Source organism: Molothrus aeneus, chromosome Z (genome assembly GCF_037042795.1).
Source record: "Molothrus aeneus isolate 106 chromosome Z, BPBGC_Maene_1.0, whole genome shotgun sequence".
NCBI classification, from domain to species: domain Eukaryota; kingdom Metazoa; phylum Chordata; class Aves; order Passeriformes; family Icteridae; genus Molothrus; species Molothrus aeneus.
The window spans coordinates 68,560,893-68,698,256 of record NC_089680.1 but is presented as its reverse complement, the minus strand read 5'-3'; the positions used below and the strand labels follow the sequence as shown (position 1 = coordinate 68,698,256).

Below are 137,364 nucleotides of genomic sequence, written 5' to 3'. Positions count from 1 at the left end.
ACAGAAGCCTGCCTGTCCAGTGATCATCTGACAGATAATTATTGAATCGTTAAATATGAGCTGGCATCACTTGAGGAACCAGTGCAGACACCCTGTGAGCATTTAACACAACCCGTGCTCACATACTCCTACAGTCCTGTCCAGCCACAGGAAAAAGCATAGCTAGATTTTTCCTACCACAACTTTCAAAGCACTGAGGAAGGAAAAGAGATGGGGAACAGTGGGGAAAAGAAATGAACACCAAGAAAAAAATCTTCTTTCTGTCATAGCCCATTAATTAATGCACTGTGTAACAGTGAGGAATTTAAAATCACTATGGTCAGAGTTTTGGAATTAGGTTAGTTCAGTCCCCTGAGCTGCTTGTCTTGTTTCCTCTGTAGAGTCCCTTTGTGTATTTTGCCTTTTGTGCTGTTGGGAAGGCTGCGCAGAGGCAGGAATTCCACTCACTGAGATGAGCTCGGGCTCTGTAGGAGAAAAGCCAGTGATGGTGTTAAGGTGTGGGCTGCAGCATTCCTCACAGTCTGGGGCCAGAACAGCTGATATCCTCACATATGCAAGGGACTGTCAGGGCCAGAGGAATCCCTCCCCTTGTACTGCAAAGTGTAAGGTGAGAAAAAAGCACAAAGCAAAATGGCAACACAGGGAAAGAAAGAAAAAAAAAAAAAAAAAGAGAAGAAAAAACAAAAAATCAAATCAAAACAACAACAACAACAAAAATCCACTCCCAAAAACCACAAACCCCAGAGCACTGGTTTTGTTGCACAGCATTCAGAAAACTCAGACTTACAGCTGACTTCATGTGAAATGACTTTGGCATTTCAGAACTGGGACACTGAAGACCTTTTGCAGAATACATGAATTTCAGTAGCCAAAGCCAGCAGGAAATGTAATTATGTGGTCAATCAGGCTGATAGAGCAGAGATATAAAAAAAGTACATTTTAAAAGCACCATTGAAATAAATCTCCAAAACTTCAGCAATGGCATCCAATTAATTATTATGCAAAGGAACATCAAATTCACTATTTGACTCTATCTGCACTGTGTGATTTACTTCTAAATGTTTTTATACAATAGTTCTTTTATAATGCCATGTACTTTTAAAAGTTTTCTTGAATCACTCCACTTGGCTGTAAACTCCTTGTGGAAAAAAAATGAAAGGAAGGTAGTTTAAAATTCATTTAAACAATAATTAAAATGGAGGAGAAACTTCACCAAAACTCACAAGAAATAAGCCCAAACAAATGCCTACTGCTGCTTTTCCCCTCCTCTGCCCAGAAGGACACACACAGATCCTGTGACAATAAAAGGATTTAGCCTGCCCACATTTTTCACTTTCATGAACTTTCACATGAAAACCGTGACTGTGTAACACAGAACCACAGGCATAAATCACATTTTACAACTATCTCGTGGGGGGTTTCTGCATTTCTATGGAGTCCTTAAGCAGTGATGAAGCTCTTTGTAATTTGCTGCCGACACAGACTGAGCACAGGGACACTGAGACAAAGCAAGAGTCAGGAGCTGAAGGGCTTCATGTCTGGAGGTCACAGCTCATTTCAAACTCTTCCAAGGCAATCTCCTGGGGCTTTCAGGTGTGTTCGAGAAATGAAACAGCTAATGGCCCAAACTGTGACTGAACCTCTGAATGTTTAGTTAGTAAGGGCAGAGAAAGGAGCCTTCCAAAGAGGCACCAGCATTTCACCTGCCAGATGGGAAAGTTCTGCTCACAGCACCTAATTCACTGAGCAAAACCAAAATCACTACTTGTAGCTCAAAACTCTTTTAGAGGTTTTGTTCTTGCCATGCTTTGAGAATTATGGACTATGTTTCCACATGGATTATGCTTCTGAATGCTAAACTGCACAATAAGGAGGAGTTTGGTTGACAATGAATTGTAGAACTGTAACAGGTAAGAATGCAAACAACACAACAATCCCTTTGTTGAGATACCTCTTAAAGTCGAGCTTGATGCCTTTGTTGGTGCTGCCCATCTGTGCCAGCCACTCCTGCAGGGTGATGTCGCTGTCAGTGTCCGGGGGATGAGCCAGGATGGGGTCCCTGTCCCCTCCCCGGAGGACGACGTCCACCTCCACCATGTGCACATCGCCTGGGGGTTGAGAAATCGCAGCTCAGCTTTCGGGGCTTCAGGGCAACAACGACCCAGCAAGTCTGTCCACAGCAGCCCTGCAGCCTCACTCCAACGGGAGCTGCTCTCTGTGACACAAGAGATGCCATTCTGGGGGGCTCCCAGCCACTAAACTCTTTGCAAGCCTTCAACCAAGTGAAAATTGATGTTTGAGGGGGCATTTGGCCAAGCAACAACGTGGGGTTTTTTTCTTCACGAGAACAGATAAATGGACATCCAACATATGAATCCACTGGTGTTAAACTTCACATCTTTTCCTCTGTAAATAGGGTTCCCGAGAGAGGAAAGATGAGTGCAGGATTTAATACTGGCAGAGAATGAGCATTCCCCTTGACTCATTGCCAAAACCGACAAGGAAAATGTTAGCTCACACACACGACAGGCAAAGAGGAGTCTCAGGAGAGCTCAGGCTCTTGAAAACAGCTTTATGTAATGAATCTGGGCAGTGCTACCAGCTTTGCAGAGGGCCCTAAACACACAGTGACGGCTGAAATACAAAGAAAAGAGCTACTGATGGTATTCAGGATAAAGGATATCATATATACATTTATGCAAATATGTGTTTGGCAAATATTCACATAAATTTACACACAATTCACTGCCACCCAGGCTGGTGCACCAGGGCCCTTCTGGCTCTGCACAACCTTTCCTTGAGAGGAGAAAGGGGGGATTTGGGATTTCAGCCCAGGGAACAGGGACAGGAGCAGAGGGAACTGCCTCAGGCTCGGCCGTGGTGGGCACAGCAGGAATTTCCCCCAGGAAAGGGGGCTCAGGAACTGGAACTGCCCAGGGAGGTTTGGAGTGCCCAGCCCTGGAGGGATTTCACAGCCGTGGGGATCCTGGAGGAGAGAGGGGAAGAGGAGGAGGAGGAAGGGGAGGAGGAGGAGGAGGAGGAAGAGGCCTGTGCCGCACTCACTTCGCGCGGCCTCGGCGGCCCGGGCCCGGCTGTTGGCGGCGTGGAACCAGCGCACGGCGGCCCCGTCCCTGGCCGCGATGTGGCCGGTGCGCAGGAAGTGATCCACGGGCCACTCGCTCCAGGCGCCTGCGGGGACACGGCGGGGACACGGCGGGCAGCCCTCAGCGCGGCCCCACACAGCCCCGAGACAGCCCTGGGCCCGGCCCCGGCCCAGCCCCGGCTCTGAGACAGCCCCGGCAGCCCCGGCCCCGGCCCCAGCCCAGCCCTGACAGCGCCGGCCCGGCCCCGGCCCCGGCCCTGACAGCCCCGGCAGCCCCGGCCCCAAGCCCAGCCTTGACAGCCCCGGCCCCAGCCCAGCCCTGACAGCCCCGGCAGCCCCGGCCCCGGCCCCAGCCCAGCCCTGACAGCGCCGGCCCGGCCCCGGCCCCGGCCCTGACAGCCCCGGCAGCCCCGGCCCCAGCCCGGCCCTGACAGCCCCGGCCCGGCCCCGGCCCCAGCCCGGCCCTGACAGCCCCGGCCCCAGCCCGGCCCTGACAGCCCCGGCAGCCCCGGCCCCGGCCCAGCCCTGACAGCCCCGGCAGCCCCGGCCCCGGCCCAGCCCTGACAGCCCCGGCCCGGCCCCAGCGCTCACCCCGCGCCCCGCTCGCCATGGCCCGGCCCGGCCCGGCCCCGCCCCGCCGGGGGTTGGGTCCCGCCGCCGCGGCTCCGGGCGGGGCCGGGCCGGGACTCGGTGTAGCGTGTGTCCGAAGGATCCCGAGCAGGGCTGCTGTGCCGCTGTGTCCTTTGCAGCCTCAGCGGCAGCACAGGCCTGAGGCGGGGACAGGCAGCCGGGACACGGACACGAGGGGCTCCGAACGCTGGAGTCAGATCGGGAGGACGCGGTGCTCAGCTGGGCCAGGGCAGGCTCAGGGTGGGCACAGCAGGAATTTCCCCATGGAAAGGGGGCTCAGGAACTGCCCAGGGAGGGTTGCAGTGCCCATCCCTGCAGGTGGCACCTGGGGGTGGCACTCAGAGCTCTGGGCTGGGGACAAGGTGGGGATGGGGCACAGCTGGGACTCCATGGGCTGGGAGGGATTTTGCAATTGATTAATTCTGTGGTTCTCTGTGATATCAGGATGTTGGTGTAGGGCCCTGCATGCCTGGCAGCCTGGTGTAAAGGCTCAGGGCCCCCAGGTGCTGCAGCCGCCCCTGCTCAGGGCAGTACCGGACTCAGCCCTGCAGGTCACACAGGGCTCACCCAGCCTGCGGGGCACCTGGGGCCCTGCTGGCACAGGGGCAGGGCTGGGGCAGCGCCGGCTCTGTCTGTGTGTGAGCGACGGCAGCGCTGGCAGGGAGAGGGCAGGGCTGTGCTGGAACAGCCCGGGGGGCAGCCAGGCCTGCCCAGCCCCGGTGGGGGTCTCTCTCCAGGGTGCCACACTGGCCTGTGGCACGCTGAGGAATGAACCCCATTTCTGGGGCAACATCAGGAGTCCCAGAAAGCTGCAGAGACAGGACACGCACATTCCAAATCTTTCATTACAAGTAAGAGGCAGAAGGTTGCAAGCACTGTAGTTAACTTTATTGATCATTACTGAAAATGAGTTAGTAGAGGTTAAGTGCCAAGAGGCAGCTGTTCCTTCAGGTTCCCTGCCCTGTCACAGACCCAAAACACTGCTGAGCCTCTTGCTGGGGCTCCCTCGAGGGCCTGGATGCAGCTTGTTTTCAACAAGGACAGTTTTGTTCGTACTCTGCGTGGGTTCAGCCCTTCTCCCTAACAGCAGCTTCTCAGGAGAAGTCAGCTGAAATGCAGCTCAGCTCCATCCAGGGTAAGATCTCGAGGCCTGAACCCTTCTAGGACTGGAGTGTTAAAGCACAGGTAACAGCAGAGCAGATTAGGTTAAATTACAAATTGTTTTTGATACAAAAACATAAAATATCCCCTATTAGCATCAAGAAGGCATCCAAGTTTTAATATTCTCATTATAAAATTGTACCAGCATTTTTACTGAAAACAATATAGATCTTGTATCTATTTAGTTTTGGTTCTGTTCTCGACAAGCAGTTGTGTGGCTGCTACCAAACCCCAACGGCAGTTTGATGAACCTCAGTACAAACCACATGCATCACAAATACATAAATAGATCTACATGACCCGGTATAAAAAATACATCCTATGCAAGAACCTCAGGTATACTAAAAATCCCACAACGGTTTGGGGGTTGGAAGGGACCTTAAAGAGTCCCAACCCCACCTGCCACGGGCAGGGACACCTTCCACTAGAATCAACCTGTTTGTGAAAATTCAGACTTAATACATCTGTTCTCCCTGAAAGCAAAGGTGGCTACTAAAATGTGGCAAAAGCAGTAGACAGGAGCAGAAAAAATACTGCAGAATCGTTGTCTGACTTATTGCTACATGTAGATTACATCATGAGTAATCTGTTTTTTCCTAATCCTTGAAAGGTCAAATTGTGTATGGAATTCTGAACAGAGTAAAGAAAAAAGCACTTTTTATAAAAATAGCATCCATTTAAGTTAGATAAATCCTTATAAATACAAGAAAGAAACCAGTTACTCTATAAAACATTAATTGAGAGCATATGAAGCACCAGCATCACATCCCCAGGTTAAGGACCTCAGTGAGGTGTTTATCTACACAGCCACAGCGTTCCCCTGTGCTGCCAGAGCTGCCCTGGCACACGGGGGGCTCCAGGCAGCTTCAGCACCTCTGGGCTCTGAACCCCTTTCCCATGGAAAGGAAACAGCTTTGGGCCAGCCCTGCTCCAGTGCTCAGCTCTTGCAGAGATCACACAGAGCCCCAGCAGCTTTAGTTGCACACTGGTGTGAGGGTGAGAGGCAAGATCCTATGACTTGGAGTCACACTACACCTACCAAGTGCTGCAGCTGTGTGACAGTAGCAAAACCTGCACTCTTCTGCACCTGTATTAAGTGTCAGCTTTCGGAACTGCATGACACAAACTGACTCTTTTGTGGCAGAGGAAGCAGAGAGCATCTGAGGGGTTTAAAAATAAACAGTTTGAAAAGCTATTAAAACATAAAAGGTTTAGAAACTTTAACATTTTTAGTGTTTGTAGCATTACAACTTTGGTGTTCAGATCTAGCAAATCAGTATAAGCATGTAATCAGCCTCATCAAGAGAGGTGTTCTATAATGAAAAACACTAATTCCATTTTCAGTGGCAGAGCTGTAGGATCTGACATTCCACTGTGAATCACAGGAATCAGAGCATTGTCCAAGTCGTTCAGGTAGTTCTGTGGGAGAAGGTGTCCTCCAGAGCCTGCTAAGTATTCAACCTGGGAGGGAAACATACTGATATTAATTAACACTTCTTGTATTAACATTATATGCAAAACATGCTTTATCACAGTAAAAGAGTATTCCATCTACCATGAAGTGAGAAATTAACGACTAAGACAGCATCTTCCCCAAATGTCATCCTCAGCCTGGATCTTGGGTAGGGCAAAACTCTAAACCTTCATGGAGAGATCCAAGGTATTTACAAGGGAAGGTACTTCAGTGGAAATGGAGTGTGTGCAATAAAAGTTGAAAGCTTACCATGTCTGAGTCGATGGAAACTCTGAGTCCTATCTTATTCATCCCGTTATTTTTCAAGGTTTTAAGGTGAGGGCAAAGAGCAGTGCTGCAGGCAATGGCAATCTCTCTTGCAAACCGGTGGGGAACAGCACTGGAGAGTTCATGATCCTTTGCAAAATAGTAAACCTGAGATCAGAGAAAGGGAGGGCCAGTCAGCAGCCTGGTACAGCCCAAGGTTAGGAAAAAGAGTATTTCAGGATCACATAACACCAAACAGGGCAAGCTTTGGTGCTTGTCTGCTGGGAAAGCACCCGAGTCATTCATCCACACAACCAAAATACCTCAGGAACCATGGGAATGCCTTCATTAGGCATTTACAGAGCTGTCACTGCCAACAGACTTGAGTCTTTTTCAGAGGACAAAAAATTACAAGTGTGTAAACTCAGCAAGCAGCTGCAGAGAACGTTCTGCCTGGCAGCATGGCTACACACAAAATCAGCTCATTTTAACAGCTTCACTTAGTACCATCACATTACCACTTAAATATTCCATAAGTAATAAAAAAGGCTCAAGAGCTATGTAATTCACTAACTTCAGTGCACTTCATAACTTTTCCCTCTCTTTCGAAGTCTCTGTATTGTGGTGCTTTTTCCCTCTGAGTTCCTTCCATTGATTCTCCGTCAACTGGGCTCAAAATTCTATGGAAAACAATAGTGTGATTAGCAATTTAAACAACACTTATAGTTTAGATACAGTAACTTCTAAGCATTAATATTTACCTATCCTTTAAGGCTATTTAAACACCTTAACAACAAAGTACGAAACAGGACTTGCACTATGAAAATACAGATGGTACAAAAGGAAATATCCTAAACAGGGAACTAACAGCATTAATAGAAACCTAATCTTGCAGGTTTAAGACACTATAAACCATCCTTGGTATCAAGCACTTTCTGTCACAAGAATACTTCAGATTAATTTTAAGAAACTAAAGGGAGATATTTGAACATTGGGAGCAAGAACTCTCTCAGATGTCTGGCTTTGGCAGTACATTTACCCTTTGTTTGTTTTCTCTTCATTTTCTACCCAGCAAATATCTACGTATTCCTTCACGTCCTCTGTGTCCACTTGTCCACAGGTTATCCTGAAGTCCTTCTTGTCTCTTAATGCCTGACGAAGGCCTTCCATAGCTTCTCGTGTTATTTGTACCATTAGCCCATCTAGAAGAAAACCAGTTAAAATTCCACACTATCCACAGGAAAAGCAGCTCAGGTTGTTAAAGAATCTTGGCTTCAGTTCTACTGAGACCAACCATCTCCTACAGCTAATTAATAAATGCACAAAAGTACTGCATGCCCCACCTACAGCACTGAACGTTACATGAAAGAGGAAGAAAACCTATTCTGTCAACAGAACTCAAACTAAAAGATAACTTTTAAGTTAATTTTTGAAATTTTTTGCATATATATGCCAATATATATATTTCAGCAATATGTCAATGAAAATAGTTCCATAAAGGAAAGACCTGCAGTGATTAAACAGAGTTTAAATTTGAATGTTTTAAAACAAGTAGGTGAACTATCATGTATTTTTATGCAGCATTTCTTTGCAATAGGTTTCATACAAAATTTAAAAACCTGAAAAGTTTAACTTACTGAGGCATAAAGACCTTGCACAAGACTGCTGCTATTTTTTTTTTTAAAGTCTCTTAAGAGGAGAACAGAACAAAATTCTTACCTTCAACTATACTGGATTTAGCTAAAAATCCTGAAGATGTTTTTAGGGCTCCATTAAACACCACAAAACTTGCACCTGTAACTGGACAAAGTAAGAAGGAAGTCAGCACCATTTCGTGTCACTCCAGTCAGTCATAACTGACATTAAACTTGCACTCCTCCTAAAACACAATTTAATGTGACACCAGAGATGCATTTTCTGTGCAGCCTAACGCTGAACTTCCATTTCTGCTCTAGAAATGTGCTTTTCCTCCCCCAGACCTCTTACCTTTCCTGGGCTGTCCCGTGGCACCGATGGCCCGTGTGTGACAGAGGCCCTGCTTGTTCTGCACACACACCAGGTGAGAGTCTGCCTCGGTGCTGAAACTGGCTCCAATGCTAATTACATGTTCGTTAGAGGAACTGATCACCCTCATCACCTGTCAACACAAAGTTTGTCATTACACTGAAAAATCTCACCAAGAGGGTTTTTTGGTTGTTGCTTGTTTGTTGGTTTTTTTTTAATTACTAAAGCAAAACATCATAATCAGGAAATCTGCAAGAGGGAATGTTTAAAAATAATATGCTGAAGGATTTTGAAGAGACTGCAGATCTTTCAGTATTTAACAGCTATCCTAAACCTCTACTCCTCATTATCCACCTTCCAGTGTATCACAGAAGGAAGTGTGTGCTCAGGTAATTGCATGCCCTTCCCATTACACATTTAGGTCAGTATAAAGCTCTGAGAAGAGGGTTTTTTCAAAGAGCTGATGGTAGAGGTGTGACTGCTGTTATTCAAAAAATGGAAGACTAAAGCAGTTTGGATTAGAAACCTAAGATGGGGGTGGGTACTCACCTCATGGTGCTTCCTCAGAGGTATTTTAATACAGCTTCTACCCATTTCCACATGGACAAACAGGTTGTCTATGGTATGCAAACTACATCGGTAATTTCTAAAGTCCTATAAAAGACAAAATATTTATGTTAGCAGACAATTAAGTATTGCTTTATTACCTTTTCCTTACCTTCATCACTTAGATGAAGGTACTCTAAATGCATCTGCAGGACCTCCAAAAAACAGTAGTATTTAGAGTGGCTGAAGATGTAGGGATCCCTTTTTGCCCACCAGGTGTATGTGACAGGCATCTCAGTGAATGTATTAATAAATTCAGAGCACTGACAAATTAGCTGTATTAACCAATGGGTTATTTACTCTATGGCTACTTCATTCACATTAGAATCCCAGTGATTTAAGGAAAGAAAAACTTCAACACTCTCCCTTCTCTGATAGAAAAGTGAAGTGTGGAAGATGAGTTAGTTTGCAAGCTCACAGCCTGTCCCCTACATCTCTAATTTGATTTACAGATTGAATAGTGCAACGTTTCTTATCCCTTTCTGTGGCAGAAGTAATCTCCTATAACCTCAGCCACTTCTGCAAAATTCTGTTTATTTCCAGAACAACAACATTAGGTATGAAATGGTCTCATTTGCTTTTACTACTTCAGCTAGGAAAAAAAGTATAAAGAGGCTCTTTTCACCAGCTGAGCCAGGCAATCAGTGCCTTCCTCCATCAGCAGAGCTGCAGCAAGAAGGGTATTTACAAAACATCTCAGGGCACTAAGGTTTCCATGGGACAGCATCCTGCAGTAGGGATGTAAATCATAGGTGCCCTTTGCCTCAGCCACTTGTGTGGGGACAGGCTCTGCATGATCTCTCACAGAGCATCTGCATCACAGGTGCCAAGGCACCACCCAGAGAACATTCTGCAGCCATGCAGTGACTGGAACTCCTGCAAGGAGCACCTACTGCCCCTGCCTGCCTCAGGCTGACACAGCCACCAAGGGGAACCCAGGTAACTCTGATCCCCCTGGAAAGGAGCTCCACAGAAACCCCATCCAGCAGCAGCACTGCAGGAAGGCTGCCCAAAGCCTCAGGGGGCAGCTACACAGTGCCACTTGCACAGCACCAGTGAGGCTGGTGGTGGCGCGTGGATTTCAGTGGGAGGCTCCTACAGGAGGAGGAAATGTGCTGTTCTTTGATGGGGCACCTGCTCCAGCTGCGATCTGCACACCTGTGCTGGCAAAAAGGAAAAAGGGGCAGAGACTGCAGTTTCATCTCAGCTATGATGGTCTCCAGACCCAGGAGAGGATGCAGTGATTGCCCAAATGAGACCTGTTCTGCTTTCCATGGCCCTGCCCTGAATGCTGGGATGGAAGGGCTGAAGTTCTGTGTAAGTATCAGAAGAGGAAGGTTACTGGCCAGGAACACAGGCTTACTGCAATCTGAAATCAAATCATTTGGGTAACAGAGGGAAAGCTTCCACAGGAAATGGCATGAATTCCAGACCTACAGTTTTGCCAAAATGCCCTTCACAAAAGACAGTCAAGCTGAGTAACTGTGGCAAGGTTAAGTTTGTCTGACAAAGCAACTAAACTGCAGTTAGTCCCCAGCATCTGCCTGTCAAGTGTTTCTTCACATGTAAAACTGTCAGATTTAAGACCAGAATCCCTGCACCACAATGATGCTCAGAAGAAAGAAATGCACCTGAATGATGACTACCAGCATCAATGCAAATGCCAAGATCTCCCTCACTCATTAAAAGTCTTTTTTTGCTACCAGAACTAATGCATAACAGTACAAGGTGAAACAAACTGCTTTCTTAACTCTCTCATGAGTTTTAAGTTAAGTATGACAAAAACATTTGCTCTGCTCTCAAGATTCAGCATTTGTTTGGAGGATATTTTGATGACAACAGGAAGGGCAGGTAATGAAGCATCTACTCACAACAGGCAGATTCAGAATGTCCAATGTGCGTCCCATGTCTCCAAAGAGCGGCTCCCGGTGCCTGACACTTACCATGGGAGCTGGATAGGCTAGGAAGAAAAAGGGCACATTTACCTAACAACAAACTCTACAACTTGCTATTCCAAGTAGTTCTATAGGCTTTTTTTCAGCCGTAAGCTGTCTCTAAATCTCAAGATCTGACCAGCCAAAGGAAGCAGAGCCCCTCTCTAATTCTCAGCCACTGTGGGTTCTCTCCCCCCACGGTTATATCTGACAAAAGTGGCTAAAAAAGCCAAGCACAGCAAGTGGATTGGTAAGAAAAAGAACAACAACAAAGCAGCTGCCACCTCTGTTACCACACAGACAGGATCTGGCTGGTAGAGGTCCACTGTGGGCTCCAGAAGTCCATGAACAGGTGACAGGTTCATGTTTATGTGTTGGACAATTCCCACCTTTACAGAGACGGGGCAACTGAGAGGCATTTTAAAAGATTTTATTCCATATCAGTCTCATTGAAGGGTGAGACATAAGAGATGTAAAACTCAATGCCATTCTATCAGAAACCCACTTATTTCCTGGTTACAACACCTCATAAATGTTTCTCAGTCTATTAGCTGTAGCCACACAGTGCTGCTAATACTTCTAACACCAACCACCTATTATTTTACGCCATGCGGTTTTGCTACAATGCATCTTTCACAGTTCTAAATCTTCAAAATATCAGGTCTTTTTGCAAGGCCATCCTTTGAAACTTGTTTCTAGTTCAATCTCTCTCTCACCAATGTCATCTCTATTCCATGGCCTTCCTAAGGCAGCACACCTTGTCTCAGAGTTTGCATACAGATGTGCAAACAAGGCTGTGAGAGCTTTCAGTCAGGTTTGGAGAATCCCTTACAAATCCATTTCTCACATTTATGGACTTGCAGCTTCTACAGTTGTGGGCTACAGCCTTTTTACGTGCCTAGATGTTTCCAATGTATTAATAAGTTATCCTTTTAAGTAATCAATACCTTTATTTGGTTAATGAAGCAGTAATATTTTGCCAATAAACTAATTTAATTAAAATAACCATTTTATCAGAATTGCAAACTGGACTTGTGATCATCCCTTCAAACCCTTCTCCTACAACCAAAAAAATCTTTATATTTTACTGACAGTTTTTGTTTCTTAGCTTTCTCATCTGCTAAGAGAAAAAAAAAAATCAAAGAAGTCTATCAGGACAATGAACACTCCCAGGTGGCTCCACATGTTGGGCTTATACAAGTATAATATAAAATACTGCAAAGATTATTTTAAAATAGCTTGCTTGTCTAAAAACTACTAGTATTTTCCAAAGGGAACTTTACAGTTTATGCAGCTACTGGCACTGTTAAAACTTACCCCCATATTCTGCTCCCAATCTCAGCATCAAACGTACTGGAAACACTTTTGCCCAGGGTATTTCCAGCTTATGGATAAGAATGCCACAAAGAAAAGGGTAATCTGGTAGAATCTGATCATCAAGTTCCTGAAAAGCTGGTGAAACAAACAGGAATCCGCCATGCTCTTTGTTGCTGAGAAAGCTTTCTGTAAAAGTAATGTTTTCCATGTTTTTTATGAACCTTCCTGTAGAAAGAGGAATGGAGAGTGTTTACAGAGCTGGGTCACTCAGAGAACTGCACTAAGCAGTGAGCTCTGACAGACCTGCCAGCCCACCCTTCCCCTCACATCTTCCTGCAGCCTGTCAGCTATCTAAACCCACAGAGTATGAGCCCTGTACTTCATCACCAAATGAACCTGACTACGAAACTAAGCTCCTCCAAACAAGTGCCTAAAGTCCTAAACACATCAGTGGATGAGTTTTGATCAACAGACCTAAAATATTTACATTTATGAGCACTGTACTTCTACAAATGAAGTGCAGGTGTCCTAAAAACTACAGACTCAGGGCTCATACCCAGAATCTCCACCACAATACAACTAAAACAACAAAAAAACCTGCAAACATGTTTACAGAAGTATATAAAACAAGCATAAATTTATTTGTTTCTGTTATTTAGAACTCTAGTCTAACACTGCAAGCTCTTTCAACAGAATCATTAGACAAATAATTCAAGAAAAATTACCTATCAACTTTACGTTTTAAAGATCAGCAAGAATATTCTACACAAGAAAAAGTTAGACATTAAAATGACACACCTTTCATTGCATCTTTATAGATGTCAAGAAATAATTTGAATAATTCACTAGGGAAAACATCTTCATCTGGCAAACGCTGCAACAGAATGACAATTTCTGCCTGACCCAAACCATGCAGTCCATTTGTTGAGAAGCACCAGCACTTTTCTGAGGAATCTTTAAAAAGATAAGATACCACAGTAATGCTGTTTTACAGACAGAAAAAAAAGAGAAAAGGCTTGATTTAATGGAAAAGAAAATGTGCAATACTTACATGTTATTAGCTTCACATTGACAAGCAAGTTTGCATTTAGAATAAAAGTCAATGGATTAGGACCTCCTTCCCCAAGCAGCAAGGTGACCTTTTGGTGAAATGGATGTTCCTCCACCACAAGATCTAAATAAAGTGACACATGATTTAGTTCAAAATACCAGCCAATGACCCAAACCAAGAATCAGTTCACTGTATGACAGAGTCATCCCATCCTCCTACCCCTGTGGTAATTCCCAAGATTTGAAGAGCTACAGATCAACCAGGGAACAGCTTACTCTAAGATTCAAGGAACATAGAGAACTGAAGCAGCAGCTTGAAAGAAAGGTGTAAACCAAGGGTGCCCTTCCTTTGGAAATCCCTGACTGAAAGTGTGCTGTCTCCTCATTCATACCTTGATTCTGCCAGGTACCTCTGATGAGCACAGCCACCACTATCATGCAATTAAGTGGTGACCCATTGTTCTCATAACATACTGATCTTGTTAAAAGTGCACAGTCATTACCCAACAATCCAGTGTGCAACAAATAAATTACATGAGAATTATATTAAAATACAAGTTTTTGAGTCTGTATTTATGGATGAGTCTGTATTTACAAATCTGGGATAGTGGAAGGTGTGGGTGATAGGGGGTGGCACTGGATGAGCTTTAATGTCCCTTCCAAAGCCAAGCAATCCTAGGATTCTGTGAGTAAATAGCAACAATTTTCTCAAGAAGTTAGCAGCTTTTACCTTTCCCTTTTTCACCCAGCGCCAGCAGAAGTGGAGGCAGCTGATCACCACCAGGAAGAAGGCTGATGTCTCGTCGCACCCAGCTCTCTACCCCACACAGTGCTCTGTAGCTTGAAGCAGAGACAGGCACAGCCCGTGTGCTCCGACCCTCTGAACTGGGACTGCTCTTCTCTGCTGCTGCTGCACGGGAACACTCCTCAGTGCCCAGAGTGACAGATCTGTCACCAGGTGCCACCTCACTCTGGCCTGGCGTGGCCTGCTGTGCACCATCTGAAGGAATAGAAGGATGCAATCCCTCCATTCTTGTCGTCTTATCTATTTCTTCCTTCAGTTTTTGATTTACATCAGTTACCAGGTCATCTTCCTCTGGGTTTGCAGCCTGTAAAGAAGAAATAACAAAAAAAATTCTACATCGTCTCATAACCAGCTAAACTTTCATTACTAGTACTCTAGAAGCAAAAAGAGAAAGAATCTATCACAAAAGTTAGGAATACATTTCCTCCTAATAAGAAGAAAGCCATCCAATCTCTCCTGGATCCTCCTCTCTTTTTTTTTGTTTAGGAGTTACATGAGTGAAGATGCAGAGTTAATATATTTGTTTGGTAACACAAACTGGCTCAGCAGCTCTGTACTGCAAACATTTCTACACTATTTCTACTATTCTACTAATAGCTGAATGTAGCTTTGCTCAGCCTGATTAATTTCTAGTTTGGAGTCCAACCCACACGGTTTCCCCAGCAAGACAGGTATGACAGCCATACACAGGCACACTGGGATGTCAGCTGCCATAAAAAAATAAAATGGAAAAAACTAATCCCCCAAGACCCCTCAAAAAAATCAGAGATGTACATGATCTTTCTTTAGCCTTGCATCCGATACCAGAGGGAAGACTTTGTCCATGCAAGAAAAACCCTGGCAACTTTAAGCTTGCCCTGTAGCAGTTCTCCTGGTGTCCCATCAGCTTCCAGCAAATCCTCCATTTAACAAATATGCTGCCACAAAATAAAAAAAAAGCCACCAACTCCAAAGGGAAGACTCCACAAAAACACAGACAAAACCAAGGCTAAATTGGCTAATAACAGACTTCTTCCCTGAATCTGCTTGTGGGTGTTTCATACTTGGCATTTCTGCCCTTCACACACCTGCAGCAGCACTTCCAGGATTTTGTGCTGCCTTTTCTTCGGAGCTGCACTGTGCTGGTTTTGTCCAAGCTCCTGAGGCTGCACAGGAGAACCATCAACTAATTGTCTTCCACTCACTTTATCCATGCTGCTTTTAATTTTAGACATTGCCCATCTTCTGCAAGTGCAAATATCCTACTCTTTCTCCAAAATGAGAGACAGGCTGTATCTTTTGTTTGACTCTTTTTTTATTTGATTACTACAGTTCTTCATGTGTATAAGCTGGTTTAAATGCTATACACCTGTTAAGTGCTCAGATCCTCTATATACAAATAATAATGATCTGGTTTTTTTAGCTTTATCAATATATTTTAAAAATTCTTGAGTGCTGTGAAAATCATGGAATTTAAGTTACTAATTGAGACAGTGCTTCAGTGCTTTACTATGTTTTATCTTAAAAAGGCTTCACCTGAGGAACATTGCTAAGTCTTTCCACAGCAAACATTACACCTCTTCTGTGGACATTTTTTTTAAATTGCAGTTCCTTCACTAGTATGCATATGACTCATTATTAGAAAACCAATCCCCCTCTTGGTTCAGTATTAGTTCACACTAAAAGCAATACACAGATTTTGTTGCACCCTATAATGTTGCAACCTATAATGCCCTAATAATTGCGGGGCACTAAGCAAGTTGGTTAGTCTGATTCAGCAGGGAAACTGATGGATTATATAATATATATATATATATATATAGATAGATAGATAGATAGATAGATAGATAGATAGATAGATAGATAGATGTATTTATATAAACTGATGATGGATTATATAGTGTACATATAAATACAAACTGATTGGTTATATAGTACATATAAAATATAATATAGCACACCACTGGGAATAAAAACAAACAACCACAAACTTGTACTATAAGCAGGTTGCTAATGATAGCCTTAAGAACTGTGGCTGAGGTCACCTTCACAAAAGTGGTTCATCAAACACTGTGTACTGAAAAAATTGCTTTGGCAAATTTTTTTCAGCCACACCAGTTCTGAAGTTCACAAACTCCTCAAACCAAACAAAGTTTTCCTTTGAAAACTCTGCTCAGTTTTACTCAAATTGAAAATTACTACAATGTTTTTCAATCCAAGGACTTCAGAGCTGCTGCCCAAAGGACTGTCTCAGGTTCCAAAGGCTGTGACTCAGAAGCTACGGTGTGTAAGAACCCCATTCCCAGGCCAGCAAAGCTCTCCCAACAGGTAATTCATGCAGCTGAACCATCCCAACTCCTACCGCGGGTGTCTCGGGCAGGTCTGCGTTCTCCGGGCTGGATTCCTGTGACCGCTTTGCTCCTGAGGACAGCTTTGCTGTGTCTGCCACCTCCCCGTTTGGCAGAATGCCATCTGCAAACCAAACCCTCTTCTGCTCTCTGGGGCACAGCCCTGTGACAGGTGAGAACAACAACTCTGTGTTATCGCGAGTTACAGCGGCTCCAACAGCTGAGGGGGACAGAAATGAAGCCCCTTCTCCCCACCACATGGACAGAGAATGTCTGTTCACAGACATTCAACAAAACACAGGGTGACATCAGCCAGTCTCCAGTCAGGCAATGTAACCTCTCACCTGCAGAGGAAGCTGCCCTGCTACAGTTAAATCTATCAATTCGTATTACAGAAGGCTACTTCCTCAATCACCCCTCCGCAGTGACATAAGAATGAAATGCATATCACAATTAAAGATGGAATACACTCTAAAAAAAGTTGATTTATCATTTTAACAATGTGTTTTGTTTGAAGAAGGTCAAATGTTTAAAAAAAGTTGAACAAAGACACTAGTTAGCCACTAATCATTTGTATTTACACAGAGAATAAGCTTTGCTCTTCCCTTGTACCTTCTCCCAGGTACTTTTTGTTTTCACTTTAAGACTGGCAGTCCAACACAAGCCTCCCTCCTAAGAGGTGTAAAAGACATCTCCTAAGAGATGTAAAAATTATAGAATGAACAGCTACACAAAAAGATTTACAATGTAAACAGAGAAGGCAATGAAAAAAGTAACATCCACTTTTCATAAATGGAGATTTAGGACCAGCTGGGGCCTGACACCCAGACTGGGAAGTGAAAGTGTTTCCATTCAGAGTGTTCCTGTTTCACACAAAAAAACCCAACTATAAATCCCAGACATGATAAGCAGCTCTTCCCAAAGAGACTCTCAAAGTGTCAGATGTGTGTTACACCAAGGATCTGTACCTTCAGGACCAGGTTGTTTAAGTGCTGAGGTAGGCAACAGTGCAGATGGTGAAGGAGAGCTAGCACCCCCAGGTATCCAGGCCCCCTCTACAGGCACAGCAGCAGAAGAATGCTCAGAGGAGACACTGGAATTGGGGACAGGACCAGTTGGACTCATCATCCTTTCAAATGCCTGTGCTAAAATAATGTGGTTAGTTTTTAAGATCGCACAATTTATTAAATTTCATTTGCAGAGCAGTACTGTAGGTGGGTGGGGGTTTTTTTGCAGAGGCAATGTAAAGTTTGTGATCTAGCTATGAAAAATAAACAGTCAAACTGTTGTATGGAAGAAAATTTAGACTCATTTTCTACCTGCATAATTGCCTCATTTCTCATGAGATAAAGAGACCTCCCCTTGTTCTCCTTGCAGTGGCTACACCACTGTGACCCCTGGCCCTTGGGGCAAACGTGTCACATCTGAGATCCACTGAGGCGCCTATTAAAAATCTGACATCGTTTTCAACTTGTTATTCACATACTCATCAACAGGACCTCACTTGTTTCTCCTGATGTTTTCATAAGCATCCATGGTTAGCTTTCCAGTTAAGAAAAGGTTATCTGATGAGTCATTTACTGCAGCCCTGGCAAGTAACTTTAAAAACACCAGGACAGGAAGCAACTTAAAGTTGGGCAAACATGTGAGAACAAGGAGGGATGTGGCCTTTAAACATACACAGGGCTACTGTGGAGGGAGGATAACTTCTGCTAGATTCCTGTCACAGATGACTCAAATTGTATTCTTCTGTAACTTTCTATTTAGTCCTATGGAGTTAAAAGCTAATTTTTTTGTTTTTTAATAAAAAACAACCAACTAGATCCTCAAAGTTCACAGTAAGAACTGGAATCCAACTAAGAAACAATTATCTTTATCCCTCCATCTCAGAAATAGAAAAACCTACACCAATTAAAGTAATCAAGCTCCCCAAAAAGAATAAGGGTTAAAGAGACAGTTCAATGATTACTGCAATTACTCAAAAAAACCTCTTTACCTTTATTAATATCATCATAACAGCCAGTGCAGACTCTTGCTTCCTTCTCCATGTATTGCAGTTTGCATTTTCGTTTGCAACAGCTACCACAAAAAACCTGAATCAGAAAAGGATTGCATTAAATATTATAGACACATTGCACAGCAAATAGCAAAATACACTTCCTTCATTCTAAACCATCTGCAGCCTTGTATTCAAGCCTGTATCTTAACCCCTGACAAAGAAATCCTCAGGAAAAAAAGAACGACAAAAACAAAACCCTCGAAATACCAAGCAGAAAGCAGAACATGGAGGACCCAATTGAAATTATAATAAAATTCTTCTCTGGAGTGAAGAAAAGGATTTCAGGTCACACCACCCATCCCAAATTCTTCTCAATCCTACATGTGATCCTGGCATAAGTATTTTATATCAGCCAGCAGTGCCAGGGCCAAGGAGTGAGGCGCAGAGCTGGTTCTTGCTCTGGTGCTTCAGGACCATCTCTGCAGCCCTGTGTGCAGCAGGGCTCTCAGGAAGCTGTTACCTGCCTGCCAGGCGCTCAGGGCTGCCTCTCCAGCCTGGCACAGCCCATAGCTCCCTGCTGCAGGCTGCTGGGGCAGGCTGGCTCATGTGCTGGGGCTGCTGAGTGGCTCTCCTGCTCCCTCAGCAAGAACAAGCAGTGCTGCCTGCATGGGACAAGCTCCCTTCAGACAAGTATTTGCAAAGAGCGCTGCTTTGGAAGAACAGAATATGCTCTTCTATTCCAGCAGGTATATATCCTCCCTATTTTAAAGCAGAAACAGGGGAAAAGTGTGCCTCATTAGCCTGGACAATCTACAACGGGATCTACACAATCCCATTCAAAGAATTATGTCTTTAGAATAGCTGGTGTTTTGCAAGAGTTGCTATAAATATCTGGAGGTTTTGTCACTTTCCCCTTATGTTCTTTCAAATATGATCTGCAAGTTTTTAATGAGTCACACCATTTTTAGCTATATGCAGACTCTGGACCTTTTACAAAAGGTCATCTGAAACCCCCTAAAGGTGTTCTCTACTCCTAATTGCTCCTAGTCCAGAAAAACAAAGTGGATCAAGGCAGGGGGGAAGGGGGGAGGCAAATCCCAAACAGGAGTGGCATAGGAAAAAAGAAAGTTACTACAATTAACTCCTCCAAGCAGGAAAACTCACTGCAAAAGCAGTGATTGATCAGTGTACTACAAGCTAAAAGAAGAAACTATTCCAGCTGCTTCTGGATTAGTGCCACAGGTAATCTACCTCTATAGGAAACACACATGCTCAGTACATATGTTAAGAATGTAATGGATGAGGATTAATTGCTAATCAGTTATAATCCACTTCAGGGCTTCAAATGCCGAGCAGCACAATCCCTAGCAAGGAGTGTTCTCCTCATACCCTTGCCGACACTGGCACTTGCAGGGGATTGCAGGAGGATTAAATCCTAATGCACCTGAAAGGTGAAGGCAAACTAAGGGACAGGAGAAAGGAGGTGAGTAGCAGGCTGTTGAGCAAGCAAGTGGGTCCTGCTTGAACTAGGAAGAAAAAAGGTACCACAGCAAGAGACAAACACCTGGACAATGGAACTGCAAAGCTGTTTGGCCTTGTGAGGGCTGCAGAGGGCAGAGAAAAAACAGGGACCACTAACTTCACACTTCCCTGTGCCACAGATGCCAGAGTCCACAAGTGTTGCTATTTTCAGGGATAAAAAAAGAGGTATGGGAATCCATACAACTGTCTTCTAGAACAGTCCACAGAGGACAACTCTGAATTCCAAACAGTTTTCACTTAGTTCCCAAATGGCTGAAAGCACAACAAACTACAGCTTCACAAGGAGTGTCCGATTTGGGATTTTTTAAGACAAAAAAAAGTTGCTATTAAAAAGACAGAAAGTCTTATGAGGCAGAAAGTTAAGCTGCCCATTCACAAAAGCTGTAATTGCACAGCACGCCCATATCTGTAAGGTTTAGACAACCCATGCTGCCTTCACTCCCTCTCCTAATGAACAGGCATTGTGATGCTCCCTAATCACACTGCTGTTCTGCCATGAGCCCCTCAGCTGACACACTCACAGCTGTCAACAGCACTGTGCAGTGAAGGGTCTCCCATCCCCACCTCTAGACAAGGTGTGAGAACTTCACAGCAAATGTGAAACAGGAACCTGGAGTCAGTCAGACTTATGACCAAAATGGAACCCACTCTGAAGGACTGTGCTTTAAACCATCACAAAATCTCACCAGGATGTTCTGGCAGTAAGTTCCATGGCTGCCAGGTCAGCACAAGGAATTCTTCATTTCCTGGACACCTCAATTCACACCCACATTTTAGTTCACAGTGGCTGAGTAAATGAGCATCGTGCTTTGAATACACAGTGCTAGAAGAGAGGTGGAAAGAAAAACTGCCGTGCCTTTCCAGGTGGTGCTTAACACTGGGGATGCAGAAATCTAGTGCAGACACCAGTCTTTGCTCTGTCTCGTCATCCTTAGAGCTTACAGAGCAACACAGAACAGTGAGGTCACTAGTACTCCTAGCATTTCCATTTATGTACTAGTACAAACCACAGTAGATCACAAGGGAATCTGAACTGAGTATCAGTTTTTGGCATCGCTTACTCTCTGTAGAAGACCTCAGGCTTAAAAAAAGTTCTGCAATTACTCACTTTGTTGGTGAATCACATACTTTTCCCCTGAGATGAGTTCCTTAGAAAGTGATACATCTAAACACACTGGAAGACAGATTTAGACCATAAATCCTTTTGCATTGGTACTGCTGCTACAGCTCCTGAAAGAACACAATCCCTTCAGATTCATTGGCAGTGCCCCACAGTTATAATAAAGTAAATCCACTGGATTCTTATCATCACCACCTCAATTTTTTAGAACAAAAATACTTAAGTTAAAAGCTCAATAACGGGCTGATTCAATACGATTATGATTAATTAGTCCATCATCTCATCTCCCCTACTCTATGCAAAACACACCAAGCTATCCAGTAATGGCAGGTAAGAACTTACTTTGTACTTCTCTTTAGTCACAATTTTCACAAAAAAGGCCACATGTTTCTTAATTAACATCAGTCTTTTCCAATAGTCTTTAGGTTCCTGTGGAGGGAAAATACAACCTGGCCTTTGTTAAATAAAGTACTTTGGGCCTAGAACACTTCTGTCAATATTCTCTCCCTTCTCTATCTTGGTTATGGCTAAATGAGAACGTCCTTTTCCTGTGGCAGCACAGGACCCCTCCCCAGTGACTCACCTTCCCACAGGCTCGGCAGTGGTGTCGTCTCTTTGTGAAGGTGAACTTGGCCTGGCAGTTCATGCAGTTGGGTGCCTCTGAGTCCGGGACCCACAGGGGCTGCTTCCAGGACAGAGCTGCAGGTGCTTTACGTGGCTCAGCACCTTCAGATGTTTGATTTCCTCCAGCCCCAGAGCTGCTTTCCCCAGGCTCAGTATTACCAACATTTACACTGGTGTCTGAGAGGGGAGCCTCTGGGCTAACAGAACCACATTCCTGGTTTTCTCTTTCAAGTACATTTGTTCTATTCAGTTGTTTCTGACCAGCAGCTCCTTGGGAAAGGTCAAGCAATTGCTTTGGTCTTGCACCTTTAATACAAACATCAGAAGCCAGAGCTCCACTGCCACTCTCAGTCATGCCTTGACTTTGAGACATGGTGACCTCTGCTGCAGCTTCCACTTCATTGTCAGGAATAGATGCTTTAAGGTTACTATTAATGCTTGTTATCTCCTCCAGTTTTGCTTGCATAAGCTCTTCACTGACCTCTGTGAAATCCAGGTTGTTCAGATCTGTTAAACTCCCTCCATCTGCATCAGCTTCCACCAAGTTACCATCATTGTCTGAAGACTTCAACATACTGGACTGCAGACTTTGTCCATACAAGAAATCATCAAGCTCAGCGTCACTTATCAGAATATCACTTTTAATAACATTCTCCTCAACAGTAAAGTCAGCCAGAACAGAGCTCACGCTCTCATCATAAAAAGTGTCTACACCAACATCATATGGCTCAGCTCCAAGGTCTAGAAAAGCAGAAGCAAAAGCTTTGATTTGCTGAGAATCACTATCATCAATTACATTCTCAGTACTGTATTTCTCTCCATCTCCACTTTCTTCTGCAATATTTTCACTGATTTCAGCTACATCTTCTTGCTCATGCCAGGTTGTACTTTCACAGGATTCCCTGCCAGGGAGATGAGTTTTAGACTCTCCAGCATGAACAGTTACAGTATCACTAATAACCTCTGCCACTGCATTTTGAGGTAGAGGATTAACCTTTTCTTCTGATACAACTAAGGAACCACACATGGACACAGGAAGGGAAAGACAAGACTGAGATGTCTGGACATCCTCAGCTGACATACACGAACTGGAAACACTGCTTGGTATCTCACTGCTATTAAGTTCTTCACTATCTACATTCTCTTCTGTGGCTTTCTTTTCCAATTCTACTTCAGCTCCTATCTGACACGAAGAGCCTGGTAAAACACAATTTCCAGGTACTGTTGCATTGCTGTTGTGCAGGGGGTGCCTCTTTGGCAGATCTGAAGGCATGGAATCAGCATTACTCCCATTGTTTGGGTCTACTTTTCCTATGGCATTTCCTCCACACGCTTCTTTGCTTGCTGCAGAGCACGCCCTGTCGTCTTGTGTTTCAAAAGGCAGTTTTTCATCTTTGGGACTGTGTGCATTCCAGCTCTGTGATGTTACACTGACACATTCAGGATCCAGGGCAGCAGTTTGTCCGGGGTGGTTGAGTACTTCATTGCACTTTACAGGTTCTGTCCTGTGTTGATCATCACATAGACCCAGGACTGTTCCTGCAGCGTAACTTTCAGGTTTTAAAGCTGAATTATTAATTTGTTCTGTTGTAAGATGCCCTGAACGTTGTAACACTGAGTCCCCATCCCTCTGCTGTGTGCTGGCAGCCCTGTTGCAGCCAGGTGAAGTCACACAAACAGGAGTGAGGACACAAGACACGCCACAGCCAGCGGGCCCCTGGCTGCCCTGGAACTCATCCCGAGCCCCTTCTGGAGCAGCCACTGAGGGGATTAAATCTGCTGTGTCACTGACAAGATCACACACAAGCACGCTACTACACCTTCCCAGGCTCAGAGCCTCAGCTTCATTTAGGGAACTACTGTCCACAGTGGACAGGAGGTCAGGTCCAGCCACACCCCTCTCTTTGGGTGGTGAGAAGCTGAGCACATCCCTTGTGCCTGCAGGGACGCAGGGAGAGCTCTCCTCTGGGGCAGGACATCCAGCAGGATCCTCTGGCAGCTCTGCTGTGGGGTGTGCATGCTCTAAGCAATCCAGGACTGAAGACAGCTTTGAGTCGTATGGATTTTGAGGTGCACTGAAGCACTCATATTCATCTATTTTAAGCAAGAAGAGATCAAAAGCAAAGTTTATAAGACTGCTCTCTTTCCACAGTGTACTCCCTCCTCTCAACCCCATCTATTCATCAATACAAGCTTTTACTTAGCAGATGCTACTTTCAAACTCCATGGTAACAGTCATTTGACCATGTACTTCCACTAAAAAGGCAACGCAGAAACCAACCTGTATTCTGCTCAAATTCATCAAGCAGTTTGTCCAAGTCACAGACTGCAGCTTTAAAGTAACTGTCCATTCTAGTCTCAGTTCTAGCGAAGCTTTAGCCTTCTTAAACCTTAAACAGAGAAAAACACAGCATTTTATTCAAGGCAATTTTTGTTTACAAAGCCCAAGTGTTCATATTAGACAGCAGCTCATATGAGGTGTTTTTTTATTTTTATTAATACTTTGTTCCCTCTCCATGTAAACAAAACCTAAGCACAAACAGGGCTGCAGCCTCTAAGTATTCTGGATATGCTCAGTGTACTCAGCATTACAAACAATACATCCCCAAATTCACTTCAAACTGCAGAATTGAGGATCCTTATTTAAAAAAAAAAAAAACAAACCAAAACAAACAAACAAACAAAAACCAAAGCATCTGAAAGCATCTGCTATGGCATTACAATGTCAGCATGTTTAAAACCAGAAGGAATATTAGGATCTTCTAGTCTGACCCCATAAACATTTTATGCCACACAGCTCACAGGCAAAAAACAAAATAGGCCATTATTACCTTTCAACACAACTGAACTGTGTAAATAATAGTAATAATTAAAAATCCACCATGGTAATTGAGCTCATAATTTCTGTTCTACTCAAAACACAGTAACTATGCTTCTGAGACCCCAAGAACATGAAACTCTTATTATAGACTTACCAGGTCATCAGAAAGCTATTTGTTTATCAATCACACCCCCCCACTGCAAAACACCCTGGTTTATTTGTTTAATGAACCTTTCAAGCCACTCAATTTTATGCCTTTTTGGTCATTCAGAATTGCCTTCCAACTGCACATCTTCTTCAGTGGCTGAACACCCATACAGTGGAACTACCAACCAAAAATCAATATCTACAGCTCCTCTGAGCGAACTGAAGGGACTGAGATCGGTTTAGTCTGACGTCTGTAAACCACACCTGTTGGAGAGCTGTCCAGTTTTCCTTCTGCTTTCATCAGTGCATTCAGCCTCTGCACTGGGTGACCTCACAGCCTACCCCAAGGCCACTGGAGCTCTGACCGCCTAGCAATGCCCAGCCATCCTCCCGAAAGCTTAGAGCCCAGACAAGCAAACACTTCAGTCCTCTCACGCCACGCACGCCGCCCTGCAGCTACAGATCTAGAGTCCATGCCTTACTTCCCCCCAGCTTTAAGGCTTCCCCTCGCTGAATGGTTCAGAGCAGGAGCTTTAACCCGTGTCAATGTGTAACTGTTCACCACATGTGACGCAATTATTGTTCCACACTAGAATGTGTGGAACAAGAACACTTCAGGGCAACGTGTGGTTCAAACAGGGGCTTGCAAAAGCGTTAAGGAAGGTGAAACAAATACGCAGTAACACAGTACTTTGTGCCCATAAGTAAGCCAAAAATGTGAAAAATGCCTATTATATGATTGTCTTTTTGCAAATATTAAAATGAATATAATATGTGCAATGTTAGAAAGCTATGCTGTATTAACGCTTTTCAGTAGTGTGTTAAATATAGTTTTTAGGCTATAAAATAATATTAAAATAGAAACAATACAATGTAAGACACTTTTTCTAACTAGCTCAAGAAATTCTTTGCACAGAGATAGCAGCAACAGCACACCAAAATCCCCAAGAGAAGAATTACTGCCTCCTTATTGGGAAGAACCAGACTTGGTGGGGACCGAGATGACTGATTTACAAGATGAGGGGGGGAAAGCTGGCAATAAACAGGAAACACCCTCTGCTTGAAAAGAATTTTTGAATCATGCATGAGATATATGAATATGCAACAGGCTCTTGCTTTTAAGGGTTAATCCTTTGTTAGCGAGCCGAGCCGTGCTTCCTAGAGGAAAGCATCCAAATGTTCAGAATTCTTTGGTTTTTTTATTGTCCTTTATTGTCCTAACTCTGACTGTCCAAATTCTTATTGCTCTAATTTGTATCACTATTTTTATATTTTAGTGTATATTAGACTTTTAAACTTAATATTAGTTTATATTAAACTTTTAAAATTTTGGAAGAAGCGATCACAAAAATGTCACAAAAAATGAACGACCCGAATATATCACTGTTTGGGTATCTGTGGCCATTAATCAGTCACAGCCAAAGCCTTCAGGCTGCACTCTAATACAAGCCTCTGACTGTTGTCTGGAGCGCTGGAAGAGCAGCAAGCACAGGACTCGGTGCCCCTTCTCCTCACCCATCTGAGCACAGCTCCTTCCTGTAACAATCACGACCTCCCGCCAAGGGGGATGCAACAACATGGACTGGAAGTCATTTCAATTAAGAGCCTTACACGATTAACATCCTTTTGGTGATTCACTGAGAGACATCAAAGTGCAGATTCCGTCCCTAAAGCACGTATCTGTGGGCAGTCAATACTCAGATAGACCACAAAAACAAGAAATATTGAAGGGTTACAAGAAAACCGGGTATCAAAGGATGCGTAATGCCGGTTTGTGTCCTCTGTAGGTATTTATTATACAACCTCATCACTTATCACAGATATCAATAACAACAGGAGCTTACAAATAACAAAAACCTTCCCCACTGGAAAAAAAAAAAGACGAGAGGCCAAGCAATTATTTCATCTACCTTTGTCTTTTACTTAAAGAGGCCTAAGGAATATTCACTGTGCTGCACTCTTGAAAGACACACAAACAAATTGTGATTTAAGCATAAGGGCATTATTAGATGACAACACTATCTATTTTTAGATTATAATGCTAATTAGAAAGGTGCATTGATGCTGTACAGCATTGGCCCACTAAAGTCTCCAGAAAAAGGAAGAACTCAATGAAAAGAACCGCAGAACTAAAACCACACACCAATATTTACATCTATTTAATATAGATTAACCCACTTCTACAGAGAGCTCACAAAACTATCATACCTCAGTCTAACCCAGCAATGTTGCTTTGTTTAGTTAAATCTATTTTAAAAATAAAATGGTTATTTGAGTTGGTAAAGTATTTTGAATAACTAACCTAACCTTGAAAAACCAGCATATGCATTATTACTAATTTCATTACTCTTTCCACAAACTTTTCATATGTCTTCATCTTTCTACAATAGACCTACAAGCAAAAAAACCCTGAAACCCACAACAAAACCAAAACCCCCAAAACAGGGCAGACCAGCAGTACCTCCTTGTCCCTTGTGCACCTCTCTGTCCCAACTCCATGTGTCTGCATCACCCAAGAATTCTAAAAGCCTTAAAAGTTTTATTTTTCTGCTGCCTGGATTTGCCTGCAGCCTGTCCCAGTGTTTACATTTTTGTATTAGAAGCCATGAAAAAGCTCTGGTGACAAATTTTTATTAAATGGCTGCTTGCTTCCCTGAGTGAAGGGTCTGGAGGAACCACATGCTTCAGCAAACTGCATTTGTTCTGAGCATATTCTTTTAAGACTTATATTTGTAACAAAAGAATTACACTACATTCTAACTATCAGAAACCAGGAGCACCACCACCATATGTTTTTTAGGCAGGCACAACCGTTGTTTTCTGATTTTCTTTTTGAGAACTCTGAATACAGTCACTAGGCACTCTCTAAACTGGTTCACAGATTAGGTTTTTTTTTTTTAATAAATGTTGTACTTATGACTTTACCTGAGGCAATAATCTGCAAGGAGACATACAACTTTAGGCTCTCACCAGCTCCATTTTACAGATTTTTTAAAAAAACTTTTAAGCAATATTGAAATCACTGCCTGTTAAAGACTATATGGTTTCAGATAAAGATAGATCAAACATTTATGTAGGGGGAGACTTGAAGATAAAATAGCCGTCTGTCTCAAAAGGGAAAATAATCATCTAAGCACAAAAGGTACTACCAAAAAGTGCAAACTGGACATGTCACTTCTCCAGATAAGCCTCTAAGCAGGCTCATCTTGGATCCCCGACAAATGGTCTGACACACTTCCAGAATAGCACCACACAGACCTAAGAACCAGAGGCAATAGTTCCACCCCACTAAAACTGTTAACTGTGGAATGCAAACCCTGAGATCTCGATGACTGCAGGTGTGACAGGGCGTCCAAAAACCCTTCACAGCCTTCAACACTTCCTTTAAATCCTTCATGAATTACTTATCCCTTCAGACAGTAACAGGCACATGTTCCAGAGTTCAAAACCAGCATTCCACTGGGGATTTCTCAACACGCTCTTATTTAAAGGAGAAGATCACACAAGGCTGCTGGGACACCGGGTGGCCAGCTTACAGGATGGCTTGTCAGGGCTTTTTCCCCAGACACACTCTGTAAATGGCGGCAGCGAGCAGCTCTCAGTGGTGGGTGATAACTTGCAAAACAGAATGGATAGGTTAATTATTACCAACTAGCCAATTCAATGTCTGAAGACAAGGTACCTTTTGATATCTAAGCACCCCTGAAACCACTGTCTGTAGTTTTCACACGTATGGGCACCACCAGACGTGCAGTTTGTTACAGCTAATATCCCCACTGCAGAGGATTTTACAGCAAACATACCAGAACAGCCCAAGCTGGGGTTTAGAGGCAAAGGAACACAAGCAGGGGCACAGGGGACATCTCTCCCCTCCAGAGAGATGACCACAGGATGACCACCACCACAATTCTGATCACCACAACTGCAGTCTTTCTGCTCGCTGGTTACGTTGCTTCAGCTCCATCACCGTGTTTAATTATCACATTTGGCCTGAGCAGGATGCTGAACTAAGGATTGTGGGAGCACTGAAATGGTTTTTTCCACCTTAGCACCCCAGCAGCTAGCACAGGCAGAACAAAACCTCCAATTTAAACACGAGCACTCAGCACTAAATTCACAGTGAAATGCTCATGGAGTACAGTGTGCCCCTTCTCCCTCTCTAAGGGTGATGCCATGATGATTTTTATCTTTTTCTTAATATACCTTTTATATATTCTCAGTACCTTTAACATACATACCTGTAATTCTTTAGGCCTAATATCTTAATACAATCTTGGTATTCTGCTAAGCCAAAAGACCCAACTCCTAAAAGCCTCACAGTTAGAAGCCAGAAAACTTTACACTATCTTGAGAAACAAACATCCCCTCTAAAACACATCCGGTAAACTTAGGCCTATCTAAGAAAAAATACTTTAAAATAAAAAAAAATCACACTATTTATTTAAACCTATCGTTGAAACATCTCTGTTAAATATACTAATTTAAAATCTGTAAAATTGTACACACTATCTCCTCATATGTACGCATTTTGGTATACTCCACCGTGACAAATTTTTACCTCATAAAAATCCTTATTAAATATAAAATAAAAACCTTTATCCCTTACCCGTGTCTAACTCTTAACTCTAAGACCAAGGAAAAGGCATCAAGGGTACTGAAGGAATTAATTTCCAGCTTTTTACCCCTCCCTAACACCATAAACCCACACATAGGCCTGAAGCCCTAAAGACAAAAAAGTTTAAGGGAACAGCTGCCCACAGATCAGCAATCAACCTGATGGAGAAGTTCAGCACAACTGAACAAACACTGCATGAAAAATTTAAATAGAACAAAAATTATTCTTGCTGAGCAGAACAACCTATTGTCCAAACCAAAAGCTGAGGTGGCTGCTGCCACAGCAAGTTTAGGAGCTGAATCATGGGGTGAACAAAAAGCCGCAGAAGTTTTCAGACGTATAAGGACAAGCTTACAGGACACACCACAACAAATTGTCTTGTTTGAAGAATGCCATCTCCTTAGGTAAACATGGACTCTTCAGAAGGACAGAACTCCAGCAGCAGCATGGACATTGCCACCCTCACAGCTCCATCCCGCATCACCTTCAGCTTGTGAGGATTTTTGTTCGTTCATCCACACAAAAAACCCTGAACTGAGAACAGCATTACTAGCACCACCCAGAATCCCTGAATTAAAGGTCTGGCAGGTTCCTCTGGAGCTCCCCAGCCCAGCCCTGCCCAGGCAGGGTGCCCTGGGCAGGGGCACAGGAAGGTGCAGCTGGGGCTGGGATGTCTCCAGCCAGGGACACTCCAGGCCCTCCCTGGGCAGCTGTTCCAGGGCTCTGCTGTCCCTCCATGGACACAAGTTCTCCCTCCTGCTGCCCTGCACCTCGCTGCCCTTTATTTGATGGCCACTGCTGCTCATCCTGGCACTGGCAGCACCGAGCAGAGCCCGGCCCGTGCTCTGGCAGCCCCTGGAGATGTTGGGATGCATTGATGGCATCCCTGGCAGCGTTCCCTTCTGCAGCCTGCCCAGCCCAGCTGCCGCAGGCTCTGCCCAGCACACGGATGCTGCACAGCCCAAATCCTCTCTGGGGCCTGCCCTGGGCCCTCCAGTAGATTCTTCTTTATTCTGCTGTGAAGCCCAGACGTGGGCACAGCACACTGGAGGCAGAACAGACCGGTTCTGATTCCCAGTACCAGCAGTACCAGCAGCCAGCCCCGCCGGGAGGAACGGGCCAGGCAGACCCAACCCACCTGTATCTGCCAGCCGGGACAGAAAATGGCTCTGGAGAACAGGACCAGGCCCGGCAGAGCCCTCGGTGCTCGGCGGAAACCACGGCTCGCTCACCACCCCGCTCCTCTGGTTTGCATTATTAACCAGCCGAGGTTCGCATCACACCTCGCCGGCCACAGAGCACCGACAGCACGGGCTCTGCCAGCCGGCTGTGGCCTCGGCCGTGCTCCCCAGAAGGTGTCAGGGACCATTCTGTGCTCGTATTGACGCACAGACTCAAAATTATTTACACTCTCTAAGTGTACGGTGTATGATTGTCCATTCTACTCTATATACCACATATGTATCCTATACAACCTATAAAATAATCTCGTCTATTTTACTTCATATACCGTATATATTCTCCATATACTCTACACAGCACTCTTTGTATATATACTATACTCGATATACCGTATATAAGAACAGCAGTAACCAATAACATCACTAACACCCACAAACCTCCGGGGGCAAATAACCCACCCAGGGAACCTCAGTCAGAGGTCAGACTCCCACAGCCGCGTCGCCCCGACCTCACCCGGCCGGCTCGGGGCCGTCTCCCCTCAGTGCCCGCCCCGGCCCCGGCCCCGCCGGCGGCTCCGGGCGGCGGCCTCGCCTCTCCGCTGCGCGCAGCGCGCCTGCGCGGCCACACCCGCGCCTGACGTCACCGCCGCCGCGCCCATCCCCACCCTGCGCGTGCGCTTCCTGCCGCGGCCGGCATGGGGCGCAGCCCGAGGCAGGGGCGGGGCCACACGGCTGACGGACAGCGCCAGAGGGTGTGGCATACCGAAACGGGCGGGGTGTGCTTCTGATTGACAGCGCAGGAGGGCGGAGTCGCCGACGGGACGGACCTGGGGTGGGGCCTATGGGGGCGGAGCCTCCCGTGCAGGCCACACCCCCTGCTTTGTTCCGTACCCCGTCGGCAGGGGGCGCCCCTCCCATCCGGGTCTTGTGATGTCACACCCTCAGACCCCGGTGACGTCACTGTCACGACATCAGCCACCCTCAGGCCCTGTCTATGCCCGTTCCAGTGACATCACACCCCTCACAAGTGATGTCACTGCCACTCCATCAGCCCTGCCTGTACAGACCCCTGCGCATTTCCTGTCTGTGCCCATTCCAGTGACATCATACCCCTCATAGTGATGTCACTGCCACTCCATCAGCCTCCTTCAGACCCTGTCCCTGACTGTTCCAGTGACATCATACCCCTCACAGTGACATCACTATCACTCCATCCCTGGGCACTGGGCTCAGGGGAGGCCCAGGCCCCGGAACACCATGCCCTGCTGAAGCTGGTGAAGCCGCCCCTCTCCCACAGGGCCCATGCTGTGCCATCAGCCCCACAGTGACACCATCACACACAGTTCCAGGTGTTTCCACGACAATCTTCTTTTTCACAAAGCCACACTATGGCGAGAGCACCCGCAGTCCCTCAGACATGCCCAAGGGCCAAGAGCGCGGCCTTGGCAGCATGGCGGCTGCGCCCGTGAGGGGCGGGCAGGCACAGCTCGGGGCAGGGGCGGCCGGGGGGCGCTGCGCTCCGAGCCTTCTGAGCCTCCCTGGGCTCTGACACCTTCCTGGGCTCTGACAACTTCCTGGGCTCTGACACCTTCCTGGGCTCCGACACCTTCCTGCCGTGTGCCCCCCGGCCTGCCCCGGCCTGGCCTCCGCCGCCCGGGCCAGCATGTAGCTGACCTTGCGCTGGTGCGCCAAGGCCTCCTCCTTGTCGTTCACCTGCGGAGAGGAAGGAGAGCAGGCCACAGTCAGCTTGGGGTACTGTGAACCCCGCTAACACACGCACTCCAGGAGGTGAACCAGGTGATAGTAAACAATTTTAAAATCAAAAATTATGGGAATTAGAAAATTCAGGAAAAAGAAAATTCAGGGAGCTAGAAAGAAAGGCTTAGTAGGCCCTGGGAAAATGTTAAAGGTAGGCCCTGGGGAATGTTAGGCCTTGTGTTTGCTAGATCATGGGAAACTGCACCTGTGTAGTCAGTATATGATGAATGATATAATTGTTAGATTAGATAGAATTTTTGTTTAAAGAATCATAAGAAACTATGTTAGAGGTTTGAGGGGATCATGAGGAATCCATGCTTGGATGAAATCAATGTATACAATAGAACAATGTAAGTTTAATAATTAATATGTATGTTACATAATGATAAGATATAAATACACATTTGGTCGGGAACCATGTCAGATCAGATTTGGGTCTGTACCCCTGACACCCAGAACTCTTCAACAAAAGCACCTGCATATAATCATTCCGTGACTGTGTGTTCCTGAATGCTGACACAGGTACTGACCAGATCAATCAGCATCCTGAGGATCTCGTGGGCGCTGTCCAGCTCCTCCACCTTCCTGCAGTCCCCCTCTGACGAGAGCAAGCTGGACAGCTTCCTCCCCAGGTTGGTCTTGCTGCCCTCCAACTTGACGTGCTCTGTGGAAAACACAGGTGTGTCAGCTGCTGAACTGCTAAGGTAGGGAAAAACGACTTTGGGAGAAAGTAGGCACTTGTAAACCTGGATCCCATAGAAAATAATTTAATAATTTAAAATAATTTAGTTTTTTTTAATACCATAAAAAAGGGCAATACGAGCTGCAGCTTCCCCCACTGCATGGTACACGGCAGGTTCCCACTGCTCCTGCTGTCCCACAAAGGCTACACAGACCTTACACGGAGGCACATTGAGAATTCTTTCTGCTCTATGGAAAATACACTTTTGATGCTCTAGTTAAAGAATAATTCATGGTAGTTTGTTTTTAAACCATAAGTAGCCTAAAAAGTCCAAAGATTCTCTGACACAGGCCACAAACTTAAAAGTCTGTAAGATTTCCAGAAAACACATTAAAATTAAGGAACAGCTGTGCCAGTTAACGGAGCCTGAAAGCAATGGTGTCAGCATAGGGGAAACAGCTACTCAAGGTTATGCTGCTGTAGTGCTACACCCTAGGAGAGCCCAAGGGATCTGGGAGACACAGCACACTTCTAAGCCTGGCACCTCCTGGCCAATGGTCAAAACAAAGATATTGTGCCATTCCTGAAGTCTGCAGTGGTTCTGACCATGATGTAAGCACTTAAATACTTCTCTTTAAACCTTTTAAATTTTTTTTTAAAGAATAAATTATTATTAGAATTATTCTTATTTACAGATTGGAATTCTTCCTCTTTTACACAGGGCTTTGTAACTCTGTATTAATGTAATAAAACTAATAAACACTAATATTGATACATATGCATAATTAAAGGCTAAAAATATTCAAGGAAAAAAAAAACATCTGTTTGGTACTCCAGTGAATTTTGGAGTGGCCTGGGTTAGAAGAGACCTTGAAGCTCAACTTGTTCCACACCTTCCACTAGACCACGTTGCTCAATACCCCATTTGGAGCTAAAAAAAGCTCCAAATACACTTTTTTCCTTTTTGCATTTCTCCCCCTTCCCCAACTCTTCCATGGAGCTAACTTGGAACAAAACCCCCAACACCAGAGCAGTTGCTGGTAGCACACAACCAGCCAGACGTCAGCTCTCCTGAGTGCAGTGCCCAAGCCCTGCTCAGCAGCTCAGGCACCAGCACACATCCAACAGGGGCAGAAGAGGCCCTGCTCTGCCAGCCCCACACACACAGACAGACAGACACACAGACACACTGCCCAGCTACCAGCGCCCCGCAGGCGTCTCCAGCTTGCAAATCTGCTCTCCTTCTTCACATTGATCACTTCTGCCAGCCTCAGGGCCTGCTCCTGCCTCTGCATCAGCTGCTGCTCAAACGCAATCCTGAAGGCATCTGCCATGATGTACGCTTCATCCTTACTCTTCTTCAGGTTTTCCATCTGGTTTTAGTTCGGGGAAAATTTAAAGCGTGTTAGATAATTTGGAAGCAAAAGCAGATTTAAAATTAAGACACAGACAGCTTGCAAGTAAATATAATCAAGGAAGTAGCAGGAACCAAAGGGTTTTCCTGACATGTAAAGAAATGGATTTTGAAACGTGTACTAAGGTCCTAACTCTTCACTGTCTGCAAATATTCACATTCCCAGCCACCTACACAATCATTTCTGTGTATTTATTTATCTCTGCACATCTACAAGAGCTCAAGGAGGGAAATAATAACCCATCGCATCCAGGCCAAGCAAGAAAAAAAGGAGCAGGAGATTGGAGCCCATATGAGAGACCTAAAGGGACAGGCCAGCACCTATTTTCAAAACCAGTTAGCCAACTGCAAGTTCTGCAGCAGGACCACAAGGATGGCTACCACACTTGCAGAGTCAAATACAAAATAGAAGAAAAATTGTAAATCCACACAGTTTCACTAAATAGAAAAAAAATAGGAGCCTGGAATTCACATAACTGATTTAACTGTGAGGTTAAAAGGTATTTTCCAGCAAGATCAGCTTGCTGCCCTAGCTGAGTGAGCGGGCTGTGGGAGCTGATGCCAACAAGGGAGGGGTGAAATGCACTGCCAGGAAGGAAGGGAAAGGTTCAGTGCTAGTCCACATGCAGTGTGTACATTCATGGAGAGCACACACTTAGGGCGTGTTCCCTTTTTTCAGATTAAAAAATATGGGGAGAAAGAATGCAAAAATATTTTTTTTAACTAGTAAAGCTGAGTAGATAAAAATAATTTTTTTTTCTACCAGCAGAAGTTATGGCATTACAAGCATCACAAACGAACTTCACAGTGTTTTGAGATCCATTGTGGTTGTGAGAGTTTGGGTAAACAGTGTCTGGGTGTTTCTGGCTTTGTTTGGACTGGTGCAGGAGCACCCCCTCCTTGTCCCTACGCTGCCAGGCCTCCTCACCTCTTGCTTGAGATGAAGGAGCTGCTTCCGAGTGAGAGCTGCCACTCTGGCACACGGGCAGGGCTGCCCCTTGGCAGGACTGCAGGTGCAGGCTCCCAGCACTGCCAGCTGGAACACAGAGCAACCCCGAGGTCAGCATCTGCTCACAGAGGTGCGAAAAACGCCAATCACTTGTTCTTGAAATTTTAAAAGTTTAATAGGAATAAAATGGTTGTAAAAATATAATTAGAGTAATAATAATTTGGACAATTTGAATTAGGACAATATGAGACAATAGAAACAAAGAGTTACAGATGTCCGAGTACCTTTTCTGGGCAAAATAAGCCCGATAAAGGACCCAGGTTAACAGAGGATTAACCCTTAAAACAACAGCCTGTTGCACATTCATACACCTCATCCATGGTGCATCAATTCCATTCAAACACAGGATTCTGCCTGGGCAGTGTCAGCTGCTTCCTCTGAATCCTGACAGCTCTTCAGGGCTGAGTGAGGCAGGAAGAAGTTCATTTGTTCTGATAATGGAGTAATAAATTCCCTTTCTCTGAAAGATTCAGGTGTCCTGTGGCTGCTATCTCACTGTGAGTCCTTTCTTTAGAAAAAGTATCCTACATAGCAAAGTTTCTATTTTAACCTTATAACCTAAAACTATATTTAACACATTACTTAAAAAATTATTACAGCATCATTTTCTAACATAACACTTATAATATTCATTATAATATTTGCCAAAACCAATCATAAAATACGCATTTTTCACAGAGGGGCCAGCAGAAGCCCCCCCCCCGCCCCTGGAACCATGAGCAGCTGCGGGAGATGGAGGGGAATGACTCACAGTGAGAGCTGTGTTTTCAGGCAAAACCTGACAGATGGGTGTGCCACACCCTGAAGCCCTCACTGGCTACTGCTGGGCTCGGTACAGCGCCAGCAACCATGGTCAGGTGCTAGGCAGAATAAAAATAAGCATCACTGCTTGTGAAAAATAGCCCGATGCCTTCTCCTGCCTGATCTTTCTTTGCAAGGTGGACCAGGTAGAAAAAACTGATTAACAGGCATGCAAAGGCATGTGCTAATTAGCCAAAAATGGGTTCAAATAAAAGGGTGTGTAATGAGCAATTATATATTTTTTTTTTCTCTGTGTCATTTGTACACAATGTGAAAAATGCGTATTTTATGATTAGCTTTTGGCAAATATTATAATGAATATTATAAGTGTTATGTTAGAAAGTAATGCTGTATTAATTTTCTTAAGTAGTGTGTTAAATATAGTTTTAAGTTATAACAAACTGTTAAAATAGAAACTGTGCTATGTAAGAAACTTTTTCTAAAGAAAGGACTCACAGTGAGATAGCAGCCACAGGACACCTGAATCTTTCAGAGAAATGGAATTTCTTGCTCCATTATCAGGAGAAACGAACTTCTTCCTGCCTCAAAGGTGCTGTCAGGATTCAGAGGAAGCAGCTGACACTGCCCAGACAGAATCCTGTGTTTGAATGGAATTGATGCACCATGGATGAGGTGTATGAATGTGCAACAGGCTGTTGTTTTAAGGGTTAATCCTCTGTTAACGTGGGTCCTTTTTGGGGCTTATTTTGCCCAGAAAAAGGTACCTGGACTGTCCATAACTCTTTGTTTCTATTGTCTCATATTGTCCTAATCCTAATTGTCCAAATTATTATTACTCTAATTGTATTACTATATTTACAACCATTTTATTACTATTAAACTTTTAAAATTTTAAAAACAAGTGATTGGCAGTTTTTCACACAAAAACATATCTCTGAAGCAGCCATTTGGAAAAACACACAGGCAATACTTACTTCAAGACCTGTGAAATCAGTGATGTCACTTTTGTTCAACATGTTCTCCTGAAAAACTTTCTGTTGTTTCACATCTAGCATTGCAAGGAATTCCAAGCACTGCTGGTTCAGGACTACAAAATAAAACAAAGGAAGAGAATTACAAATATCTCCTGCTCCAACTTCTTCATTTCTGAGTTCAACTACACCTGAATGAAGCAGCTTTACAGCTCAAGCATCCGTTTGGGAACAAGATGAGTGTGTAGAAGGCGAAACTCATCTCCCAGTTGTTTTTCCTGGTGTGTTCTCCCAGAAGTAATGGCCCACTTAGAGAGGAGCATTTCCTGTATTGTTCTGCCCCAGGACTGAGTGCCCGTCTCCTTGTACACTCAGAAGTCAGGCAGCCTCCCATTCAGAACAGCACAACATCGGGCAAGTGATGATTTAACTCAGCTATTTCAAAGCTTTTTGGAAGGCAAAAATGAAGGAAAGGGACTTGGGTCTTCTGATTCAGTGGCTGCCCTGGCTGCTTTCCAGTTTAATTTCCAGGCTTCTGCAGATCCACTAAGATCAGCTGCCAGGAACAAGACGTTGATCCCCACAGGAATCTTCCACCACAGCTAAAACCTGATTTATTCCTGAAAAACAGTGTATTCAGAGGAATAGCTGCTGCTGGCTTACTTGCATTTTCAGCCTTAAGTGTTTTAACTTCTTCTGTCCTCAGTTTCAATGCTTCCTTAAGAGCTGCATTTTCACAGTATATCCTGTAGAAGTCAGAAAATGGCTTTATTATAATCTTAAAAACGTTTTTAAGTGGGCAGTCAATAATTTTAAAAATAACCTGTTAAAATATGGTATCTAATATTTCTGAAAATTAAAATTAGGATTACTTGACAGACAGAATAAAAAAAATCAAAAGTGAAAGGAGTTGAGTACTAGATATACATTAAAAAAAATCCCAAACCTTCATGTGTAAGTAGGCAGTGCCCATAGCTTTAACAAGATATTAGTTTAAGTGTCACATCTCCATTAGAAATGCAAAGAAATTGGTAATTATGAACCTCTGAAACACTTGCTAGAAATTTCCTATTTCCTTGAAGGAACAAAAGTGACATTTGAGGAGCACAGCTCTGGTCTGTAAACTTCCTGTAGTCTGAATCCTGTTTTCAAGAACAGCTGTGCCTTCAGGTGTTGCTACGTGAGAACACACAACACACACTGATAATGCATTTTTCCTTGAAGCATTTCCCTCTTAAGCAGAACACTGGCAATCCAGCGTCCTAAATGTCAAAGCAATACAATTTATTTGGTGCACCTCAGCTCTCAGTAAATGCAGCCTTGGAAAAAACCCAAGGGAAATGCTCATTCTTCTTGTCCTGCTGCCTCAGATGTCAGAAAACTATCAGAAAAATATGAGATGCTGTGCAAAGCAGGCTGAGCCCCTGGCTGTCAGCTTTCTGAAGCTATGTCTGTGTCTTCCACCAGCCAACAGCAGTTTTGTGGCTCCACAGACTGCACAGCCACATTTCCAACCTACTCAGTCAGGAAAGCCAGAGAGCCTTTCAAGAGGCATCCCTTGACAAATGTGTCTCTGGAATAGTTTGTAAACTTGTGGCTTACTCTTTGATTCGAAGCTGAAACATATTTAAATATAAAACCATATTCTGATTTGTAAAAACAACAGCAAAAATATTAACAAATAATGACAATAACAACTCTGATGGGTAGACTTTAGAGATACAATTTCTACGTGTAAATGAGTGAGCCTGCTGGTCCCATTTCTCAAGGTCTGTTATGTATAATTAGTTTAGAGCCTCTGGCACATTCCTCTTGCCCAGCCACACCTGCTGTCCACCCAGAGTGACTCCTATTTAACAAAGAACCTCTTGATCAACCTCTCTCTCAGGCACTGCATTTTACCTGTACTCATGCCCGGACCTACAGTGCCAGACAATAAAGAAATGATTAACCAGGGAATTATATTTCCACACGCATGAACATACCATTATTTTCTCTGCCTCATCTGTGGTTAAGGTAAATAAGGATAATCAATCCCCCAGCTGGCTAACATCATATGATTCAAAAAAACTTAGCCTAGGAAAGCCAGCCTACTGACACCTAAAAAAAAAAAGAAATCAGGACGATACATCTAGAAGTTTTAATTGAAAAATACAAATGTGACTAGTGTGAACAATCAAAATGGTTCAGAATTTGGAAAGGAATTGGGAAAATACAACGAACCTGAGGAAGCAAATTTGGAACACAGAACAGAAGACATAGATCACTCAGTGCAATTTTAAGAATCAACCAAAAACCCCAGTGATACACAGTGTAAGCCAAATACCTGTCATATTTTTCTGTCCAGGTGTCTTCTATGTTTTTAAATCTGTCCTGATCAAATTCAATTTCCCACTGCAAAATATTTATTTCCTGTGGAAACAAAACAAACTTACAGCAGCTCATTAGAGGGTTCCCCCCAGAAGGGTGCCAGGGATGCTGGGTTTGGCAGAAATCTCAGAGACAATCTGAGATCAAATAACAAATAACAGATTTGGTACTAAACACCAAAGTTTCTGCACCACTGGCCTAGGGACTCCAGTCTCTGTTCAGAACTACTCCTTCCAGAGGCCTCCAACAGAGACAAACCCACGCTGTCCCACCTCCCTGTCCCACTCCCATGGTGTGGAACAGAGCAGCAGAGAACAAGAACCTTTGTTCTTCTAGGAGGAACAAAGCAAAGAACTCAGTTTGACAAGGGAGCTCTACACCACCTCCCTCCTAAAACTGGGCAGCCATTCTTCAGGGTCCCTGGGAAGCCTCAGCTGAATCCCTGAGGAGCTGTGCAGCTCACTCTGGGCAACTGAAACCCTCAACCAACACCAGCTCAAAGTACAGGAGGAGCTCTGGTGGTTTTACAGTATTATAATGATAGCATGAAAAGGCCGAAATCCAAAGAGATAAATTAATATTTCCACTTTCTACCAAAAAGGGACAGGAATTCCTTTTATAAAACCCCTGGAATTAATGTCAGTTAATAGCACATTACATAGACAGTCTGATAACCCCTTTTTAATAGCCATGGGCTTCTCTGTGTGAAGGAAACACCCACACTTACCTTCTCTAGAGTCCTCTTTTCTTCCTCAGTTTTCTGAAGCATTGCTTTTGTATGGCTCGTGGCTTTATCAAATACTGCCTGCAAAATCAACAAACAACCAAAGCAAAACCCAAAATGCAACTCTGTCAAACGCTGTGATTAAACTGAGTTAATTTTCAGTTTCACACCCATAGTCAAACAGCAGAGTGCAGAGTCACAAACACCAGCAGCCTCCTCGTGAGCCCCAGAGGGTTCTGATCTCAAGTCTAACTGAGCACAACAAACTTTTTGGGTTTCAATCCCAGAACCTCTGCTGCATCATTCAGCTTGAGATCGTGTCTTCTTCAGGAAATCACACCTTGAACAACTGGGTTACAACACACCTAAGCTCTGATCCAGGCCTAACTGGCTACAAATATGTGATGGTAGAAACTACACAATTAGAAATGGGTTATGTAAGTAGGTTAAATTCCAGGAACTGATTTCAGCAGAATTTGTTATGAAAGAGAATAAGAATACTACAAATGGTGAACAAAAGAACAACCTGACATTTAAGGCACAGTGTCCTCTAGGGCAGCAGATGGAGCAGCCAACTCAAAATACTCATGCTTTGCAGCAGGATTCCAAGCACTGCCTAAATCTTCAATATAAGGGACTGCAAAAAGCCCTTAATTTTATCTTTAGTAGATAAATCCTCAAGGATTGTCAAAGCTAAAATTATAAGAATTGCTACAACACTAAAGTCTTCTTAAATAACACACTAGTTGCAGTAAATTGTAGAGGCAAGTCTGTGGACACCTGCAGACTCGATGATGTAAATTGCAGCCCTGGGAAGGCCTTAAGGTTTTTGAGGTTTTGATGAGGAGCAGCAGAAGATTTCCTCTGTTTTCCTTGTTACCACCAAGAGATTTCTGAACAGCTCCTACCATGCTCTGCAGGATTCTTAGGGCTTCATCTTTTCCTTCAAGCTGTCTTTGAGATGCTTCAAGCTCAACCTTCAGAATTTCAAGTTCCTGAGGTAAAGCAAAGTAGACACACTGAGTAAAAGCCAAGGTAATCCTGATAAGATTTGGCTGTAAAACCAATGTAAATTCGCCCTCCTCAAAAAACAAACCTCTGTTTTACCTGCATGATGTCTTTCCATGGGCTCACCTCACGTCAGAGAACACAGTGTAGGTGGAACGTGTATTTTTACAGCTGAAGTCAGCTGGCTGTGATGCCAACACCTCAACACATTTAACCACAGTAAAATCAAAATGTACTGTTAACTACCTTTCAAGAAACATGCAGACTAAAAATCCAAAGATTGTTTACACATTTTCAAGCCCCAAAGCTTAATAAAACATAAACATCTGCTAGAAAAGTACAGCAGTACCTTCACTATTCTCTCCATCTTTAAAAATATTTTGTAAACAAACCCCCCAGAATATAAAGTACACAAAATCACACTACAATTTCCTGACATAAAGTTTAATGAAACTTCCAACTCCTGCTGTAATTCCAAGAACCTGGGTGCACCCAAGTCTCCCAGCATGCCAAGGTCCTCTTGCTACATGGGAGGGAAATGCAGATTTGGAGAGCAGCACCCTGGGCACTGCTGGTTACCAACCTCCAGAGCTTCCCGAAGCTGTTGCTTTAGTTCCTCATTTGACACTTCAGTATTAGATTCTGTAGGATCCATAGAAGACAATAAATGATAAGATATTGTGACATTTAAATTTTAAAAAAAGTGAGGATTTGACCCTGAAAACAGGTAACATACAAAGGTGAATTTTCATCTTTGTGTTGTGCGGGTTTTTTTCTTGTGGACCTAATAAACAGATTTAAAAAACACATCAATATAATCTTCAAACACATTGCTTCAGAGTTGAAGAAGTGAAATGGGGGAAAAATGTCAGCTGTAAAGAGACATAAAGTAAAGGCAAACATCTTATAACTTCCTTTAAAATAAAGCCAACAAAATTGCCATCCTGATTTTTAAAAAATTGTTTAGATTCTTTTCTGATTGTAACTTTTCAACATCCACACTCAAAACAACAGCTAGCACTATTTAGAAATAGGGGCAATTTTCAGGAGGCAGAGATAGCTCAGCTTACTGTGGAAAGGATGACAGGGAATTGTTTAAAGGAGAGAAATAAGTAAGTTACAAAGAAATACCTCAGTCAAAATATTAAAGATTGACAGGAAAGCAGCCAGACTGTAATGAACAGCACTGCCTACATTTGATTGTTTTTACAGCAGCATTGCCTTCACAAAGAAAGGAAGATGAATGCCAATGCAGGTTCTAAAAGCTACTTCCTAACCCCTAATGTAAGCCAATTCACTAATTTCAACTAAAGAGCAAAAAAGATTTTGAATATTTAGCTATAAACTTTAGGAACTGTCTTTGGGAAGATTTTAACTGACTTAAAGCAGGAATCCAAGCAGTGCCACCCATTTTCAAGACACAGCCAAACCCATGCTGGTACACCCACCACAGGATGCTCTCTGATAAATGTTGCTTTCAAATGCAGAATTAAACACCTTAAAACTGGACATTTTACACTAAGAATGGCCACTGCCTTCAACACTGAGAGGCAATTCTCCTGCTCATGTTCCGGGAGGAATCTGGAGGATCCCAGCCCTTCAGGGATTTTGGCAAGTGGTTCGAATTAAACGTGATGACACTTTGTGAGGCAGCTGAACGGCTCACTTCCACTAACAAAAACCTTTCGTATGGTGAATAATTAACTTCCAAATTACTCTTACCACAGCTATTCTGCCGTGTGGAACTAGAGGCAGGTTTTTTGAGTGATCCATCGTAAAAGCTGTTTCGTTTTGGAGCAGGAAGAGCTGCAGCATCACTTTCTTCTGCTACCTTTGCGGACAAGGGGGAATTACAAGTCTTTCCAGACCCCTTCCTAGATCTAACTGAATAGGAATTTTGTAAGTTTTCCCCTTCATAAACACCTCCCGGTCTTCTCCCCAGTCCGTTTCCCAGGTCTCCACATGTCATGTCATCCTCTTCTGCTTCCTCCATCTTCTCCTCCTTTTTTTCGGGTTTTCCGTTGGTTTGGGGTTTTTTTCCTTGACCGAGGGCCCCTCACCTACCGGTGAACAGCGCCTCCTGCAAGGCCAGATTTCATCTGGAAAAACAGGAAAGCTCCGCGTTTACAGCAGCAGGGCGAGCGCCGGGAGGGAAACGCGGGGCTGCGGGAGCCGGGGCTGCCGAATCCCCGCTGCCGCCCGCGGTGAGAGCCCGGCCCGGGGGGGACATTCCCGAGGGGACACACCTGGAGGACACACCGGGGGGACCCCCCGGCCGCGCCCGGGACCCCGACCCACCTGCGCGCCCGCCAGCGGCTGCCGGAGCGGTCCCGCCCCGGGGCGGCTCCGGGAGCGGCTCCGGGAGCGGCTCGAAAGGAGGGGTTTGCTCATTTCTGTTTCTTATCATTTGGTTTGCTCATTTATCATGGTTTTTATCCCCGTCCCCTGCACGGCCCGGACCCGCGTGGGAACGCGAGCTGCGGTGACCAGGCACGGCCACTCCAACTGGTCCCATCCCAGTTCTCCCGGACTGGGGCTGTCCGGACACCCCACACAATCCCCTCACCTGTTCCCTACTCTCGGCAGCCTCTGCCCCAGCTGCCACAATGCCCGGCCCAATTCTCCCAGGAGACACACTGTTTTTCACCGTTTTGCTTTATTATATCATCAGTTTTCTGTTGCAGTACTGCTGCACAAGTGTCACCAAAAAAAAAAAAAAAAACCAACCAAAAAAACCCAACAGCACATTTGGAAAAAAAAATAAAGCTGCAAATATGTGACAACAACACTCTTCACAACAGAATTTCTCAAGAAAGTTGTTTTACTAGCCAAACTCGTGTATATAAAGGGTTTAGAAGCAAGTACTTCCTTCAGAACCTTCCACAAGGCTTTCCTTCCAAGCAGCTTTTCTGTGAGGACTGGTTTCCTGTTCCTTGTGCAGCCCTGCCCCCCTGGGGCCCAGGCTTTAAACAGCACTCAGAACGGATCCTGCTGCATCTGTGACCATGCTCGGGATCCATGCGGGTCTGTCCCGACACAGCATGCAGCTCCTGGGTCATCCTCCCATCACTGGGACAGGGAAGACAGAGAAAAAAGGAAAAATGAAGTTTATTGTTTAACACTCCAGACCAGTGCTCACATAGCTGATGTTTCCTTACACATGAAGGAATCTCCAAAAGCCCCGTGCAATCATTTCAAAGCAACTCTCACATCACTTGTCTTCCCTCCAACACCTTAGCCTGCAGCAAACCCTCCCTCTCTGCATTGTCCTCACATGCCTACAGTGCAGCACAGCAGGTTTTAGACCCACAACTCAAACCAACTCCTTTCCAGGACACTCTTCCACCCTCTGGAAATCAAAACTGCTTCAACTGCCACCTGTTATCAGCAGGATTTTACAGTTTTCTCACAGGGAATTCATGGTTTGGTTTTAATTGTAAGGTCTAAAGAATTCTCAGTTACTGAACACAGCTCCTGGTACTGAGGACAACCGCCTCATTTTGATCCTTTCAGTCACTTCTCCTGCTGTATCAGTTTTATCAGTATCAGTTCTCCTGTTGCCTCTCAGGGTGCTGTTACACATCCTCACACACCCTGGCTACTCTCAATCTTCTCCTACTCCCCAGCCACTTACAACAAAACTCAGGTTCATTTACAGTACAAGAATTACAAACATAATTTATTAAACCCTCCCTCCCAAAAAGAGATCCAGCAGTTACTGTTTCATCAAAAGTCAGTTATTGTCCTTCATCCATTGCTCAATCCATTGCATAATCTGATCCAAATTTCTCTCTAGGTCCTCTGGAGTGTTGCTGGGTAACTGGTGCACAATTTCCTTTTTATAGGACAACACAGCTTCCTCATACAAAGTCTGAAAAATTTCGCACTGAATGTTGTCCTGCAGCTTCTTGCCCGTGTAGCCCCTGGAGAGAGAGCAGCAAGAGGCAGAGTGAGGCACAGAGGGAGGCTGAGGAGGGGTTTTGGGGCCGGTGCAATGACACCCAGGTGACAGACCTGCTGTGCAGCCTATCGTACAGACAGGAGTTGTCTGTGCGCAGCACGAACACGATGTGGAACCAGCGCTCGGGGAAGAAGTCGCAGCCATGGTAATCCACAATCACCCCTCCCTCGCTCATCCTGGCCTCCAGCTCATCCACTACCTGCACACAGAGAGGGGGAGAGGTCAGACTCACCTGGAAATGCACTGAGAGAGACAGGGGGGCTCACCTGCACTGCTCAGAGAGCAGAGGGGTGGCCCGGGGGCTGCACTCACTCTGTCCTCATCCAGGATGGGGCAGTTGTACTCCTCATCAAAGCCTTCATAGAGCTCTCCTGCAGCACAGAGGAATCACAGGTGTTTGCTGGGTGCCACAGCAGTTACCATGGTAATTTAGCACAATAATTCACATTTCTGTTTTTGTCTCAGGAGATTGCAGGCAAAATGCAGAGTTCAGGGTAGGGAGCACTTTGTTTACAAATGCATGTCACTATGAGTTTGTCAATTATTACTTAGCACCAAGTGTGCTGCTACAGACATGCCTGCTGAAGTAAATTAATTTAATTTGAATAGAACCGCATGTTGGTCTGGCCTGGAAGGGACCTCAGAGCCCACCCAGTGCCACCATGGCAGGGACACCTTCCACTGTCCCAGTGTCCAGCCTGGCCTTGGGCACTGCCAGGGATGCAGGGCCTGCCCACCCTGGGAACAATTCCTCATTGCCAAGATCCCATCCAGCCCTGCCCTCTGGCAGTGGGAGCCATTCCCTGGCTCCTGTCCCTCCACGCCTTGTCCCCAGTCCCTCTGCAGCTCTCCTGGAGCCCCTTTAGGCCCTGGAGGGGGCTCTGATGTCTCCTTGGACCGTTCTCCTCTCTCACAGCCCAGCCCAGGTGTCCCAGACAGGTGTGCAGGGGCTCCCAGTGCCCGAGGCAGCCCAGCAGAGTCCCGGCCAGCAGCTCCACAGAGATAGAGAGGGGCTCTCTCTGTCCCCATGTCACAGCTCGGGGCTGCTGTCACACAGCACCTTCCTTGGCCAGGTCCCCCACGTTGACATAGCTCAGCCCAGATCTGGAAGCCAGCTCCTTTCCCAGCGTGGTTTTCCCAACTCCCGGCGTGCCTGCAGAACAAACCGCAGCCAAAGGTAAGGGGAGAGCTGCAGATCACCACGAAGAGCCCCCGCCAGGCGCCCTGGAGCCTTCTGACAGCCCACATCGCAGAGTTCATGGGTTGAAAAGGGGCAAAAAGCTGCGGGACAAAGAGAAACAGGCTGGGGCAGTGAAACGGGAAAACAGGGAGAGAACTCGGACTGTGAGCAGGAACGCCACTCCCAGCGTGCGGGACCCAAGGGAAATCCGCACTCCTTCGAAAACCCCCAAGTAACACAGAGGAGATGCACGCTCTCATGAGGGAGGGGAGCTGCAAAGCCACCCCGGGCTGCACCCACACCCCGGAGCAGCCAGGCTGCTGCCTCACACCGGAACCGCCCCGGGCTGTGATGGGGCCCGGGCCCCGACCCCAAATCCCGCCGGGCTGGAACCCCGCGCCCCGAATCCCCTCAGGCCGGGCCAGGGCTGGGACCCCAGTGAGCCCACACCCGCAGCTCCCCGGGCCGCGATGGGGCCGTGCCTCGCTGCCCCCCAGTGTCCCCGGTTCCCACCGGTGATGAGCACATTGGGCCGCCTCATGGCTGCCGCCCGTCGCCTTGGAGACACGTGCGCAGGGGCCTCCGCCGCCGCCGCGCGCGCCGATGGCGTCACCGCGCGCGCCCGGCGCGGCGCGGACAGCTAAGAGCCGGTGGGGAGGAAGGACCCCTGGGCGCCGTGTGAGGGGACGCGGCCGTGCCGTGCCGGTAGCGCAGCGTCGGCAGCTCCCGAGACGGGTCACACGGGGCTCGCCCTGCCCCTGGAGCCACTCCGAGTCCCCCGGCACCCACTCCCCTGGCCTTGGATATCCGGCCGGGCCCGGCGGGGGGCTCCCCCGGCCGAGGATGTCCGGCAGCGGCCCAGGACGGCCGGCGGAGGTTGGTGTCATTTATTAAAGAATGCTTATTCTTTATAAATAAGGGCTCTCGGCGGCCCGGTCGTTCCTCCGTGGGCTCTGTATTTGTCCTGTTTCAGCGGGGCTTGTTCTGATTTTTACTGGGAGGGATTCGGTTTGGTGTCATTGCGTGTGGGGGGGACACCAAACCGAATCCCTCTCAGTAAAAATCAGAGGGGCTCTGATTTTTAAATTTCACGGGGATGTTGCGGGTAGTGGCTGCAAATTCGTCCTTATGCGGTGAGTGGGGCAGTAACGGTGGCGGGGCCGCCACTCTGTCCCGGGCACGGAGCGAGGGACAGTCACAGCTTGTCAGGGAAGCTCTCGCTAGGTCTCAAGGTGCGGGAGGGATCCCCAAAACCTCCCGTAAACCGCCCTACACCCCCGGCTTCCCAAACTCTCAGAGAGCGGACTGAAACCAGTGCTGGATGATGTTAATGCCAATGAGCAGTGCCGCAGGTAGCGGGCAAGACACGGTGAGACATGTAAGGACATATCTGAGAAAGAGATCTCCAGGATAGGGTGATGATCTGGACACGGTCTCAGCCACAGGGGGGAATCTCAGATCCTCCGGGTGCAGTCTGTGGGGTGGGGAGCACCAGGTCAGTGCACGACCTGCCTGTCACACACAAAAACATCCAAGAAGTATCCGTGTAATGTACTCTGAGTGAAGCGGACTTTTCCTTTCAAAGTAGACTTTCTCCATTCGTTTTCCTTTCACTAGGGACAGACAGGAATCTGCAGAGGCTCCTGCTCCCCTGGCATGGCAGGAACAACCTCTGACAATGTTCTCTGCCTCACAGAGGCTCCCTGGGGTCCCGGCCCAGGGGGACTTGGGGCCCGGGGTCCTGGCCCAGGGGGACTTGGGGCCCGGGGTCCCGGCCCAGGGGGATTTGGGGTCTGGGGTCCCGGCCCAGGGGGATTTGGGATCCGGGGCCCAGCCTGCATCACAGCTCAGGGTAGTCACGTTGTGAGGAGGAGAGACCCCAAAACCTCCTGTAATCCACCCCACACCCCCAACTTCCCAACCCCTCAGAGAGTGCAGCTGGGTGTGGTGCCAGCCCCAGAGCTGTCCAGAGGGACAGGGCTGTACAGATGGCACTGAGCCTCTCCTGCAGCACTGGGGCTGCCAAACAGATACATTTGATAATGATTAGACAAAGACATCTTAGCCAGAATTGTTCACAGGCAGTGTAACCACTGCTCTAGTGCACTGTGCAGCCACAGATGAAACGTGAATTGTGTGAGCAGTGGGAATGTGAAGGAAAGGCTGGCCTTTACTTCTTGGAGGCATTTCCAGCCTTAGTGCTTCTGTGACTCTGAGCATTGGGGTGGCTGTGTGACAGCTGCAAAAGCAGTGGCAGAGCAGAGACCAGGCACAGACACAGAACCTTGCTCACCCAGGCTGTGTGCCCATGGCTCAGCCTGCAGCCGTGACCCTGAGATCACATCATCCCCCGGCAGCAGAAAGGGAAACATCAGGAGATGCTGCTGTGAAAATTTGGGATGGTGTAGGAGTGTCGGGGGGTGGGATGGTCGGAATGGATGGGGATGAGAGATCTCTGCAGCCAGGGCTTGGAATTTGGGGTTTATTGCAAAGGGCCACGTGCAGGGCCCTGCTGGAGCTGGCAGCCACAGCTCAGAGCAGTAAAAAGAGAAGAGAGGGGTAAAGAGGATGAGAGGGTGAGAGAGTAAGAGAGCAAAAGCATAAGAGAGTAAAAGGGGTAAGAGAGCAAGGTTCCCATTACAATACCATAAATCTTCTTCTGTGTTGAATATTCTGATTCTCACTAACCAATCTAGTACAAGGTACAAATCCTACAGCATTTACATACAGCCTGTAAGAATCATTACATTACCACACTGTGCTACATTTTAAACCCTGAAAACTCCTCTTTGGGCCCTTCTGCCAAGCTGGCAGGGCCTGCTCTGAGCCTTGGAGCTGTCTGCAAGCAGAGGGTGTTGTTCCATCAAGAGGGGATCACCTTCAGCCGGCCACACCATTGTTTTCCAGTTGTTCAGTAACTGAGGGGTCTCAAGGCTTGCTTTCATTTCAGTCTTGCTTGTAGTTCCCATATTCTCAAAATGTTTTGCCAGACAATCATATTTGTAAGGCTTTCCTGTTTCATCTTCCCCTAGAGGATGGGGCTTTGCCATTCTGAAGTGCTGCCCTGCCAGGCTGGGCCAGCTCAGCAGCTCTGCAGAAGCTCTCAGTGGGGTCACTTGCTTGTTCCTTTCTCTGGGGATTTGTCCAACCCTACCACAGCCTCAGCTCCCTCTGAGGATGTGGAACTTTGGGATGGAGGAGTCAGGCTGGTTTCAGCATTATTCACCCCAAAAGCAGCAGTGATCCCCTCCTGCATTTCCCACTGGGGCTCTGCGGACAGGGCCTTGCTGGGGTTGTGTGAGCCCCTTGCCGGCAGAGCCTCCTGCTCCAGCAGCTCTCAGTGTGCTGTGTTGGTTCAGGGCTCCACAGCCCTTTTGGTGGATGCAGTGTCTGCGCTGTCACTCCCATGTTCACCCAGCCTGCTGCCCCACACCGAGGGGCTGCCACGGCCCCTCTGGTGTTATTGGGGGTCAGTCTGCCTCCCTGCCCCAGCAGGGTGCTCCTCCAATCCAGAGTCAAACCCTGCTGCTGCTCAGCACTGCTCCTTGTCCTGGCACGGGCTCTGGTTCAGCGCAAGCTGCCCAGGGCAGCAAACACTCCCTGATTTCACTGTGCTGCCTCAGCAACTGTCCTCTGCCAAATGTTTCTAACCTTTATGCAAAAATGGTTGCATTGTAAATATTTTTTAAAAGCAGGGGAAAAGTGCCACATACTGAAGACTACACAGAGACAGTGTAAGCATTACTATCATATAAAAGTGGTCTGAGTAAACTGATGCTGCTTTTCCATTAATTTTTAATTCTTTAGGTTGGATGTGTGTTTGTGGAGTTCTCACCTCTGTGATTTGCCAGTTTGCTGCAGAATACTCCTGGCATAATGATGCAGCTTTCCTTTTCATACAGAAGAATCACAGAACCCCAGAGCAGCTGCAGTTGGAAGGACCAAATCCCACCCAGTGCCACCCCTGCCATGTCAGGGACACCTCCCACTGTCCCAGGCTGCTCGCAGCCCCAGTGTCCAGCCTGGCCTGGGCACTGCACACCTGACAAAATGTGCCATTCTCCAGGGCTAGCTGTGCCCGGCTGAGGGCAGGAGGGCGCCGCGTTGCTACCCAAAGTTTTGTGTTCCTGCAGGTGGCAGAGTGGCTGGCACATCCCTTTGATGGCTTCCTCGGGAGCACGGGCCCGTGTGCCGCCGCCGTCGGGCCGCGGAGGGGCGGCGCCGGCAGAGCCCGCGGGCAGCAGCAGCAGCAGCAGCATAGAGCCCCGAGCCCCGCGGCAGAGAAGAGCCGAGCCACAGCTCCGCGCAGGAAGAGAGCCAAGCCGGGAGCTGCGGATCCGCCCTGCGGCCGGGCCCTGGCGGAGCTGCCGTGGGTGGAGAGATACCGGCCTGAGAGCCAGGTGTGAGAGCTGCTGCACCACGGGACGGGCTGTGCCTCTGCCCCAGCCTGCCCCCACACCCTGCTGGTAGAGCACGCGGCTCCTGGGTCTTTGCGTTGTCACTTCTGATGCATTCACTGCCTGCCACACCCCAGGAGCTCTCTGTCTGTGGCAGACACACGTTCCCCCAGGCTTCCTGAGCAGGAAAGTTGCTCAGGAGGTGTTGTTTCCTGTCAGTCCACTTGTAAACTCTCAGACCTGTTACTGAATTCCAGACACATCTGGTATTCTGAGCACTGGGGAAACACAGCTATGTGGGATTTGCAGAACTTACAAAAACTTCTTCATTATTAGAGTAGAAAAAGTAAAAAGGACTAGCTCCAGCAGTGTGGGATTTGCAGAAGTTACAAAACCCTCTGCAGTAGAGTAAAAAAAGTAAAAAGGACTAGCTCCAGCAAGAGCCATGAAGTATCCTGACACAGACAAGATTGTAGTGTAACCGCTTAAATAGCTCATTATTTCCTGACTACAAGGAATGGGAAACTGATTGTTTGAGGAAACAGGATGAGATGATCATCCTTAAAGGTGGCATTGCTTCTGCAGGGCACACATGTAACTGGAACACACACCAACATGTCTGTTGATATTTTATCCAGCATTTATTCTATTTTTTTAATTTCATCATTAGAAACCAAGAGTTTAGTGTATATACATATATATATATATATAACTTTCACATATTTTAACCTTGTTTCAGAATGACCTTGCTGTGCAAAAGAAGAAAATTGAGGAAGTTGAAACCTGGTTAAAAATGCACATAGTTCAGAGGCAGCCAAAGCAGGTAAACTTGCTAAAATTGTAACTGGAGGCATCAAACCATACAAATGAGCTATGCAATGCAATTTCAGGTTCAGAGAGAAAGCTCAATTGAGGGAGATAGTGACTGTGTATCATTGTAAGAAATACTCTAAGAACATAGGTTAGAGCTCATACATTTATAATGGGCTTATGCTCCTAAGAGGTGGATTCTGATTTTGCTCAGAAATACTGTTTTCTGGCATCCAGTCATAAATCACAACTCTTCAGTATGTGCTTGAAGCTGCATTTTATCTGCCAGGCTGATTTTTTTAAGTCTCCTGACACATTTCCAGTTGCGCTGAGCTGGTGTAAGGGTGGTGAGGATGTTTTTAATCTCAATTGATAAGAGGCATTCTTGGACACAAATTGCCAGCCTTGCCTGGTGTTTTCCAGAGCCATTTCTTCAGGTGTCACATGCAGTTTATTTACCAGAGGCAGTGGGAACAGAGCAAGGCTCTCAGAGTCCTGGCTTGGTTCTCTCTGAGTACTCAGCAGGTGAATTAACAGCAGAAACTGTGTGACTGGGGTTTCACTGGGAGAGAGGATCATTACCAGAGGAACAGGAAAAGCTCAACCAGTATTCGTCCTTAGCCAGCTGTCAGTCTTTATTTGTCACATCTGGATTATGTTTTGTACTTCTGTGTCAGAGTGGCTCTGTCTTGCTGCTGACTGGTCCTCCTGGCTGTGGAAAAACTGCAACTCTGCAAATTCTAGCCAGAGATCTTGGCCTTCAGGTGCAAGAATGGACCAATCCACTCTCTTTAGACTTCACAAAGGAAGACTTGAGGAACATGTTTGGCCATGGTAAGTATTTTGGGGGGTTGTATTTTTAACTTTTTATTTCCCCTTCCAGTTACTTTTGTGGGTTTTCTATCTTATATTTTTGCTTCATTTCTGTCTGTATGAAATCAGATCCTCCATGTTAAGTCCATTCCTTAGTGTTTAATGGGACCCTCTCTGTGGCTTTTATCTGGAAAGGGATTTAGGGTTTTTTACAGTGTTTCATCCAAAATGATTGACACTTCAAATCAGTATAGAGAGTGCTGTAATAGCCTGGATGTAATCTGAACCAAAAGAATGAAAACAGGTAAGTGTCTCTGTCTGGGTTCTCTGTTGAATTACACCCCTTTAAAAATTCTCCTGTTTGTCACATGTTTGCCAAAGGGCATGTTCAGTGCTGCTGTCAGAAAATAACATGGGTGGGTATTAGTTCATGTGGGTATTTATATTTTACTTGGCATAATATAGAATACATATTTTTAATTAGTTTTCTTTTTCAGACTCAAATTTTCATACGTTTCCGAGTCAGGCCCAAGCAGCTCTCTTTCAAGATTTTCTATTAAGAGCAAATAAGTATAACAAACTTCAGATGCTTGGGGAGTCCTCAGAAAATGATAAAAAGCTTATTCTTATTGAAGTAAGTGAAAACTTGTGCAATGTTGTGTTTCAAACAGTACCTTTTGTTGTAATATTGGCTTGCTGGCTGGCTTCAGATACTGGATTGGTGTTTCCCAGAGTTAGCCTGCTTTACTGCAGATGAGATCCTCATTACTGTTTGTGTCTCTGCAGCACTCTAGAGCCACGTCCTGCCTGTTGTTAGTTATGCCACAGAAGCAAGTAGTGAGGCAGATTTGGGAGTCTGCTGTGAGCACAAAAATGCATAACAGAGTATCAAAAAGCAGATCAGTATTGAGAAGTCATTCCCACGTCTCTGGATGATTTAATTTCTAGAAGTATGTATGTGTATAAACAGGAAAAGTGGAAAACACATCACTGTTCCTGTTCTTTAATGATGCAGGAGAGTGTCGGGGACTCTTGGGAATGAACACAAGCAGGAGCAGTTGAAATTTAGCACTTTCTCCCTGGTTTTACACAGGTGGTGTTGTTTAGGGCACAGGTGTGAACTGAGGGTTTGTGGGCAGGTACAGGACAAGGCTTTATTTGTACTTGCATAGAAGTGTGCTTCAATAGCAACTTCTTTCTGAACTTTTCAATTCTTTTCCCAAGAGAAATTTTAGAAATTGGTAGTCAGGTTGTCTGTAAACTTTCAAGACCAAAACAGACAGAAATTCTGGCAGGGTAATGTGATGTTCTGTAGAATTTAGGAAGCAGATTCTCATGAGACTTGTCTTTATTAAGTCACCTTCTTGTGCACGTGCTTTCACACCTCACATGGGTCCTCCCCTCTTCCCCAAGGGAGCTGCTTCCTGGAGTGCTTGTCCTCTGGGTGAAACTCCTGTCCACAGGCAGTGTGATCACCCAAGGCTGTGTCTTAGGGAACTGGGACAGTAAGAAAACATTTCTGTGTAGATGATCCTTTTCCTTAATGAGACATACTGTGCTTTGGGTTTGTTTCCTCCTCTGCCCAATGTCAGCTGTGCTTAAATGTAGTTGACAGCAAGCAAACCAGGAGTTAAAAATGTGTGCCAATGTAGTGTGCCATGAGGATCAGTCTGTGGAGGAGAGTATTTCCATCTGAATGTCATGACAGCAGCTCTTTGTTTTGGACAGGACATTCCTAACCAGTTCTACAGAGATCCTGGCAGCCTGCATGAAATCCTCAGGTCAGTGGCAAATGAGTTGTTACTTGTGAGCTTTAACAACCTGCAAAGCTGCAGTTTGATATTAATCACATTTTGTTGTTCTGCTGTGCAGGAGTTTTGTTCGCAGGAGTAGGTGCCCCCTGGTCTTTATAATCTCAGATAACTTCAGTGGAGACAGCAACCAGAGGTCACTGTTCCCCGCTGAAATTGTAGAGGAGTTGTGTATATGCAATATTAGGTGAGATCTTCTACCTCAGTCAAACACGGTTCAAATAACTGAGAGGTTGGAAACTAATAAACTCATATTTTTTTATTGTTTTTTTATGGAATTCAACAGTTTCAAGCCTGTTGCACCAACAAATATGATGAAAGTTCTCAATCGAATAGCTGCAGCAGAAGCCAGTATGGTAAGTTTTCAAATCTCTTAACTTTTCTGCAGGGCTAGGACCATATAAAAATATGTTATTTTTGTTGCTGTATTTGATCTTTGATAGCAGAGCCTCAAATCTCCCCAAAGAAAAAAAAAAAAAAAAAACGTTTTCCCCAGGACACCAGAAAGCAAGGAACAAGCTGGAAAGATACCCTGTTTTTAAGATTAGTTTCACTTGATCTGTGGTCCAAGTCTACAAAATTGCATCTGAAAATTACTCTGGTTATTACAGTAACTATATAAATGAAACAAATAATAGGAAGAGATATAATCTTTCATGTATCCACTGAGGCCAGAAGGGGTCATGAACATAAATCTTGTATTGTTCCTGAACTGTTTTGATTACAAGCAGTATGATATTGAGTGACACCTTGCAAAGAATTATGTGCATTTTTCTGTTTAATATTGTTATATAAATTGTGGCAGTGTGCTTAAACGGATTAAGTTTTTTTAAGTCTATAGTATTCTGTGGTTTGAGCACATGGTGGATACTCTTGTGTCTGTTCATGTTGTGAGGCAGAGGTGGGTTCCCAGAGCCATGTTTAAATGCTTCCTTTTCCTGCTCCTCTATTGCTTTGAATATTGCTGTTTTTCCTGTTTCTTCTATTGCTGTTTTTCCTTGTAGAACAGAGAGAATTACACTCTTGATAGAACTTCTCTGGAGTTGCTTTGCAGAGGTTGTTCAGGTGACATAAGAAGTGCAATAAACAGCCTTCAGTTTTCCTCTACAAAAGGTAAAAATTAAGGTTTTGTTAGGTGAAGTGATGTTTTGACCATTTCTGCTGAAAACATGTTCTGTTTGCAGCTGCAGCACAGGTGGGTGAGTTGCAGAAACATCCTGGACACGCTTCTGTGGAGCAGGAATAAACACAGGGTGTGTGGGGGCGTGAGTGAGGCTCAGCTGCTCCAGGCTGGGCTGAAACCATGTGCGTGTGCTGATGTGATTTGATTAAATACCCCATTTTCTTCCTGATATCTCTGCTATTTGTGTTTGCTGTTCAGAGTTTCTATGATGCTGCCTTAGTTTGAAAGGGATACTTTCATTGCTTGGTTTCTGCTTTTCCCAAACTGCTGATTTTATGAGCATTTTTCAAGTCAGTAGTTGTTAAGGAACCAGTGTATGTGAGTTGCATTTTTAAAAGCAGTACTCTGGTGTGTGTTGCTCATTCTCAGCACTGTGAAATTATGACATCATTTTGGTCAAACTTAGGTCTAAGGAAACAGACTCACCACTTGTCTTCTGCTGTATGTGGTAGAGCTAGTAATGGTGTTGTTAACTGTCACACTTCTTTTCCCTCCCATTTGTTTGCAAGTAGCAAATGTGCTCACGGAATACAAGATTAAAGGTAGTTCCAAGCCCATTTTGCAAGAAGGAGAGTTTACTTTGGGGTTTAGGGCATATTGAAATTAGCTGGGGAGTGTTATTTATGTTACACAAGGCAGAGAGTAAAGTTTCTAGATTCAGCTTGCAGATGTTGAAGGTCAATTATTCTGATGATGTCTTCAGGTGTACCAGGCTTGGATTGTTCTGTGAGAATCAGAAAAATAGAGGATTGCTCTCAGTGGGGTGATTATGCAATTGGAATGAGTGAACATTAGATTGGTGATACCTGAGAAAAGCATGCAGCATCTCACTGCTGGACACATCCTCCAGAAAATCTAAATAATGTTAAAATAACCAGTTTGTGTAGTTTTTAATAAGTTATCTTAGAAATGTAAAACCATGATAGTTAGGGCTGGGGAGAAAATGAAGGCAGAGCTTTGGTGTGTGGACTGTTGGAGTGCACACTGAGCATTCTCCTCTCACATTTTCCCTGACTTTGAGAGGGTGTTTGAGCAGAACATCTGTAGTTGTGCAGGTATTTCAGTGATACTGTCTAGTTTTGGGGTTCCCCATCTCCTTGCTGGTCTCCTGAGCATGCAGCATTTGTTTTTATGTACATAAGGTGTGTTTCTTCATGTGTGTATCTATGTAAGTACCATTGATACATTTATTTTGTAACACTATTAATGGGTAAAATAGATCGATGGTAGTTGTAGGAGAAAAGGAAAATACCTAAAGGATAATTTATCTTAGCTCAGTAAGGAACATTCAAGTACCGCAAAAGAAAATTATGGGTGAAAAATTTCAAGTTTATTAACTTAGAATAGAATAAGGGTTTTATTTCATGAAGCTCAAAACTTTGTGGAAGATAGTAGGCAGTTGGAAGAATCACCTAAATGAAAGGTTTTCTCTGCCAATTGATATTTCAGGGAGGGAGGTTATTGTACAGATAATGCCAGTAGAAGACAAAATTGATAAGTAAACAGGATGTAACTGAAATATAATTTACAAATATTTGTACTTGTTCTTTAAAAATGTGAAGTTTAAACGTGGTCAAGTGGGGAGTGTATCAGAACTAGATGGGATAAGCCTGAAGGCTTCTTTCAAAGACAGCTGTTTGTTGTTCAGAAAAGTACTTGGTACCTCAGCTGTGCCTTAAGGGACAGAAGTGGAATGAAGGTAATGAATGATGCTAATTTAGGTGACTGACTAATAAATGAGTTTTCTCATCGTGCTCCTGTTTATACAGCCTGTTCTGTTCCTTCTGTTAGTACTGTTCACATAGAACATCAGCAGCAGCATAATAGAAAACTTCTGCAGATACATGTACTCTGTCTTGATTTTATTTTTTATTTTATTAATAGGCTGCTCATTGGAGAAAGAATTTTGGTCAAAGAAGAAGAAGAGCTCCACAATAAAATGTGATGAAACAGGAGTATCCAAAGTAAGAAAGAAAAGTAAATGTAATACCTCAGAAGACCAGGAGATACAAGCGATTGGTGGCAAGGATGCATCTATTTTTCTTTTCCATGCTCTGGGGAAAATTATTTATTGCAAAAGTAAGAAAACTTTGACTTATTCTCCCTTTCAATGGGCAAAGCATGTCAGCTGCTATTAACTGGAGTTGCTAAAGTAAGGCTTTGGATGGGCTCTGTCTGGGATGTTTGGTCAGTAACAACAGCACAAAATCAGCTACATCAGGGTCCCTCATGCCACTGGCTGTGCACATTTCGGTAGTAATTCCCAGTACTGGCTCCAAAACCAACTGAGGAGAAGTACTGAGGTGAGGGAATACAAAAATTATTTTGTTAGATTTGTTATATGAAGCTTAATGCAGATAATTCTGTGCTGATGACTGTGTTGTATTGACTATAATAATTAAATACTTGTGCCTGTCCCAGGGCTTTCTGGGAATGGAAAAGGCTGTAATTTAGCTGCTGGTGGAGCTGACAGTTGCTAACATTTGTGAACATAAAGCCTGTGCAATCCTTACAGGAGAGGCAGTGTCACAAGCAGAGTGCCCTCAGCTGCCTGCACACCTGTCCAGACACCGCCGGGACACCTTGCTCATCCAGCCTGAGGTACTGCTGCAATGGCCCCAGGAGTTCAGCTGGTCCCCAGGGGGGTGCTGCAGATCCTCAGCCACATGGGGATCCTTACTGCTCGCACCTGGTGTGCCCTCAGTCTGGGTTAGGGGATCACTCACCTGGGAGGGAGCACTGGGGCAGACCAGCCCCTTGTGTCTGGGCATTGCTGCACAGGCCTTGCGTCCCAGCTCCCTGACCTAGATGTATCACAGCTTTTGTGCAAGGGTCCTTTTCCTTATCCACCTGTAAAATCCAAACTCTTCTTCTTCCTGACAGGAAATTGTGGAGAAATCTCATATGTCTGGAAGCATGTTCAATCTATACCTTCACCAGAACTACATGGACTTCTTTTCTGACATAGATGATGTAGTGAGAGCCAGTGAATATTTGAGCACTGCTGATGTCCTTTGCAGTAACTGGAGTGTAAGTGTCATCTTTGTATAGACACACACTTATCTTTAACTACTTGGACATTGAGCTCTCAACTTTTCACTGCATTTTTGGGAGTGTGCTGCAAACTTAGGGTGTGAGTGATTTGAATTGTTCATGAATGCTGAAGTACATCAGCTGCAGAAGAGATGCAGAGATGATGTTTTGTTCAGCTTCTGTCAGCATTTTATTACAATGGGCTGTAGTGTTTGTAGGATACTCTACAAAGTATTTTTGAGTACAATAGATTCCTGCTAAGAAGCAATCAAACTGTTTCTCTAGTCAGCTGCTTTGAATACAAGTTTTGCAGTAATCTAAACTCCAGGAGGCTGTGCATGCTGTGTGTGTTTCAGTGCAGATGAAGCACTGCCCGGAGCTCACCCCGGGCCCCGTTTCTCCCTCAGGCACGGCTGGTGATGGAGAGCTACAGCGCCTCCGTGGCCACCCGGGGCGTGATCCACTCCAACACCTCCAGGGCCTTTGCCCACCAGCAGGGGGGCATGGGCTTCCGACCCTTACACAAACCACAGTGGTTTCTGATCAACAAAAAGGTACAGCCTTGATTTTGTTTTTTCTTCCTTTTCCCCTAAGTTGTGACTCTTGAGTAGTGTAGATCAACTGTGATCACTAAGATGCTAAACTTGTCAAATACCCTATTTTGAGATAATCTGGTTCTATAAAGCACTTGCTAGAAGAGCAGTTTGCATCACTCCTTTAATGTAAAAATAAATTGGAGGCCAGTGACAAAGTCTGATGCCTGTGTCCAAGCTGGCATGTTCCTGGGAGAGTGTTAATCCTAAATTAATAGGGAGACAACTAAGTGCTGTTAAGTGTTCCTAGAACTGAGTCTGGTTTTGTGCAGTTTGGAGCACATTGAACTGTTGTATAAGTGTAAGAAATGCCTGCTGTTATGGTTTATGTGTTCAGGTGACACAGCAGGTCTTAGCATTTTTTTACTTTTGAACTAATACATTGGCAAAAAACATTGGCCTTGATGGGCTGGGAATTCTATAACCAAGGAATATATATATATTTTTTTTTTAATTTTAATGCCCAGTAAAAGGCAAAGTTGAAGGCTTCTACCATTTTAAGATTGGCATGTTAACTTTTTACCTTTTCTTTATCTGGTCTCATTTTTCAGTAGCTCCCTGTAGCAGGCAGGATGAAAGTCTGTGTGTTATGGTACAGAACATCTACATTCTTAATGTTTTACCTGTTTATTCACTTGTGTTTTCCCCCCCACCCCCACCTCTTACAGTATCAGGAAAATTGCATTGCTGCAAAATCCCTGTTCTCAAGCTTCTGTTTACCACCTGAGTGCCTTCAGACAGAGCTCCTGCCTTACCTTGCTGTGTTAGCAAACCCAATGAGAAACCAAGGTAAGATGGATCAAGGTAACTCCTGGTCTCGAAGTGTTTTTGCAGTTGAAACATACTGGCAAATTTCATAAGCCAAAAGGTCAATACTGTTTATGTTTTTGCCTCAGCATAAAACATTCTCCTGGCATATGTTATGTAGGTGATGCCCAAAGATGCTTCCAGTACCAGAGCCAGATTTAAAGCTGCCCTGGTAGGTTGGTCAAACTGTAGTGGTTAAGGTGCTCTCTAGACCTAAGCCTTTGATTATATTTGCTGGAGGATTTGATGAGAAGAGTTTTGTAAACCCAGCAGCCAATATTGACTAGATCTTCATTGCTTACTGATACCCTTCTGAGAAGAGAAAAGACTCTGCATGATTCCATGTGAATCAAGCAAAAGCCATTTATTGTGTCTCTAAACATAGTTTATATTTACTTCTTGTCTTGGTCTACACAATCATGCATTGTTTCATTGGCAGCTCTGCTTTGTCCACAAGGCAGCATACATCTTTTTAGTAATCCAATGGATAGATGCTGTAAGAATCATTTTATTGGGGTTGACATCCCTATGTCTGCCAGCAACTTTTCTGCCTCTTCTTTCTTCTTGCAATATCAGGTTTTTTACCCACAAAGATGACCTCGTTCTTTAGTTCCAGAAGGTTGGGCTGGTTCATTTAGTACACACCCATTTTCCTGTGAATATGATCCTACACCTTTCCAGTAACAGCAACACACTTACAACAGCTCAAAAAAGCCTTTCAAATATAAAAGAAGCAAAATTCCAGTTTGCAGTGCATAAAAAAAAAAGTTAAATCTGAGATAATCTATTAGCAAACAGTTCATGCAGAAAAATTTACTTTGTGTGGTACATAATGCAAAAATTAACATTTACAGAGCTGGGCCACTTACGCTGTTGTTAATTGTTTATAATAAAAAGCATCATGTCTTAACTAAGGCCTTGACATCAGGATGAGTGAATATTGTAGGCTGTGGAATAACAGCTCTGCATGATAAATGCACAGGGGTGAATGTCAGGGATTTGGAATTTTGTATGTAGGCCATCTGTACATATGTTGTGGTAAACTGGAACAGTTTGGGGGGGAAAAAGTTACATGCACAGTGTTTTGGTATCTAAAATATTTCAAATATAGACAGGAATACTCGACTAAGGTCATTGTTTATTTTCTGCTATGCCCAGCTGTGTTCATTATGATCTACCTGATATGATACTGGTGGCTCTTTGTTCTTAGCTCAGATTGCTTTTATCCAAGACGTGGGGAGGCTGCCACTGAAAAGACATTTTGGGAGGTAAGCTGAACTTGTGTCTGCAGTTAAAAAGTGACACTGTGTCATATATGAAAGGGAAGAACCCTTTCATTGCATAAGTCTGTGATGTGACATACAAAGACAAAGTATTCTTAAAGGTTTATTTAATCTGAAATCAGATAGCTGCACTGATTTTATCTGGTAGTAGTTTTGCCTGTAAGGCTACTCAGAGTGAACCTTTGTTCAGAATTCATGGTTTCTCATCAGGCTGTAGCTGCTGACTGCTGGGAGCCCAGGGTTTTCCCTGTGGGGCTGCAGTGCCCTCCTCACAGGCTGTGTGTACAGCCTCAGGTGACATGGCACGAGGAGCTCTCCTGTGACTCTTGTGGGCCCTCTGGATCCGAGACTGCACTTACCCCAGCACAGCCTCAGCTACACCTCTGTGGCTGTGATGCCCCTGGAATTTAAAAGGGGTTTCAATTGATGAGGTTTTAGCAAAGAATCAAGTTCACAGCTGCAGTGAGACAAATTGTCATCTCCTAACTAGGATGTAGTTTGTTGAGGCATCTGACAGGGCATCTCCTGCTTGTCCCCAGTGTTGCTGCTGAGTTTAACTGTGAATTTCCAAGCTTTATTTCCAAGCTTTATTTCCCTGTTCCCCAGCTGTTGCATTAAAAGCCATTTTGGTTGTTAGTCAGGGAGGAAGGAGAGTGTCCCTAAGGGGTGTATTTCCTTGTAATCACCCTGCCACAAGGTGTGAAGTTTCTCAAATTAACTGTAACTTCCTCATCCCTTTAAGTTCCCCTGCAGCATGCCGGTGGGTACTGACATTTTGTATCTGCATTAATAAGCTGGTGAGGTGTCACAATGTCTGATGCGAGGGGTGATGCCCTGCTGGCAGCACGGCGTCCTTTTCCATCTGTTCAGTAGGACAGAGAAATGCAGGGCTCCTGCTAGAGAGCGCAGTGTGTTCCTGGGCAGTGCCTCTGCCGGAGGGAATGAGGCACAGGGCTCTGGGAGCAGCCTGTGCCCTGCTCAGGGGCTCTGGGAGCAGCCTGTGCCCTGCTCAGGGGGCTTAGGGAGCAGCCTGTGCCCTGCTCAGGGGGCTCAGGGGCTCTGGGAGCAGCCTGTGCTGTGCTCAGGGGGCTCTGGGAGCAGCCTGTGCTGTGCTCAGGGGGCTCTGGGAGCAGCCTGTGCCCTGCTCAGGGGCTCTGGGAGCAGCCTGTGCCCTGCTCAGGGGCTCAGGGGCTCAGGGAGCAGCCTGTGCTGTGCTCAGGAGCTCTGGGAGCAGCCTGTGCTGTGCTCAGGGGGCTCAGGGGCTCTGGGAGCAGCCTGTGCCCTGCTCACGGTGCTCCCCGGTGCTCTGCAGGCTGCAGCTGGAGGCTCTGGGTGACAAGGACCCCGGCGTGCCCGAGCTGTCCCACGGGGACGGCGACCCCGAGGGGCTCCCCTCCAGCCAGTCCAGCGGCAGCGACCTGCCCGGCAGCCAGCCCCAGCCCGTGGCAGCCCAGGCCCTCCTGGAGGAGGAGGAACTGAGGATCGAGGAGTACGACAGCGACTGAGAGACCGCGACACGCCCCGCGCCGTGCCCGCGGCGCTGCCCAGCCGGGCTCCAGGGCTGGGAGCCAGCCCGGGCCGGCTCTGAGCCCCCGGGGAGCTCCTGGAGCCCTCCTGCTCTGCTGGGCCGGCCGAGCCACTTCCTGCCTCTCCTGAGCCATGACACTGCCCGAGGGCGGTCACCAGAGAGAAATAAAGGACTGAAATCCGTTTGAAAGAGACTAGAGATGAGCAGTTGTCAGTCTGAAATTATTTGTATTCTTACACGTTTTAATATACTTTGCAGTCGTGCAGTGTGTTTCCTGAGGACACATTCCGTAAGTTGTCAGCATTTAGAGGGTTCATTCAAGTTCACACTCTCAAAAAAACTGCTGTTTGGAAGTTGAGCCCTTCTGGAAAGAGGAGGCTGAAAGTTACACCTGAAAAGTCACCATACTGATGATGTAAAGAAAACTTCTACTGTATTCATACTGTTTTGTACTCTGACTTACAGAAGGCATAAATAAGATCTTCATGTCTTTATAAGTGGAACTAATGTTGTACCATGGATTATTTTGTATTCCTCTTGGAAAAAAAAAAATTTCATAACTCTTAGAGGGGAAAAGGCAGCAATTAAGTACAAGTTGTACTTTGTAGCAAGTTAAATGTATAATGTGCAGTTTTTCTCCTTGACTTGCAGTTGTGCTGGGGGAAACTCTGATCTGTGTTTGGTAACTGACATGATTGAGTGCTGTGGTTAATGCCATAGCAGAGAGGAAAAAACAGCTTTGTGTGATGCATGTTGGCATTCCCGTATTTCTTACAGCCAGTTTAGTGACAGAAAACACATGTTTATCCACCCTGACCTTGGGTTTATGCTATTGAAGAGTCTGTACCTGTCCTCTCTCAAGGGACAGGTCTATCTTTTCATCTACAGCTATTGCTTAATTTGGAAGGGGGAAATTTCTCTCCTAAGTCTAAAATTCTGTTACAGCTGTACTCATTACAGGAAATCAGAATGTCTTTGGCTGTTCATGACCATTAACCCTTTTCCAGGGTGGTTTGGGTGGGCTGTTCCTGGGGTGCCTTCAGCACAAGTAACAACCAGGCATAAAATACTGTTTTTTATCATGCAAGCACACTGCCACCCTCCTTTGTTGTGTCTTTTCAGCTTTCTTTACAGTAGCACCAGGTAACTGCAGCTGCTGTGGTGGCCTTTCCCTTGTTAGGGCAGAAATCAACGCTCACCTGGCCAATCCCACCTGGCACTGTGAGCTACAGCGTGCAGAGCTGCCCTGCAATACCTCTGTCACCTGCAAACACCACCTGGGCACACACACAACCCCCATTGCTCTGTCTGGAGCCCGAGTGCTCTGCAGTGCCCAGGTAACAACACACGAGGTGAGGCTGAGGCTGGGCTGGCAGCACGGGCAGGGCAGGAACAAGAGTCAGTGCAGCCCCCTGCCATCTCAGCTCTTCACTGTCCCACCTGCGAGCTGGGGAAAGAGGAGAGCTGGGCTTCACACCGGGGTGAGAGGTATCCCCAGCCGGGGCCTGTGCACAAACCACAGACAGGACAGGGCTGCTGGGAACGTGCCTGGAGCTGTTTGATTTTCCAGCATCACTCCCATTCCATGGCTGTGGCAATGGGAAGATGCCACCAGCTCACATCCCAGGCAGCAGACACAGAACTCAATGTCACAACTCACTCCAGGAGTTTTTTGCCCAATCCCACAAAGCAAAAGCACATTGACAGTGTTTATATCTGTACAGTAACTATTCTATATTGACAGTAGTTCTGTCCAATCACTATAAGCACAGGTACCTGTGGTTAAACAATGCTTGCTTATTTCAAATACAATACCTGCTTGTGAGCCTTCAAACACAATGCACAGAGCTCCATTATTAAGCTTTAACTTCCCAATATCTTGCTAGATAAACTTTCTGTAGCTCAGGGAGTTATTCTAGACAAGCATTAATACACAGACCATTGCTCTATTTGTCCTTGCTTTTCTACTTTTTACATAATTTTTCTGCTGACCAATCTCATGGCTGCTGCTCAGCTCCAATCCCAGTTCTGCTGTCTCTGGGGCCTGCCTTTTGCTGCTTTCCCAAACCCTCTGATTTTGAGGATTCCCACAATAGGACCTGGGGGTGCTGGCCAGCAGGGGCTGAGCACGAGCCAGCAGTGTGCCCAGGTGTGGTGGTGTTCTCAGGGGTCCCAGGACAAGGGAGGAGATGAGAATCTTGACTCCATGTTCCAGAAGGCTGATTTATTATTTTACGATACATATTACAGTAAAAGAAAATTATATACTAAAACTATACTAAAGAAAAAGAAAGCATTTCATCAGAAGGCTAGCAAAGGAAAGAAAAGAATGGTAATAAAATCTTGTGACTGCTCACAGCCTCAACACAGGTGGCTGTCTCTGGTCATCAAGTAAAACCAATTTCACATGCTGGGTAAACAATTCTCCAAATCACATTCCAAAGCAGCAAAACACAGAGAAGCTGAAGTTTCCCAGCTTCTCAGGAGAAAAGATCCTAACAGAAGGAATTTTCATAAAATACGTTCTTGACACCCAGGTGGCCAAGAAGGGCAATGGCTCCTGGCCTGGCTCAGGAATGGTGTGGGCAGCAGGAGCAGGGCAGGAATTCTTCCCCTGTGCTCAGCACTGGCTGCATCTCGAGTGCTGTGTCCAGTTCTGGGCCCCCAGAGTAGGAAGGCCATGCAGGGGCTGAGCGTGTCCAGAGAAGGGCAGCAAGGCTGAGGAGGGCTCTGGAGCACAGGTCCTGTGAGGAGCAGCTGAGGGAGCTGGGGGTGTTTATCCTGCACAAGAGGAGGCTCAGGGGACACCTCCTCACCACCTACAGCCCTGAAAGGTGGCTGTGCCCAGGTGGGGCTGGGCTCTGCTCCCAGGTGGCACGGGCAGAACCAGAGGACACGGCCCGAGCTGTGCCAGGGGAAGGTCAGGCTGGCATCAGGGAAAAATTCTCCACTGAAAGAGGGGTTGGGCACTGGGATGGCTGCCCAGGGAGGAGTGGAGTCACCGTCCCTGGAGGGGTTTAACAGAGCCTGGACATGGCACTCGGTGCCATGGTTCAGCTGATGAGGAGCTGCTGGGTCAGAGCTGGGACTTGATGGTCCCAAAGGTCTTTGCCAACCTGACTCATGCTGTGATTCTGTGATTTAGGAACATCCCCAGAAGGAAAGGTGCCTGTGCTTTCTGGGTGTGATCAGAGAGCTGAAACTGCTCTGGGTGCCTTTGGGGAGCCCCATGGCTCACACTGGAGCCAATCAGTGTGCTGTTTGTGAGGTCCCCAGGATGAGGTGAGAGATGAGAATCTGACTCCATGTTCTCAGAAGGCTGATTATTATTTATATTACATTACATTATATTATATTATGCTATACTAAAACTATACTAAATTAAAAGAGAAAGGATACACCAGAAGGCTAAACAAGAATAATAATGAAAGCTTGTGACTGACTCGGAGTCCAACACACCTGGCTGTGATTGGTCATTAAATTAAAACAATTCACATGGAACCAACCAAAGATGCACCTGTTGGTAAACGATCTCCAGACCGCATTCCAAAGCAATCAGATAATTATTGTTTTCATTCTTTTCTGAGGCTTCCCGGCTTCCCTGGAGAAGAAATCCTGGCGAAGGGATTTTTCAGAAAATATCATGGTGACAACCCAGCCCTGTCTCCATGTGAAGCTATGACTGGGGGTGGGCTCAGGGCTGCCCCTCACAGGGCACCTCGGTCAGGGTTAGGGACAGGACACACAGACACGGATGCAGGTGGCTCAGAGCAGCAGGGAAACACAACAGTTAAACACAAGGAGCAGTATTTTCCTTCTTCTCCCGATGCTGTGGGGACCAATGTCCTGTTGTGTGTCACCTGTCACTGACATCTTTTATGAAAAATCCTTTCCTTAGGATTTTTCCTCTTCAGAAGCTGAGAGGCTTCAGGAACAAAATGTAAACAATGATTATCTGCTGCTGTGGAATGGCACAGATAGATCTTTGATTGGCTCATGTTGGTTGTTTCTAATTAATGGCCAATCACAGTCAGCTGGTTCAGACTCTCTGTCCGAGACAGAAGCTTTTGTTACCATTCCTTCTTATTCTATTCTTAGTAGCTTTCTGAAGAAATCCTTTCTTCTATTCTTTTAGTACAGTTTTAATGTAATATATATCATAAAATAATAAATCAGCCTTCTGAAGCATGGAGTCAGATCCTCGTCTCTTCCCTCACCCTGGGACCCCTGTGAACAGGGTCACAGTCACCTGCTGGTGGAGGGTGACAAACCAAGTGTGTGACTGTGGCATCCCTGGGGGCTGTGTTGTGATGTCACATCCCTCCCTGGCTGTACTGGGCACTGGCAGGGCCAGCGTGGCTCCAGCCTGGCTGCTGCCAAGCGAGGCTCTCGAGAGTGGAGCCGGGCGTCTCCTGGAGCCGTGGGCTGACACTGGGCTTCCCTGCCCGTGTCCCGAGCCCTGCCTGGCGCTTGCAGCACTGCAGGTGAGCCCCGTGGGGATGCTCCCCGTCCCCACAGGCTGGCTGGGCTCGGGGAGCAGCGAGGGTGTCCTCTGGGGCCTTTCTTCCCTGCCCTGCATGCCCCAGCACAGCCAGCGTGAAATAAATAGGGCACGAGATCTTTCTCGTTTTTAATGCATTTATTAAAAATCAGCTTGGGTGGGAAGAATCGATGGGTCGCACTCACACCGCCGCTGCTCCCAGGAGTGACTCGTCGGGGGAGGAAAACTGCAGCTTTGTCTGCTGGTCTGCGGGGAGAGCTGGGGCTTCTGTCCTCACGAGATTCCCGGTTTTTCAGTTTGACATTCGAGGTCCTCTTTCTAGCCGACATCTTTTAGATTAGGGTGAGGGGTAAAAAGGGTCTCAGCAGACACTGGATTCTGTTCCTCACGGCTAGACATCACTTCGATCCATCAATTTCATGTTGGCTCATTGTTTTTAGGGGTTTTTGCTAGGTTTGGTGAGGGTTGTCCCCTCCTCTTCATCGTCCCGGGTGCCATCCTCCAGGAAGCAGCAGGCAGGGTGTTACTCGACAAAAAGGAGAATTCCCAACCATCAACAACAGGTAGTTAACGAAAAGCTATTAACAACAGCTGATTACAACAACAAGCAGTTAGAACTCCACCCTGGCAGCAACTGGCCCAGCCTGTGAACTCTGCAGCCTTTTAAAAAAATGGGCAACTCTTCTACTCATAACACAGAGCCCACGGCCTCTCTCCATTCCGCAGTGTGTGACATGCTCTGGAAGCGATACAGAATCCCAGAATCGCCAACGCTGGAAGAGACCTTCGAGACCCCCAAGTGCAGCTGTGGGCCCAGCACCGCGGCCGGTGCCAGCCATGGGGAGCGTGCTGTCCTTGTACCTCTCTGCAGCCCCGCCGGCCAACAGCAAGGCCACGCAGACGGACTGGAACTGCCCGGTGTGCCACAGCGTGGAGGGCGACACGGCCGCCGTGCCCTGCGGCCACCAGTTCTGCCTGGGCTGCCTGCTGCGCCACACGGCCGGCAGCGCCACCTGCCCGCTGTGCGCCAGCCCCGTGCTCAGCGCCCGCTTCTCCGTGCTGGGCCGCAACGATTTCCTGCAGTGCCTGCTGAGCCCGGCCGCAGCGCCGCCGGGGCCCGCCGGCTGGGCCCGCCGTGCCCTGTTCCGCCTGGTCTACACCGGCCCGGCCGCCCCGCGGGCAGCGCTGGCCCCGGCCGAGCCGGCGGGCGCGGATGCCGAGGAGGAGTTCCCGGTGGAGCTGTGGGCAGAGCTGCTGCACGGCCAGGAGCAGCTGCTGGAGCCCGTGCGGCCCTGGCTGCGGCACAGCCTGGACGCCATCTACAGCCCGCACTGGTGGGAGGCGCGGCAAGTGGAGAGCATCGCGCTGGCCACGCTGTGCATCTGCGGCCCGGACAGGGCCGAGCTCACGCACATGCTACAGAGCTACCTGGGCGACTACACCGCGCCGCTGATCCGCGGCCTCATCCACGTGGCCGTGCACGGCTGCAGGGAGGCCTGGCTGCGGCGGCGCTCACCGCCGGCCCCGCAGGACGAGCCGGACGAGGCCCAGAGCCCCGCGGCCAGCGCTGGGCCCTCCTCGCCGGGCGAGACCCTCGGCCTGGCCCCGGACCCCGCAGGGCCCGGCCTGGGGCAGCGGCCCGGCCGGCCTGAACGCGGGGCTGGGCCCAGCCTTCCCCCCGCCGGGCAGGAGAGGCCCCGCGGCGGCCCCGAGCAGCGCTGGGCCCCGGCCGGGCCGCAGCAGGGCGCGCTGGCCCCGGGCCCCTCCGCGCCCCGCCGGGACAGGAGCTGCCGGCCCCCGGCCCGGGTCACTCGGCGCTCCGAGGGGGGGAGGGCCCACAAATCCCGGTGCCCTTTGAGGGTCAGGAGGAGGAAACCAAGGAGGAAATAAAATTGTGACATTTCCGTGACACAGTCTCCCCCCTCTCCTGGGGGCTGTTCCGATGGCCAGGCTCCGTGTGCCAGCATTGAACAGAGAAGGGTCGCGATGCCGCGGGCCGTTCCCGCGTGCTGTGGGCAGCCCCGGCCCCTCACAGCAACCAGGGGCTCCCTGCCCCGTGTCCCACAGCCCCGGAGCCGCAGCGCCTGGGACAGGCGCACCTATGGCCCTGTTCATCTGCAGGATCCCAGACAGAGCTCGGAGGGGGTTTCAAAGGCCATGGAGAACGGATCAGCAGCGAGGTCTGCCCGCTCCGCCAGTGCCCGCAGGCTGACCCGGCTGCCCCCATTCTGTCCCTGCCCTCTGTCCCCACTGTCCCCAGTCTGCCCCTGCCCTCTTCCCCACTGTCTCCGACTGTCCCCGGGCTGTCCCCAATATCCCCGGGCTGTCGCTGCCCTCCCTGAGGCCGGGCTGTCCCCGGGCTCTTTCGCGCTGCCCTGCCCTCCCCGAGCCGGGGCTGTTCCCCCACTGACCCCTCCCTCCGCTGCCGGCCCGGCCCTGTGTGGAGAGGGGCGCGGCCCAGCACGACGCCCGGCGCTCATTGGCTGTTACGACACCCGGCGCTGATTGGGTGTCGCGTCGCCCGGCGCTGATTGGGTGTCGCGTCGCCCGGCGCTGATTGGGTGTCGCGCGGCCCGGAAGCGGAAGCGGCTACGGAAGCGGAGAGACGGCCGTGATGGCGGTGGAGATGGATGTGGCGGACGGGCAGTGCCGGCTGCGGCCCTTCTCCTGCGAGCTGGGGCTGCTCTCGCGGCCCGACGGCTCGGCCACCTTCCTGCAGGGTCTGTGGGGCTGCGCTCCGCGGGGCTTCCCTTCCCTTCCCATCCCTTTCCGCAGGGTCTGTGGGGCTGCGCTCCCCGAGACTTCCCATCCCATCCCATCCTATCCCATCCCGTAGGGTCTGTGGGCCTTCCCTTCCCTTCCCTTCCCTTCCCTTCCCTTCCCTTCCCTTCCCTTCCCTTCCCACATTGTCTGTGGGGCTCCACTCACCAGGGTCTCCTTTTCCCAGCCTTCCTCTCCCGAGACTCCCCATCCCATCCCGGCTTCGCTTCCCGGGGCTCCTCGTTCCTTCTCAGCCATTCCCGCAGTGTCTGTGGTGCTGCCCGTCCCAGGCCTCCCCTTCTTTGCCTCACAGAGCTCCCCTGCTGCACATCCCGGGGTTCCCCTTGCCAAGTCCCGCTCCCACCCTTCCCGCAGGGTGCCAGGGGCTGCCGTTGCCGGGAGCGGCCTCCTCACCTGAGCTCTGCTCTCTGTGTGCCCAGGTGACACCTCGGTGCTGGCCGGGCTCTATGGCCCTGCGGAGGCCAAGATCAGCAAGGAGCTGCCGGACCGGGCGGCGCTGGAGGTGCTGCTGCGCCCCAAGGTGGGGCTGCCAGGTGGGAACCCACCATCCTGTCCCTGTCCCAAAATAGGGTCTTCCCCCCAGAGGTATTTGGTTTATTTACAGGCCTTTATTTCAGTTTTCCTGGGTGCCAAATCCACAACTCCATCACAACCAAGCCCTTTCTCTACTGACACGTTTTATCAATCACAGGCACTGCAATGCCCCAGTTCTGTGGGTAATCAGTGCCCTCCCTGCTGCTGGGTACCGAGCCCCTGTCTGCTGTCACTGCCCAGTGCCATGCTGGCTCTGTCCCTGCTGTGCCCGGGGCTCCCTGGCTCCCTGCCCTGTGCCCAGCCCAGCTGTGCCCAGCAGTTTGTCCCTTCTCCTGGCACTGTCCCCGCCGTGCTGGCAGCCCCTGGGTGCCCCTGGCCCTGGGTGTCCCTGGCAGGGATCTCCATGTGCGGGGCTGCTGCACTGCCCCGGGGCAGCCCTGGGGAGCTGGGCAGGGAGGTTTGGGTGCCAGCTGACAGGCTGCCCGCTGTGCAGGCGTGCTGGAGCGCAGCCGGGAGCAGCTGCTGCGGCAGACGTGCGAGGCTGTGCTGCTGGGCGTGCTGCACCCGCGCACCGCCATCTCCCTGGTGCTGCAGGTGCTCAGCGATGCTGGTTCCGTATCCTTCCCTCCGTGGGGCAGCCTGGGGGGCAGGGGGACGGGAGCTCTTGCTGCTGTGGGTCCCTTGACATGCCCAGCTGCTGTCGTGCTGCCTGAACGCCGCCTGCATGGCGCTGTTGGACGCGGGGCTGCCCCTGGCCGCCCTTTTCTGTGGGGTCACCTGCGCCCTGCAGCCCGACGGCACCATCCTGCTGGACCCCACGGCCCGACAGGAGCAGGTGAGCCCTGTGTGGGTGGGGGGCCCTGCTCTGGGTGTGCCCCCCAGCCCTCCTGACCCCTGTCCCTGCAGGAGGCACGCGCCATCCTCACCTTCGCCATCGCCAGCAGCAACAGGAAAGTGCTGATGGCCACCACCAAGGGCAGCTGCTCTGTGGAGGAGGTGAGGACTCCCTGGGGGGGGTTTGGGGTGCCGGATTCCCTCACAGGGGGCCTCACACACAGCCCTTCTCCCTGGTCCTGCGCAGATGCAGCAGTGCCTGGCCGCAGCCCAGTGTGCCGCCAGCACCATCTTCCAGTTCTACCGCGACTCCGTGCGCCGCCGCTACTCCAAGTGCTGAGCCGGGGACACCCTGCGGGCAGCTGGACTGGCCTGGGCCCCCAGCCCTCAGTAAAGGACCCATTTCCCTCCACTCTGCCTCCTGAGTCCATCCTGTGTCACGGGGCCTCCTGAGAGGGGCACACACGGGGACACTTCTGGGGATACATGTCCCAGGACCTGCTGGCTCCTGACACCCCCAGGGTGGGGACAAATGGACACGGCGTGGGCACGGCCCTGGTGGGACACCCAACATGGCAGCTCCAGGGTGCCACAGCTGTGCTGGGACACCCAACATGGCACTCCAGGGTGGCACACATGTGCAGGTACACCCAACATTGCAGCCACAGCACCTCCTGAGGGGGGCACACATGGGGACGCTTCTGGGGATACGTGTCCCAGGACCTGCTGGCTCCTGAGACTCCGGGGGTGGGGACAAATGGACATAGTGTGGGCACGGGCCTGGTGGGACACCCAACATGATGGCCCTGGGGTGCCACACATGTGCTGGGACACCCAACATGGCGGCTCTGGAGTGTCACACTTGTGCTGGGACACCCAACATGGCAGCCCTGGGGGTGGTGTCTTGGTCCCTCTGGGAGCCTCTCAGGAGCCCTGGGCCAGTCCTGAGTTGGCAGACACTGGGGGGCAGCCCTGACACAGCCGACAGTGGGGGGACACTCTCTGTGCCCCGAGGGTACTGAGGGCACCTGGGCTGGGGGCAGACACTCTCTGTGTGTGCCCCGAGGGTGCTGAGGGCACCTGGGCTGGGGGGAGACACTCTCTGTGCCCCGAGGGTGCTGAGGGCACCTGGGCTGGGCCCCTGTGCAGTACAAGAGACACCAGAGACAGCGGTAGATGATAAAGGGCTGACTCTTAGCAGGGGTTAATCCAAGGTTTTATTAGGAGTCCCAAAGGAGCTCCTGCACCTCAGGGGGCTCCTGCCGAGAGCCCCGGGAGATGTGCCAAGGTCACCTTTAAAGGGAGGTGGAAACCGACAGTAGATAACATCCTACCAACCATTAAGTGACCCTAAGGGATGGATGCTGGGGGATCCAGACATACAGGACAGCGTATGGGGCAAGGCTTGGGGGGCTGACTCCCAGCCTCTAGCTAATCACTTGAGGACTTGGACCGAAACTTCTGGATGGAGGGGATGGGAGGCTGAGTGATTGACAGAGAGCCAGGGTGGGGGTTTGGGGATGATCTCATCCCGGGAGAGGGATAACACAGATAAAGGGAGGGGAGTACAGTCTGGGATAAACCATTTGGGAAAAATATGGGAATACAAAACAAAACTACTTCAAAGTATTACAAAGTATAAAAATGCAGTACAACAGGGCGCCACACATGTGCTGGTACACCCAACATGGCAGCTCAGGGGTGCCACACATGTGCTGGTACGCCCAACATGGCGGCTCAGGGGCGCCACACATGTGCTGGGACACCCAACATGGCAGTACTGAGGTGTCACAGATATGCTGGTACACCCAACATGGCGGCCCCGGGTGCCGCTCTCCCGCCACACCGTCCCGGTACACCCAAGATGGCGGCGCAGCCGGTGACCTTCGAGCATGGCGGAGCCGCGGCGCGTCGACTCCGTGCCTTCCTGGGCGGTGCTTGTGTCACCACGACCAATAGGGAGGCAGCGTTGGGCTGGATCACGCAGTGGGCGGGGCGATGCTGACGCGTCTGGCCGCGCATGCGCGGTGGTTGAGGGATGAGGAGGATATGGAGTCAAAGAGGAGGATCAGTGGGGTGCAGTAACGGGGAGCACTGGGGGTGTAGGGGCAATAAGGGGGATGTGGGGGGCATTACCGGGGGCTCTGGGGGTGAGGGGGCAGTAGCGGGGGCACTGGGGTTGTAGGGGCAATAACGGGGGCAATATCGAGGTTCAGTGGGGGTGTAGGGGCAATAATGGCGGCAATTTCGGGGTTCCGTGGGCTCAGGGCTCCCCCACGGGCAGCGCCGGGGCAGCTGTGAGAGGTGAGAGATGCGGCCCTAACGGAGGTGCCAAGCCTCACCCAATAAAAGTTAATGTGCACAGCAATGAAAGCTGCGAAAAATGCCAATCACTTGTTTTTAAAATTTTAAAAGTTTAATAGTAATAAAATTGTTATAAATATAGTAATATAATTTGGACAATTTGAATTAGGACAATATGAGACAACAGTACCAAAGAGTTGTGGACAGCCCGGGTACCTTTTCTGGGCAAAATAAGCCCGAAAAAGCATCCACGTTAACAGAGGATTAACCCTTAAAACAACAGCCTGTTGCACATTCATACACCTCATCCATGATGCATCAATTCCAGTCAAATACAGGATTCTGTCTGGGCAGTGTCAGCTGCTTCCTCTGAATCCTGACAGCACCTTTGAGGCAGGAAGAAGTTCGTTTCTCCTGATAATGGGGCAATAAATTCCCTTTCTCTGAAAGATTCAGGTGTCCTGTGGTTGCTATCTCAGTGTGAGTCCTTTCTTTAAAAAAAGTATCCCACATAGCACATTTTTTTATTTTTATTGTATTTTAACATTTTGTTATAACCTAAAACTATATTTAACACACTACTTAAGACAATTAATACAGCATAACTTTCTAACATAACACATATAATATTCATTTGAATATTTGTGAAAAGCCAATCATGATAAAATACACATTTTTCACCTTATAGATGAGTAATGAGATGATTGGCTCTCGCAATTAAAAGATAACTATTGTGTGAATATTAAGAGAAGCTTTAGTGATGTACGGTTATGTTATTGTATTATGTATGTCCTCTTTCCCCCCATAGCTCCCTTTCCCCCCTGTATTGTTGCCATCAGACAGCTGGGCTGTCCAGGACAGGTTCAAAGAAGCTGCACAGGTGTCCCTTGTATGGGGCAGGTGGGGATGGAAAAGCTTGGGGGTGCTCAGGGGGTGGGCATGGCAACACCTGAGCTCCAATGCAGGTACAAGGAAGCAGTCTGCACTGATAAATGGCAAAGAAGAGCTGACTGACAGACTTTGGGAGGGGCCAGGGTCACTCTGACCAGCAGAGATTCTGAGAGCAGCCCTGTGCACCTGCACCCTGCCAGGCTGCCAAACTGGACTCACTGGCACTGCCCAGCACACTCTGAGCTCCTCAAAGAGAGCACTTACAAATTTACACAGCAGAGGTGTTCAATATTTTCCAGACAAACAAAATCACGTCTTAAATCCACATCTTACAAGAGTTAAGAAATAATTACAAATTGCTTTTGCATAGCCCACTTTGACAAACAGCAGAGATCAGAAGGTGTCACTGTCACATTTTCTGAAAAATCCCTTTGCCAGGACTTCTTCTCCTGGGAAGCTGAGAAGCCTCAGAGAAAAAGAAAACCAATATTATCCCATTTGCTTCTCCCTGTTTTGCTGCTTTGGAATGGGGTTGGAGATTGTTTATCCAACGTGTGAATTGTTTTTAGTCAATGACCAATCACCATCCAGCTGTGTCGGACTCTCTGGAGATCGTCATGAGTTTTTCATTAGCATCTCATTAAGCCTTCTGTAAGGATCCTCTCTCTATTCTTTAGTATAGTTTCATTACAGTATAATATAATAAATAAAATATAATAAATATAATAAAATATAACAGATATAATAAATATAAATATCATAAATAAAATATAACTAATATAATTAATAAATATAATAATACAATATAATTAATGCAATATAATATAATGCAATATAATGCAATATAATATAATATAACATTACATAACATAACATAATAATAAATTAGGCTTCTAAGAAGATGGAGTCAGATTCTCAGTTCCTCCTCTGTCCCGGGGACCCATAAAGTACCAGGAGAAGTTAATTAAATTCACTCCTTTATTTGCCCATTCGGACGGGTGCCTCGCTCGGTCTCAGCTGCACGGGGAGCCCCGCGGGGTGTGCCCGTGGCCCGGCTCCACCGGGCACGCTCGGCTCCCGCGGGGCCACGGCCCCGTCCCCGCCGCTGCGCTGGGCTGGGCTGGGCCCCGTCCGGCCGCAGCGAGCCCAGCGCTCACAGCCCTGACCTGCTGCAGGGTGCTCCTGCTCCCGCTCCAGCTGGAGCTCCTGCCTCAGCAGACTCCCGCTGGCAGCTGCCAGGGAACGCTGCCCTTCCTCCGCACCTCCGGTCTGCAGAGCCGTGGAATGAAAAGGGGCCCAAACCCTGCGCTGGGCAGCCCTCGGGCAGTGCTGCTCTGGGCAGGGCTGCAGGGGATCCCCCAGCCCTGCAGCAGTGCCAGCCCTGGGGACTTTGGCAGTGAGGGAGGGCAGCCAGCCCTCGCCAGCACCATCCCGTCTGGCACGGGCACAGATCTGAGCGCTGTGGGCATCTGCAGGCTGAGGGAAAGCCCCAGTTCAGTGCCCAGCGGGTGTCCCTGGCACAGACACGTTTCATGAAAAATCCTTCCCTTAGGACTTTTCCTCCTGAGAAGCTGAGAGGCCTCAGGAACAAAATGTAACCAATGGTTATCTGCTGCTGTGGAATGCAACAGGTGCATCTGGGATTGGGCTCATGTGGTTGTTTCTAATTAATGGCCAATCACAGCCCAGCTGTCCCAGACTCTGGTCAGTCATAAGATTTTATTATCATTCCATTCCTTTCTATTGCTTGCTAGCCTTCTGATGGAATCCTTTCTTCTATTCTTTTAGTATGGTTTTAATATATCATTTTCTTTTAATATAATATATATAATAAAATAATAAATCAGCCTTCTGAAACATGGAGCCAAGATTTTTGTCTCTTCCCTCATCCTGGGACCCCTGAGAACACCACCACATGTCCCCAGCCAAAATCCCCTCCTCTCTGATCTCTGACCCAGGCAGGCTCCAGCCAGGAGTTCTGCAGCCCCCAGCCTCTGCAGCTGAGCTTTTACAGGCTCCAGTGGGCCTGACTGGGTGACCCCAGCCTGCCCCGTACTCATCCTGCCACCTGTGATTTCACCACCGGCTGCAGGAAGCAGGCAGCTGCCAGCACCCTGCCTTTCCTTGGGGCTGCTCAGCACCAGGGAAGGAGCTGTGGAGCAGCAGGGAAGGGGAGAAGGGCTCACAGCAGGCTCACAGCCCTTTGCTGCCCCATGTGCAGTGCCCAGCTGGGCTCAGGTGCCTGCAGGTGCTTCCTTCCAGTTCCACCTGCCCTCAGGAGTGAAGGAATGCTCTCACTTGGCAGCCCCGAGGCACTGCCAGTCAAGGCAGCCCAGTGGCCAAAGCCCGGACTGCTCCTCCTGCTGCAGACCGGAGCTCCAGGTGCATGTGAGGGGCGTGCACCTGGCTGCTGTGTCACCTGCTGTCCCCTGGGGCTCCACCGTGCGCCCTGTGGGCACGGCAGCTGTGGGGCAGGACGGCAGGGCACTGAGCAGCTGTGGGGCAGTGCTGGCCCAGCCTCTCCACCTGTGCAGCAGCTCACCTGCTCCCCGTGTGCTGGGCAGCAGCTCCAGCCGGTCACAGGGGCCAGCGGGGGCCAGGGCAGCCTCAGGCTGCCACACTCACAGGAGCCAGCAGGAACACACCGACCTCCATCTGCACCTCTGCAGGTGAGGACAAGGTCACAGAGTCACAGAACCACCGAGCAGGGAAAACAGCTCCGAGGCCATCAAGCCCAACCTCCGAGCAAAGGTCGAGCTGGCCTCGTCAGCTCGGGCACAGCAGAGTGTCCCTGAACACCCCAGGGACAGCCACTGCAGCACCTCTCTGGGCAGCCTGAGACAAAACTGATACCCGACCTGAACCTCCCCCGTGCTGGAATTCAGGACATCCCTCTGGCTGCCCTGGATTGCCCAAACCCCTGCCTGAGGGCTCAGAGACCCTGGCACAGAGCCCAAGGTGGCTGTGACTTGATTATGACCCATGGAAAAAGTTACAAACCTTAGATGAGCATCTGCAAGCCACGAAAGTCTAAGTAGAATAATAGTTAATTTGCCACAGGGTGAAAAATAGATTTTGGGCTTTTTGGTATGGGGGTTCAGGGGGCAAGATGGAGGGATCTGGGCATGTCCAGCCTTTCTCCTTCTTCTTCTTGGCCTCCATCTTCTGGGTGATGTTGGCACTTTTAGATTGGTTTAGAGTAGAAGCTCACTGTCTAACACAAGTGACAGGTATTGGGAAGTAACTGTAAATATTGTACAGGTAGTTTTTAGTATAAAAAGATAACCCTGCCCTGGGGCAGGCAGAGTGCCTCTGAGTGTCCTGCTGAGCAGAACTGGGCAGGACAGGAGAATTTTATAGATAAGGAACAATAAACAACCTTGAGACCGAGAAATGAAGAGCTCTGACTCCTTCTTTGAGCATTGGGCTGGGAAAAGAGACTCTCTAACACATCTTGGGGTCACTGTGAGCAGCAGAAGTGCCCAGACCCCAGCACGGCTTTGAGACTGTGTCCTCTCATCAGTGGCTGTGCAGCCAGCACAGGAAGGCAAAGCCTCACCAGGGCTCACAGGATGTGCAAACCCACGCCGGATCCGTGCCAGCGCAGGCACAGCTGACCGGGGCTGCCCACACGCGGACTCTGGCCCCTGTCACCCCCTCAGGCTCACAGGCCAGCAAGGCCACCTGAGCTGTTCTGGGCTTTCTGCTCCCTCAGGGCAGTCAGGCCTACATCGCTAAACAGGGGCTTTGGCACAAACAAACCCATCTGCAGGGCCTGCCGAGGACACGGCGCTCCTTCGGAAAGGACCATTCAGGAGAAGTCCTGCCTGACAAGTGCTCTGTGCTGCCCCGGCACACAAGGCCATGCCTGTAAACAGCACTGCAACACCCTGCAGCAGCTCCGAGGCCCTCCAGAGCCCCCATAACTGCCTGGATGAACTGAGGAGAGGCTTCAAACACATTGGGCCACACATAAATTAACAAGTCATGAAGAGAATCTTCACAGCCGAAGCCACAAACACCAGGGGACATGCGCTGCACCACAGCACTGGCTGTTTGTCCGTTTACAAGATCCCTGCGAAGAGAGCAACGAGACTTAAAAGCAACACAATTGGACAATATTTCCTTCCTCAGGGGCTCCTTGGGAAAGGATCCGTTCTGTACCCGGCAGGACCCTGCAGCCAGGCGAGGGACCAGGCAGCAGCAGCACCCACGGCCGAGCCCCCGTTCCCAAGCCGCACGCAGACGCACTGGGCAGCCCCGGCAGGGACAGGGCTCAGTGGCGGCGGTGACACATCCCTCAGGGCCGGAAAGCCTCTGCCCCGGCACGGCACACGGGGGGACACCGGGACGGAGCTCGGCGAGACGCGGAGCCCCGCGCTGCCCCAGCCCCAGGCCGGTGCGGGCACCGGGGCGCTGAGCTGCACGGCCTCGGGCAGCGGTACACACCGCAGTGAAAGCGGGCCGCACCGTTTGTTACCGAGCCGGTAACACCAACTCAGTTCCGCGCCAGCACACACACCCCCCGGCGCTGGCCGTGCGCTGCGAGGGGCACCGCGGGCCGCCTCTGCGGGGAGCGGTAGGACCGAGCTCTCCGGGGCCGGGGGCCGGCTGGGACCCCCCGGGGAGCATCTGCGGCCGCACGAGGGGCACAGAGCCCGGCCCGGCCCCGTGCGGAGCTCTCCGGGAGCTGAGTTCTCCCGGCCCGGCCCCGTGCGGAGCTCTCCGGGAGCTGAGTTCTCCCGGCCCGGCCCGGCCCGGCGCGGCGCGCCGCTCTCCCAGCTCGAGGCTCCCTCAGGCCGCTCCCTCAGGCCGTTCCCGCCACACTCCCTCAGGCCGTTCCCACCTGCCTCTGCCCCGCCCCCGGGGGGGGCGTGACTAGAGGATCACCGCTATCTGATTGGCGGACGCACGTGGAGGCGTGGCCTGTGCCAGGATGGTTGACACCGCCGGGTCCTCGCACCCTCCGCTGGCCCCGCCCCGTGCGGTAGCGTGGTGGCGTCACACGGTGGCGCGGTGACGTCAGAGAGCGGCGCGAGGCCGCGCCGTGCCGGGCGCTTGTGGCCCCGCAATCGCGGTAACGGTGCGGGCCCGGTGCGGACCCGGTGCGCTCCGCTCAGCTCAGCTCCCTTCCGCTCCTCTGTGCTCCGCTCCGCCATGGCAGCGCCGCCCACAGGTGCGTCCCGTCCCGCGGCGGCCGCGCAGGCGCCGGGGTAGCGGCAGCCGCGGTTCGCTGGGCCCGGCCGCAGCCGCAGCCTCCGCCGGGCTGACCTTGGGCCTCGGTGGCGGCGCTGGAGGGTGGCGGTGCGGCACGGCGGGGCAGCACACGGTGCCGGGGGAGCTGGAGTGGCCCCGGCCGGTGCGCGGGGCTGCGGCCGCCGCGGCCCGGAGCAGGAGGCCCCGCCGGGAACCTGCACCGGCAGCGCGAGGGCTGCGCCGAGGACGGAGCCACTGCTGCCATCAGAGGCAGCGGGACCTCGGAGAGCAAACGGCTCTGCCATTCTTCCCCCATCCTTTCTCTGCCTTTCTCCCCCCGCCCTTTTCTTCCCTCCCTTTTCTCCTCCCTCTTTCTCCCAGCTCCTTTCTGTCTCCCTGTCCTTTCCTTTTCCTTCCCCCGTCCTTTCTCCCCTCCTCGTTTCGGTAGCTCCTCATGCCAGGCAGGGCTGTTGTCCCCAAGCACCCCTTAGATCCTGGGGTCTCCTGTGTGCTGCTGGTGCTGGGGAGCATTTGGGGCTCAGGAACACCCCCAGCCCCACATGGCTGTCACAGACCTTGCTGTGATCGAGGGTGGGATTTGGGCACCTGCAGAAACATCTTCTCATAACGGTTAAATAAATAATCCCATTCTTCTGTCAAACAGGGCTTGCCAAGTAGAGATCTCTGCAGTCCTTCTTCAGACTGTCTGGCCAAGCTGCCTCTGTCCACGTCCTTCAGGAGCCTGGGCCCAGCTGAATTCCACCTGTGACCCTTCTCAGCAGAGCGAGGACGTCGGGCACGGGGGCTGATGCAGAGGAGGCTGCATGGCAGTGAGCTGGGACTGATTGAATCTCTGCCCTGTGCCAGTGGGGTCACACCTGTGTGGCACCTGTGCCTCCCTGTGGGTGGTGGTGAACCTGAGTTACCTGGTGTTTTGTGCCACGGGGAGAGGCAGAGTGTAAGGATCAGGCTTTGTGATGCCACTGCACACGTTTGATGTAGTTTTGGTGTTGCACAGGTTTTTTGGCAGCCTCTCTTTTGTTCACAGTGTTCTGTTAGCGTGAGGGCCAGCCTTTCACTGTTGGAGCTGGTGATTCCAGGGGGAGTTATTTCTGTTTAGGTTTGGAACAGCAGAGAAGGGAAGCAGTGCTGCTCTCTGAGGTTGCCTGGCTGCGGGCAGGCATGGCCCAGCCCCTGCCAGCGCTGGCTGTTCGCTGCTGCTCCCCGCGGGCGCCGGGGTGTTGCTGCAGGCTGCAGGGGTGATGCGGTAGCGGCGGGGCCGGCTCCGGCTGTCTCACCGGCTGTTCCTGGCACGGAGCGGCGGCGCCATGGCTCGGGCAGCCCCCGAGGAGGCGCCGGGCTCCTCGGGCAAGCACTACGTGTGCGGGCTGTGCGCGGCCTTCACCAACATCGCGGTGACGTTCCCCATCCAGAAGGTGCTGTTCCGGCAGCAGCTGTACGGGCTGCGCGCCGGCGAGGCCGTGCGCCAGCTGCGCCGCGACGGGCTGCGCACGCTCTACCGCGGCATCCTGCCGCCGCTGCTGCAGAAAACCACCACGCTGGCCCTCATGTTCGGCCTCTACGAGGATTTCTCGGCGCTGCTGCTGAGCCACGCCCGCGCCCCCGAGCTGCTGACGCGCAGCGCGGCCGCCGCGCTGGCCGGCACCACCGAGGCCGTGCTCACGCCCTTCGAGCGCGTGCAGACGCTGCTGCAGGACTACAAGCACCACGACAAGTTCACAAACACTTACCAGGCTTTCAGGGTGCTGAGGGCCTACGGGGTGCGGGAGTACTACCGGGGATTGGTGCCCATTCTGCTGCGGAACGGGCCCAGCAACGTGCTCTTCTTCGGGCTGCGCGGGCCCATCAAGCAGTGTCTGCCCGAGGCCACCTCGCACAGCTCTCACCTGATCAACGACTTCATCTGCGGGGGGCTGCTGGGCGCCCTGCTGGGCTTCCTCTTCTTCCCTGTGAACGTGGTAAAGACTCGCATGCAGGCTCAGATCGGTGGCGAGTTCCAGTCCTTCTCCAAAGTGCTGGTGAAGATCTGGCTGGAGCGCGACAGGAAGGTGATCCACCTGTTCCGAGGAGCCCACCTGAACTACCACCGCTCTGTGCTGTCCTGGGGGATCATCAACGCCACCTACGAGTTCCTGCTGAAGCTGCTGTGACCCGTCCTGCTTGAGGGGCACCAGCACTCAGCGTCCCCGGGCCCAGGGAGCAGTGCCTGTGCCTGTGGCAGGTAATTCCTCCCAGCCTTCCGTATTTATGGGGTGAATGGTGATGCATTTAAACCTTGGTGCAATTATGATGAACTTCTTGAAGTATTCCTTTGCTGGCAGGCGAGTTTGCCCATAACAGAGCTACCAGACAAACACAAGGTGTAAAAGAGGAAAGAGACGTAGTCTGTATCACTCCCAAAATTGCGCTATGCTCTGTGGTGGGATGCACTCCACTGCCCATATTTAGAACATGAGAATCAAGGAGGAGCTGAGGAAAAACAATTCCATTGCCTGATCATCTTCCCAGTCTCGATTTTGGAACTGCATTTTCAGATGTTTTGGGGTCCTCATTACTTTGTGCGAAGCTCAAAGGACAGATACAGAAGGGGATGGCTGAAGTGCAGAGCTCCCAGCTGCACCTCAGCCTGCTGCAGCCGCTGCAGGGTGCAGCCTGTGGTGACCATGTCCTCCAGCCGTGGCACTGAACGTGTGACCTCAGCCCAGGCTGGATCTGTGTGTGTTGTGTGCGTGCTTGTACGTGTGCCTTCCTGTCAAAAGGGAAAAGTGGAAGGAATGGGACAGCAAACTCACTAAAGCTTTAAAGTGTCCTTCCTCGTTAAAAAACTTGGGAGTTTGTTCTGCTTTTTCCGGGGATTTTTTATTTTTTAATTGCTGCTTTTTCTGTTGCCTCCAGCTGCAGGATCAGGGAGGTGTCCCTGTGTGTAAGGACACTCCAGCTCCTGCGGCTGCTCAAGCACTTCACAGGCTTTTTGCACTGCCACGTCTTGTCTTTTCTCAGCTCCCTCTGTGGAGTTACCGATCACGAGGTGTTTGTACCCAAAACTCGGGGTTCTGTCTGCTTGGTGTGTTGTTAAAGGTTCTGCAACATAGGAGTGGCACGGGCAAGGTGAGAGTCCTGGGTGACCTGCTTCAGTGGAGGTCTGTAGGTATAGTGGAGACGAAAAGCCAAAGATGACCTTGGAAGCAGGGAGCAGGAAAGGTGGAGTGCTTGGGGATGTGTTTCAGGACTTCTGTTGGCAAACTTTGAAAGGGACTGACAGCAATCTGTGTGTTACAGACACAGGAGATGAGAGAGAGGAGACTTGAGGCTTTAGATACAGGGACAGAAGAGCGAGCACAACCCTGAGCTAGATTGAGGGTCCCAGCAAAAGTGTTTGAGTCTCCCTGAGGGCTTCCTCTTCAATTAAACTATACATTCACATATAAACCAAAACACTTTGGATGATCGGGAGCAGCAAAGCTTTCAGACACTGCTTTGAATTTAGTCTTTACCTACGTCTTGGAGGGGCTATTGCTTTTCTGAATTTGAGTTTTCCATTTGCTAAAACTGTCTTCCAAAATTGATTCTAATCAGTGTGTTGTAATCATACAGTCCTGAGCTTCAGACAGCATGGGTGGGCACAAGAGCGAGTTCCTGCATCCCAGTGGTGATTATGCATCTAAATAAAATGTTTACTGGATGTTTGTTACTGGCAGAATCTGATTTTTACCAGTGTACCTTCTTTTTGTAATCACTCCTTGATGGAATAAAAACAAAATCTGCATCCTGTTTCTCTGTGGAAGATGTTATGTGCTCCTGTAATGTCAGGGAAGCCAAAGTGTTGAGGATGAGAGTCTGGCACAAGCCCAGCTACCCCAGCAAAAATGAAATAGTGGCACCCTGGGTCTGAGGTTCAGAGTCACTTTTGAGTCTTGAAATGTCACTTTCAGAAAAATTTAATGTAAAAGCACTACTGTGACATGCACACTCGTGAATGGCAGCATCTAAGCACTAGGAAGTGTTTTTCCTTTTAATTTTTAGGGGATATGCAAGAGCCAGCATGGCTGATTGTAACATAAATAAAATACGTTTCAATTCAGTGAATTATTAAATGTTTATTATGCAAGCAAGAGAAACTGTCCACAAATAGTAAGTTACTGTACGGCTGTAAGTACAATACTTCCAAAGCAGTTCTGATACTTCATATACGGTATTAAAAGGCTACAGTTTTTACTAGGAAATCTCAGGTATTTCAAAATACTCTACATGCACAATTTGTTTTTTTGTATTAAAAACCTTATACTTAACTGAGGATCTTTAATGCTTTAGAAAATGCACCTTTGACTAAGATCAGCCAATGAGAAGTTTCTGTTTCCTGCAGGTTAAAAACATGATGGGTCGTTGACTTCTTCCTTTCTCTCCAACTTTTTAGGATCTTGTAAACTAAATTTTTTGAAACCTTTCATTTGGCAAGTGTATTTCTTTTTTCCCCAAAGAGTTTATATGTCATAGAGCAACAGACCCATGTATTACAATGTCAGAACCATCTCCACATCAGTGCTACCCAAATTAAAACCACAACACAAACAAACAGAAACAAAGCCCACTAAATTAACCAAGACCCCTCCTCCCACCCCCCCCCCCCGAAAAAACTGATGTTTACATTCTAATTCTGGTAGTAGGCATCGAGCTGTCCTTACCCCAAGACTCCACGAGTGCAAACAATCGTGTGTGTGTGTGTGTGTGTGTGTGGGCACCGCTGTGCTTGTCCTCTATCCCCATGGCGCGGCGGTGCCGTCCCGGCGCGGGCACGGCGGGACCCGGCAGCGGGGAGCCCGCCCGCCGTGCGAAACCAGCAGAGCGCTCACAGAGCTCCGTGCACCCATCCCGCTCCGTGCACCCATCCCTGGCGCTGCCGCCCCAGCGCACGGACAGCGCGGCCGGCAGCCGCCCCGGCCCTCTGCCAGCGCAGTCCTTCCTCCCCTGGAAATGTCTCCTTACAGTTGTTTCACAGTTTTGTACACTTCTCGAGGTCGAGCGTTCAGTCTTTGAAACACAACTAGAAGATAAGCTTTTTTTTTTTTTTTTTTTTTTGTTTGACTACCTAGAAATAACCCAAAGCTCACCAACACAGAATTTCATTGTTTCAGTAATGCTACTGAGAGAGAACTGAAAACACTTGCACCACCACATGACTGTGAGGCATGTCAGCTGTAAGCCACTGAGAAGTGACCTTCACAGGTAAAACACGGTAAAGCCTTCATGGAAAACTTCCAAGTTTGTTGAAAAGGAGTAATCAATCGAATGACCAAAATCTAGGACTACCTACTTAAGCTAATTCAAACTTATTACAAATGTCATCAGAAAAACTAAGTAACATTTCTACAGCATACATGTACAGAATCTGTCATTTTATGCATCTGCTGGACACGCTACAAAAGCATCAAGGTGACCAAACCCCTCCACCAGGTGAGCTGCCGGTCCCAGAGCCAGGCAGGGCCTGCCAGCCAACCACAGGTGCTATCAAGGAGTGGTGGTGACGACGCATCTGCCACACATCTGTCACTTCAGGGTCATGGTTCCTCTGTACAGAAAGGTGAGTGTCCAAAGCTCAGCACAATACTGGTGTAAAACACAGCGTATCATGAGGTAGAATTTAAAAGGTAACACTCAGTGCATATTCACAGGCATGGCATTACAGTCACTAGGGATCCACCAGTCTGAGGAGGTTCTGACAGGAAAACAAAAACAGCCTTGGAAACACAGACAGAGCCACCCAAGAACTGCCTCGGTCCTGTGGGTGCTCCCTTCACCTCCAAAACAAACACTGTGCAAGCCCGTGAGAACCCCAAGGTTCTCTCAAGTGTCCCTGTAGTCCCTTCCATGATGCGTAATAAAACATTAAATAAGGTGAGAAAACAGCAGCCTGGCAGTGGGACAGCAAAAGCTGCTCTAGTCCTGGGCAGGACCTGGGTGTTTTTCCCCAAACAGCTTGGCCCATACAAACTCCTTGTAGCTCCTCCTTTGCAGGAAAAGCCGGCATGCCAGGCTTGTCCCCACATTTCCTGCACACACTGCACACCCAGGGTGCTGAACCACAGCCAAGGGAATGCCCTGAGGGCTTCCACAGCCCGGCAGACCCACCTGCCCCACTGCAGGCCTGGGCCAGCAGAAGGGATGGTTGCCCTCAGATTACCCTACACACAAAACTGAAGGCTTTGCATTACCAAAGAAATTCTCCAAAAGAGGAAACTTGTGATTTTCTTCTCTCTAATGCAAAGGAGGCTTTAGTTTCAATGATTTCTGCACCAACACCAGGGTATACTACCCACATAAATACAAAGCTACAGGAGGGTCCTCAGGCTTACCTCTCACGTCCATAAACGTTGTCTTTATCCCCAAATACGTTTTGCAAAAGGCTTTGTAAGAGTCAGCTTTGAACAAGTGTGCTCTGCTGAGCCAGAGAGTGTACCTGAACACCAGCAGGTGACAGTCCTTTCAGGTAAAGTTCCCTGCTGAACTGAGTGTGTGACTAGTCCGCAAAACTTCAGTGAAACACTAAAAAACCTCATCTGGGAACATATAAGTTATGAGAATGTTATGAACTGATATGGATGTACAACACCTGTGCATTTACAAGGTTAGCTCTATTAATTTGAGGGCTGAAATCTGGCATTCATACTCTGGGTGTGACCACAGAATCACAGTCCCCTCAGCTGGAAGGGACCCACAGGATCACCCAGTGCCACCCCTGCCCTGCCCAGAGCCCCAGCAATCCCATCCTGGGCGTCTCTGGGGTGCTGTCCAAGCTCTGCTGGAGCTCTGGCAGCCTTGGGGCTGTGCCCATTCCCTGGGCAGAGCCAGCAGTTACCCTCTGGGGAAGCAGAACCTTCCCTGATCCATCCCAAATCCCCCTGGCCCAGCCCCAGCTGTGCCCTGCTCCTGTCCCTTGTCACAGCAGTGCAGATCAGTACCTGCCCCTCCACTGCTCCACAGGGGGATGTTCAGGAGCACCAGGAGATCTCATCTCAGACTCCTCCAAGCTGAACAAACCAAGTGATCTCAGCTGCTCCTCGTACAGCTTCCCCTCCGGGGTGAGCAGTACAGTGCTCCACATCTGATGACAAACCTGGTTAGATCCAGGTAGATCCCACTGTTGGCAGGTTTGCTTTTAATCCCCTCCCAAACTGACAGCACATGTGAGGAAAGGCTCATCTGGCGATACCAGGAACACATCCAAATGGATTTCCCCCACAGAGAGAGTGCAGCCAGGTGTGTGTGGAAAAACAGCCAGGTGGGAAATATCCAATCAGCAAAAAGCCACCATGATTCAGATGTGGAAAGCCCCCTGCAACAGACACCTGGCAGAGCAGGGGCCAGAGCTGCCCTGCTGCACGGACCCAGAGAGACCCTCAGGGCCAGGGTCCTCCCTAGTGCTGAGTGGGGGGCTCAAGGGAGCCTGCCTGTGCAGGGGTGGGCCTGGGTGACCTCCAGTGGTCCTGCCAGCCTAAGCCACGCCGTGACTCATTTTCCTAGCCAATGACAACCACATTAACATAGAAATAAAAGCAAAATTCCTTTTTTTTTCCGTTTTTTTTTTTTTTTTCCTTTTTGGTGAGAGTAACTAACCGTGTTGCTTATGTAGATAAGCAGTCCATTATCTACTAATCACCACAGAGTTGCTTCAGTGACAGAAGAGGAAGCAGAGGTAAGGCAGTCCAGCTCCTGTGGGACAGGAGGTACCTGGGCACCCTGCCCCTCTGTGCTGCTCCAGACAGCCCACTGGAGTTGTGCTGAAGGCAACAATCAAGTATCAGGGTACAAACACAGCAGGACAGCAGCCCAATGGCACAGGATCAGCAGGAGCAGAGGTTCTGCTGGCAGGGCTGTGGGCTCACAGATGCAGGACCCAGATCCACGCGGCGCTGGCCTGAAAAATCCTTCCAGGTCACATCCCGAGGGCACAGCAGCCGTGACTCCGCTGGGCTCCGAGGTTTTGGAGAGAGCACACTTCCACTCAGCTGAAGGAAAACCCTCCCAGGTCCATCCAGGAGGGCCGCTGCCGTGCCTAGAACTTTGGCTGGTAGAGGGAGACGCGTCCACTAAGGCACCCCGAGGCGATCTGACAGTGCGTGGGCGAGAACTTGGTGGTGAGCACCACGTCGTTGTGGGAGTAGAGCGAGCGGATCTCGCGCAGGGGGCTGGCCTCCCGCGGCAGGCAGTCCACCAGCTCGCTGCAGTGCGCGTCGAAGCCCAGCAGGCGGATGCCGAAGCCGTGCGGCGACGAGATCATGCGGCCGTCGGGGCTGAAGCAGAGCTCCTTGATGTAGCCCCGGCCCACGTTGGCCTCCTCGATGCAGTGCGTCAGGCGCAGCGAGCAGCGCGGCGACACGGGCCGCACCGGGGCTCCTTCCTGGAATTCATAGACACAAGTCCACTAAAGGGAGAGGCAGAGAAAGGGACACTGAAAGAGAAGTAAAGCACTGCAAACACACATTCCCTCCCCCTGCACCTCTAGCGGTGACAGCAGCTCGTGTGAACAGGAGGGACACGCTCCTGCTGGGCTGCTGCCACTGCCTCAGCGCCTCCCTCCCTGTGAGCTACCCGAGCAAAGCGAAAGCGGCTGCCCAGCACTAAAGCTGTTCTTCTGATTACATGGGTGCCAGGTATAATCTTTCCAATCTGGGTTTCATCTGCAGAGGGCAAAGCCTAATCCTTTGGCCAGGCACCTGCTCTAATTTAGTAAATATTTAAATTAAGTCCATAAAGTCAGATTCAGCTGACTGTACCTCAGAGCAGATCACTGGGATTTTATGCCTTTGCCTTCAAAAGGAATGGAATCTTGAAGCAAGTGGGTAACAGACTTTTGAAGGAAGGTTATGAACAGCTCTGCAGCCAGTTTGTGATTTGTGAGACACATTAAGGATCCCTGTCTGTCATCCCATTATTTAATATCAGAACAAATGTAAAAAAAAAAAAAATCAATGACAAAGTTTATACTGTGTTGATTCTACTTCACCCCCAAGACAAGCATTCCTAGCTCTGTTTCATGCATCGTTCTGAATTAACCACAACACAAAAAGTACCAATGAATATTCATAAAACAGAGTAAGGCAGACTCTAGGACTAAGAGACACTATAACTCAGCCAATCATCAGTACCAGCTGACCCAATGTAACATTTTGCATGTTACAGAAATTTTGTGTTGTACATCAGTTTGAAGGCTGCAGAGCCAGCATTAAAATTTATAACCAATCTGCAAGGCTTCCACTCAGTCCTCTACACTTGTGTAAAGGGTTACCTTTACAAAGAGTGACTTTCTTTAACAAAAACAACAACAAAAAATCCCAAATAAATGCACAGAGACAAAAAAAAAATCCCACCAAAACCAAATGAACCTCAATTTACATCAGCCATCAAAGCAACTAGCACTTTTATTATTGGTCCAGTACTATTGTCTACTGTTGGTCAAGCTAGAGGAGCAGAATCTACAGCTTGCAGCTGAACTGTAGCTGGTCTTATGACTTCCTGCATCAAGCAAAAGGCTTGAAGCAGGTTCTAGCAGGAAGATCATTTAAGAAAAAAAGCCAGAAGCACATAATTGAAAGAAGAGCACGAGGCAGTGTGTTACCTCCTGGTCATCCGTGTTGCTGGAGCAGCGCAGCAGCGTGGCCCAGCCCTTGGGGTGCAGCTGCAGCGACGTGATGCAGTTACCGCGGTCTCTCTCTCCAGGAACCTCTGGTGTTAACACCTCGAGGCTATTCCTAGGTGACCCCCCTGCAAGGGAATCAACTGTGAGTCTCAGTGAAATGCACACAGTGACCTCCAGCTCTCTCACCAGTCCTGCTGCTGAAATGGGGGCACACCTGTGGCAGCTGCCAGGACAGACTGCACCGTCAGGACAGGGAGACTCAGAGGGTCACAGGAACCCCGAGCCCACACCCATGGGCTCAGTCCCCACTTCAAACAGCTCCTTTTGGTGACATTGGAGTGCCAAGACCTGCACGGAACCACCACACTGACAACTACACTAACCTTCCACACTCATGCTCCTCCTTGGTATTACAGCAAAATCTAAAGAGTAAGGCTCTTACGAGATTTGCTGATTCTCAGACTTGTATGATGTGCCCTCCAAATTCCTCCCAACACTTGCTCAGCTTGCAGCTTTTCTCCCTTCTTCCCCTCAGCCCCAGGTAAATCACTCCCTGGCATCCAGGTAAGCCTCCTCTCACCAGTATGCTTCAGCATCTCACAACCACAAGTAGCTAAAAATTAACATTACATTCTTTCAAATTACAAGGGGCGCACAAAGTATTCACCCATTTGCCAAATTCATACTGATTCTCTGGAGTTTTCACTGAAAGAACATTCACACAAACTTTGTTCATGGAAAATCACAAGGAAAAGGGAGCACCTCCATGAAACAACAACATACTAACATAAAATACAGATCTTGATACTTTTACCCAATTTCTCAGACGTAAAACCTGATTATATCCCCAGGCTTTGGTGTGCAATGAGATTTTATTGGTTTAATACAAGTCTCAGCAACACCATCCTTAAAAAACCACAGGACAAAAAAGCAGTTCTTCTCGATTGTACCCTGGCCTCTTTTGGATACAGTAAATCAAAGTCCAGGGTTTATTTTCATTTATCTCTTTGTTTGGTGATCTGTTCCTACCTTCTCGCTGGGAGGGTCGTGACAAGGTTTTCTCAGAGGGCGGCCCTGAGTTGTTCTGGTGGCAGGGTGAGCCCACAGCTCGAGGGCCAGAGGAGCCTGATGACGTTATATCTGCAAACACAGCGCACAGGTGAGCCCACAGGTGTCCCAACACAGGTGGGCTGCTGCCCAGGAGCAGCCCACAGCACAGGCCCTGCCACTCCTCCCCAGCACTCACCTGAGCTTGACGTGGTCCTCCTGGCCCGTAAAATGGGGTAGCTGCCAACCTCTAAAGACTTGTTTAGGTCAAGGTCGTGCAAAATCAGAAGGTAACCAGAAGAGGTGGAGATCAGCATTTTGGAACAGTCTGGCGTCAGCCTCATCCGCATCAGAAAACGGGTGTGAAAAAACTTCTTGTGGGGACATCCATCCTCTGTGCACCTGGACAGCAAGACAAGCACAGGAGGGGCTGTGGTCAGCTGCAGCTCCAGGCCCCGACTGTGTCCACAAGGGTCCAGGAGGTGCCCAGCATCATTCATTTTGTTCACCCCAAAACCCTTTTTTAAAGCACTGTCTTTATCCTACTTTTTAATGGAATGGGTGAAGTCACATCCTCCCACAACTACAGCAATGAGGACAGAACCTTCTCTGGAAGGAAGAACTACGTTCTGGCACGTGGCAAGAGAAGCTCCTGTCTAACCATTTACTACTGCCAGAGAGGCAATGCAAGCTCTTTGTGAAAAATGCGTATTTTCTGATTGGCTTTTCGCAAACATTAAAGTGAATATTATATGTGTTACATTAGAAAGTAATGCTGTATTAATTTTCTTAAGTAGTGTGTTAAATATAGTTTTAGGTTATACATAATGTTAAAATAGCAACTATGCTATGTAGGATACTTTTTTTCTAAAGAAAGGACTGGCACTGAGATAGCAGCCACAGGACACCTGAATCTTTCAGAGAAAGGGAATTTCTTGCTCCATTATCAGAACAAATGAACTTCTTCCTGCCTTGCTCAGCCCTGAAGAGCTGTCAGGATTCAGAGGAAGCAGCTGACACTGCCCAGACAGAATCCTGTGTTTGAATGGAATTGATGCACCATGGATGAGGTGTATGAATATGCAACAGGCTGGTGTTTTAAGGGTTAATCCTCTGTTAACGTGGGTCCTTTTTGGGCTTATTTTGCCCAGAAAAGGTACCCGGACATCCATAACTCTTTGTTTCTATTGTCTTGTATTGTTCTAATTCAAATCGTCCAAATTATTATTTATAACCATTTTATTCCTATTAAAAACCAAGCGATTGGCATTTTTCACACCTTGGCAATGGCTATAAAGTGGTCCCAGTGTTTCAGAGCACAGTGCAGCCCCACTCTGGGAGGGAGGCTCTGCCTCCTGCATGGAAGGCCTGGTGGTGCCTGTGCTGGTGGTGCCTGAGCTGGTGGTGCCTGAGCTGGTGGTGCCTGAGCTGGTGTGCTGCACAGGCCCCACAGCTCAGCCCAGCCCCGTACCTGTTGGTGTCCCAGATGATGACATTGCCATCGAAGCCCGAGGTGACCAGCAGCCTGGTGTTGGTGTCGTACTCGATGTTCTTGACCCAGCTGGTGTGGCCATGCAGCGTGCACACTTTGGTGTTGAGCTTCCTCAGGTCCCAGAGCGCGATGGTGGTGTCGTCGGAGCACGTGGCGAACAGGCGGTTATCCAGGAACCTGCCAGGAGGGAACAGCTCAGGGCGCCCTGCAGGGCACCACAGAGACACCAGGGCAGCCCCAACAAACCCCTCTGAACTCAGCACAGAGAGAACAGCCCCAAACCCCCTCTGAATTCAGCACAGAAACATCAGGGCAGCCCCAAAAAATCCCCTCTGAACTCAGCACAGAGACACCACGGCAGCCCGAATAAACCCCTCTGAACCAGCCAGCAAAGAGAACAGCTCCAAATCCCCTCTGAACTCAGCACACAGATACCAGAACAGCCCCAAACAAACCCCTCTGAACTCAGCACAGAGAGAGCAGCCCCAAACCCCCTCTGAACTCAGCACAGTGACACCAGAGCAGCCTCAAACCCCCTCTGAATTCAGCACAGAGACACCAGAGCAGCCCCAACAAACCCCTCTGAACTAGCCAAACTAGCCAAAACAGAGACAGCAGCCCAAACCCCCTCTGAACTCAGCACAGAGAGAGCAGAGCAGCCTCAAATCCCCTCTGAACTAGCCAAAACAGAGATACCAGAGCAGCCCAAACAAACCCCTCTGAACCCAGCACAGAGCACACACCAGCAGCAGCTCCACTGCAAGCACAACTGCTGGGGTATGAACCAGCAGTGCCTCTGGAGCAAACACAGAGGCACAGCACAAGTTTGGCTTGGGGTTTTTTAGGGGGTTTGTGAGCCAATGAATTGTGTGCCAGCCACACAAGAGCCAAAGCACCGAAGGAGCAGGTGCTCAGACAGCACCCCAGCCTGTTCCCCCTCTGCACAGCACTCAGCTCGCTGGGGCTGGCAGCAGCACAGCTGAGAAATCAATGGCATAAACACAGCCTAGAGCTTCCTGAGGCAAATGCAAGGCTTTCCAAAAGCACTGAGTGAGGATGGTGTCTCGTTTGAGCACACCCCAACACAAGTTACTGGGTTCAGTGAGAAAATGAACGGATGGAATCACTGAGTTTGCAAATCAAAGGTGAGCACCACTGGAACCCAGGTGTGCCTTCAGCTTCAGAAGGACAGGGCACGCTGGCTCATGTTTGGGATTCATTTGGTGAAGGTGCTCCATTGAAAAAAGCCCTACCTGAGGTAAAAGGAACAAGACACCCATCCAAAAAAACACACACTAAAAATCCTTCAGGCCCAGAGCTACACCACAGCAACAGCAACCAACTGTCATGGAGAAAACCCCAAACTTTGGTGAACAGTAAGCAGTTTTGGTGCTGACCACAAGGAACCCCTGCAGTGCCTGTAACCCTGCTCACTGAGGTAATGCTGTATAAACTGTGCAGGACAGGGGTCAGCTCCTCTGTGCCACACAAACACACGTTTTAACCCAGCTTTCCTGACACAGTCCCAGCTGATGTAAAACATCAGTCTTCTGTAAAAAGTACAACCAGCTTGTGAAAAACATCAACTTATCTGAGGGACATGGCACCCCACATCATATTTGGCTCTTTTGAGTGAAAAGACTCAGAATGTTCTACAGTTTTCATGGGGCTTTTTGTTTGGGTTTAGTTCTTGGTTGAAGCTTTTTTGTTGCTGTGTAGTCAGTTGTTGGTTTGGGGTTTTGGAGTGGGTTTTTTTGCTTTGAGAATCTGAGTGAAGAGCAGCTGGAATACTGTTAGAAGACGCCTTAAAATCAGACCTCAAAATCTACTACCAGAACAACTTAAACCCCCTGAATTTAAAAGGAAAAATACGACATGATAAAAACAGTGATGGATTTAGAGTCTGCTCCTGCTATTTCCAGCTCTATCCCAAGAAGGAGTAAGATTTAAATTGTAATGCTTAAGCATAGGCAGAGCTGTGCCAAAAGGTCCCTCCCGACTTACCTGATGTTGTTGACACAGTCCTCGTGAGCTTCAGAGAGAGTCTTGATGTGCTTTGAAGATATGGGGTCAAAGAGCAGGACCTCAGTCTGTTCACAGGCCACGGTCAGCACGGAGCTGCAGGGAGCACAACACAAAACCCACGTTTGTGGTGGGTTCTGCCCTCCACCTGTGTCACCTGGTGCCTCTGCCCACACCGCCCAGGGGCTCTGAGACAGGAAAGGTAACACCGAACCAAAGGTTTATCTGCAAATCAGTGAGGTTTTTTCACTAAAACCTTGCAAATTACAGATTTATCAGCACCAGGGGACTCCCAGCAGCAGGTGGAGGAGGATTGTCACCCCGGTCCCCTCCTCCTGGACACGGAGAGGCTCCACTTCAGGACAGCTGGGAGGGGCACAGCAGGACACCTGACACCAGGTGCGTGCCCCAGTCCTTTAAAGCACAGCCCAGGGGTGCTGCTGATGCACACAGCGATGACACCTGGTCACCAGAACGGGCCCTGCGCCTCGGGATCCGGGGCACACCTGGAAGGGCATCCCAGGCACACCTGGGCGGGGATCCCCCGGACACACCTGGGCGGGGGGATCCAGGGCACACCTGGCGGGGAGCCGCAACACGCCGCCCCCCCGGGATGCGGCACACCTACCCGTCGGGCGAGTACTCGAGGTTGAAGACGGCGCCGTGCGTGCGGGTGCTGAGGGACACGGAGTCGGCGGGCTGGATGGCGCCGTACAGCCCGGTCATGGCGCCGAACGTGTCCCGCGCCGGGTCCACGGCGGCCCCGCGGCCCAGGCAGCGCCCGCGCAGCCAGGCGAAGAGGCCGCCGGGGGCGGCGGGCCCGGTGTCGGCGGGGTCGGCGTGGCTGTGGGGCTGTGGCTCCGGGCCCGGCTCCGGGGCTACCTGAGGGCCCGACTCCGGCCCCGGGCCCGTGCTCATGGCGGCGGCGGTAGCGCCCGCCCGCGTCCGCCCCCTGCCGGCCGCCCCGCCGCACTGCGCCTGCGCCGCCCCGCCCCCGCCCCGCCCCTGCCGAGTCGGAGAGGCCCCGCGCCTGCGCGGCCCCGCCCCAGGCCCCGCCCACGCGGTCACCTGCTCGCCGCCCCACATGATGCGCGGTGCTTCAGGGCCTGGCCCGCTCCGAGCGGCACCGGGAGATGGCACCGAACCGAGGCGGGCCGAGCCGAACTGCACCGAACCACAGCGAGCCACACCGAGCCCAACCGAACCCAGCTGAACAGGACAGAACCGACTTGAACGGACACCGAGCCGAGCGGAACTGAACTGAACTGAACTGAACTGAACTGAACTGAACTGAGCCGAGCCGAGCCAAACTGGGCCCAGCGAGCCCAACCAAGCCGAACCGTACCCAGCCGAACTGAGCCGAGCTGAACTGAGCCAAACTGAGTCGAACCAAACCAAACTAAACTGAATGGAAAATGCAAACCCCCTCCCTCTGAATTGTTATGATTTTGAAAATAAGGGGCTCTCAGGCAAAGATATGGGAGTAGGAATAACAGTTCTGTACTAGGAAAATTAAAAATACACAAAAAACAAACCAGTGCCAGAGTCAGACCATGCCCTGTCCCCCTGTGTGTCAGGGGGTGGCACAGCCCCATCCCATGGGGGCTCAGCCCTCCTGCAGTGCCAGCTGTGGCTCTGCTGGAGCAGGGATCCTGCACAAGGGGGGAGTTTTCCTCTGCAGCTCCAGGGCTGCTGGAGATGGGCCTGGGCTCCCTCTGGCCATGCAGGGCAGCAGAAGCTGCTCCTCTGGCAATGCACTGGGCAAAGGCTGCTGGGCTGTCCCAAAGCTCAGATTGGATCCAGGTAGGAATGCTTGGCTCCTCCCCTGGGCGCAGCATCTCCCCATGGGATGGTGGAACTGGATCAGCCCTGCAGGGACACTCAGTGGCCATGGACAGGAGATAATTAATAATGAATGGCCCATGAACAGCAGAGATCTCCTGGAGGGAGGGCTGGCTGTGGGAGAGATAAAGAAAACTGCCCCATGAACAGCAGAGAACTGCCCCAGCTCTGACAGATGGGAATAGAGCACACGCATCTCTTACAATATAGGGCAGGGTGTGGATGGGGGCTGTGCCCCAGGAATGAGCCCTCCATGGGGACAGCCCCTCCAGCCCCAGCACCCTTTGTTCTCCTAAAGACAATTAGCACCAGTTTTTTTCCGAAACTACCCAGGGAAGGTCAGGATTCCTCCTCCCCACAAAAACCACGGCTTTAGTGGACTGTGAATATTTCTCCTTAAGTTTCTATAAACATAACTGACATAATACTTTCATAAACACATTAAATATCAATGTGTTTTTTAAACAGAGTGTCCTAAGAGTGTGGGAGCTGCTACTAAAACCTGATTGGGAAGGAGGAGTGTGGAGAGGCCTCCCTGGTCTGCTCCCGTGCTGGAGGGTGCAGGACAGGTGCCCTGAGGATGGACCTGTCACAGCCCCAGGCCTCGAGCCCCAGGGCAGGACCAGCCCCTCCTCTGGTGTTGGACAATACTTTTTTTTCTGACCCAGAGATGGGGCAGCTGAGAGGTGTTTTCAAAACTCTTATTCCATTTTCAGTCTCATTTGAAGGGTGAGACAATACAGATGTTATAATTCACTCCATCACAACCAGAAGCCAACTATTTCCTAATTACAATACATTATAAGAGTTTCTTGGCCTGTCAGCTTTGGCCACACCATGCTGTAGATGCCTTAAAGCCAGTTATCTAAAACTACCCCTCGTGGGTGTCACTACAGTGCATCTTTCACAGTTCTGTTTCTCCACAGTATGCAGCCTTATTTGCAAGGCCGCCCTTTGTAGCTTGTTTCTAGCTCCAGTTCTCTCTCAGCAATGTCTGTCCATTCATTCCATGGCATTTCTAAGCCAGCATTTCTTGTCTCAAAGTTTGCATATACGTGCACACTGTGTGAGCCTTCTGTCAGGCTTTGAGAACACTACAAATCCATTTCCCACACTCTGGGGTCTGTTACATGCTGGGAGTGCCGCTGTGACCTCTGTCTGATCCCCAAAATGCTCCTTCTGTCCCCTACAGACAAACTCAGTGTCCTTCAAAATATTCTTTGTCCCCTGCATGTTCCCCCAGGTCTTACCCCAGAATTTTCTCTACCTGTCTACTGCTGACCACTTTTGCCTCAAAATTGCCAGCTCAGTCTTGGGTCTGCCTCATTCCTGGGGCCTTGACCCTGGTCACCACAGAGACCTGCCCCAGTCACAGGGAGAGGGGCCACCGGAGCACGGTGTGGGGCCAGGAGGAGCCCCAGAGTGTGCGGGGGTGGTGGGGCCTGCTTGGAGCCCCAGCTGTTCATGGACAAACAGGGCAAGAGCACAGAGTGGGACATTAAAGCTCGGGGCTTTCTCAGCAGAGCCCTCTGGGGAGTGTGAAATGTGCTCCTGAGGCTGCCTCAGGCTAACACGGGTGCTCTGCTAGGAAACTATGAAAAATGTGTATTTTCTGATTGGCTTTTTGCAAGTATTACAGTGAATATTATCTGTGTTCTGTCAGAAAGTAATGCTGTATTAATTCTCTTAAGTGATGTGTTAAATATAGTTTTTAGTTATAACAAAATGTTAAAATAGAAACTATGCTATGTAAGATACTTTTTTAAAGAAAGGACTGGCACTGAGATGGCAGCCACAGGACACCTGAATCTTTCAGAGAAAGAGAATTTATTGCTCCATTATCAGAACAAACGAACTTCTTCCTGCCTCACAATGGGGTCAGCATTCAGAGGAAGCAGCTGACACTGCTCAGACAGAATCCTGTGTTTGAATGGAATTGATGCATCATGGATGAGGTGTATGAATGTGCAACAGGCTGTTGTTTTAAGGGTTAATCCTCTGTTAATATGGATCCTTTTTGGGCTTATTTTGCCCAGAAAAGGTACCCAGACTGTCCATAACTCTTTGTCTCTATTGTCTCATATTGTCCTAATCCTAATTGTCCAAATTATTATTACTCTAATTGTATTACTATTTCTATAACCATTTTATTATTATTAAACTATTAAAACTTTAAAAGCAAGTGATTGGCATTTTCAAAGAAACAAAAGATGAGTCAGTGTTGCAGCTAACCTCGTGAGCGGGACACAGCCCCCTGCCTCATGGAACCCCCATCCTGCAGAGACACCACAGCACCTCCAGCCCCATGCCATGAGCTGGAAGGAGTTTGCAGTGAGTGCAGCCTCCTCAGTGCCAGCCAGGTGTGCTGGAAGGGGTTTCCAGCCAGTCAGATGTGTTGTATTTGCAGGGAATGCCCGACAAAGGCAGGAATGATGACTCTGACTCCATGTTCTCAGAAGGCTAATTTATTACTTTATTATACTATATTAAATTAAACAATACTATGCTATACTAAAGAATACAGAAGGGATACTTACAGGAGGCTAAAAAGATAATAATGAAAACTCGTGACTCTCGCCAGAGTCCTGACACAGCTTGGCCCTGATTGGCCAAAGAGTGAGAACAACTCACAGCCGAATCCAATGGAACAATCACCTGTGGGTAAACAATCTCCAAACACATTCCAGACAAGCAGAACACAGGAGAAGCAAATGAGATAATATTGTTTTCCTTTTCTCTGAGGCTTCCCAGCTTCCCAGGAGAAAAACCCTGGGCAAAGGGATTTTTTTCAGAGAATGTGAATGCCAGTCATGTGTGTGCTGGGCTGTCGGCGATGGGGAGAGGCAGGGACACTGATGATGATCAGAATCCCATTTTACTGTGGGACACAAACGTTTCAGCCCCCATAGCTGCTGGTAAAGCCCAGGTAAGGGAGCACAAAGGGCCTTGCATGGCACCCACAGGTGTTTGATTGATTCAGCCGTGCAGGGAGGTGAGCAGGCCCCAGGCACACCCACATGCGGGGTCCAGGTGTGTCTGTCCCCAGGGCCCGGGGTCACCCTGGTCTCAGGGCAGTGCAGAGATCAGGGATTGGGGAGGGAGCAGCTCAGGGGCACAGGGACAGACACAGGGACAGACACAGGGACAGGGCAAGGAGCCACTGGGGTCTGACAGCTTTTGGGGGAGCTGCTTCTGTCCCCAGGGCCCGGGGTCACCCTGGTCTCAGGGCAGTGCAGAGATCAGGGATTGGGGAGGGAGCAGCTCAGGGGCACAGGGACAGACACAGGGACAGACACAGGGACAGGGCAAGGAGCCACTGGGGTCTGACAGCTTTTGGGGGAGCTGCTTCTGTCCCCAGGGCCCGGGGTCACCCTGGTCTCAGGGCAGTGCAGAGATCAGGGATTGGGGAGGGAGCAGCTCAGGGGCACAGGGACAGACACAGGGACAGACACAGGGACAGGGCAAGGAGCCACTGGGGTCTGACAGCTTTTGGGGGAGCTGCTTCTGTCCCCAGGGCCCGGGGTCACCCTGGTCTCAGGGCAGTGCAGAGATCAGGGATTGGGGAGGGAGCAGCTCAGGGGCACAGGGACAGACACAGGGACAGACACAGGGACAGGGCAAGGAGCCACTGGGGTCTGACAGCTTTTGGGGGAGCTGCTTCTGTCCCCAGGGCCCGGGGTCACCCTGGTCTCAGGGCAGTGCAGAGATCAGGGATTGGGGAGGGAGCAGCTCAGGGGCACAGGGACAGACACAGGGACAGACACAGGGACAGGGCAAGGAGCCACTGGGGTCTGACAGCTTTTGGGGGAGCTGCTTCTGTCCCCAGGGCCCGGGGTCACCCTGGTCTCAGGGCAGTGCAGAGATCAGGGATTGGGGAGGGAGCAGCTCAGGGGCACAGGGACAGACACAGGGACAGACACAGGGACAGGGCAAGGAGCCACTGGGGTCTGACAGCTTTTGGGGGAGCTGCTTCTGTCCCCAGGGCCCGGGGTCACCCTGGTCTCAGGGCAGTGCAGAGATCAGGGATTGGGGAGGGAGCAGCTCAGGGGCACAGGGACAGACACAGGGACAGACACAGGGACAGGGCAAGGAGCCACTGGGGTCTGACAGCTTTTGGGGGAGCTGCTTCTGTCCCCAGGGCCCGGGGTCACCCTGGTCTCAGGGCAGTGCAGAGATCAGGGATTGGGGAGGGAGCAGCTCAGGGGCACAGGGACAGACACAGGGACAGACACAGGGACAGGGCAAGGAGCCACTGGGGTCTGACAGCTTTTGGGGGAGCTGCTTCTGTCCCCAGGGCCCGGGGTCACCCTGGTCTCAGGGCAGTGCAGAGATCAGGGATTGGGGAGGGAGCAGCTCAGGGGCACAGGGACAGACACAGGGACAGACACAGGGACAGGGCAAGGAGCCACTGGGGTCTGACAGCTTTTGGGGGAGCTGCTTCTGTCCCCAGGGCCCGGGGTCACCCTGGTCTCAGGGCAGTGCAGAGATCAGGGATTGGGGAGGGAGCAGCTCAGGGGCACAGGGACAGACACAGGGACAGACACAGGGACAGGGCAAGGAGCCACTGGGGTCTGACAGCTTTTGGGGGAGCTGCTTCTGTCCCCAGGGCCCGGGGTCACCCTGGTCTCAGGGCAGTGCAGAGATCAGGGATTGGGGAGGGAGCAGCTCAGGGGCACAGGGACAGACACAGGGACAGACACAGGGACAGGGCAAGGAGCCACTGGGGTCTGACAGCTTTTGGGGGAGCTGCTTCTGTCCCCAGGGCCCGGGGTCACCCTGGTCTCAGGGCAGTGCAGAGATCAGGGATTGGGGAGGGAGCAGCTCAGGGGCACAGGGACAGACACAGGGACAGACACAGGGACAGGGCAAGGAGCCACTGGGGTCTGACAGCTTTTGGGGGAGCTGCTTCTGTCCCCAGGGCCCGGGGTCACCCTGGTCTCAGGGCAGTGCAGAGATCAGGGATTGGGGAGGGAGCAGCTCAGGGGCACAGGGACAGACACAGGGACAGACACAGGGACAGGGCAAGGAGCCACTGGGGTCTGACAGCTTTTGGGGGAGCTGCTTCTGTCCCCAGGGCCCGGGGTCACCCTGGTCTCAGGGCAGTGCAGAGATCAGGGATTGGGGAGGGAGCAGCTCAGGGGCACAGGGACAGACACAGGGACAGACACAGGGACAGGGCAAGGAGCCACTGGGGTCTGACAGCTTTTGGGGGAGCTGCTTCTGTCCCCAGGGCCCGGGGTCACCCTGGTCTCAGGGCAGTGCAGAGATCAGGGATTGGGGAGGGAGCAGCTCAGGGGCACAGGGACAGACACAGGGACAGACACAGGGACAGGGCAAGGAGCCAGTGGGGTCTGACAGCTTTTGGGGGAGCTGCTTCTGTCCCCAGCCCAGGGGATGCCCCCAGGGTCTCCACATACCAACACTTACATGCTGTCTTAGGGAGACCAGCAGGGTGTACTGCAGTGAGTGGGTTACAATCACAGACTCAAACTTATGCGTACAACAACATCCTGGCTTGCAGAGTTCGATGGGATTTTCTTCTTCCAGTAAACCTGCTTGATTGAATCTTCTTGCAATCCAGGTCTAAATTTCAAAGTTCTTTTGCTTTTGCCAGGGCATCCTGTTATCAAATCTCTTATGTTAAGCAGGTCCAGATTCCCTCATCTGTCTTGTGTCCCCCAGCACCCAGCACTGGGCCTGCCTGGACACCCTGGTGTGCCCTGGGGCTGGGTTCCCTGCTCTGCTCTCAGGGTGAGGGTGATGCTGATCATCTCTGGAGCCTGTGGATGCTGCTGGCACTGCTGACCCTGACAAGGGCTTTCCATCTCCTGCCCTGACTGCAGCCAGGACAGCTGGTCACAGCTGGGCCAGCTCTGGTTTATATCCCCTCCCTTTACGTTCCTCCATTTCAGATACTGAGCATGACACCACAGAGTGGGGATGCGGATTTCCAGATCTGTCTGGGGGCTGCTGCTCACGACCTGGCTAGCCAGCACTCACTTGGCTTCCTGCAGTTCCAGCCAGACGGTTGTGCTGGTTATGCAATTCGTCCACTTTTTCCAAATCAGAAGTCATTTTTTGTGATTCATTGCCTATCCAGATGCCAATAGTTATCCAAATTCCATCCGCTTATGTCTGTCTGCATAGGCACAGTATAATGAGACAGAAAAGGAAGAATAACGATAAAATAATTCAAATATACAAAGCAGGGGTGCACGATGGAGGAGCATCCTTAGGAAGCTGTCCCCAGCTGACCAGCCCGGTGGCGTCTGTTGTGTGAGCTGTTGACTCCGCACGGCGACAAACAAACAGGGAGCGGAGAGCGGCACCGGAGCCGACCCGCTGGGCGGGAGAACGGTGCACGGCGGCAGCGGGGACACGACCTGCCCGCCGGGGCGGTGCCGCCGCGCGGGGGGACGGACAGACCGCCCCGAGTCCGCCCCTTCCGTGCCGGCGGCGCGATGGAGGCCGGGGTGGCGGCGGGCACGGAGCCGCCGGCGGGCACGGAGCCGCCGGCGGGCGAGGCGGAGGCGGAGGCGGCGGTGGTGGCGGAGGCGCTGCGGCTGCTGCGGATCGAGCCCTCGGCCGCGGGCGATGCCAGCGCGGGGCGGGCGGGCGACGCGGCGGAACCGTGTTCGGTGCGTGTGGCGGGGCTCGGTGCGTGCGGCGGGGCCGGGCTGGCTGCTCGGTGTTCGGAGCGCCCCGGCCCCGCTGAGCTCGGTGCCCGCTCCCCCCGCAGAGGAACGCGCTGCGGAAGCGGCGGCGCTGGCAGCGGGTTCTCGCCGCCCGGCGCGGGAAGCGGCGGCAGGAGCGGCAGCGCCGCCGGGCACGGCGGGCAGCGGGGGACGGGCACGGCCCGGGAGCGGCGCTCGGCAGCGGCCCCGGCGGGCCCGGGCCGCCGTCCCTCCGCCGCGGGAGGGTCCCGGCCGCCCTGGCCACCGAGCGGCTGCTGCAGGCGCGGTCAGCGGGGCCGCGGCTCTGCGTGGACCTCGGCGTGGGCGGCGGCATGAGCGAGAAGGTGCGGGGGTCCCGGGCAGGCCGCTCGGCGGTTCAGGGCTCCGGGGGCTGCTCGGGGTTTGCTCGGGGGTCCCGGGCAGGCCGCTCGGCGGTTCAGGGCTCCAGGGGCTGCTCGGGGGGGGCGGTCCCGGACAGGCTGCTCGGGGTTTGCTCGGGGGGTCCTGGACAGGCTGCTCGGGGGGGGGTCCCGGACAGGCTGCTCGGGGTTTGCTGGGGGGTCCCGGACAGGCTGCTGGGGGGGGGGGGTCCCGGACAGGCTGCTCGGGGTTTGCTCGGGGGTCCCGGACAGGCTGCTCGGGGTTTGCTCGGGGGTCCCGGACAGGCTGCTTGGGAGGTGCTCGGGGCTCCGGGGGCTGCTCGGGGTTTGCTCGGGGGTCCCGGACAGGCTGCTGGGGGGGGGTCCCGGACAGGCTGCTCGGGGTTTGCTCGGGGGTCCCGGACGCGCTGCCCTCCGCGTGTGCCCGTCCCTGCTGCGGGCAGCGGGAGCTCGGCGGAGCCGCCCCGGGCCTCCAGGCGCCGTGTGGCCGAGCTCGGCCCTGGGTCGCAGCCCGGCCCCGGGTCACCGTGCCGCCGTGTCCCCAGGAGAGCGGCCGCCTGGCCTCCCAGATCCGGCGGCTCTACGGGGCGAACCGCCGCGCCGCCCGGCCCTTCTGGCTGTGCCTGACCGGGTTCGCGGCCGGGACGCCCATCTACGAGCAGTGCTTCCGCATGAACGACGGCTTCGCGGGGTACCTGGTGAGGCTCTGGCCGCGGCATCGGGGCCAGCCCAGCCCCGGGCTCTGCATCTTGTGTAGGACTAGTCAGTTGTTGCTGCTCTCCCTTTCTCAAAGCACCCCGAGAACTTCTGAGGAGGAGAGAATTTAATGGAGTTTTTAGGTGTGTTGATCAGTGCCTAGGACAGAGACATTGTCCATTTGGAAAAGAAAAACCCTGGGTCACTGGAGATGTGTAGGATCTACAGGGCCTTTAGCAGTTTGTGTCAGTGCTGGGATAGGGGGGTGTCTGTGTGATAGCAGTGGGGCTCATAGCAGTGTCTGTGTCTGGGAGGGGGCTTTGTTCTGGCAGAGGTACCTCAGGCTAACCTCGGAGATCTGTAGGAACTACAGGGCCTTTAGCAGTGTCAAAAGCATCAGTGTCAGTGCTGGGATGTCTCTGTGTCTGGGAAGGGGCTTTGATCTGGCAGAGGTACCTGAGGCTAATGGGCTGCTTCACTCTGTCTTGTGTTTTCGAGATGGATACAACTCCAGAGAGTTACCTGGACCTGTTTCCTTTGGAGGCCATTGTTTATCTCACTCCTGACTCTGAGAATGGCAAGTATTTCACTTTAGCAAAGGGAGAGCCAGGGCAAAAGGCTGACTTTTAGAAATTTCTGTTTGAGGCCATTCCATGCTTCAGGCAAGCTGTTCCTCACTGGGCTGTCTCACATGGCATGAGCCATTCTGTGTGCTCAGATCTGGTGCTAAATCTGTGCTGGTGGGACCTGTGTGCCCCGGGCTGGAGCCCCCGGGGCGAGGAGGCTCTGCCCAGGGCTGTCCTTGGGCGTGTGTGCTGGGAGAGCTGTGCTCTGGGGTGACTGCTGCTCTTTGCAGTGCTGGAAGACATCGACCCGAGCAAGGTGTACGTGCTGGGAGGGCTGGTGGACGAGAGCATTCACAAGGTGCGTGCGTGGTGCCTGCCCCGTCAGCAGGCACATCCCACACCCAGCCCCTTGCCCTCAAGCTCTGCCTGCAGCCAGCAGCCAGCTGGGAGAGGCTGCAGCAGCACAGGTGTGAGCCCCGGGGCAGGTGTGGCTGGGTGGCCTCTTGGGCCGCGTGCGAGGCCGTGTGTCCGTGTGTCCCTGCAGCAGCTGACCCTGCGGAGGGCGCGGGAGCAGCACCTGCAGACAGCCCGGCTGCCCATCCGTGAGTACATGGTGAGAGCCCCCAACGCCAGGAACTACCACTCTGAGACACTGGCCATCAACCAGGGTGAGGGGCTGCTGGGGCTGGGGGCTCACACAGGGGGCTGGGGGCTTACACAGAGGGGCTGGGGGCTCACACAGGGCTGGGGGCTCACACAGGGTCTGGGGGCTCACACAGGGGGGCTCACACAGGGGCTGGGGGCTCACACAGGGGGGCTGGGGGCTCACACAGGGGCTGGGGGCTCACACAGGGGCTGGGGGCTCACACAGAGGGGCTGGGGGCTCACATAGGGGCTGGGGGCTCACACAGGGGCTGGGGGCTCACACAGGGGGGCTGGGGGCTCACACAGGGGGCTCACACAGGGGGGCTGGGGGCTCACAGAGGGGCTGGGGGCTCACACAGGGGGGCTGGGGGCTCACACAGGAGGCTCACACAGGGGCTGGGGGCTCACACAGGGGGGCTGGGGGCTCACACAGGAGGCTCACACAGGGGCTGGGGGCTCACACAGGGGGGCTGGGGGCTCACACAGGGGGCTCACACAGGGGGGCTGGGGGCTCACAGAGGGGCTGGGGGCTCACACAGGAGGCTCACACAGGGGCTGGGGGCTCACACAGGGGCTGGGGGCTCACACAGGAGGCTCACACAGGGGCTGGGGGCTCACACAGGAGGCTCACAGAGGGGCTGGGGGCTCACACAGGGCTGTCTGTGTGCCCTGCTCCCCGTGCACGAGGCAGGGACGCTCGGGTGCAGGGACACTGGGGTGCAGGGGCTGCTCTGGGGACAGGCCACAGAGGGATGGGCACTCCTGAGGCCACCTCAGCCTTCTTGGCCCCCTCAGCCAAGTCTGACAATGGCAGGCGGGGGTGTTGGTGTCCTGTGTCCCCGCGGGCTGGCACTGCTGGGCACAGCAGAGGATGTGCTCCTGCCCCTCTGCAAGGTGAATGAATGCCTCTCTGTTGGCGACCGCAGAGGGGCTCATGAGCCAGGCCAGCTCCTCAAGGTTCTTACCCCTGATGTGAGGGCTGTGTTACCATGGACAGAGGGCAGAGGAAGTGGCGGGAGGCTCTGTGTGCCTCGCTGCCTGGCGGTGGCAGTGGCAGCGCAGCAGGCGTGGCTCACTGCAGGTGGCACATGTCAGCCAAGACAGTGACGGGGACACATTGCTCTAGTGGACACAGCCACTGCTTGGCCCAGAGCTCCCTAGAGTCCAGTCCAAAATGCCTGTCTGCCCCCGGTGAGCTGGCAGCTCACCATGTGTGAGGTGGGGCGGCTGCCCTGGGTCAGCTGCCATCACCTCCCTCGTGTTTGGTGCGTGTGTGGAGCGCTGGCACCACCGTCAGTCACAGCACGTGTGTGACCAGCACCTCTGTGCCCTGGCAGTCTTTGACGTCCTGTCCACCTTCTACGAGACGCGGAGCTGGCCAGCAGCTCTGAGGGCTGGCGTTTCCTCTGGGAAGGGCTACGTGCTCCCCGACACAGCGCATCAGGCGGAGACAGCCCCGAGCACCACTGCTGCCCAAGGAAATGCTTTATTGCATGGAGAGGAGCTGCACAGGCAGGAAGCACCAGCGTGACCGTGCACAGCAGACAGCTGTTCGCAGCAGGACCTCGTTGGAGCAACACCTTCTACCTCAGGACTGCGGTGCTGGACATCGCCGTGCCCCCGAGCAGGGAGGAAAGCCTGGGATCAAGTGAAAACTGACAGGAATTCAATTCCTTGCTTCTTCGTAGCTGTTCATTCATGACTCCTGCATCTACACTTGTTCTGAGGTGGGGAGGAGAGCTATGGGGTGTTTTCTTCGTTTCATTGAAACAGGGTAAGGTGCAGCTGGGGTTGCAAAGCTTTTGGGCAAGGCAGAGGCCCTGCATGGGACAGAGAAGGCAGGATGGGGAGCAGCTCCCAAGGGCACTGTGGCCCTGCAGCTTAAACCCACGGACACTTGGTGGGTTGTCAAAGCCTTTGGCAAGTTGTACGCATCTAATATAAAAGGTTTAGATCCCCATTGTGTCCCTACTGATGAGTGGTGCCTCGCCACAGCTGGCACACGCAGGGCCCTGAGCCCTGTGTCCCTGCTGGGAGGCACCTGGGCCTGGCTGTGCCCTGCAGGGTACACCTGCCAAGCCACAGCAGGAGTGTGTTTGGTGCAGCTGGGCCGATGCATTACCTCAGCCACTGCTGCCACAGGAGCCCTGAAGCCTCATGGCCAGTGGCAGCAGGACCTGCAGGTCATCTGAGGTAAGGTTGGTATTGTGTTTTCCTTCCTGTCTCACGGCAAACCCTTCCACAGCCCGGGGTGTGTGTCCGGCTGTGTGTGACAGGGGAGTGCAGGAGCAGGGGGTTTAACCCAGCTTTGAGGTTTAACCCAAAACAGGGTTAACCTGAGGCTGAGCCACCACGGGGGCTCCGAGTTTTTCTGTGCTGTGCCCGGGGGGCTCTTGCCCAGCTGGGTGTGGAGATGATCCCCATCAGTCAGTGTCCCCGAGCCAGGGGACAGCCCTGTCCCCACCTATCCCCGAGGCAGGGGACAGCCCTGTCCCCACCTGTCCCCGAGGCAGGGGACAGCCCTGTCCCCACCTGTCCCCGAGGCAGGGCCAGCCCTGTCCCCACCTATCCCCGAGCCAGGGGACAGCCCTGTCCCCACCTGTCCCTGAGGCAGGGCCGGCCCTGTCTCCACCTATCCCCAAGCCAGGGGACAGCCGTGTCCCCACCTATCCCCGAGCCAGGGGACAGCGCTGTCCCCACCTGTCCCCGAGGCAGGGACAGCCCTGTCCCCACCTGTCCCCGAGGCAGGGGACAGCCGTGTCCCCACCTATCCCCGAGCCAGGGGACAGCGCTGTCCCCACCTGTCCCCGAGGCAGGGACAGCCCTGTCCCCACCTGTCGCCGAGGCAGGGGACAGCCGTGTCCCCACCTATCCCCGAGCCAGGGGACAGCGCTGTCCCCACCTGTCCCCGAGGCAGGGACAGCCCTGTCCCCACCTGTGCCCGAGGCAGGGGACAGCGCTGTCCCCACCTATCCCCGAGCCAGGGGACAGCCCTGTCCCCACCTGTGCCCGAGGCAGGGACAGCCCTGTCCCCACCGTGCCTGGGCAGAGGTGCTGCCATCACTGGAGCCCACCCGTGCCCCTCAGCTGCCCCCACAGCTCCGTGGGCAGAGGCAGCCGCCCTCCATCATCCCCAGGCTGGGTCAGAGCAGGCGGGACCGGCTCTGCCCTCCCGGCCCGGTGCCGCGCGGGGAGGCACGGCCGCGCCACGCTCACCTGGCCACGCTCACCTGGCCGGGCTGAGCGGCACCTGCGGCGGGGCACGGGGCTGCTCCCGGCCGGGGAGCCCCCCACGGGCCCTGCACAGCCCTGGCCGGGCTCGGGCTCGCCCTGCCTGCGGCCGGGAGCGCTCCGGGGCGGGCGGAGCCGGTCCCGCTCTCACCGGGGCTGCCTCAGCAACCGCGGGGCAGCAGCAGCGGCAGCAGCAGCTGCAGCGCACCCTGCGCGGCTGAGGAAAAGCGGATGGACTGGGATCGCTGTGTTCCCTCGGCCACCCAGGCGGAGAAAGCCACCCGGGCCCGTCACATTCGGGCAGGGCGGGTTTCGGTGTCCCTCCCTCCGGTGCGGTGCAGAGCCTGCCCGGGAGCAGCCTGAGTCCAAGGCAGGCTGAAGGGCTGCTCCCCACGGGGGGCAGAGGCAGCCGAGAGAACGCGGTGAGCCTGACCACCCGCCCAGCCCGTGGGACGAGCCCCGGCGAGGACACACACACTGAAGGGCTCCAAGAGCAGCTGGAGCACGGCTGCCCTTGGGGAGCCCCGCCAAAAAGGTGTGGGCACGTCCTGCCGTGGCCATGCTGGGCTGAACATCGCCTGGGGGACAGCCTGAGGCGGGCAGAGGGCACGCACCTGCCTCTGTCCCCCCCAGTGCCCCCGTCACAGCCTCGGGGACGCCCTGAACTGCTGCAGGAGGCAGAGGATGGCAGCGGCCAGGGCCGAGTGCTGGCGGGCCAGCAGCCTGGCGCCCATCTCGGGGCACACCTGCCCGTGCAGCTGCTGCTGCAGGGCCTGCACCAGCTGCTGGTAGGTGCCCACCACGTGCCCCAGGGCAGCTCCCAGCTCCTGCTGGCGCTGCCCGCACTGCTGGCACCGTGTCACCTGGAAGCAGGTCACTGCCAGCTGCACCAGGCGGTCGAAGGTGGCTCTCAGGGCACACTGCACCTCGGGCAGGGGCTGCTCCGGGCTCAGCAGCGCCTGGCAGCTGGACAGCAGCTCCTGGGAAGCGCAGCCCAGGGCTCCCTTGCTCTCCACGCCCTGCTCCGCACACTGGTGGTGCAGGTGGGTGGCCTGGCTGCCACAGAGCTTCCCCACAACCTCCTGCAGCTCCACGGTGTAGGCCAGGAAGCATGAGAGATCCGCAGGGCTGGTCCACGCCTGCTCCTGCAGCTGCCCGAGCGCTCGCATGTGTGTGTCCTGCCCTGCCCTGTCCCCAGCAATGGACAAACCGCTCCCAGGGGTGCTGGCAAGGCTGCAGCTGCTGGAGGGTGGGCAGGTGAGGGGCCCTGGCAGCTGGGGGGGGCTGGTTTCACCTTCCCCCCGGTTGCGGGGCTGGGGGAAACAGCTGATGTAGGGCAGGTGGCAGCCGCAGCTCTCCAGCCCCCGTGGAGCTGGGGAGGGCCGGGCAGAGATGGGGGGCAGAGGGGTCTGCTCACCCTCCTCGGGGCTAAAACAGGGGAACGAGTGTTTTACAGCCCCGTGGTCTCCTGCTCCTTTCCCCGGGGCAGCTGGGACCGAGGAGATGGAGAGCCCTGCAGCTGCAGGCAGGCAGGAGTCCTGGCCCAGCCCTGCCGCCTGCCCCCGGGGAAGAGGAGCCGGAGCAGGCTGTGGCTGCTGCTGAGCCACAATCGCTGCACCTCCCGGCTGCCCTGCACCCGGCCCCGAGCTGCTCACCAGCTCCCTGGCACAGCCCGCTCCTGCTGCAGGGGATGCGGGCACCGTCCTGCCACCAGCACCGGCCCCGCTGCACCCGCTGGGCATCACACAGCCCAGGGGCTCAGGGGGGACACTGACCCTGTCCTGCAGGCTGTGTGACCCGGGGCTGTGTGACACGGGGGCTGTCCTCACCCCCAGTGCCAGCCAGGAGAGGTGGGTGAGAGCCCCCGGGGCGCTGCTGCAGCCTGCCAGCAGCTGGGCTGTGTCCGGGAGCCCCGTGTGCCCCCCGTGCACCCTCAGCAGGGTCTGCCCGCTCACCCCCTGCCAGCCCCTGGCCCGGGACACGGCCCCACCGCAGCTGCTGCTGGCACAGCCCTGGCTGTCAGCATGGAGCTGGCCATCAGCATGGCACTGACCATCGGCACGGCACTGACCATTGGCACGGCACTGACCATTGGCACGGCACTGACCATCAGCATGGCATTGACCATTGGCACGGCACTGACCATCAGCATGGCATTGGCCATCAGCATGGCATTGACCATCACCATGGAGCTGGCCATCACCATGGCATTGACCAGGGGCATGGCACTGAGCATCACCATGGCACTGAGCATCACCATGGCACTGACCATCAGCATGGCATTGACCATCAGCATGGCACTGACCTTTGGCACGACCCTGGCTGTCAGCATGGCACTGACCAGGGGCATGGCATTGACCATCAGCATGGCACTGACCATCAGCACGGACCTGCCCACGGGCACAGCCCTGACCATCAGCACAGCACTGACCATGAGCACTGCCCTCACCAGTGGCACAGCTCTGGCCATCGGCTTTGCTCTCCTGACAGGGAGCCAGGGGAGGCTCCACCCTGGCAGGGAGCAGCCCCTGCTCCTGGGCTGGCTCCCGGGGAGGGGCCGTGCTGGGCACAGGAGCCGCTGGCAGCAGCAGGAGCTCGTCAGAGGGGCACACAGCAGCAGAGGGCACAACGCTGGCCTTGTGCTGGGCAGGCATCACCTCAGCCCGCTCCTCCTGCAGCCCCGGGCCCTGCCAGCCCGTGGTGGGCACAGGACTCTCCTGGCTCACACAGCCGGGACCTGCCTCCCCTGGGCAGGGCTCCTGGGCAGCTCCCCCGGGACCATGGGGAGGGGGCTCCAGGGACAGCAAAGGGGGCTGCTGTGGCTGCAGGCTGCTGTCCTCCTCCCCACCCCGGCCGCCGGCAGGGTGAACGTCCAGAAGGGAGGAAACCAGCCATTCCATCACCGACTTTGTCCCCGTGGTGCCAGGCTTTGTGTCCATCGGAGCAGAGCAGGGCTCCGTGCCAGCAGTGTCCCTCTGGGCCTGGGGGGCTGCAGGAATCCCCCTCTCCACGTCCTTCCCCGTGTCCTCTGCCGAGGGCTGAGTGGGTGGCCAGGAGCAGCAGCGCTGTGGGGAGCCTGGGGCAGCTGCAGGGAAGCTGACCTGTGAGGTGTAATCAGTTTTCAGGAAGGACCTTCTCTTCCTCAGGCTCTTGCTGCAGGTCAGCTCCCTCTCCTGGCCCTGCTTCTCCCTGGTCGAGGGGTTCTCCCCCAAGCTGTAGCACCTCAGCCTCTTTGGGATGCAGGAGGAGCTCTCTGTGCCCTCCCAGGATGCTGCATCATGGCCTGAGGGCAAGAAAAACATGGAAATCAGGAAGTAATCCCGGGCAGCAGAATACCCTCACGCCTCCACAGTGGGCCCAAAAAGCTCCTGGCACAGCCTTGGAATCACAGGCACAAAAGTCCAGCAGCAATGCCTGGTTCCCAAGGAAAAAAGGAAATGCTCTCTCGTGGTCAGGTACCTACGTGGAGTGGGAAGTCAGGAAAAGGCAGAGCCTGGGAGTGTGCTACAGGGGCTGGTGACGAGGGAGCAGCTTCACCCAAAGGCAGGTGTGGCTGTAACTCCCCAGGTGAATCTGGGGACAGCGGTGGAGAGCACTGCCCACAGCTGTAGGCACATCACCAAACAGAAACACGGCCAGAGGTCCCCAGCTGGATTTTTAGGTGGTAACACGTTCCACAGTGACAGCTTTATGTCTGGACACAGTACAGTGACTGCACATTACTATCAAAGCCAGAGCTGTTCCAACGGCATGAATTACATTCTTAAGAGGTTCTGTTAATACTGAAAGAGCTGATTACTTCAGGAACAAGAATACTCCCATTTCTGAGAAAATGCAATGGTCAGGGAGCTGCCCACCCCTGGGAATCCTTGACCCAGCTCTGAACCCAGCCTCTGGCCTGAGCACGACCTTTGATCTTGGGGGTTCATGTGACAACGCTTTACAGATTTGGGAGATTCCAGAATGCCTGAAAACTGGAAACTACTGCAAACTGACTTTTCCCAGCAGCGTGTGTTTGCACGTGATAACAAATCCCCTGCAATGTCACCGCAGGGGCGCTGAGGAGTGGCCCGCAGAGCACGGGGAGGTTCAAGGCTCCTTCCAAAGCCCCGCAGGAGCTCCAGGAGCAGGCAGGGGAGCCCGCAGGGGGACGGACGGCGGCGGAGGCAGCACGGCAGCCCCGCTGTGCTTTACCTGCCGGAGGGCTGAGCCTGTCCGCAGCATCGTAGAACTCCTCCTCGGAGCTGGAGTCGGCGAATCCCGGCGGCGGCCGCAGCACGGGCTCGCTGCGTCCCGCTGGCCCCGGCGGGGCGGGCGCGCCGTGTCCCGGGCTGCCCGCGGGGGAGGCTCCGGAGCACGGCCCGGGGCTGTGGCAGCCCCCGCTGCTCCCCTCGGGCAGCCGGGACTGCAGAACGGCCGGGCCCTCGCCCTGCCCCGCGGGGCTGCTCCCGGGCCGCACCTGCGGGAAGCAGGAGCAGTCCCCGGTGCCGGTGCCGGCGGAGCTGCCCGCGGCGCACGCCGGCACGGAGCCGCTGTCGGAGCCGCTCATCTCCCGCACGGTCGGCGTGCAGAACGGCAGCAGCCCCGGCCGGGAGGAAGAGCGCGCGTCCGCCGCATCTTCCTCCAGCGCATCCACGGAGTCGCTGGAGCCGCTCGTCCTGAAGCCGCGGCTCTCGGTGTTGGCCGAGTCGGAGGCCTCGGAGGGGCTGTCGGTGCCGGTGTCGCCGCCGGGGTCCCGCGGGTCGCCGCTCGCCCCGGGGCCGCGGGGCTCCGCCGGTGCCGCCGCGTCGCCGCTCGCCGCGGGGCTCCTCGGGCGCCGCTCCGAGCAGGAATCCTCGGAGTCGCTGCAGGCTCGGGATTCATAGCCTGCGGTGTAAAGGAGCCGCTCAGCCCGGGCTGGGGTGCGGAGGGATCCGCCAGAGCCTGACCCGCGGGGCCGGGGGCTCCTCAGCCCCGGGCAGCTCCCGGCCGGCGGGGCGGGGTGCGGATGGAGCTGCGGCGGCTCTGAGCCCTCTCCAGCCCCCAGAGCAGCTCAGGGCAGGGGCAGAAGGAGCTGTGGGTGCTCTCAGCCCAGAGCAGCCCCCAGAGCTGCCAGCCTGGCTGAGTCCCAAGCCTCGTTGGCCATGAGCCTGCAGCTCTCCCAGAACTAGGGCACCCTGAATGCTGGAAAAGCCCTCTGAGATCAGCGAGTACAGCCTAAATCAAGCACAGGTGCCACCACACGGCCCCAGGCTGCTGCTCCCAGCAGCTGGGCCATCCACCCATTCCTCCCCACCCCGTGTCAAAAAAAGGCTGGTTTTGTGAACCTTCCTCCGCTGAGACGCGGTGCTGTTGCTTCTCTCCCCAGGTGAATATGGAGGCCTTTGCATCCACAAGGAGTCTGTAGTAGCCAGCGATGAGGCAGACGAGGTCCTTTGCACTGTTTGACTCCAGCAGCAGAGTAAGCACCTTTTTTCGGTTTATTTTTCAGAGGTGTGGGGGAGAAAAGTGTAAAGAAGATTAGAATAAACAAACGCTGTTTGTACCCCAGTCAGCAGGAACAGGCAGCACAAGGACAAGGCACCCCCTCTGTCTCATACAAGGAGGCATGAAGAAGAGAAATTTATTTTTTCTTGCCTTTTGTGCCTTGGCTGTGTCTCACTGATGGAGGAAAAAAATCACTTTTCCTCAGCAGGAAGAACCACTTCTCTCTAGTAATTTTTTTGGTTCTTCCTATGAGCTTTCCCTGCCGAGTCTGTTCTAAGCCTTTTATCCTGGTGACTCCCTGTTGGAACCCAGGAAATTCCTCTGGCTGCCCTGGAGGGCTTGAGACCCTGCCCCGGGGGCTCAGAGACCTTGGCACAGAGCCCCAGACCCCGGTGCCTTTGATTTAGCCCTTGGAAAAAACAATTACCAACCTTATATGAGGAATTACAAGTCAAGAGAGTTTAAGTAGAATAATAGTGAATTTATCATGGGGTGAAAAATAGATTTTTGAGGTTTTTAGAATGGGGGCTCAGTGTCCCAAGATGGAGGAATTTGGGTGTGCCCTGTCCTTTCTCCTTCTTCTTGGCCTCCATCTCCTGGGTGATGTTGGCACTTTTGGGTTGGTTTAGAGTAGAAGCTCAGTGTCTAACACAGGTGACAGGTATTGGGAGGTAACTGTAAATATTGCACAGGTAGTTTTTAGTATAAAAAGATAACCCTGCCCTGGGGCAGGCAGAGTGCCTCTGAGTGTCCTGCTGAGCGGACCTGGGCAGGACAGGAGAATTTTATAGATAAGGAACAATAAACAACCTTGAGACCGAGAAATGAAGAGCTCTGACTGCTTCTGGAGCAGAGACTTTCTAACACACCTCGGGGTCGCTGTGAGCAGCAGAGATCCCGAGAGGAGAGCTGATGGTGCAGGCGACCCCCCTGTGCCCATCCAGCTGCTCACCTTCAGGTCCTGCAGGTAGATCTTGACGGTGCTGACTCGCTCCGAGTCCTCGCTGAGCTCCACCCTGCTGATGCTGGGGAACTCGGCCAGGCTGCTGGCGATGTTCAGCTTGCTGTTCACGATCTGGCTCACGCCGTGCCTGGCGCCCACCAGCAGCGCCACGTACGACTCCCTGTCCTGCAGCTGCAGGGACACAGGACACACCTGGGCAGGGACCCCTCACCTGGGCTGCCAGGGCCCCCTCAGCCCTCCCAGCTCCTGTGGGGTCCCAGCACTGTCTCTCCTTCCACAGGAGCCCCTCCCTGCCCTTTCCCCACACAGGGACAGCAGCTGGCCATGGCCCCAGGGGTGCAGCAGCCACCTGGCAGACCCAGGGACGGGGCTGGCAGCAGGTGGGCACTGTCAGCAGTGTCACCCGGCAGCCCAGGTGTCCCCATATGGGCCCAGTGAGACCTGCTGCAGGGTAGAAACTTCACAAGGACGTTTCTGGGCTTGGAAGATGCATCAGTGGTTTTTGTTAGGGTGAGGCACTTAAGGAAAAATGAATTAACGCACATATAACCTGGCAGAAATTGTTCAATTTGCATGTAGGTGTGAAGTTTAGCATTACTGTGACCCATGGGTGCCCACCAGCATTGCTCAGCTCCCTGTGTGACATAGCCTGTACCCTGCAGCTCAGCACAGACCCAGCTGGGAACAGGCAGAAAAATCAACAACCCCAGAAACCTCTTGTAAGAAGGGAAGAGTTCTTTTTTACAGTGAGGTTTAAGGGTTTCCAGTGTTTCCTCAAGAATTTGAAGCCTGCCCAGATTTCCCAAGTACTTTATAACAGGGTTTATCTGAAGAGCAAGAGTGACTGCTTCCAATCAGAAAAAATGCAAAACTGTTCTGTAAGCTGGTCTGTGCCGTGGACACTTCAGTGGGATTAAACTGAGTTTCTCCAGCACAGCCCCTCACTAGCAGCCACCATGGCATCCCAGGGCAGGGAGAGGCACTGTGGCCACTGGGCCTGCGTGCCCAAAGCAATCCCACTCACAAACAGCTCCTGCCACCATGGTGGCACTGAAAATCCCACTCACAAACAGCTCCTACCACCATGGTGGCACTGAAAATCCCACTCACAAACAGCTCCTGCCACCATGGTGGCACTGAAAATCCCACTCACAAACAGCTCCTACCACCATGGTGGCACTGAAAATCCCACTCACAAACAGCTCCTGCCACCATGGTGGCACTGAAAATCCCACTCACAAACAGCTCCTACCATCATGGGCATTGAAAATCCCACTCACAAACAGCTCCTGCCACCATGGTGGCACTGAAAATCCCACTCACAAACAGCTCCTGCCACCATGGTGGCACTGAAAATCCCACACACACACAGCTCCTACCACCATGGTGGCATTGAAAATCCCACACACGCACAGCTCCTACCACCATGGTGGCATTGAAAATCCCACTCACAAACAGCTCCTACCACCATGGGCATTGAAAATCCCACTCACAAACAGCTCCTGCCACCATGGTGGCATTGAACATCCCACTCACAAACAGCTCCTGCCACCATGGTGGCACTGAAAATCCCACACACACACAGCTCCTGCCACCATGGTGGCATTGAAAATCCCACTCACAAACAGCTCCTGCCACCATGGTGGCATTGAACATCCCACTCACAAACAGCTCCTGCCACCATGGTGGCATTGAACATCCCACTCACAAACAGCTCCTACCATCATGGGCATTGAAAATCCCACTCACACACAGCTCCTACCATCATGGTGGCATTGAAGATCATCCCGCTGTACATCTTCAGCTCCCCCAGGATCTGCAGGTAGTTGAGGCGCACCTGGGCTGCGTTGAGCGTGTGCTTGGTGGGCAAGAGGGGAAACAGGGTCAGAAACAGGCTCTGCAGGCAGCTGCAGCAGGCACACAGCCTGGGACCAGCACAGCCAGCTCAGGGTGCCAGCAGAGGTGCCCAGGGAGCCCTCCACACACCCCGTGGCCAGCGCAGCACAGGGAGACCAGGGGGCAGAGAACAGCCCCAGGGGGAGGGCATACCTGACCTGGGGATCACACTCTACCTTCTGCCGAGGGTCCAGCAGCACCTGGTTCCTCTTCAGGTGGTAGTTGATGGCTTTCTTGATGTCCTTCCCTCGCATGTTCCGCAGCAAGGTGGGCGAGATGAAGTTCTCGATTCCCCAGTCCCTCCTGGCAGGAAGAGGGAAAGGAGCACAGGGGGTCCCGGCCACGCTGAGCCCCACAGCAGCACAGGGCAGGGCAGAGGCGCCAGGCTGGGGGGCTGTGGCACCCCCTGGAATTCGCTGCTACCCGCGGGTCAGGGGGGACTGCAGTGTGTGTGCCCTGAGGTGCAGAATGGCCATTTTCACATGGTTTCACAGGAGGGAGCTCACAACCTGCATGAGCAGGACAGTCCCCATCTCCCCTCACCGTGCCCAGGATGGAGATTCTGTCCTTGCATGCACCTTGCTTGGGTGACAGGACTGTGACACTGCAGCACTTCCTGCACCCAAAACGTGGGCCAGGCGTGCTGCTGGAGTGTGCTCAGCCCAGGCATGAAACACCTGTGGGGTGAGAGCAGTGAAGCTGCCCCTCCAGCTGCACACAGCTGGGCACATCTGGCTGCACACCAGGCAGCCAGTGCCTGGTAATTAACCTGGTCACCACACCAGTGCCTGGTAATTAACAAATCCACAGTTTTACAGAAATAATGATGGATTTGGAGGATATTTGATGGATAACAAGGAGCTCATCACTGCTGCCTAGAGCAGGGTCTCTCTAGGCAGGGGCAGGAGCAGTCCAGGAGCACCAACGTGCAGCACGGCACACCTGCCCCTTCTGAAAGCATTTTTTGGTCGTTTCCCCACAGCTCCCAGTGCTCCACACTGCCCGAAGGGGGTGTTTCTGGCCTGCTTCTGGCGGATGCAGAGATGTGCTGGCTGTGCAAGGCTGGTGATTACACCCTCTCTCTGCAGACACTGCAATCAATACTGGCAGGAGCAGCTTGGGTAACCATCACTGCCTGGGAGACCTGCAGTTTCAAGGGCCTGGCCCTGTGACAGGGAAGACCCTCCCTGTGCCTCGGGACACACCCAGGAGTTCACTGCCTGCCCTACTCAGGCAGGTCAGGGGGTTTGTGGTAATTGCATACCCTCTGAACAGAGAGAAACATGGTTCTCCCAGGAAAATCCTGGGAAGCTGTGTAGAAGCTGTGGGAAACTTGAAAGAATTCAAGCAATTATTTTTCTGTCACCATTGTTTGTAAATATGGTTCTCCAGAGAGTACTGTTCATAGTTCACCAATAGTGTAAAAAAAATCCTAAAAGCCAATCAAGTTTTAATCCATCATTATTTCTGTAAAAACTGTGGATTTGTAATAATAAAGTGTCTTTCAATACACCATTATTTCTATAAAACCTGTAGATTTCTAATAATAAAGTGTCTTTTAAAATAAAGTGTGTTTTCACACCTTCTGATGATAAAGCCTCTGCATCACCTATATCAGTGCCCCTTCAGTAGTAGGGGGTGAGGACAGGGAGGCCCCCGAGGCCACCCTGCCCAGCCAAGGGGCTCAGTCCCCTCTGGACTCCTGTGCAGAGCTGAGCAGGGGCCAAGCAGCAGCTGGGGCCCCCTTTGGGGCTCTCCTGCTTCCCTGGGGTTGGGGACAGGGGAGCGGGGAGCTGTGGCACTCACTCGATGTACTTCAGGGACACCTTCTGGGGCTGGGCACAGGCAGAGATCCTCTCCTGGATGTGCAGGGCAGCCAGGCGCAGGGCCACGCTGCACTTCATCTCCACTGCAAACCTCTCCTGGAGCACGTCGCTGCAGCTCTGGGGCCAACACAGCACAGTCAGCCCAGCAGGGACAAGGCTGCCACCAAAGCACAGCACCACGCAGACAGACAGGGACATCCCCAGCCCAGCACACACTCTGCTCGTGCTTGTGACTTTATCCCTGGTAAGGCTGGTTTAGTTGATAAAGCTGATTTGAGAGTTTAAGGCAAGCTGAATCGAAGTGCCCTGATTTTAAGCGCTCTGCATTTCCATGCAGCCGAGCCAGTGTGAGGAGGCACACTCTGGGTTAAAGCACAAAGGAGGGCGGGCTGAGAAGGGATTCCCAGGCACGGAACCCAAGCCCCAGGGTCACCTGCAGGTACAGATACTCAAAGGCCACTGGGTCTTCCTGCAGCAGGTCCAAGGGGTCCCTGGGGACAAAGCACACCCTGAAGAGGCAGCGGTAGTCATGAGAGTCTCTTTTCTGGACCACCTGCAAGACAGAGAGGGCGTCACACTGATGGGGAAGATGGAACAGGAAAGCCTTACAAATATGATTGCCTGCCAAAACATTTTGGGAATATGGAAACTACAAGCGAGACTGAAATGAAAGCAAGCCTTGAGATCCCTCAGTTACTGAACAACTGGAAAACAATGGTGTGGCTGGCTGAAGGTGATCCCCTCTTGATGGAACAACACCCTCTGCTTGCAGACAGGCCCAAGGCTCAGAGCAGGCCCTGCCAGCTTGGCAGAAGGGCCCAAAGAGGAGTTTTTAGGGTTTAAAATGTAACACAGTGTGGTAATGTAATGATTCTTATAGGCTGTATGTAAATGCTATAGGATTTGTACCTTGTACTAGATTGGTTAGTGAGAATCAGAATATTCAGCACAGAAGAAGATTTATGGTATTGGAATGGGAACCTCAACCTCTTACCCTCTCACCCTCTCATCCTCTCTCCCTCTCTCTTTACTCCTCTCAGGCCTGCTCTGAGCTGTGTCTGCCAGCTCCAGCAGGGCCCTGCACGTGGCCCTTTGCAATAAACCCCAAATTCCAAGCCCTGGCTGCAGAGATCTCTCATCTCCATCCATCCCCACCCTCCTACCCCCTGATGCTCCCACACACACCACCATCCCTCCCTCCAGAGAGCACAATGAGCCTTTGCTCCGTGAACCCACGGGAATGGTTTAACCCCACGGGCAAGGGAACTGTGCAGATTGTCCTGAACAAACACAAGGAGACTTGGCCCGTGATTGTAACTTAATCTCTGATTCTTCATCTGGTTTTTTCTTCTGCCTGCAGTAGCCCAGAAGCCCTTTGGCAGCAAGGCCTCATTTAAACACCCACTGATCCCAAACTCTCGGTGTCACCAGCACAGAGGCTCTGGGGCTGTGTGATAACAGCAGGGGAAGGGGCAGCCTGCTCTGCTTTGGAGCACAGTCACGAGACACAGCAGCCCTAAACAGACCCCTGAATCATCCCTGTAATGTCAGCACAATGTCAAGACTCTGAGTTATCCATCAGCACATTTTATTCTGGGCAGATCCTGCCCAGCAGAAATCCTCTGACCCATGTGCTCAGTGCTGTGACAAGGATTGGAGCTGGGTGGTCCCTGTGTGTGCCTCCCCACTCAGGGCACTCTGTGTGACCCCACGGACCCTCTGCAGTGGCTGCCACCCCACAAACCCAGCAGCAGGGAGCTGGGGCAGCTGAGCAGGCACCCCTGACGAACCTGCAGGGCTGCAGCATCCCACAGGCTCCCAGGACACAGGTGCTGGCTCACAGTTTGATGTAACCCACGTGGCCCCTGCTGGGCTGGATGCTCTGGCTGCTCAGGGGGCTGTGAGCACAGAGTCATGCACAGAGCTGCCTGAGGCTCAAGCAGCCCTCTGCAGAGGGGCTGATGTGGCAGGTGGCACACAGGACGTCACCCAGCACTGCTCTGCAGGCAACGCCAGCCCAGGGGTGCTGCTCTGTGCCTGGGGGCACTCAGGCTGCTCCCAAAGGGCCTTCCCCAGGGGTGCGGGTGTGAACACCATGGCAGAGGCGGGTGGCAGCACTGGGGACAAGGGCTCGCCCCTCTGGTGACCCCTGTGCCCTCAGTGCCGTCTGTCCTGGGGCAGAGCCCCTCTGCAGGGCTGTGGCACACACGGGGGCCCTGCTCACCTGTGCAATGAGCTCCTCCTCGTGCAGCAGGTGGATCTTGGCCAGGTTGTATTGCTCCTCCAGCACCAGGGCGAAGTGGGCGATGCTGCGGATGGAGAGCTTCTCCTGCAGGGTCAGCACGATGTCCTGGCGGGGCACAGGGCCACACAGAGCTCAGCTGGGCCCCAGCCCTGCTGCAGGGCTGCCACTGCGGGACCCCAGCCCGCAGAGCTGCACAGACAGAGCACCACGACCCCAGCAGGTGCAGGACAGGGCGGGCAAGCTGCAAACCCCAAGGTGTCACAGGAATCAAACCCCTCTCCTGAGCTGCCTCACACTCACAGACAGCTCTGGGTGGTGGTGAGCACCTTCTGCCACCCCCGAGCGACAGAAACACCCCAAGTCTTTGCTGTGTTTGTTATTCTAACTTTCTAGAGCTCTGCAACATTTTTGGATCCCTGGAAGCGTCCAAGGCCAGGCTGGACAGGACTTGAAGCAAGTGAGAGGTGTCCCTGCCCATGGTAGGAGGTTGGAACTGGATGGTCTCCAAGGTCCCTCCCAACCCAAATCAGTCTGTGATTTGTGAAAAAAAAACCTAAAAAGAACTTGTGAAGAACACTTATCTCTAATAAACAAGAATTTGAGACCGTAATTGTAAAAATCCCGCCATGTCTGACTGAAACTGGTGTTTCACTTTGTAATAGAGAATTCTGTCAATATTCTCACTGTTATGCAAGTAACAAGGTTTACTTTTGGCAAAAAGAAAATACCACCTCAGGCTTGACTGAGCACAAATTGAAACAGAAGGCCTTGGGCTCACTCAAGCCTTTTGAGACAAGCATAAATGTTTGACTCACCTCAGTTTTAAGTGAGAATGTCTCAAAACACAGAGAAATTTCAAGAAACACCTAACTTGGGAAGCATTTCACTCATTTAGATATTTCTGAAGGGCAGTTGTGAGGGCTGCTTTAAAAACTGGGAAAACTTATTCCATGTCAGAGCTGAGCAACTCAAGTCAAAGAGCAAATCCATCTTTTAGAAATCAGACTCTTAGGGACAGGCATTCAAATACTTCTTTACAACTCTCCTTTCCTTTCTACCCCCTTGCTTTATTTCAGTATTTTATTTTTCTAGACCGTGCAAGTCAAAAGACTTGCAGACCCTTACTTGCCTGAGAGACCACAATGGTTTTGTGAAGCTTGAAGGAGCTAGACAAACTCCTCCTTTTCTGAGGAAAGCTTTCACTGCATGATAAATGAAATCTCTTTGTGTTTCCCTTTAATATACTTTCAGCCCGATAGCCCCAGAATGCCTGTCCATCGTGAGTCTCTCCCACAGCATCTGCACTGTGCAGGACACCACCTGTCCTTTAAGCAATTTATTTGACTTCCAGCCACTGGCCATAGCCAAATCCTACCACGTCCAGCATAAACCCTGAGCAGCTCCAACGCTCAGGCCAGAACAGCTGGAGGTGTGCAAGGCTGTGTCCAAGCACGGCAGCTGGGGAAGGGCTGGATCCACGGCTCTGCAGAGCAGCATCGCGCCGTCAGGGGAGTGATCTGAGGGAGGATCACCCCTTGTTCAGGAGGATCATTCCCTCCTGTGCTGCTGAATCGGTGCTCGTGTCTCCAGAGGGGAGCCTCCTTACAGAGCAGAATGAGGCTGGGGCTCAGAGCCAGCAGTGGTCAGTGGTCAGCAGCTGGTCAGCGCGGCTGGGCGGCCGCAAGGGCCCTGCCTGCAGCTGATGGGCCGGGCTGGGGTGCTGGGAGCAGCCTGCAGAGCCCCTTACCTTCACCGTGGTGCTCCTCTCAAAGCGGAACGCCTTGGTCTGTCCGTTCTCCAGGTACACCTTGAGCACGTTGGGCATGAACAGGAGGGAGCTGCCCTGCAGAACGAGAGCAGCAGCTGCACCCTGGGGCACCCAGCCTCGGCAAGCCCTGGAAAATCCTCCTCTGCCCTGGCAACCCACTTCCCCAGCACACAATCAGGGTTTGCTCCTGATGATGGTTCTGAGACAGAGCAGACATTCTCCAGAGCAGAAATCCATTTCGATTTAGGTGAAACGTACATTTTTGAGCTGAGTCTGTGGTTGGAAATCATGGCTATTTAGCCTGACTGCAAAAGCCTGGGCTCAGAGAAACTGATTCAGTGAAGGACAGAGGTGAGGGGAGGGGGACAGAGGGTGATAGGGAGAGACAGAGACAGCTGTGAGAGCAGGTCAGCCTGACCTAGGAATTCTTTCTGATAAACAAGAACTAGCGGCAAATGTCACAGGAAATTTGTAAAAATGAATATGTGTGAACCTATTGGGAAATTGTATGCATATGTATCTGAGAGGGGATTAAAAGGGACCTAAAGTTCCCAGAGGTACGGATGTCCTTTAAGGAAATTAATCTCCGCATGCATCTGGCACTGTAAAAGGCATCTTGACATCACCCAGCAGTGCCCAGGCTGAGAGCAGCCCCCGGGAGCCTGGCAAACACACAGCGCTGCCTCCACCGAGCCTGGCACAGACACCTTCTATGAAATACCCTTTCCTTAAGATTTTTGCTCCTGAGAAGATGAGAGGCCTCAGGAGCAAAATGTAACCAATGGTTATCTGCTGCTGTGGGATGCAACAGGTGCATCTGGGACTGGCCCATGCTGGTTGTTTGTAATTAATGGCCAATCACAGTCAGCTGGCTCAGAGAGCCAAGCCACAAACATTTGTTATCATTCTTTGTTTTTCTATTCTTAGCCAGCCTTCTGATGAAATCCTTTCTTCTATTCTTTTAGTACAGTTTTAATGTAATATATATCATAAAATAATAAACCAAGCCTTCTGAAGCATGGAGTCAGATCCTCGTCTCTTCCCTCACCCTGGGACCCCTGTGAACACGGTCACAGAGCCTTGCCCTGGCAAACACACAGCACTGCCTCCACCGAGCCCTGCCCGCGGTCTGCAACCTGGCGTGCCCCAAAGCAGCAGGGATGGCACCAGAGTGAGCGAGACGGGTCCCAAAGAGGCGGGACAGGGCAGGACACCCTCGGCGGTGGATGAGAAGGTGGCCTGCTGTCAGCTTGGCTGTTAGGCGCACACCCAGTGCCAAGCAGGCTTGCTGTTCCTATTAGGATTAGGGCTGGGATTAGTGGGGTGGGGGTGCCCTCTGGCAGGAGGGGGCCTAGTGAGGCAGAGGGTTGGTTTCACAGCCCAGTTAGGAGGGTGGAGAGTCACAGGGGCAAAGCTAGGGCTAAGTTTATAGCATGGGGTAAAACACCACACACCCAGCTGGCCAAAGGTGTCTCTGGGGTGAAACACCACACACCCAGCTGGCCAAAGGTGTCTCTGGGGTGAAACACCACACACCCAGCTGGCCAAAGGTGTCTCTGGGGTAAAACACCACACACCCAGCCGGCCAAAGGTGTCTCTGGGGTGAAACACCACAGCTGCCGCCCTTGGTCAAGCAGCAAGGGCCAGACAAGCCAAGGCACGTCCCATTTGGGCTATATTGGTAATTAATTCCAATACATCTCCTCGTCAAGAGACTCTCAGGGCCAAGAATGGTGCTTCTAAGATGGTCTCTCTGTGTTTCACTCACTGTGCCTCACGTTACAAACCTCACAGCCCTCCAGACAGGCAGCTCACAGCCCCTGAAGTGCTGCCAGAGCCAACATGAAACACTTCTGAGTGCCATCCTTGCTCCTCTCACAGCCATTTTGGGGTTCAAGCTGCCTGCAGTCACCACAGAGGGAAAACAAGAGAATGCTGCTGATCTTTTTCTGGCCCAAATTCTGGGCTCTTTACTTGCCCAAACACATCACCACTCCCTGGTCAGATCCAACTACCCAGCTGGCACCATCACATTTTCTGGAAAAATTTTTTGCTTAGGACTTTTTTTCTCCTGGGAAGCTGAGAAGCCTCAGAGAAAAAGGCAAACAACATTATTCTATTTGCTTCTTTCACATTTTACTGCTTTGGAATGCAGTTGGAGGTCGATTATCCAACCTGCAAATTGTTTTTACTTAATGACTAATCACGGATTAGCTGTGTCGGACTCTGAGGAGAAAGTCACAAGTTTTCATTAATATCTTGTTAAGCCTTTTGTAAGTATCCTTTCTCTACTCTTTAGTATAGTTTTAGTACAGCATTCTCTAATATAATATAGTAACATAAAATGATAAATTAGCCTTCAAAGACAGCTAATGGAGTCAAATTTATCCTCTTTCGCCACGGGGGACCCCACAAAGAGCACCCCAGAGCCGCCTGGGGTTCCTCTCTTTCTGCGGGGGCTGCCAGAGGCTGCCCCGAGTTAACCCTTCCTCTCCCGCGGCCGCGCCCGCCCCGTGCCCCGGCGGGCTGACCCCGGGCACTGCCCGCGATGTGGAAAACATCGCCGGCCCGCAGAAGGCAGGGAAGAAGCAGCGAGGCTCATGAACAATTCATGTTCCAGCCGGCAGGGTCGGGTTTCAGCTGCAGAACGCGGCCGCTGGGATCCTTCCCGCGGCCACAAGGATCACTTAGCCCCGCTCCATTAGGATGACAAGAGCAGTATATTTACTGAAACTGGAGGCTGCATGCTTCTCAGGGCCATAATGCCCTTTTTGGCTGCCTGAGTGCGTCAGCCTACGGAAAGGAGAGTGGCCCTAAAGCACTCAGGGCTGCCGTGCTGCAGTGTTTTTCCAGAAAGGAATCATAAATATGCAACAAATTTATTTACCCTTCCTTTGTGCTAATACCTCACTGCTCAAAACAGGTTACACATCCAGATGGCGAAAAGGGAATGTAACACCAGGGACACCAGCACCTGAATTAATTTTCCTGCCTTTGTGCTGTCATTAAATTAACAGCAATCTAATCACTGACCGTGTCCCTGCTGTGCACTTGCAGAGGTTTGATCAGCTCAGCACAGTGCTGGCAGGGGCTTTAGGGCAGCTCGGAGTGCAGCATTCCCTCCTCAGGTGCCTTCCTTAGGCTATGACAAGAGGCCCTTTCCCAGGACTGACCCTGCCATGTGTTGGGCAAGATGGAACAGGAAAGCCTTATCAATGTGATTGCCTGCCAAAAGATTTTGGGAATATGGGAACTACAAGCGAGACTGAAATGAAAGCAAGCCTTGAGACCCCTCAGTTACTGAACAACTGGAAAACAATGGTGTGGCTGCTGAAGGTGATCCCCTCTTGATGGAACAACACCCTCTGCTTGCGGACAGGCCCAAGGCTCAGAGCAGGCCCTGCCAGCTTGGCAGAAGGGCCCAAAGAGGAGTTTTTAGGGTTTAAAATGTAGCACAGTGTGGTAATGTAATGATTCTTACAGGCTGTATGTAAATGCTGTAGGATTTGTACCTTGTACTAGATTGGTTAGTGAGAATTAGAATATTCAACATAGAAGAAGATTTATGGTATTGGAATGGGAACATTGCTCTTATCCCCTCATCCTCTCTCTCTCTCATCCTCTTTCCCACTCTCTTTACTTCTCTCAGTCCTGCTCCAGCTGTGTCTGCCAGCTCCAGCAGGGCCCTGCACATGGCCCTTTGCAATAAACCCCAAATTCCAAGCCTGGCCTCAGAAATCTCTCATCTCCATCGATACCCACCCTCCTACCCCCTGATGCTCCCACACCACGGCTGTGGGGCTGTGACACACCTGGGAGCCCTCGGGCTGTGACCCCAGCCCACGCTGCAGCTCCCGGCTCTCAGAGCAGCAGCTCTGCGGGGATTCCGGCTCTGCCCATGTCCCCCGACCCCTCCTGCCTGGGGCTCATCCCTGCCTGGGCACCCTGGGCCTCGCTGCCCAGTCCCGGTGTCCCCCGGTGTCCCATCTGCCAGCAGCGGGAGTGCTCTGCTGTCCTGGGAGGGCCCCGCTGCCCCCTGCCCGCCGGGACCGCGACAGCGCCGTGTCACCAATGCCCGGGCTGGGACAGTCCCGTGTCACCAATGCCCGGGCTGGGACAGTCCCGTGTCACCAACCCCGGGCTGGGACAGTCCCGTGTCACCAACCCCGGGCTGGGACAGCCCCGCGTCACCAACCCCGGGACCGCGTCAGCCCCGTGTCACCAACCCCGGGCCGGGACAGTCCCGTGTCACCAACCCCGGGCTGGGACAGCCCCGTGTCACCAACCCCGGGACCGCGTCAGCCCCGTATCACCAACCCCGGGCCGGGACAGTCCCGTGTCACCAACCCCGGGCTGGGACAGCGCCGTGTCACCAACCCCGGGACCGCGACAGTCCCGTGTCACCAACCCCGGGCTGGGACAGTCCCGTGACACCAATGCCCGGGCTGGGACAGTCCCGTGTCACCAATGCCCGGGCTGGGACAGTCCCGTGTCACCAACCCCGGGCTGGGTCACCAACCCCGGGACCGCGACAGTCCCGTGTCACCAACCCCGGGCTGGGACAGTCCCGTGTCAGCAACCCCGGGGCTGGGAGAGCCCCGGAGGGCAGCCCTGGACAGGCCTGGCACACCTGGCAGCAGGGGAAGGATCCCCATGGCCAGAGGGACACTGGACACGTCTGGGGGCACAGCCGAGTCTGCCCTGCCCTGCGGGGAGGAGGAGGAGGAGGAGCGGGGTCCCTCCGTGCAGGAGACACCCATGGCACCCCTGTGTGCAGGGGACAGGGAGCCAACTCTGCTCTGGGAGGGTCTGAGCTGCACCAGGAGGCTCCTCCCGCCACAGGGGACAGCAGACAGACAGGCAGACAGGCAGACAGGCAGACAGGCAGACAGGCAGGCAGGCAGGCAGGGAGAAGGGAAAGGGCCAGTGGGTGGTTTGTCACTGCCGCCAAGCAGAAAGGTTGGGCCAGACCTGGACAGCTGAGCAGCACTGATGAGCGGGGGGAGAAAGGGGCAGCTTGGCCGCTGGGTTTTTTCACTCTGAAGGACACAAGGAAAGATCGACAGAGCTAATGACTCACAGCTGGCCCCAGTGAGCTTAGAAAGTTACATAGAAGGAGCAGGAGACGTTCAGGAGCTGTTCACACTTTGGGGAGGACACAGAAGTCCTCACCTGTGCCTCAGGGACACCAGCAGGGGCAGAGCCGTGGGCACCCAGCTCAGCTCCAGCAGCAGCAGGAGCCCCGTGCTGGGTGAGCAGCAGCCTCCAGAGAGCTGTGACCAGCTCACCTGACAGCGGCACAGCTGAGGGTGCTCTGTGCACACCCTCTGCAGGGACGGAGAGCAAGCTGCCACACTGAGACCACTGTCACACCCAACAGCGAGGCACAGTGCTCATGACAGAGCCCCTGAGCAGTGACACGGACCCTGAGCAGTGACATGGATGCTGACCAGTGCCCAGTGACAGAGCCCTGACCAGTGCCCAGCGACAGAACCCCTGAGCAGTGCCCATGACCGAGCTCCTGAGCTGTGACACAGCCCCTGAGCTGTGCCCATGACCGAGCCCCTGCCCAGTGGCTGTGCCGAGGAGGGCCAGCCCCGCTCTCCAGCAGCACATCATTGACCTGGCAAACACAGCAGCGCGCTCCTCTCGCCCCTGGGGCGGGATTCGTCCTGCCCACAGCTCAGCGAGGCTCCCCATGCAGGGATGAGCCCCTCAGGGGAGCACAGCTGCCTCCCGCCCTACTGAAGGGATGGTTCGAGCTCCGACGGGAGCGGGACAGAGGCGGTGCATGCGGTGTTTTCCATTAATCCCAGTAAGCACGTCCAAGACCAAGTCCCGCAGATGCCAGCGGGAGCAGGGCAGGGGGGACACAGCGAGCCTGAGCCCCCTGCCCGGGCAGAGCCCCGCGCCCCGCTCACCTGCGAGTGTCCGTTCAGCAGCACCTCCTCCGCGAACCGCACTTTGACCGGGTTGGTTTTCAGCCTCGCCCTCTTCTCCTCGGTGAGGAACGACGACTTGGGGCCGCCCTGGAACGACAGCGGGGCTGGGTCGGGGCAGAGCGGCGGGGAGGGCAGGGCCGTGCGGGGCTGCTCACCTGCACTGCCCGCACACACCTGGAGCGGCGTCCCGGGGAGCCCCTGCGCTCCCAGCCCTGCCCCAGCCCCTTCGGACCTTACTCCACAATGCCATGCAAGATGTTTTCCATTGCCATCTGTAGGGCAGATTACCTTTGGCAAGTGGGCAGTTTGCCTTATCTCTCTCTTTGAGTGACCACAATCACACCTCCCTCGGGAGGGGACATTGCTGATAACAGCTATGGAATGTCCCTGCATGGCTGATAAGAACTGCAGCATCCCATTGGGAGATGTGAGCCCAGAGGGAGGAGCCAAGCATTCCTACCCAGATATAATCCAGAGGTTTGGAGACACCAGCACGGCTTCTGCACTGGATTGCCCAGAGGAGCAGCAGCTGCCTCTCCTTCCCCTGGATCTTCAGAGGCAGAACACATCCTTCTCTACAGATCCCCCTTGCTCCAGCAGAACCAGCCCTGACACTGCAGGAGGGCTGAGCCACAATTCCAATGGGACTGTGCCAACAGCCTGACCCACAGGGTGTCAGGCTGGGTTCTGACTCTGGCACTGTTGGTTTAGTGCACTGCATTGTTTATTTTATCCTTTTTTTTCCCCAATAAAGAACTGTTATTTCCTGCTCCCATATTTTTTGCCTGAGAGCCCCTTAATTTAAATTTATAGCAACTCAGGGGGGTGGGGAGGGTTCACATTCTCCATGTCAGGGGAGGCTCCTGCCTTCCTTGGCAGACTCCTGGCTTTCCAAACCAAGACAGACCTGCCGGGCAGCTGCTGCAGGCAGCGGACACTGTGTGCCGTGTGCCAGTGTCACTGTGCCAGTGTCACTGCACAGGGACCAGGTGCTGTGCCCAGGTGTCCCCCCCCACCGGGACCCCGCAGAACAGCTGGGGAGCTGCCAGCAGCTGGATGGCACTGGGCGGCAGCTAACCCAGCACACAGAGAGCCTGGCAGGGATGGACAGACCCTGCCTGCCCTGCTGGGCTGCCCGGGGTGCTGCAAACCACCCACGGTCACCAAGGACGGGATTGCTGTCACCAAGCACACGGCACTGCTGTCACACGGCCTTGCTGTCACCGCAGCAGGGTCCCCTCAGGCTCAAGTGTGCTCAGGAATTCTGCACAAACACCCTGTAAAGCATGGTGGTCCCCCAGAGCAGCAGCAGAGCCCCTCAGTGTCCCCCCAGGCAGAGCCTTCACCTGTCACAGTGCCCGTGCCACCTGCCCGGGGCACATGCCTCACCTGGGGGACAGTCCCACCTGCCCTGGGGACAGGAGGTGGGGACACGGATCGGGATTTGGGAGGACTCCCGGAGCCCTCCGGGCGTCCCGGAGCCCAGCAGGGCTCACGGGGCAGAGCCTGTCCCTGCCGCCTGTGCCACCAGCCCGCCTGGCCCTACACCTGGGGCTGCAGCAGCCGCTGCCTGTGCGGGGATGGAATGTAAGAGAATCGTGCAGAAGGCAGTCTGACACCTGAGGAGCTGCAGCTGCACTAATCACCAAAGATTAGGAACAGGCCTGACCTTAACAGGCCACAGCTGTGTCCAATAAGGAGACAAGTGCTACAAAAGAGTGGGTTAGCTGGTGTTGGAGAGAGTTGGAGTTTGCTGATTGTGCTGTGATGAAGAAGGAGTCAGCACTGTGAGGAGCTGCCCATGAGAAATCCCCCAGAAGGTAGGGGAGCCTTTGCAATAAGGTGACAACAGCTGCCCGCCCTGCCCAGGGCTGGCTGTGACACCGAGGATGCCAGGGCACCCCCGTGGCCCTGGCCAGCCCAGCCACCCCTGCCCGTGCCCGGGGAGCCGAGGAGGCGCCACTCACGGCCGTGCAGCGCAGGACGGTCAGCAGCAGCTCATCTCCAGCATCCCTGCAGGGGGACAGGCGGTCAGCGCGGGGACACCGCGGCCCCGGGGACACGGGGACACGCGTGTGACACACCTGATGAGGCTGGCGGCCCGCTCCACCGACAGCCCTTCCACCGTGCTGGAGTTGATCATGACGAGCTGGTCCCCGGGCTGCAGCTTGCCGTCCGCCGTGCTCCCTGCGGAACGCAGGGGTGTGAGGCACGGGCAGCCCTCCCGCCCGGGCAAAGAGCTGCTCACACCCAGGAACAGCCCTCCGAGACCACCACCACACCCAGAAACCACCCTAATCACCATCTGAGATCACCACCAACCCACAGAAACCCTCCGAGATCAGCACCACCCCGCAGAAACAGCGCTCCGAGATCACCAGCACACCCAGAAATCACCCTAATCACCCTCCAAGATCACCCCCATACCCAGAAATCACCCTAATCACCCTCCAAGATCACCCCCACAGCACAGAAACCTTCTGAGATCACCACCACACTGCAGAAACCCTCAGAGATTGCCACAGAAACCCTCTGAGATCAGCACCACAGCACAGAAAGCCCCGAGAGCCCTCCAGGATCTGTCCCCTTGTCACAGCCCACCACACTGGGAACCAAGCAGGGGCCAAGCAGCCATGGGCTCCCATCAGCAAAGGGCAGGCTCACAAGGACAGGTTTTGTGTGTTTCAGGTTTAGTAAAATGAAGGGCAGGTTTCTTTGTGCCTGAGCTTTAGTAAAATATTGATTATTTCCGATTAGGAGAAGAGAGAAGCACAGCAGAAAAGACCCCACTTCATACTCCCCACAGCTCTCAGGTAATTCCACATGGGAAGGGGCATGAGGAGAAGTGGGAGTGACAGAGGGTCCCTGCCCTGGCCCAGAGCCCAGCCAGCCCCCAAACAGAGGGCTGACACCCACACCAACAGGTGAAAACCACGTGGTTTTGTGCACCCATTTAAAAAAATTAATAAGAAAACAATGACAATTTTTGGGTTACACCTATCTCTTCTATAGCTGAATATCAATCTGATTGATTTCAGCACTGCCTGCACCCAGCAGCAAAGCCCTGTGTCACAGGGCTGACAGCCCAGGGTCTGTTCAGATCACCGTGGCCACAGTGGAATATGATGAAATTCTCTAAGATAAGATTAAATTCTTGCTCTGCACTTCAGGTAAAACACCAGGAAGGACTTGGAGCAGCTCTCTGCATTAGGAAGGCCAGCAGTGAGCGAGCACAGGTGAGGGACCCCTGGGGACACTGACACTGAACCCAGACTGGGAGCTGGGACATGTCCTGCTGCCCCTGGCACCCAGGGCGACCTCAGGGCTCTCAAAAGAACAGAAACCACAGGCAGCAGCCCATGCCCACACCAGCAGAACCCACAGCCCTGCAGTCAGTCCATCCATGGCCACACCAGCAGAACCCACAGCCCTGCCAGCCCTCAGTCCGTCCCTCCATCCCCCTGCTGGTCTGTCAGAGCCACACCTGCAGTGACAGAGGCGATGGTCAGCGGCAGCCCGGGGCAGATCTCGAAGCCGTAGTGCTGCAGGACCAGGTCCTTGTACACGGTCACTGTCACCTTGGCCCGGCTGGGGGACTGCCCTGCGCTGTCCCCAGCGCTGTCCATCGCTGCCATGCTGGCCCTGGGCCACCAGAACACACAGTTAGACAGGACACAACCACAGACAGCTTGCACAAGGATCCACGCCATCCCCTGCTGCCCAGGGGCTGCCCCAGCAGCGTCTCCCGGGGCTCTGCAGGAGGCTGGGGACATCGGGCTGGCTGTGACCACAGCTCACCCCAGCCCAGTGGTCACAAGAAGGAGAGGAGGTCACAGAGGTGTGCCCCAGCACAAGGCATCGCCTCCACCCACAGGGAGCAGCAGCACCTTGGCCCAGCGAGGCAGCACGGGAGCTCTGGGCCTCTGCTGGGATCCACTCAGCCCACAGATGTCCACTCTGCGTCCACTCTGCGTCCTCTCCGCCCTAATGTCATCTCCCAGGCCCCAGGGAAGGAAAGCGGCCGTGGGCTGGGATCCCTGGCGATGCAGCCCAGTCCAAGATGCGGGCCCACCAAGAGAAGCACGAGCCCACCTTCCAGAGGAGCACGTTCCAGTGGAGCAATGCTGCATTTCCTCCTCACAGAACCACAGCAGAGCAAGGCAGGGGCGTCAGCCCCCGGCAGCCAGGGGGGTTGCTCACAAACTGCTGCTGTTCTTTTTCTGTGAGCGCATTTCCCAAGGACAGACACAGCGAGCAGGACGTGCAGGCCGTGCCAGCCCCAGGTGCTGCCTCTGACCCAAGATGCTCCCTCCACAGACCCCACTCACCTGGGCAGGCTGTCCCGAGGGCGATGAAACCATTTTGCTACCATTTGCTCTATTCTATATGTTTTTCGTGTATGGGTTAAGCTAGTCTCCAAATCTCCCATTTACCTGGAACTGACAGAAACCACAGGAGAACAGTGACTGGAGAATTTTTCCGGACAGCTTTCAGTGTTACCAACAGTAACCCACAACCTATTACATGACATTACATGATATTGAATGATATTACATGATATTAGATGATATAAAACTATATTACATTATATTACATTATATTAAACGATATTAAATGATATGAAATTAAATTATATCAAATTATATTAAATACAAAGAGACCAGCTGGCACCCTGTGAAGAGCAGGGCTCTGGCAGAGGCTGACACCTGTTGTGACACTCAGGGCACCCCCTGCCCACCCAGCCTCCCCTGCTCTGTGCATTTGGTCACTTGTGTCGTGGTCACACTGCATTACCCTTCCATGGCACACAATGACACCTGCATCCCTTTCCCAAGGATTTCATGGCTCCGTGGGCTTCTTTTGGAGGGGCACGGGCTGGGTGAGCTTCCCACCCCCAAAGTGAGCCTGGCAGACCACGAGTCCTCAGTGAAAACAGGAATTGTTTTGGCACTGTACATGCAGAGCTCAGTGGTACCTGCACACCCCAGCAGCGTGCCCTGCAGCCATGCACCGCTGCCATGCACCGCTGCCATGCACCACTGCCATGCACCACTGCCAGCCCTCTGAGCTCCAGCCCTGGGAACAACTGTGGGCTGGGACACAGCCCAGCACAAAATGAAACAAATTGTGCCTCTATCTGCCAGAATCCGTGAAGAGAATCAGCTCCCTGCGTTTCACACCCAGAACTGCTGTTCCCACCTTTCACAGGGTGCTCTGGCTAGCCTGGGAGCTCTGCACGTCCTGGCCTCCTCCCTGGTGTCTGCTGCTGGGGCTGGACGCTCTGTGCCTCAGAGACGTGCTGGGACAGCGGGCTGCTGCTCCATCTGCAACAGAAATATCAGAGACTGGAGCTACGGACAGCAGAGACGGCTGGAAACTCAGAAATCAGGAGCAAAAAAAAAATGTGTCTCAACAAAAACTGGTCCTGTTCCACTCAGCACCTTCCCAGGCATTAGAACTGCCCCAGCTCACACTTTCCAACCAAGAAGGGAGGGCAGGACTCACATGTGCTGGTGGGCTGCTCACAGGGAGCCACCCCAGCCTGCTCAGAACATGGGGGGAATTCAGCCCTTCAGCAGTTCTGGCACTGGGCACTTTCCTCCTCATACAGCACAATTGACCCTGCCCCTCCAGCCACACAGCTCCTGAGAGGCACCTCTGACCACAAATGGGGACCCTGTGACCCCCTGTGCCCCCAGAAATCAGGTGCCTCCTCAGCATCTTCCGCTGCAGCTCCAGCCCTCACCTCTTCCACCCCTTCCCCTTCCCTCTGCAGAAAGGACAGATTTTCTATCTGGCCTTCACAAGAGGGAATTCCCAGAGAAAAATCTCTTAACCCCTAGGACAAGGAGGAAAAGTCTGAAGAACGAGCACAAACATTTAAAACCCCCAGATGGAGCACTAAGGAAAGAAAATGTGCTGTCCTTTCAGAAAACTGCAGTGTTTGGGCCAAACAACAGGTGTGCCAGAGGAGGCAGCTTGGCAGGTGTTCCCTAAAACAACGCAGAGCACCAGGAGCAGCCCCTGTCCCCACGGCATCCCTGGGGCACAGGGAGCATGCTGAGGGGGACAGGTCTCGGGATCTCTGCTGCTCACAGTGACCCCAAGATGTGTTAGAGAGTCTCTGTTCCCAGCCCAATGCTCAAAGAAGCAGTCAGGGCTCTTCATTTCTCATCTCAAGGTTGTTTATTGTTCCTTATCTATAAAATTCTTTCTCCTGTCCTGCCCAGGTCCGCTCAGCAGGACAGTCAGAGGCACTCTGCCTGCCCCAGGGCAGGGTTATCTTTTTATACTAAAAACTACCTGTGCAATATTTACAGTTACTTCCCAATACCTGTCACCTGTGTTAGACAGTGAGCTTCTACTCTAAACCAACCCAAAAGTGCCAACATCACCCAGGAGATGGAGGCCAAGAAGAAGGAGAAAGGCTGGGTACACCCAGATTCCTCCATCTTGCCCCCTGAACTCCCATTCTAAAAACGCCAAAATCTACTTTTCCAACCCATGATAAATTCACTGTCATTCTGCTTAATTTGTCCTGGCTTGCAGATCTTCCTCTAAGGTTGGTAACTTGCCCCAGGGGTCACAATCAAACCCACAGGGGCATCCTGGGCTCTGTGCCAGGGTCTCTGAGCCCCCTGGCAGGGTCTGGGCTGCTCAGGACAGACAGAGGGATGTCCTGGGCTCCGACAGACAGGGCCACCCAGCTGTCACCTGTCCCCAGCCTGGGATGTGCCCTTTAGCAGCTGTTTCTGAGCCCCCGAGCACAGCACTGAGCAGCTGGAGCTGGGTCTCTCCCTCACAGAGCTCCTCACAGGGAGCTGTGACTCCACAGGGATTCTCGTGGCCCCCTGACCCTTCTGGAGAGCCACAGCTCAGTGTCTGGAAGGAACCCCAGTGGGTGTCCCTAGGTTTTCAGGAGCAAAGCAGACCTGAAGGTCAGGGCCCACTCCAGAGCCACGTGGCAGCCGGGTCAGGACATGCACAGCACAGCTCTGACCAGCAAGGAAAAACCAAACCTACTTCCAAAGGAGAGTAATTCAACATTTCATGGAAGGTATTAATTCATCAAACCGAAAGTTTTGGATGGGCAAAAGTCTTCCCAGTACTTTTGATATGACATTTTTGTTTTAAGGTACTATGCCCCAGCAGGTGTGGCAGCAGGAGCAGCAGCGGGAGCAGCAGCACCCCTGCACCCATTGACAGAGAAATGCCTGCTCAGATGCTGCTGTGCAGCTCTGGGTGCTGTCCCCCTGGACCTTCACCCACAGGAGCTCCTGGCAGCACTGCTTGTGGTGTTTGCCACCAGCAGGCAGAGCTGGCTGGGCTCTGGCTGAGCAGGAACTTGCCCCCTGAACAGCAGAGACAGCTGGAAACAGCCCCAGAGCAGCCCTGGGAGGAGGGCTTGGGGTGCTGGTGGGTGAGAGCTGTCCCTGCCCTGGCCATGTATGCTGGGAGCCAGAAATGCCCCTGTGCTGGCCTGACCCCCAGTGTGGGCAGCAGGGCACGGAGGGGCCATTCTGCCCCTCTGCCCTGCTCAGGTGAGACCCCACCTGCAGAGCTGCCTCCAGCCCTCAGGCCCAGCACAGGGAGCATGTGGAGCTGCTGGAGCCAGGCCAGAGGAGGCATCCTGTTTGATCAGAGGGCTGGAACACCTCTGCTATGAGGAAAGCTGACAGAGCTGGAACTTTTCAGGCTGGACAAAGGAAGGCTTTGGGGTGACCTTAGAGCCCCTTCCAGGACCTAAAGGGAACTCCCAAGACACATGGGGACAGATTTCTAGCAGGGCCTGTAATGACAGCACAAGGGATGATGGGTTCAAAGTAAAAGAGGCAGATTTGAGAGTACACATGAGCAAAAAACAATGTACAGTGAGGGTGGGGAGGCCCTGGTTGCACGGGGTTTGGAGCAGCTGGGACAGTGGAAGTTGTCCCTTGCCATGGCAGGGGGTTGGGCTGGATGGCCTTTAAAGGTCCCTGCCATCCCAAACCACGCTGTGGTCCCGCGGTGTCCCCTCCTGTGTCTCTGGTGACACATCCCCGCAATGTGCAGCCCCAGGGTGAGGCAGGGCTGGTCCCTGGGTCCCTGCCCAGCCACCCCAGCCCAGCAGGCATGGTCGGCCGCTGCCCAGAGGGTCAGCACAGCCCCTGCTCCCAGGCAGGGAGAGGAAAGCTGAGCTCCCTCCTGACCAACGTGGCCCAGAGCTGCACCAGAGCCTCTCCTGGCACGGCTGAGCCTCTCTGCAGCAGAGCTTTTGAAGGTCAGCCAGGTCTGGTGAGACACCAGCACAGAGCAGGAACCCACCCATCTTCCACAGAGCTCCTGGAGATGCTCTTGGGGATGCAGCCAGGGAGAGCTGAGCCACAGGAGCAGGGTCAGAGCTCCCACCACACTGGCTGTGCCTGTGCTGGGAGCAAAGGTGTTGCCAAAAGAAAATTTAAACAAGAAAACAGAATAATACCCCAACAGTGTGGGATGGTTTTTTTTTTTAAATTGTAGGGATTGTTTGTTTGTTTTGGGGTTTTTTTTGGTTTGTTTTTTGTGCCTTTGGAGCTCAGCACTATGGAGTATCCCCATGGCCTTCCTGGGACTCCCCACAGAGGAAAAACTCAAGTTCAGAGCAGTTCCTGCACATCTGTCAGTGGAGGAGATCTCAGCACTGCTGGGAAGCAGCTTTGGCGTGGCCTTTTGGCAAACGTCAAGAAAGGAGGAACAGGACAAAAGAAGCCTGTGACACCTGCCTGGTTTGTGAGGACAGGAGCTGCCCTCGTGGGGGCCTGAAGGGCAGCCCAAGGTGCCAGACACACATTGCTGCTGCTGCCCGAGGGCACAGGCACAGCTGGGGACAGGAGGGACAGAGCAGAGCCCTCCCCATGGCCAGGGGTCTCTGTGTGAGCCACGGGCAGCCCCCTCACCCAGGCTGGAAACACTGCCACGGCACCGTGGGACACGTCCTGGTGACACTGAGGGACACCGCCACGCCTCGCTGGTGGCACTGAGGACCCTGCAGACCAGTTCATGCCCCCAGCCTCAGGTGCCACCTGACCACTGCCAGGGCCAGAGGCAGAACCACTCCTGCCCCTCAGGTGGCCCCGTGGCCTTCCCTGGCTGACAAGGAGCACCTGTGCTGTGCCACAAACCCGGGATGTTCGGTACCCCTGTG

General features: G+C 51.8%; 10 protein-coding genes across 12 annotated transcripts in view; 4 read left to right on the top strand and 6 right to left on the bottom strand.

Moving 5' to 3' along the window:
* FAM151B (family with sequence similarity 151 member B) overlaps positions 1–3,722 on the bottom strand; it is a 9,522-nt gene extending 5,800 nt beyond the window's left edge. For both annotated transcript variants that reach the window (XM_066569319.1, XM_066569321.1), the window contains exons 1-3: positions 3,695–3,722; positions 3,064–3,189; positions 1,952–2,108 (exon numbers count right to left, since the gene is read on the bottom strand). In XM_066569319.1, the coding sequence (XP_066425416.1) occupies positions 1,952–2,108; positions 3,064–3,189; positions 3,695–3,713 (302 nt within the window). In that variant the 5' untranslated portion in view covers positions 3,714–3,722. The remainder of the gene's footprint in view (positions 1–1,951; positions 2,109–3,063; positions 3,190–3,694) is intronic.
* Positions 3,723–4,599: 877 nt separating this feature from the next.
* ZFYVE16 (zinc finger FYVE-type containing 16) lies at positions 4,600–31,245 on the bottom strand. Its single transcript, XM_066569587.1, has 18 exons — positions 31,166–31,245; positions 24,224–24,332; positions 21,902–24,036; positions 18,654–18,750; positions 17,626–17,802; positions 16,672–16,820; positions 14,256–14,634; positions 13,527–13,649; positions 13,274–13,429; positions 12,476–12,700; positions 11,096–11,184; positions 9,168–9,272; positions 8,601–8,751; positions 8,334–8,414; positions 7,654–7,816; positions 7,189–7,294; positions 6,618–6,782; positions 4,600–6,355 (listed from the first exon to the last, which is right to left on the bottom strand). The coding sequence occupies exons 2-18, from the start codon at positions 24,291–24,293 to the stop codon at positions 6,194–6,196; spliced, it is 4,533 nt and encodes a 1,510-aa protein (XP_066425684.1). The 5' UTR covers positions 24,294–24,332; positions 31,166–31,245; the 3' UTR covers positions 4,600–6,193.
* Positions 31,246–32,092: 847 nt separating this feature from the next.
* On the bottom strand, positions 32,093–43,766 carry CCDC125 (coiled-coil domain containing 125). Its single transcript, XM_066569804.1, has 12 exons — positions 43,703–43,766; positions 43,127–43,503; positions 41,988–42,046; positions 41,305–41,391; positions 40,400–40,477; positions 39,629–39,714; positions 37,966–38,048; positions 37,306–37,418; positions 35,489–35,596; positions 34,348–34,519; positions 32,995–33,128; positions 32,093–32,419 (listed from the first exon to the last, which is right to left on the bottom strand). The coding sequence occupies exons 2-12, from the start codon at positions 43,395–43,397 to the stop codon at positions 32,093–32,095; spliced, it is 1,518 nt and encodes a 505-aa protein (XP_066425901.1). The 5' UTR covers positions 43,398–43,503; positions 43,703–43,766.
* A 728-nt stretch (positions 43,767–44,494) lies between these two features.
* Positions 44,495–47,118, bottom strand: AK6 (adenylate kinase 6). Its single transcript, XM_066569057.1, has 5 exons — positions 47,059–47,118; positions 46,426–46,518; positions 45,678–45,736; positions 45,419–45,564; positions 44,495–45,327 (listed from the first exon to the last, which is right to left on the bottom strand). The coding sequence occupies exons 1-5, from the start codon at positions 47,084–47,086 to the stop codon at positions 45,138–45,140; spliced, it is 516 nt and encodes a 171-aa protein (XP_066425154.1). The 5' UTR covers positions 47,087–47,118; the 3' UTR covers positions 44,495–45,137.
* Positions 47,119–47,339: 221 nt separating this feature from the next.
* On the top strand, positions 47,340–63,306 carry RAD17 (RAD17 checkpoint clamp loader component). Its single transcript, XM_066569104.1, has 16 exons — positions 47,340–47,421; positions 50,679–50,945; positions 51,682–51,765; positions 52,430–52,586; positions 53,063–53,199; positions 54,294–54,346; positions 54,438–54,563; positions 54,663–54,732; positions 55,381–55,489; positions 57,444–57,638; positions 58,075–58,160; positions 58,443–58,589; positions 59,000–59,146; positions 59,854–59,974; positions 61,203–61,260; positions 62,588–63,306. The coding sequence occupies exons 1-16, from the start codon at positions 47,389–47,391 to the stop codon at positions 62,778–62,780; spliced, it is 1,983 nt and encodes a 660-aa protein (XP_066425201.1). The 5' UTR covers positions 47,340–47,388; the 3' UTR covers positions 62,781–63,306.
* Positions 63,307–69,906: 6,600 nt separating this feature from the next.
* On the top strand, positions 69,907–71,865 carry EXOSC5 (exosome component 5). Its single transcript, XM_066569499.1, has 6 exons — positions 69,907–70,024; positions 70,505–70,618; positions 71,113–71,234; positions 71,314–71,454; positions 71,526–71,615; positions 71,701–71,865. The coding sequence occupies exons 1-6, from the start codon at positions 69,919–69,921 to the stop codon at positions 71,791–71,793; spliced, it is 666 nt and encodes a 221-aa protein (XP_066425596.1). The 5' UTR covers positions 69,907–69,918; the 3' UTR covers positions 71,794–71,865.
* Positions 71,866–79,710: 7,845 nt separating this feature from the next.
* SLC25A51 (solute carrier family 25 member 51) lies at positions 79,711–83,636 on the top strand. The gene is made up of 2 exons (XM_066568817.1): positions 79,711–79,824; positions 80,509–83,636. Exon 2 carries the CDS (start codon positions 81,173–81,175, stop codon positions 82,013–82,015), a length of 843 nt encoding a protein of 280 aa, XP_066424914.1. The 5' UTR covers positions 79,711–79,824; positions 80,509–81,172; the 3' UTR covers positions 82,016–83,636.
* Positions 83,637–83,942: 306 nt separating this feature from the next.
* Positions 83,943–94,988, bottom strand: DCAF10 (DDB1 and CUL4 associated factor 10). 2 transcript variants are annotated; one of them, XM_066568814.1, is made up of 7 exons: positions 94,689–94,988; positions 94,043–94,156; positions 92,018–92,215; positions 90,746–90,948; positions 90,529–90,639; positions 89,479–89,624; positions 83,943–88,284 (listed from the first exon to the last, which is right to left on the bottom strand). In XM_066568814.1, exons 1-7 carry the CDS (start codon positions 94,976–94,978, stop codon positions 87,916–87,918), a joined length of 1,431 nt encoding a protein of 476 aa, XP_066424911.1. In that variant the 5' UTR covers positions 94,979–94,988; the 3' UTR covers positions 83,943–87,915. The 2 variants fall into 2 exon arrangements, with proteins under 2 accessions (XP_066424911.1, XP_066424913.1); XM_066568816.1 differs by having other exon boundaries at positions 83,943–88,260.
* TRMT10B (tRNA methyltransferase 10B) lies at positions 94,977–106,823 on the top strand. Its single transcript, XM_066569803.1, has 8 exons — positions 94,977–95,154; positions 102,215–102,540; positions 102,642–102,920; positions 103,502–103,654; positions 104,151–104,229; positions 104,509–104,576; positions 104,763–104,886; positions 106,201–106,823. Exons 1-8 carry the CDS (start codon positions 94,977–94,979, stop codon positions 106,392–106,394), a joined length of 1,401 nt encoding a protein of 466 aa, XP_066425900.1. The 3' UTR covers positions 106,395–106,823.
* A 1,848-nt stretch (positions 106,824–108,671) lies between these two features.
* On the bottom strand, positions 108,672–132,630 carry FRMPD1 (FERM and PDZ domain containing 1). Its single transcript, XM_066569362.1, has 16 exons — positions 132,530–132,630; positions 131,686–131,843; positions 130,286–130,388; positions 130,169–130,214; positions 128,181–128,288; positions 122,239–122,334; positions 120,471–120,596; positions 118,680–118,799; positions 118,227–118,363; positions 116,597–116,723; positions 116,287–116,382; positions 114,513–114,695; positions 113,401–113,542; positions 112,289–112,960; positions 110,396–111,377; positions 108,672–110,092 (listed from the first exon to the last, which is right to left on the bottom strand). Exons 1-16 carry the CDS (start codon positions 132,628–132,630, stop codon positions 108,736–108,738), a joined length of 4,554 nt encoding a protein of 1,517 aa, XP_066425459.1. The 3' UTR covers positions 108,672–108,735.
* Between the last annotated feature and the right edge of the window lie 4,734 nt (positions 132,631–137,364).

What these genes read in the sequence shown, in the direction of transcription:
- SLC25A51 (XM_066568817.1), top strand. Translation starts at nt 81,173, where the DNA reads ATGGCTCGGGCAGCCCCCGAGGAGGCGCCGGGCTCCTCGGGCAAGCAC.
- FRMPD1 (XM_066569362.1), bottom strand. Translation starts at nt 132,630, where the DNA reads ATGGGAGATTTGGAGACTAGCTTAACCCATACACGAAAAACATATAGA. An exon ending in CCTCGGGACAGCCTGCCCAG is followed by an intron (nt 131,844 to 132,529) that starts GTGAGTGGGGTC and finishes CTGGTGGCCCAG; the next exon opens with GGCCAGCATGGCAGCGATGG. An exon ending in TTGAGTATCTGTACCTGCAG is followed by an intron (nt 118,364 to 118,679) that starts GTGACCCTGGGG and finishes TGTTGGCCCCAG; the next exon opens with AGCTGCAGCGACGTGCTCCA.
- AK6 (XM_066569057.1), bottom strand. Translation starts at nt 47,086, where the DNA reads ATGAGGCGGCCCAATGTGCTCATCACCG. An exon ending in GCCCAATGTGCTCATCACCG is followed by an intron (nt 46,519 to 47,058) that starts GTGGGAACCGGG and finishes TTTGTTCTGCAG; the next exon opens with GCACGCCGGGAGTTGGGAAA. An exon ending in GGGGGACCTGGCCAAGGAAG is followed by an intron (nt 45,737 to 46,425) that starts GTGCTGTGTGAC and finishes TCTGTGCTGCAG; the next exon opens with GAGAGCTCTATGAAGGCTTT.
- EXOSC5 (XM_066569499.1), top strand. Translation starts at nt 69,919, where the DNA reads ATGGCGGTGGAGATGGATGTGGCGGACGGGCAGTGCCGGCTGCGGCCC. An exon ending in CTCGGCCACCTTCCTGCAGG is followed by an intron (nt 70,025 to 70,504) that starts GTCTGTGGGGCT and finishes CTGTGTGCCCAG; the next exon opens with GTGACACCTCGGTGCTGGCC. An exon ending in TGCTCAGCGATGCTGGTTCC is followed by an intron (nt 71,235 to 71,313) that starts GTATCCTTCCCT and finishes TGACATGCCCAG; the next exon opens with CTGCTGTCGTGCTGCCTGAA.
- ZFYVE16 (XM_066569587.1), bottom strand. Translation starts at nt 24,293, where the DNA reads ATGGACAGTTACTTTAAAGCTGCAGTCTGTGACTTGGACAAACTGCTT. An exon ending in TTATGATGATATTAATAAAG is followed by an intron (nt 17,803 to 18,653) that starts GTAAAGAGGTTT and finishes ACATTATTTTAG; the next exon opens with CACAGGCATTTGAAAGGATG. An exon ending in CTCTGAGGAAGCACCATGAG is followed by an intron (nt 8,752 to 9,167) that starts GTGAGTACCCAC and finishes TTGTGTTGACAG; the next exon opens with GTGATGAGGGTGATCAGTTC.
- RAD17 (XM_066569104.1), top strand. Translation starts at nt 47,389, where the DNA reads ATGTCCGGCAGCGGCCCAGGACGGCCGGCGGAG. An exon ending in TTCAGAGGCAGCCAAAGCAG is followed by an intron (nt 51,766 to 52,429) that starts GTAAACTTGCTA and finishes CTTCTGTGTCAG; the next exon opens with AGTGGCTCTGTCTTGCTGCT. An exon ending in AAACCCAATGAGAAACCAAG is followed by an intron (nt 59,975 to 61,202) that starts GTAAGATGGATC and finishes CTTTGTTCTTAG; the next exon opens with CTCAGATTGCTTTTATCCAA.
- DCAF10 (XM_066568814.1), bottom strand. Translation starts at nt 94,978, where the DNA reads ATGAGCACGGGCCCGGGGCCGGAGTCGGGCCCTCAGGTAGCCCCGGAG. An exon ending in GACTGTGTCAACAACATCAG is followed by an intron (nt 92,216 to 94,042) that starts GTAAGTCGGGAG and finishes CCCTCCTGGCAG; the next exon opens with GTTCCTGGATAACCGCCTGT. An exon ending in ATCATCTGGGACACCAACAG is followed by an intron (nt 90,949 to 92,017) that starts GTACGGGGCTGG and finishes CTTGCTGTCCAG; the next exon opens with GTGCACAGAGGATGGATGTC.
- TRMT10B (XM_066569803.1), top strand. Translation starts at nt 94,977, where the DNA reads ATGGCGGCGGCGGTAGCGCCCGCCCGCGTCCGCCCCCTGCCGGCCGCC. An exon ending in GCGGCGGCATGAGCGAGAAG is followed by an intron (nt 102,921 to 103,501) that starts GTGCGGGGGTCC and finishes CCGTGTCCCCAG; the next exon opens with GAGAGCGGCCGCCTGGCCTC. An exon ending in TGGACGAGAGCATTCACAAG is followed by an intron (nt 104,577 to 104,762) that starts GTGCGTGCGTGG and finishes GTGTCCCTGCAG; the next exon opens with CAGCTGACCCTGCGGAGGGC.
- CCDC125 (XM_066569804.1), bottom strand. Translation starts at nt 43,397, where the DNA reads ATGGAGGAAGCAGAAGAGGATGACATGACATGTGGAGACCTGGGAAAC. An exon ending in CACACGGCAGAATAGCTGTG is followed by an intron (nt 42,047 to 43,126) that starts GTAAGAGTAATT and finishes TGGATCCTACAG; the next exon opens with AATCTAATACTGAAGTGTCA. An exon ending in TCAGGATGCTGATTGATCTG is followed by an intron (nt 32,420 to 32,994) that starts GTCAGTACCTGT and finishes TCCTCTCCGCAG; the next exon opens with GTGAACGACAAGGAGGAGGC.